The 119193-nt window shown below is 40.6% G+C and overlaps 3 protein-coding genes across 4 annotated transcripts; 2 read left to right on the top strand and 1 right to left on the bottom strand.

Annotated features, from left to right (window-relative positions):
• Positions 1-3207: 3207 nt before the first annotated feature.
• TMEM209 (transmembrane protein 209) lies at positions 3208-29959 on the bottom strand. Of its 2 annotated transcripts, XM_052638944.1 has the most exons (16): positions 29924-29935; positions 29273-29332; positions 28796-28932; positions 28597-28655; positions 27639-27770; positions 26751-26989; positions 25509-25710; positions 18281-18456; positions 17401-17472; positions 15155-15251; positions 12382-12507; positions 10028-10125; positions 8886-9000; positions 8686-8783; positions 6997-7070; positions 3208-3669 (listed from the first exon to the last, which is right to left on the bottom strand). In XM_052638944.1, the coding sequence occupies exons 3-16, from the start codon at positions 28930-28932 to the stop codon at positions 3615-3617; spliced, it is 1680 nt and encodes a 559-aa protein (XP_052494904.1). In that variant the 5' UTR covers positions 29273-29332; positions 29924-29935; the 3' UTR covers positions 3208-3614. The 2 variants fall into 2 exon arrangements, with proteins under 2 accessions (XP_052494904.1, XP_052494903.1); XM_052638943.1 differs by lacking the exon at positions 29273-29332 and having other exon boundaries at positions 29924-29959.
• Positions 29960-32522: 2563 nt separating this feature from the next.
• Positions 32523-39939, top strand: SSMEM1 (serine rich single-pass membrane protein 1). Its single transcript, XM_052639246.1, has 3 exons — positions 32523-32705; positions 37007-37061; positions 39452-39939. The coding sequence occupies exons 1-3, from the start codon at positions 32523-32525 to the stop codon at positions 39937-39939; spliced, it is 726 nt and encodes a 241-aa protein (XP_052495206.1).
• A 49078-nt stretch (positions 39940-89017) lies between these two features.
• On the top strand, positions 89018-113966 carry LOC128046741 (carboxypeptidase A4-like). The gene is made up of 11 exons (XM_052638921.1): positions 89018-89154; positions 94318-94399; positions 94807-94941; positions 96196-96294; positions 100031-100132; positions 101953-102057; positions 102834-102944; positions 104098-104188; positions 108015-108214; positions 109304-109388; positions 113782-113966. Exons 1-11 carry the CDS (start codon positions 89018-89020, stop codon positions 113964-113966), a joined length of 1332 nt encoding a protein of 443 aa, XP_052494881.1.
• Positions 113967-119193: the final 5227 nt, after the last annotated feature.

Genomic DNA, 119193 nt, shown 5'->3' on the forward strand with positions numbered 1-119193 from the left:
ACTTTTTAGGGAGTGTCCCTGCTGCAGCTCTTCAGGCCTGGGAAATGTTTCCTCCTTCTTAGTGTTACAGGCTTCCCTGGTGGCTGAAATGGTAAGAGTCCACCTGCAATGCAGGAGACTGTGGGTTTGATCCCTGGGTCAGGAAGATCCCTTGGAGAAGAAAATGGCAACCCACTCCAGTATTCTTGCCTGGAGAATTCCATGGACAGAAGAGCCTAGCAGGCTACAGTCTAGCTGCAAAAGGAAAGCCAGTGATTCTTGCTGCTCAAAAGACATCCTTTAAAAAGAACTCAAGCCTTTCCCAAAAGGTAGCTTTAGCCATCGTCAAACTCTTCCTGAACAGCAGCACAGCTCAGACTAGTAGAACACTAGTCTTTCATGAGAATGAGACAAGCTATGAGAACCCACCAAGACTGTAAGTCACTTCTGGATTTACTTATATGGCTGCTGAGTGCCAAAAAAGGGGGGAAGACCTAATCACTTTGGAGAAATTAATGCCAGCTGCAGTGGTCAGGATCAACTCCCCAAAATAGTGGGTTTAATTAGAGCGAAGTTTCAAGGGAAGGCAGAGGGGGAGGAGACAACCCCAGAGATCAGGAAGAGGAGGTACATGTGCAGAGAGCCCAGCAAGGAGCAGCCTACACTGGCTAAAGCCAAGGATCCAAGTGGATAAGGCTAGCCTGGGGCCATATTGTGGAGGGCTTTAAATGTCAGGCCAAGCAATTTACCAGAACGAAACCGATCAAACAAGTGTTTTAGGAAGATGAATTTGAAGAGGACGTGCAAGATACACTGGAAAATCTGGAAGCATGGCAACAATTAGGAAGCTGTGGGATTAATTAGGCTGCTGTAGTAGTCCTATGCGAGTTGATAAGGATATAAATGAGCATAGTGGCAGCAGAGATGGAAAGAGACAGCTGCAAGAGACACTGTTAAGAAAGAATGGATGAGATTGCTGCCTGATTGGACCGGGGACCCAGGGAGCTCAAGGAATCAAGGTGAAAGCAGAGTTTTGAGCATGGGCGACTGGTAGGACAATGAACAGAGAAAGGGATGTGAGAAGAGGGTGCTGTTTCAGTACATATGAATCCAGTGCCACACATGAAGAATGTGCAGGATATCCAAGTGGAAATGTCTAACAGGTCACAGGAAATTTAACACTAGAGCTCAGGAGAGACAGTTATGGTTGGTGATGAACTTGGGAATCAAGTGCAGAGTAAGTCATAGAATGAATGAGACCTTTAAGGAAAAGCATAAACAGTGAGACAGAGGACCAAAGCCTGACCTTTAAGGAATGCCCGCATTCAAAGGATTTATATATATATACTTTACAAAGCTGAGTTTAGAAGTGTCAACTATATACATGCTTCTTGTCTTCACCACTGAAATATCAGTTCAAAGTGTGTATCTGTTTGAGAAAGCCAAGCAACACAGTATTTTTATGTCACAGTAGGAACTAAATTATAAACACCTAAACATGCTTCTAAAACAAATCTGGCTGAAGAAAAGGCTGATATTCATAAAGAAGAAAGAATGATACAGTGAACATAATCTAAAAGATTAGTGTATTTGACCCCATAAGGATGAGTCAAGTGAAGAAAAATTTGTGAGAAACAGACTATAAATAACATTTAATTAGAGAAAAGATTATTTACTCATTTTAACAGAAGTACCAAAAAATTTACCACATTTGCAATGCAGTGTCTTCTTGAAGTGTGAAGTCAAACTAATTCATTAAAATATTTTTAATAAAAGCTATAGTAAGTATATGTTGGCTGAAACATTTGTGAAGACAAATTAATATATGAAAGCTACCCAGAGTATAGTAACCCATACCACCCTTAGTAGGCAAACAAAATCTTTCCTTTTTTAACAAGTACCATTACTTTATGTGAAATATTTACTGTATGTTGCATTTTTGACACATAAACTTTAATATAAGAAATGACATTATCTTTTATTTTTTATAATTGTGAAGTAGATACACAAACTTTTGAAATGGTAGACTTAGATTGTAAAATGTTCTTATACTTAACATGCTTAACTGGTATTTTATCCTAACAAATTTAGCACATATCAAAAGCAGTTATAAGATAGAAACCTCCTTTCTTTAGGACATCTGACTTTTTAAAAACAGGAACAAGATTTACAAATTATACAAAAGCAGCAGCATATATAACACCAACATGGAGTTTTTGAGAAGATACTGGTTTCCTAGGTAAAGCAGTCTCTAATATGTCAACCCAGAAAACATATACAGATTCTAGCTAGCCTTAGATATACTACTTATACATTAAAAAAAAATAGATGGAGAGTCAAGCAAAACTTACAAATTTGGTAATTTCCTACTTTCCAGATATTTTGAACACATCTAAGAAATTTAAACAGATAAGATAGAATATGATCTTAAAGAAGGGAACTCAATATTAGGGAATAGTGAAACTGAGTTATTAAAACCAAGGCAATTGTTTTCTTGATGTCTTCAGTCTCTTCACTAAGACCTAAATAGTTTAATTCTATCAGCTAAATTTAACCCAAGTTGACTTTTTATTTTTCTGTTTAGTTTACGGTCTTTTAGTCACATTAAGTCTTTGATGTAATTTTACACTCACAGCACATTACAATTTAGACAAGGTGTGTTTCAAGTGCTTAATAGCCTTCGGTGGCTGCTGTAATTGAACAGCTCAGGTGTAAAGAGACATAAAGAGATACATGTGCACATGTGATTTCAAACCACTTCTTGGTGATAAGAAGCTAAGTTGACAGGTACCAGGAGAGGTTAACAGTCAGAGGGTCTGGGGGACTTGGGTGGCGGTGGTGGGAATGGAAAGGGGATGGGGAGGGGATAGTCCCCTGGGAAAGCAACGTTTAGGCAGAACTTAGAAGGGTGCTGAGGAGGGTCAGAAAGACCAAGAGTGGGGCAGGAATGTCTCAGGCAGTGGGAGTGCGTGGGAGCCACTGAGAGGGCCAGTCTGGCTGGGGCAGGGAAGGAGAGAGGCAAGGCAAGACTAGAGTGGAACGGGTTGAGGGCATCACAGAGAAGACCATGCAGCATTTTTCAATCCATGTTCAAAAACTGTGAACTTCATAGAGAGCTGACTTTTTAAACATTAATACCATCAAATCTCTTTCAATAATATTTTTAAAATACACATGAATTAACATTATTTAGAAGTTTATCTCATTTCTTTAAATATGGGCCTTGGGCTCATTTGCCAAACACTGGGGAAATATAGACATTAAAAAAAATGAGCAATTTGCTTGTTTCTTTTTAATTATTTATACTAAATAATTCAATTGAAAAAACAATTTTGTGGGGAACAATACGGTGAATGATTCTTATTTGGCGGTTACAATGAAGAAGTACTCAAATTAATTAAGGGGTAACCACACTGTTTTGTGTCAACAAAAATCTGAAGAGTTGTAGTTTTTTCTGAAATGATAAAAAATTGAAGGTAATTTTTCTTGGTGTAGAATATGTTTCACACTAGCTATTTTCTGTTACATCTAAAGAGTTTGTAACATACACATAGTATCTTATTTCAGAACAGGCAGTGACTCAGATGCTTAGATTCAGTCAAATGAAGTCCAAATGTTTGGAATTAAATTATCCACTACTCTCCAAAAATCCACAAAATATTCACACCAGAGAGGCCAAGATTAACTCTCCTAAAAAAAGAAAAAAAAAAAAATTAGTGAAATTGATTGCCAAGCATTTAAGGTATTTTTTCTCCCCCAAATAACAGGAGTCTTTACAAGGAATACAAGTTTAATTGACATTTAGTGCTTTTCTGCAGTTATGTTATACATGGTTTATCAGATGAATTCTAGTAACAGTTATTACTTTCTTACCTGTGCTTAAAACCCAAATTTAGAACAAATGGTTTATGGAGTGTTGAAAATTAATTCTTCAGTGGAACTCAAGAACTACTATAACAGATGGAGTTAACAGGACAATCTTAGCAAGTAAGTAAAAGTGTCAATTAAATTTTTTAAAATGGAGATTTAGAGATGCTAGGCCTTTTAGAGAACTTTACATATTTGATTTCAATTAGGAGTTTTCTAATTATTTGGGATGCTTCAGTAAATACAGGTATTACTAATATAGCTTAAATTAAGCCTTACTGCACATAATATAAAGAAAAATCTACTCCCTAGAGTAATACAACTGTATTCAAAGTAAGAGGGAAGGAGAAGAGGGCCAAAAGAGAACAGTGACTCATCCAACAGGATGACAAAGGAGAACTACACATCTCCACTATCTGGAGCTAGAAGAGTTTTAAGTGGTTGCTTTTGGGAGGTGGGCTTGGGGAATACTGGGAATGCCTTATTTCTGTCATGAAATTTTAGCACACTGTGACTTTTAAAATTATGAGTTTGTATTACTTTTAATAAAAAAAATTTTAAATATACCAAAAATGCCCTTCAAAAAGGGTAATTTCATCAACTGTGTTTTTTCTCCATACCCTCAACAACATGGCAAATGAGAAATTTCAGTATGATAGGGAAAAAAAAATTACAATTATAATGCTTTGTCTCAGTTTGTCACTTAGTTTCAAACTTTATTTATGGTGTCTTTTGCTAAACAGGACACTTTACTGTGCAGTCAATTCTGTCTAGATTTTTTTCCTTCTTGGAAGTAAAACATTCATATCATTCTAGTAACTGCACAAATACGTGGCACTGAATTGGTAATGTATTTGTATCAATCTGCTGTATTATGGGCATGATTCCAAGTGGACTATATTTGAGCCACTTGCTTATTTCCTTTATGACACAGGAGGGCAGTTTTTAACATTTGGTTGTTCTACAATGTATTAAAAAGATCAATCATATTTTAAAAGCTAGTAATTTCAGTTTTTTCCCCTGGATTAAAAAAAAATCAAATAAATAAAAAACAGATTAATTTTAGTTTAAAATGTTTCACTTATGTTTCCACATATAAGGGGCTCATTCAGAGAAAATAAGCACTTTAAGAACTGTATCAATTCTTTTGGGCCTCTGAGTAAATCACTGTCCCACTAAGTACTTTAAACTATGGCATTCAACACAAACTTGTATCAGTTATCAATTTAGATTTTTAGAGGAAAAGATAAATTTTCAATTAAAATATTCACTATTTAAAATACTGCTAAATTAATTCCCCACTTCAAAAGAGCCTTCCAGAAACACTTTTAAATGAAGAATTACAAAGCCATAGCACATCCCATCTTTCTAATATATGTGTATCTATAACCAAATGCTGCTAGAAAATTTAGGGAAAAAAGTCTATTTATTGACACAGAAAAATATCCAAGCTACACCATAAGATTAAAAGGCAGCTCACAAGGTAATATGTTTGGGTACAATTTATTTTTAAACAATATGAAAAAGAAAAACAGAATCAACTTTCCCCATAAAGTAACTGGAAAAACATACACCTCAAACTGATAACCCAGTGGATACCTTGAAGGAGTGGCATTGAGAGAGAATTGATCAGAGGGGAGTTTTCAATTTCTAGTTTATACACTGCTGTACTGTTTAAATATTTCTATATTGAGCATGCATTATTTTTGTAATTAAAAAATAAAAAAGAACCATGGTAGCAGAGATGCCTGACAAAAGTGAGTTTCCTATTTAATCTTTCTTACATTAAAAAAATACATGCTATAGGAAGCTGACAAATTCCTTAGAAAGCTGTTTATAAATTTCAGTTTATGTCCTAAAATCTTTGCATCTAATACGTTTAATTAAAGATAGAAAAAAAAAACCAAAAAGATAGGAATTTGTCTTTCTCCAGTGCAGTGCTGTCCAACAGAAAGATTAATATATAACCTTAAAAACTAAACAGTAAAAAGAAACAGGTGAAAATAATTTTATACTTCATTTAACTCAGTATATCCAACATATTATTTCAACATGTAATCAATACACAAAATTACTAAAGATATATTTCACTTTATGATTTGACACTAGGTCTTTAAATTCTAGTCTACATATTTCACACTATAGTGCGTGTGCACATGCTCAGTTGTGTCTGACTCTTCGCAACCCCATGGACTGCTGCCCTCCAGGCACCTCTGTCCATGAAATTTCCCAGGCAAGAATACTGGAGTGGGTTGCCATTTCCTCCTCCAGGGGACCTTTTACATTGACAGCCCATCTCAGTCTAGACTAGTCATGTTTCAAATGCTCAATACCACACACATGTGGCTGGTGGCTGCTGTGTGGGACACTGCCGTTCTAAACCTGTATTAAATAGGACACGTAAATAGAACTGAACAGAAACATGCAGATCAGAGCTGAACAGACTGATGCTTTCTACTCAGCTCTTTCCTTTTCATTTTTCTAGCCTCAGGTTACTTAGTGCAGGCAGAGATGCACCCAGAACCCAGATTCTCAGACTTCCAGCCCATGCATTACCAGATTTACCCAGCATTAGCTGGGGTCCATTTACTTCACATACTGTTTTGAAGCGCTGAAATTTCAAATCACCAAAATGACAAGACAGCAATTTTGAGTTTACTGTAACAGTATGTGATCTTCATTACTAAGTATTTAGAAGACACAAAGTAAATAATTTCAACTGACCATTTTTCCATTCCAATTAACAGTATTATGGAATGGGTGCTGACTCAGTCTCTTTGGAAGTGTAAATATTTTGCAGAAGGCTCTGTGTCTGAAATGGGATAGCCTGAACAAACAGGACTCCAGTTGGTTTGTTTGTTTTTTTAATTTTAAAGTGGCGAGAGCCTGATATATCTGAATTTTCCCTCTGGGGGAACACCACTGTAAAAGCCAATAATGTGGTCGAATTGTCTTTTTATCAATAGGGAAATGGATTAATGGACTTGCTCAAAAATGGTTAGTGAAAGCGCTGAGCCAGTACCAGAAGCCATATCTTGTACTGTTTAGTCCACAAATCTTTTCACTATACGATGCTGCCTTCTGCAGAATCCGAACATAAGAAAAAGTGTATAAAATAAGTACTTGTATTCTTAAAGCATTAATACCTACCCAAGCATTCCTGACTCTTTGGTTTTTATAATGTAGAGGAACATCAACAGTGTATGAAACATATTATTTCGGCCCTGGAACAAAGACAAAAAAACCCACCAAGATTTAAACCAAACCAGGACAAAAATTCAGTCTGAGTGGTAAGTGTGGATCCTATCAATTTATATTCTACTAATTCAGAATTCCATGTAATTCAGGCTTTCATTCATTCATTAAACAAAGTACCTACTTTTGTGCTTTAAGTGGGACTTCTGTGGTGAATAAAACAGAGGATCCATGTAATCAAGGAGCTTAAAGTCTAGCAGAAGGGAAAGGCAGACAGGAAACTCAGAACTAACGTGTGATGAATGTTATGAGAGAGGAGGAGGTGCAGGGTGCCATGGGAACAAATACATAAAAACTAGAGCAGTGAAGCAATGCCTCCCTGAGAAGAGATATTTTTAAGTTGAGACCTGAAAGATAAGCAGAAATAAACACACTGGGAAGTTCCCACACGAGGGGAGCAGCATTTACGAAGGACTGGATGGGAGATACTCTGAAGCTGGTACCTCTGTATCCTACACACAAAACACTACCCCCAAAAGCAACAGTTTAAACAAAAGTTTTGAGATTAAAAAACCTTTAATCACACTTTAAAATATATTATGATATATAACAGTATAAGTAATATATTAAATGTAAATTTATTTTATCTACAAGGGACAAGGTAGTATTTTGCTAGCACTAAACTCAAACTATTGATAGCTCCTGATCGAGATTTTCAGTTTACTGATTAACTTATACCTGTCCACTCTGATTTAAGTGTTTTGCCTAAAATATCTTTAGGATATATGATTTTTAAAGACAGTGTTTCTTTAAATGGCCCAAATTATTTACACTTACAAAGCTGAAATATTAAACTAAAAAAAAATGAAATATTCTCTCCTGGGTATCTGACAGAATGAAGAATATAATTTATGATTTAGTCTATGTAAAATTTCTTTAGTAAAGATGCTGGTAACAAAATAACCACAAAGGTCATCAACAGAACTGACGTTTATAATTAAGAGTAAAATGCCTGGATAGAAGTATAAACTGGTACAATAAATTTTTTCATATAGTAATTTGATAATATATTTTAACAGCCTTGAAAATATTCTATTACCTAGAATTCCATTTTTTGACTTTGAGCTAAAAAATTACCCAAAATATAGACAGTTATATGCATAAAGGTATTTACGACAATGAAAATTAGAAACATCCAAAATGTCCAACTGTAGGGAGTGGTTGCATAAATTATATCTTTATTATGAAGTTTTAAAATAGTCATTAAAAAGTTTTTATGAAGACTTTTAAAGTCATGGAAAATTATGTTATAATATTAATTTTTTAAAGGATATAGAACTATACAAATAATATGATTTCAACCCATAAAAAAGTACAGAGAAAACCAAAATGAAAAAAAAAAAACCACCAAATAGTAACAGCTTCCTCTAAATAATGGAATGAATTTTTCTTCCTTTTCTTCATACTTTTCCAAATTAAGTATATATTACTTTCAGAATTTTTTAAAAAAAGGGATATAAAAATAGCACTTTCCCCCTAACTTAAGAAGTTTACCTATTTCATAAAGAAAATCTAATTTTAAAAGAAATATCAAAGTAAGTCATCCATGACATCAGTAATAGCAACTGCTCTATTTAGAAGCACCTTTGGAAGATTGTAGACATGGCGCTGGTAGGTGAGCTCATAATGGGGAGGGTTGACAGCACTCTGATAAATGCAGAAAACGTTCTCATTTGTCACATCTGTAAAGGAAACAGGCTACATTAAAAACCAAACGAAAAGCCCCCACTACATTATTTTACGTGAAAAGCTCAACTCATTCTTTTAGGAGAGGTTGTTTATACCTGGTTTATTTGGTGTCTGAACAAAGTGCTGAGAAGTAAATGTTTTTCCATCAGGATATTTAGGATGTGGAGGTAATCTGGAATCAAGGTAGGTGCAAAATACATGCATGACGATCTGAAGACAAGGAAATAATTTTTCAAAGTCAGCATGAAAACCTATGTATGGTACTTTTCAAACATCTGTTTATAATGATTGCAATTTTTAAATTGTTCCCCAGAGAATGAATTAGCAAAAATGCTTTTAAGTGGTTATATTTGTAAGATGAAATCTATAAAATGAAAAGATAAAAGACATTCCTAATGTTGTGTTAAGTGGATTATTCACCCTCATATAGTTAATTAACAGCAAAATCAAGATAAAATACACATATATTTAATTCTTGAATATCAGCATTTAAAACTTCATTTTCACATGCAACAGTCATTTTAAGAAAACAAACATAATTCTGAGAAACTATTAAATGCTCAAAACTTTACAGTCTTTGATCTCATAAATCTAATTCTAGGAATGTTTCTTAAAGTCATAACCCCAAATTAGAAGGAAACATGCATTATGTTACTCCCGACGGTATATAAGATAGAAAAACAAAAATCCTGCCCCCTGCCCCCGCCACTACATATTTCCAAAACTTTCAGGTCAGTTAAATGACAGTGAATAATAATGCAAATACTTAAACACTGAAAAGTGAAAGAAAGCAGGACACAAATTTTACAATTACATCTATGATAAAAAAACATTAAAAACAGCACAATCTAAGTAAAGAAAAAATAAGAAAATACACCAAAATATTAACAGTGGTTGGGTTAAGATGCCAGTACAATTTTAATTTTTTATTTCTACTTAATTTCTAAAGTTTTTTTATTAAAAAAAAATTTCTTTTTTTCTTTTTCAGCCATGGCATGCAGCTTGCAGGATCTTAGTTCCCTGACCAGGGACTGAACCTGGGCTTACAGCAGTGAAAGCAGTGAGTCCTAACCACTGGACCACCAAGGAATTCCCTCTATGTTCTTTAAATGCTTATTTTATAATGGAAAAATAAACCCGTAACAAAAATGTCAAACTGAGAAAAATAAAAATAAATAAATAATAAAACAAAAATAAAATAAAATAAGTAAAAATAAAAATAAAACTGAGGACTTACAGCAGAATCCGTGGGCAGGTCTGTATCCCACTTGCGACCTTTAAAGTCTCCACCTCTATTCCATCGAAATGAGCTCATACAGCCTCCCTGAGAAAGTTCTGTAGCAACATAGGTGAAATTTAAAAAGCTAAGAATGTATAAGAAAGAAGAAACAGGCTAAGGGGTTACAACAAGGAAAGTATGTCATCTTAAAAACCCAATCAAAACATTCCAACAAAGAAATACACGATATAAAAAATTAATTTAAATAGCACCATGAAGAAAGAATAAGAAAAATCCAATGTAAGACGAGATTACTGTTCTGGATTCTTAAAAAAGGCAATGTCACATGGGGGGAAAAAAAGCTGGCAGAAATGTTTTAGACAGAAAAAAAAAAAGAGAGAAAGCAACACAATGTAATGTGTGAGCATAAACTATTCCACTCAGGGAAAAAAAGGGTATGTAACAGTCTCTGGACAAACGGGAAATCTGAATATAAACTGGATCATCAGATATAGAAATATTCATTCTTAAGGTCTGATAATTGTATTACGGGTAGGTTACAGTCCATGGGGTCGCAAAGAGTCGGACACGACTGAGCGACTTCCCTTTCACTTTTCAGAATGTTCTTACTTTTAGGAACTCATGTGCTGAGAAGTAATGATGTCCACAATGTTAAGAGCAAAAAAAGTGTGTGTGTATATATAAAATGCATGTGTGTATGTATATATAGAGAGAATCAAATATGGTAAAAGGATGGTAATTGTTCAATCTAGAAGCCCCATATAAATGTTCACTGTGTTTTTTAAACATTTTTATACTTGACATATAAAACTTTATATATATATGTATACACACTCTGTATATATGTGCACACACACATCTTTTTTTGGATGTATAACTATCCTGTTAACTATGAGGCAAAGTGAAGAGTTAGTCACTCAGCTGTGCCCAGCTCTTTGCAACCCCATGGACTGTAGCCTGTCAGACTTCTTCATCCATGGGGTTTTCCAGGCAAGAATACTGGAGTGGGTTGCCATTTTCTCCTCCAGGGGATCTTCCCGAACCAGGGATCAAAGCTGGGTCTTCCGGCACTGGCAGGCGGATTTTTTATCTCTGCACCACCTGGCTATGTATATAAGCTATATTTTTCATAATATAAAAGTATGAGGTGTGATCACTGTGTTTGTGGTTCTCTTTTTAAAAGGCCTTATCCTCTTCTACAGATACATATCAAGATCCTTGCAGATAATCTGATGATGACATACAGAACTGGCCTCAAAGAATGCAGGAAGGGAGGAGGCAGATGGGACTATGGAAAGGGTGAGGGCTGCGCAGGGACTGATGGCTGCTAGAACTGGGTGCTAGGTAGAAGGCGGCTGAGCAGACTCTCGTGTCTAGTTTTAAGTATGTTTGGATTCTCCTCATACAGAACATTCCTGGGGAGGAGAGGGTGGGGTGAATGAGGAGTAGCACTGACATACACTGCCACGTGTCAAGCAGCTGGCCAGCGGGAAGCTGCAGCACAGCGCAGGGAGCTCAGCTCGGAGCTCTGTGACGACCCAGGTGGGTGAGACCTGCGGGGAGTGGTGCCAGGGAGGCTCATATGTATGGCGGAAACTTACACATTGTAAAGCAATTATACTAAAAAAAAAGTCATGATACATGTTTATTCCTGAACCCTAGTCTAAGCCTAGAATACAGAAGGGGCAACATAACACTTGCAAATTAAGATTTATGATAAACCTAAAAAGTGAAATAATATTTCTAAAACTTGTTTTAGTGATGAGACCATTTTACAGAGTCTATCCAAACAAATGTAGGGAGCCATAAACAGAGTATGTGGGGCTATCAGGGAGGCTAAATATCCTGATTCTCAAGTCAGTCTCCTGAGAAGATTGTGTACGTGTGTATACGTGCACACTCTGTCACTCAGTCATGTCTGACTCTTTTGAGACTTCACAGACTGCAGCCCGCCCAGGCTCCTTTGTCTATGGGATTTTACAGGCGAGAATACTGGAGTGGGTTGCCATTCTCTTCTCCAGAGGATCTTCCCAACCCAGGAAAATAACCAGGGTTATTTTCCCCAAATAATCAGGATATAACAGAAATATAAAGAAGCAACATATTACACATGACCTATCAAAACTGAGAGAAATAAGATCAGCATACTAAAATTATAAAGAATGTCACTGTGGCATCCACTCTTGGTGGTTTAAGAATAGAAAATGAATGAAATATTCACGTGAACCCATTTAGCTCATATTTAAGTTTCCCTATATAGGACAAAATTATTACTGTATTCAAGGATAACTACATTATTTTGACCATTTTTAAGAGCTCTCATTTTTTTCCCTCTTCAAATCAATAATTACCTTTGATCCTGTCAAACAAGTATTCCTGATTTGGAGTGAGGTCTAGATACTGCACGATTGTATTCAGAGTTGGAATGAGTGGAGCTTTGACTAAAGCAGCCTGTTTCAAGCTAGTAATACTAGCCTCTGTTAAAATTAAAACACACAGGACACACAGGTTATTCTTCATGTCGACCTTCAAAAAAACTTCAAATGCTCTTCCCTGAATAGATGTTGAAGGAATAAATAAAAGCAACGAGAGTTTATTTTAACAACCTGCATTATCTATTTTACCTACAATTTACTTGACCATTTCTGGCAAGGTGGCAGCTATATAAACAACTAATACACAGGAGATTCTTGCGGGGTGTATATATTAATAAAAAGATACACAATAGCTTTCAAAATCAGATTGAATTAAAAGATGTCTATATGCCACTGACAAGTGAAAACTTTATGACAGTGATTTCTCTCTTCATTTCATGAAAGACTACTATCCAAAGAAATTAATAAACCAACAGAAAGTTTCAAAATGTCCAACCTTATTATACAATGTTGGGAAAAGAGGCTTTCTTATAGGTGACATTATTGCTAGAATATAAATTCATTTTAAGCTTTTTGAAGGATTATGTACAAAGGCTTAATACATTTATACCTATTGAACTTACAACTTTACCTCTCAGAAATTACTGTAAAGAAGTAATTATAAATGTACACAAATATTTAAGTAAAAGGACATTTACTCACAGCACTATTAGTAAGGGGAAAATCTTCTATTAAATAACAAAGATCAGTTAAATACAATATATTACATCCATAGAAAAGAAATATAAACTAGCCATAAAAATAGTACTGGAGAATACTTAACAAAAAGAAAAAGTGGAGGGAAAAAAGGAGGTATGACTTTAATTCAATTAAAGATATATACACATACATACTATTTGCTCAACTCCCAAATACATACTTTCCACATGTTAATGTTCTTAAATTATAACATACAACTGATATATACAGTATCATAGTATCTTTCTCCAAAAAAAGAATATACAATTGTAACTAAAACTGACTGATTCTCCATTTTTTTTTTTAAATTTATTTTTAAATTGATGGACAATTGCTTTACAGAATTTTATTGCTTTCTGCCATATAAAAACATGAATTGGCCATAGGTATACATATGTCCCCTCCTTCTTGAAAGATCTTTCTACGAAAACTAAAACTGAACAGTTTTCATGATTAAAGTAAAAAACAAAACAAAAAACCAACTGACCGATTGTGGTTATCTCCTGAAGTACAATCACAGGTAATATTCTTTGTGTATTTCTATGTCATTGCTGTTTAGTTGCTGAGTTGTGTCCAACTCTTCTGTGACCCCATGGACTATAGCCCACCAGACTCCTCTGTCCATGGGATTTCCCAGGCAAGAATACTGGAGTGGGTTGCCATTTCCTTCTCCAGGGGATGTTCCCAAACCAGGGATTGAACCTACACTGGCAGGTGGATTCTTTACTACCAGGAAAGCCCACTGTCCAAATTTTCTACAATGAACATACACATGTTGTTTTTGCAGTCATAAAACAATGCTGTTCTTTTCTAAAAAGCACATCACACTGGTAAAATGTGAAAGATACTTATTTTCATAGCTTATAAAAAATCTCAAAAAAGATAACTGTAAGTTCAAATAATACTACCAAGACCTAGGAAGTAACCCTTCCAACTTTGGAGTCAGAGGGCTCTGGCCTCAAATCACTGCTCTGTGACACTGGGCTAGTTACTTTACCTCTCTGAGTCTTAGTGGCCTATTCCATAAAATAGGCACTAAAAGCTAGCTTTCAAGGTTAATGTGAATGTTGTGTACATTACATATAAAACATCTGGGGACTTCCGCAATGCAGGGGGCCGAGGTTTGATCCCTGGTCAGGGAACTAGATCCCACATGCTGCAACTAAGTAAGACCCAGCACAGCCAAATAAATAAATAAACAAAAAAACTGGGGTACTCAGTAAATGTTGTTGTTCAGTCGCTCAGTTGTGTCTGACTCTTTGTGACCCCTTGACTGCGGCACGTCAAGCTTTCCTGTCCTTCACTATCTCCCAGAGTTTGCTCAAACTCATGATCACTGAGTCAATGATGCCAGTACTTTAGCAATGTACAATTCTATACTTAACCCAGAGAATAAAGACGGATGAAAAGATACCCAAAGCAAATGGAAAGTGTTAATTGCAATCCAAAGCTTTTACATATTTCAAAGAGAAATCCGTTCTCTAGAAAGATCTGGTTGACTAAAATACTCCTTGTATTTTTGAAACTTCACTACTTAGCACTAAGTAAGTTATAGTATATATACTTTAGGCAAATTATATTACACTAAACTTTCACAGTTTTATTTTTAGCAGATAAATTGAAAATTGAGGATTTTAAATTAGCATTGTTATACATTTATGCTTTGTACAATTTTGTAATTAATATCTAATAAGCTACTTGTACAAAGAAAGAACTTGAATAAATAAAGAACATCTACAACTCAATAATAAAGACAACTCAATTTAAAAATGGGTAAAGGGGGAAAAAAAATGGGTAAAAGATCTGAAAAGGTATTTTCTCCTAAGATGATACATAAATGGCCCAGCACATGAATAGATGCTCAGTATTATTAGCCATCAGGAAAATGTAAAAAAAAAGAAAAGAAAAAAAGGTAACAAAGGATGCTGTTAAATAGCCCATTACAAGAAGAAATTTTCCACTTGGCAGATTCACTGAAGGAACTCAAATGCTGGGCTCTGTTCTCACATACCTCCTATTTGCAGCTCTGGACAACCCATTCGCCTCATCTGCGTGCTGACAGACTCAATCTCTTGCACAAGCGGCACTAATATTGTCTCATTGATCCACTAGGGAGAAATGAGATGAACAATTTTACACACATAATTTTAAAGCATTTCTCAAAAGATTATTTTCATGAAAGTTTTTTTTACTGTCTTGTACACTAATATTAATAGAGTACATAGTGAAAGAGAATGGAAGTAACAGCACCCAGAGTTTACAGAGTTAAGTAAATATGCTAACAGAATGTAAGTTAATGAAGTTATACTCTTAAATCAGATATGCCTGTTTGCCTGTTTTTTGAAGATATAAAATTTATGGTTACATGTTAAGTTTTTCTTAAATTCTTCTTTCTATGATTATATATTAATACTTAGCTAAAAGGATCATCTTTAGTTTATATTTCCAGGGTAATCTGTCACATATTTATGCATGTAGCATTTTTTTACTGGTTTGTGATTAGTATAATAGTTTTTAAAACGAGCATAACTGATTCTCTCTCAGCAGGCTCCCTCAATTCCCTAACCATGTGGAAAACTGATATTATTATATTAAAACTAGTTTGTGAGTATTATACTATTCACTTTAGGACTAGGAATTTCAAACACCACTTTGCATGGCTGATATCAAACTCATCCTGGTATGTGAAAAGACTGTTCAAAGAATCCACACCCAACCTGGTTTTTGTGTTATGGGTTTTGGGTGTGTGTTCAACACCAACTTCAACTACCCTTTCTGCTTCCACATTTCTGTTTAACCATAAAGCAGAAGGATGAGAAAAAGTTTCAGATCAAATACAAGTTATACAATTCTTAATAAAATTTTTGAATTAAAAAACCTCTGAAAATGATGTGTTTTTATAATTTAGTTAGCAAGAAAATTTGATATATTGGCAAGACCTGAATTGAATTCCTATGGAACTATTTTTAGACTTTATCTTACTCAGCATGATTGCTCATATGTTTTGCTGCAGAAACAATAATGTGGTTGATTACTGAGTACTAAAAAGATCCTGCTAGTGTATTATAAAATATATGGTATATGTATACACTGCTTTTCAAAAGAAACTACACAAAATCCCCTAAATTTCAGACCGTTGTAGCCTAAGGAATTCAGATCAAGGATTGTGTTTGCATTTCTTCCAAGCTAATACTCCTGACCAAGACTTTGTCTTTTAAATATATTAGCATTTTTAGATAAGCCTATAAGTGGAAATAAAAGGAAATACAGTTCTAGGAAATCATTTCACTTGTTCATTCTTCCAACATTTATTAAATGTATCCTATTTGCCAGCTGCATTTAGGCTGCAACAAAATTGTCTGAGATGCAGGAGGGAGATCCAGGCCTCACTCCTAGAAGGCCTCACTGAGTAGTTCTAGGGCTGGCTCTGGAATTTTTATTCAAAAAAGCCAACCAGGCTTCTGGCTCAATAAAGTAGCCTACTATTTTCACCATACCTTCTCTTGACACCCTATGTAAATTATAGCAAAAGAACAAAAAATGAGTACAAATGACTTCAATATATAATATTTCTAGAAGATGGGGAGTCAGTGAGTAAATGGTGGAGGATGAAACAGTGGAATAAGCTTCTACAGAGTCTAAGCGGAACTTCCCGTAGTGGAGGAGGGGCCAATTCACCCCCTAGACCGGGGGACATGTGGGTACCACAGAGAGCAATAGAATGAGGTAGGGCTGAAACCAGGGAACTCACTCACTCTGTATGTGGGAGAGCTGGCTTTTGCCAACCTCCAGGCCAAAGATTAGAACGCTCTTCTCATGAAAAACTGAAGAAAAGGATACAATCTGAAGTAGCTTCAAGTATATGTTATGGTCTTTAACACTGAAGTTTTCAGAGAATAATGACCTCATTTTTGCTTCCCTCACATGTCTAGACACACAACAGGCTCTGATAGGAAAGCTCTCTGAAAAGCAAAATTGAGATGTTGGGAAAGGGAAGATCTTAATAACTAAATATACTGTTCCTTTATCCACTCAAAATACGGTGATTTGCTAAGTATTGAGGGGGAAAAAGTCCCAAGAATGCAGATACCATGTGGTAAATGTCATGTTTATCCTTATGTGCGTCACCCATAGGGCAGTTTTAGTAATATTTAATTCTGATAGTCTAATAACTAACATCTCTAACTGATATGCTAATAACATACTTTGTATATGGAGAGGCACTAATACTGTCCACAGAGTAATGTCAAAACTCACATTTCTGAACTTAGCTGTCCATGAATCCATATGATCAAGAAGTTGTCTATTCATAGTTACTCTTGCCCAAACCTGTTAAAAAAAAAAAGTTTAGAATCAGTGAGGAAAAATCTTGCCAGGTTATCAGTCATCCCTTTCCCCCAACCTCAGAAATATTTTGAATACTTTGGAAAAAACTTCATGATCATCAATACTGATCTGATTAACATGTAGTAGCTGCTATTCATGCACATACATTCAAAATTCCTTACATTGGTATGTTTAAACATTCTTTTTTTTTTAAGAAGAAAATTCAAAATCCTTTATTTGCTACTAAACTGATGAAACTACAAAATATTCTGTATCAAATGTATATTCTAGTCAAATGTTCTAATCCAAATGTTATTTTAAGAGCAAGAATCTTATATATGTTAAGTACAAATAGATACCTGAGATATCTTTTTATGAATGAGTGCCACAAAATTTGTTTTAGGTAGGACACTAATGTTAACTCTGTGTTGTAAAGAGTAAAATGTAGAATATAATTCAATTTTCAGTACACAAGTTAGCTAGGGGTCTTTCTAGTGTTTGAGAAAGTTGACAGTGAAGTCGCTCAGCTGTGTCCGACTCTTTGAGACGCTATGGACTGTAGTGGTTTGCCATTCCCTTCTCCAGAGGATGCTGCGACCCACGGATTGAACCCAGGTCTCCCACACTGCGGGTGGACTCTCTACCATCTGAGCCACCAGGAAAGCCCCTTTCTAGTGTGTAACATGTGCCAGATTTACAGTTCTAGCCAGTAAAAGCGGATGTTACAGAAAACAACTTCCAGAAGTAGTAAAGAAGACTTCTGAACAACCTGTAAATCACAAACATCAAGTCACTTTTATTTTCCACTTACCTCCTCTGCAGCTTGTTTAGAGCTGAGATCGGCTTCATCTTTGTTAGCACATGGCGCCTGAGACCTACAGGCAAGCTGATACTGAAACTTCTTCAAAGTCTGTGCATAATCCCCCACAGAACGATTGTAGTTCCAGAAAGTAGGACTGGTGGACGGCGACGTAGAATCTGGGCTTCCTACAATGATGCATGTAAGGAGTATCAGTGTGCTGTACTGATTTTGATATCAGGGGCTGGTATATGAGCTCTGGGTATCTAGGAACCTATGCAATGGCAACCCAAGACAAAGCCTTCTCTCCTCCCAACATTATCTTTAGAGAAATGGAGTGCTTGTGCTAAACATTAAAAAGAACTTTTCCTGAGCAGTATCACTTTAACAGCCATAAGATTTCTAAGTGGTTGAAAGTGTCTGCTTATTTTTGTTGTAAAGTTAAGCTTGTTTCATTCTCTAAGACTTTCCGATGCTTCAGAGAGAAACAAAAGACAAATTTCATCAGGAAATAAATAGGCTAAGTTCTTGCTTGAATTTTTAGAAGCTCTTTCTGAATGGGATAACTACAGCCTCCTATTAATATACTAGTCTTTGGGCTAGCAGCTAAACTTAACTCTTCCCAGCACTACACTGTGGTCTATTTATAGTCTGTAGTAATTCTTGTGTTGTATTAAAAGAGACTGTCTGCTGATTACACTTCTAAGTTTATCATTTTACTTTTAGGAAACATAAAGTCACATTTAGGGACTTTACCACAGTACTTAACCACACTTTAAGGTTTATCTCCTTTCCCAAACAAAATCTGAGCTCCTTGAGGGCAGGGAGTATTTTTTTCCTAGTTTAATCTAGCACATGTGTGCTCAATCATGTCTGACTCTTTATAACCCCATGCACTGTAGCCCACCAGGCTCCTCTGTCCATGGAATTTTCCAGGCAAGAATACTAGAGTGGGTTGCCATTTCCTACTCCAGGGGAATTTTCCCAACCCAGGGACTGAACCCAGGTCTTTTGCACTAGCAGGCGGGTTCTTTACCTCTGCGCCACCTGGGAAGCCCAGCATCTGGCACAATTCCTCAGCAAACAGCAAATTTTCAAGACAATATGATACTTTGTTGCTGTTCAGTCACTCAGTCGTATCTGACTCAGTCATGTCCGACTCTTCGTGGCCCCATGGACTGCAGCACCCCAGGTTTCCCTGTCCTTTACCATCTCCCAGAGCTTGGTCAAACTCACGTCCATTGATACTTAGGAAGAGTTTATTTTTTTCAAAGTTTAACTGATGTCAAAATATCAATTGATATTTCATACCCTCACAGAGAAATCACAAATAGAGACTAGTTTTTTTAATCTTAGCAGTATTTTTAAAAGGCATGACTGTAAAATAATACAACTGGTTTCCTTTTGATGTTTAGAGGCATGGAGGATGAGAAATCGTGAAAGGGACATGTGGCAGTGTTTCAAGTCACAGCATCAAAACCTTGGAGGCGAGCCAGTCTTATGCTGGTAGCACTGGTGAAAGTATGCTCCATACTGGCATAAAAATAATAGCTACGTATAATTAAGAAACATCACACCTGGTATGATATTTCCAAGTAGAACTTCTGGCAACATTGACTTAGAGGAATGAATTCATGTCAAGAAAAGTTTTAAACAAGTACAACGACTGAATAAATAGCGAATAAAAAAGGAAGAGACATGGGGTCGTGATAAGAGCAAACAGTTTACCCTATTTTGACTAATTGTTTTGACTGTTAACTTTAAAAATGATAATCAAGCTTTCTGAGGGCAAACCTGAACTTAAGGAAAATTTCAAAGAAGATTGGCTTTAGATGACAAAAGTTCTATGTAGATGACAGAAATACATTTTTATATCTGTTGTACATGAGCTAAAGTACAAGGAAAAGATATAGCAAGAAGCGACACAATAGGGCCTCTCTGTAATGACCATCACCACCAAAACAGCACAAAATCCGTAGCTGGACAACCCCAAAGACGTAAGAATAATAAAATATATAATTTAAATGAATAATGGAGCTTGCAGATATGTAATGGGAATAGCCGCTAAAAATGAAGAGGGAATTGAAAATCAGAGTGGCCAGTGGTCTGTGTGTGAAGTGACGCTGCGGTTGCTCTGGAGAATTTTGTAGGCTTTGGGAAGCCTATCAGTGTGGATTTCAGTGCCTGGGAACTGGAAACGTGCACAAGATATCAGGCTAGACTGAGACCTCCTTCCCACCTCTATTCCCTGCACCTGGCACACAGCTGAGGACCTCAAGGAGCTGTATTCTCAGTGGATAAGGAAGAGAACATCTGTTCACTGACACCAGCAGGTAACATGGAAGCCTGTCTCTCTTAGGTTGTTTTTAAAAAGAAATCCTCAGAGATTTAAAAATTACAGATCCGCCTTCAGGTGGGTTTACAGCACCCATTTACATTCCCTGTAAGGTCCAGGAACCTCCAAGCCCAGAAATTACTTAAATTAATTCAGGATCAATGATATTCCTCAATCACCAGAAAGAGGCAAATGTGAAACTGCTAGGAGGAAACTAAAGGCTTCCATCCAGCCTGCCTAGGACAAAAAAAACACAGATGAAACTCTACCGAAGACGAGCTTACCAAAAATGAAAAATGCGTAAAACACAAAGAAACTTATCTCCAAGCAAATGCATCAACAAGAAAAAAAATGTTAGTATGTAATCAAGAACTTTAGATAATGGAGCTATTGGACAGGAATTTTAAAGTATGCTTAAAGTGACTGAGATAAGAAAAAGAATGGAAAACATAAGAACAAAGCAAGATACTCTAAAATAAATCAGGCATATATCAAAGAGAAGCAAATAAAATGTTGAAACCAGGAAAAAAAAAGACAAATTAAAAAACTCAGTGAGTTAAACAGCAGTTTAAAGTTTAAATTAAAAAGACAGAACCATCGGTCCTAACTGGATAAAACAAATTGTGGGGTGAGGAGTAAAACAGAATGCTCTTCTTTATAGCAGAATGCCAAACTACTAAATGTACACTGAAGAAACGGAAATATTAGAAAGTCTCCATTTTGCAAGTACTACTGTAGTAACTCACTGGATCATCAATGGATGCTAAAACTGCTGGAGTAAAAGACTGCTTAAGGGAACAGGATAGTCATAAGTCTCAAAAGCATCATACTATAGATTGTTTATAAATTACAGAAGGGAAAAGCTACTGTGAACAAACTGTGCCATCACTACGACCAGGAGATCCAATTTAACTTTGCCAATAGAGGGACAAATGATATGTATCCTCTGATGTGATGCACTGAAAGGAACATACCACCAGCTAAGTTTTATTCTTGCCAAAAAATATTTAAAATGAATCTAACAATGAGAAAACCATCACACAAATACAAATCTACAAAACTGGCCTTGTATCTTCAAAATGTAAATATCATAAAAGACAAAAAAGAGAACACACACTCATAAATGGTCCAGATGAAAAAAGACTAAAGAAGCCTGACAATTAAATGAAATATGTGGTCCCTGACTGGATCCTCCATCAATAAAAGAGCTACCAAGGTCATTATTGGGTCCACTGGAGGAAATGTAAATATGAAGAACAGTAGTAACTTAAATATGAAAATCATATGGTAGTCAGAAAGGAAAATGTCCTTGTTCTTAGGAGATGCATGTGAACTACCCTCTGAGAAACCTGTGTACAGGTCAAGAAGCGACAGTTTAGAACCAGATATGGAACAACAGATTGGTTCCAAATTGCAAAAGGAATCGGCTTATATTGTCACCCTGCTTATTTAACTTCTATGGAGAGTACATCATGTGAAATGATGGGCTGGATGCAGCACAAGCTGGAATCAAGATTGCCAGGAGAAATATCAACAACCTCATAAATCCTGATGACACCACTCTAATGGCAGAAAATGAAGAGGAACTACAGAGCCTCTTGATGAGGGTGAAAGAGGAAAGTGAAAATGTTAGCTAAAAACTCAACATTCAAAAAGTGAAGATCATGGCATCTGGTTTCATCACTTCATGGCAAACAGAAGGGGAAAAAGTGGAAGCAGTGACAGACTTTATTTTCTTGGGCTCCAAAATAACTGCAGATGGTGACAGCAGCCGTGAAATTAAAAGATGCTCCTTGCAAGGAAAGCTATGACAAACCCAGACAGTGTATCAAAAGGCAGAGACATCACTTTGACAACAAAGGTGTGTATAAGTCAAAGCTGTGGTTTTTCCAGTAGTCAGGTATGGATGTGAGAGCTCGATGATAAAGCAGGCTGAGCGCTGAAGAACAGATGCTTTTGAACTGTGGTGTTGGAGAGGACTCCTGAGAGGCCCCTAGATTACAAGGAAATCAAACCAGTCAATCCTAAAGGAAATCAACCCTGAATATTCGGTGGAAGGACTGATGCTGAAGCTGAGGCTTCAATATCTTGGCCACCTCATGCAAAGAATTATCTCAACAGCACAGACTGATGCTGGGAAAGACAGAAGGCAAAAGGAGAAGGTGATGACAGAGGATGAGATGGTTATATAGCATCACTGACTCAACAGACATGAATTTGAGCAAGCTCTAGGAGATAGTGAAAGACAGAGGAGTCTGGCGTGCTGCAGTCCATGGGGTCACAAAGAGTCAGACACAACTTAGCGACTGAACAACAAAGAGTATATGTGAGTGTCCATTTTCTCGTTATTGGAGAAAGGAGTTATAAATATGTACAGGAAGGAGGCTAAGACAAACCCTGTATAGTTGGACTGGAATTGGAGGTATCATAGGAATTCATGGTTTTTAGATAGATGGATTCCCTGGTGGCTCAGACAGTAAAGAGTCTGCTTGCAGTGTGGGAGAGCTGGGTTCGATCCCTGGGTCGGGAAGATCTCCTGGAGAAGGAAATGGCAACCAACTCCAATATTCTTGCCTGGAAAATCCCATGGACAGAGGACCCTGGTAGGGTACAGTCTGTAGGGGTGCAAGGAGTTGGACACAACTGACCGACTTCACTTTCACTTTCATGGATGGATGGAGAAATATACAAGTGTGTGTGTGTGAGTGTGTTTCCATATGTTTCCTAACTGTCTTGCTCAGTGGACTTAAGATTAACCATGGCATATCCAGTGCACAGACATTAATTACGAGATATCTTTCTCCACTAGAAGCAAACATGACCCCCTGGAAAAACAGACTAATTCCAAAGCTAGTTACTAGAGAAAGAAGAGCCTGGAATATCTTATGGGAGGTGGGCTGGGAGTAGGGTTGGGGGAAGGGGGAGGAGTGTTCAAAGAATGATACCAGAAGAACACAGAAGCTAGACAATCATACTAGCCAAATCTGAGACAATCTAAGCATCAAAATAAATAACCTAACTGGAGAAAAGAAGCTCTACCTTACAGGAGAATACTAACAAATATAGATATTTAAGAAGTGGCTGTACAACAAACTGAATGTACATAATGCTAAATGATACACTTAAGATGTTTAAAATGGAAACTCTTTGTAAATTTAACCACACACACACACAAAGTTTATAAAAAACAAAAAAGGGATAAATAAAAAAAGGAATGAAAAAAATTAGAGAAGTACCATGACAACCAGTAATAATTAACTTTGAAAAGAATCTTAAAAGGGTATTAAAGCCATTAAGTGAAAATCTGATAAGGAAAAGGACATTTATAGTCTCAAAGTAGTTTTCCACAAAATACTAATACAGATTAATTCATACAAAATACTTAATTACCTAAAACCTATGGGCCCGGAAGGCTTAAAAGTATACAGATGGACATAGATACACAGGCAAATAATACCCAGAAGAAAATCAGTATAGCTGTTAATGTCAGACACAACAGACTCAAAGGCAAAAAGCCTAAGAGATAAAGATAAAAGGAGTAACTGACTAGAAGGATATTCTGAATTTACATGCAGATAACATAATCTCATAAATATTTAGCAAATTTGACAGTTACAGGGAGACATTTATTGGGAAACAATCAGTGGGTGCATTTAGCACACTTTCTTAGTAACAAATTAAGCAGATCAAAATTAATAAAGAATTTAAGAATACCATTATGAAGCTTGACTCAATGAACAAACATGAAACCCAATATTTATAGACTATGCATTCTTTTCAACACACTAAGATCCACTCACAAAAAGTGGTCATAAATAGCAGGCCTAGGTACAAGTTTCAAAAACTATGAAAAAATTAATAGGGTACAGACCAAAATCTCTAGTCACCGTACAATTAACTTAGGAGAGGGGAAAAAAAAGATAACGAAGCCTTCCATTTCCCATATTTGGAAACTCAAAGCAACACCAATCACCCATCATACTTCCCAACAGTATTGCTAAATAACTTGTATAGGTCAAAGAAGAAATAAAAATGGAAGCCAGAAAATATCTGGCTGTGACAAAGGCAATGTAGAGGGTACACAGGGTTCTTTGAATTTTACTCTACAATTTTCGGTTTCCTTGAAATATTTCCAAATTTAAAAAGAAGAAAACGCATGTATCCACAAATAACAAGGTAATATTGATTTGTTTCTTTGACATCTGTGGCACTTTCAGGCACAATTAAATTAAAAATCAATAGAGAGACTTCGAGTGACACAAAGAGCCATGGCCCAATAACGGGCTTCCTCGCTGTGGCCGTGCTTTAGCACCGAGGGCGCTGTCTGTGCAAGTTCCTGAAGGGGAAAAATCATTACTCGGCTCGATAACCTAATTTGGTTTCAAATAATTGACTTTGTAATAATCAAATCCACCCCAAAGAGATTAAGATTTGCTAACATTGTTTCCCAAGGTAAACGAGAGCCAAGTTAAAAAATGTTCTGAAGAACAGCAGCATGTCTGGTGTAAACCCATGCTTCCTCCATTCTCCCTGCTACACCGACCTTCTCAAGAACTACCCCAAAGAGACCACCCTCACTTCACCACGCCCTGCCAGACATCATTCAAAAACATTTTATAACCCCAACTTTTAAACAAATTATAAATTACGTTATATGAAAAAGTTTTAATCGTTAATGAAAGGTTTAAGATTTCTGCTAGCTCAGTTCTATTTTACGTCTTAAATTTTGGTGAACTTGATTCTAACAGCACAAAATACAAAAACAAAAAATAAATTCCTCTGCTAAGCTACACAAGGTGTATTAGTAAAAAGACTTAAAACATGCATGGGACCAAAGTAAGAAAAATAATGGATGAACAACAGCACAACACCCCAAATATGTATATTTGTAAAATATATCCATACCCAGCTTAACTCTATGCTGTTTTTCTTCTTCACTTCTAAGGAAAGTATCCAAGGTTCGCAGGTCGGTCATGTAGTCTTCTTTGTCAGTAGGGGAGTTGTAGACGGTGGGTGAGGAACGGTAGCGAGATCTCAATCCACTGCTCTCCACTGGACCAACAGTGGTAGGATACGGAGAAGAAGGAGAGGGACTATAGCTTGCCAGCTGAACAAAGTAAAAGAACTTCATTTTATTTCTCTTTAATTGATATGTCTTTGTTTTGGTTTTTGAACTTTCAAAAAGTAACACACCAACTAGAATGGTCAAAATCCAGAGCACTGACAACATCAAATGCTGGCAAGGATGTACAGTAACAGGAACTTGGATTCATTGCTGGTAAGAATGCAAAACAGTAGTCATTTTGGAAGACAGTTTGGCACTTTCGTACAAAACTAAACCATACAACAGCAAACATCCTGCTCCCTCGCATTTACCCAAAAAAGCTGAAAATCTATATCCATACAAAGACTTGCACACAGGTCTTGTTTTCATTGCCAGACACTCCTCATTTAACAAGAGATATTAGGGAACCATCACCCCCACATGCCATGCTGTATGCCCCCAAATAAAATTAAACAAATAAATAAATAGTCTGCAGAAAAATCCTAGATGGTTACCCTCAGTACATTGTCTTTTGCAAAAGCTAAATCTTTTTTTTTTTTTGAGGATTCTTATAAGATGTGATATAAAGAACTTCTAACTGAGTTCTATTCTTGGCTCTTTTTTAAATTTTTGGCTGTGCTGGGTCTTCACTGCTGTGTGAGCAGGTTTTTCTCTAGCTGTGGAGAGTGGGGGCTTCTCTCTCCTGTGTGGGCTTCTCATTGCAGTTGTTTCTCTTATTAAGCAGTGGCTGCACATGGGCATAGTAGCTGTGCCCCCAGGTTCTGGAGGGCAGGCTCAGTAACTGCAGTGCAAGGTTTAGTTGTCTCACGGCAATCTTCCCAGACTAGGGATCAAACCCATGTCTCCTGTACTGGCTGGCAGATTCTTCACCACTGAGCCACCAGGGAAGCCCTATTCTTGCCTCGTAAATAGGCAAATTTGGGCAAGTCAATTACCCACTGGTTCTGGGTTTCTTGATTTAAAAAAAAGAGTTTTGACTCACTAGGTGATTTTCAATTCAAACCTCCCACTTCTAAAATAGTAATCAAAATAGTAGTAGTAAGAGAAGCAGTAAGTAAAATAGTAGGAGATAAGAGTCCTACCTTGTTATAACCACTGATGGGTGAGTAGGTCACTCCGGGGCTGTAAGAGCCACTGCCACCTGACGACAGACCCTGCAGCTGAGGGCTATATCCAGTTATACAGCTGGTGGTGAACTTGGGGCTGGTACTGGGTGAGCGAGATGGGCTATAACTTAACACACTCTGACCCTGAATTGAAGAAGGTGGAGAGGGAGGGATTTGGGCTGCTGCCAGATCACGTGGAGGAGTAGTCTGTACAACTAGAAGGAACAAATAACTGTGTGTAAGTATACCGCCTGCCAAGGCAGGAGACACAAGAGATGAGAGTTCAACCCCTGGGTTAGGAAGATCCCCTGGAGGAGGAAATGGCAACCCACTCCCTAGACAGAGGAGCCCCGAGGGCCACAGTCCATAGATCAAAAATTTTACCAGTGAGTTTCAAAGAGTTGGAAAGAATCCACGACTGAGCAACTGAGCACACATACAGTAAATAAAGTTTCTATGAAAACAAATGCAATGAACTGAATCTTTTTTTGGTCAGGGAAACGGCAAGTAAGTGTGACTTGGTTGTTAAATTACATAAAGTAGTATTACCAAAATATCACAAAAGGTTGTGTACCATTTTCCATCAAGTTAAAAATAAGAAACTGGCTTTAATGCAGCAAAAATTAGTCATTTAATTTTAACTGTAATTAAACAGTGGAACAAACTTCCATGAGGCTATGTTATTTAATTTATATAAATAGGAATATAATCATTGATCTTAAGACAATTTATTGTAAAACTGTTTAATAGAGTTGAATCAGATGTCATTAGAAATCCCTTCTAGCTGAGTTTATGAGAAAATTAAATTGAGAGATTTACTGCCAAACTTTCCCCTCACCTTTGCAAAAGGTATAAAACACTTACCAGCTGTTTTCAACCCTAAAAGTGTTTGCTGTCCAGGGCTAACAACCAGACTTGTTGGTGCCACAGTGTATTTGAAATACCTCCAAAAATCAAATAAGGCGTTTAGACTGAAGAGAGATGCAAGGGCAAGCTCTGGAAGAGAACAATTTATTTTTTAAAAGGGGAGTGGAACATTTAAATGGGGGAAACAAAACCATGCATACTTTAGCAAATTAACAACAAAAAAATTAAAAACTATATTCTTATTCCTCATTAACAGTTAACATTTAATGAATGTCTATTATGTGTAGGGCATTTACCAGTGAGTTTCAAAATATTATCGTTAATCCTTTTACAATAAACATTTTCACCTTTATTTTAGTTCTGCCAACAGTTGTAAAGAAGTCAGGTGACTTTTGCAATAGCACACAGCTAGTTACTGAAGCCATGATTCTAACTCAGGTATATAGATTCCAGAACTCTTGCTCTTCCACTTGCCCCATCACTTCCCTATCACAGACTTTAATGTATGTATTAGACTTTGGAATTTATTTTAATGGCCACAAAGATTCTTTATACCTAAGGACTACTGAAGAACAGAGAGAGGAAGGAATGAGGAAACTGAGGAAGGTATCAATGGGAAAAAAATCTGGTTGGTCTTGAAAGGTGAAAACGTAGAGAAGGCAGGCAATTCAGGGAGAATAACAAATACAAATCTTACCAGTTCCAAAGTTTATTTTTCTTCACAGAACTCATGATTACCTGAAATTGTACTGTTTATTAACTTGATTGTCTCTTCTACTAGACTATTCCTCCCATGAGGGTACGGACCTTGTTCCCTTCCTGGTGTATTCCCAGTTTTGGGAACATAGCAGGCATTCAAATATGTGTTGAATGAAAGAATGAATACTAAGTTGAATTCAACTTGAGTGCAGTTTTTCATTGGGAGTAACTCTAAATCACAGTGAAAACTACTTACCTATATACCAGAGGGGCCAATATGTCACATTATAATAAGAACTAATCAATTTTCCAGTCCTGAAAAAAACCAGAAAGGCTTTTTAATATTAAGACAAAGATACACACACCCCAGAAATCAGAACACAAAACCTGTGGAACCAACTGTTGGCCTCTTCAATTTTTACTTTTTTCCCATTTTTTTTGGCTAATTAACTTACATTTCAGTATATATCATTCCAGCCATAGACACATTTAGGAGTCCCCAGGCTAAAACCACTTTCCTAGCTTCTGTTTCTCTTCTCATCTTGATGGTTCTGTCAATAAGGGAAGCACTTGGGTTTGGCTCCCCTTGCATCTGTTCAAAATCAAAAAGCTTAGGAATTAATCGAAAGGAACTACTGCTCCATGTAAGAAATCAAACTTGTGTCTATTACAGTTGTTCAGTCGCCTATTACAGTTGTTCAGTCGCCCAGTGGGTAACTGAAAATTGCACATACTTTTTCCTCATCTTTCACATGTTTTTCCAAGTTGTTTTTACCCTTTAATGTTAGTTAATACCCTTTAATGTTAATTAATACCCTTTAATATGAAAAACGAACCCTAAATGACAGCTTCATTGGCATCACAGTGTACTCAACAGAGGACTGGGTGGTCCCTTCAGAGAATAACATTTCCAATAAAGAAAACCGTCTTACTTTGCAATTCAAGGGTTAGTGTTGTATTTTTGGAATGTGTAACAAGGACCAGGCCAAGACCTATAAGAAATCCAAAATACCAAGTTTGGTGAGAAAATATTCCAAATAAAATATATCATTATTCTCCTGCTACATGCTTGTGCAGAAATCATTAACTGCCTACGATCTTTACCAACTCTGCACCCAGGCCATCTCTGTTTTGTGTTGCTAATAAAAGTATAAGGATTTAAGTTTTAGAAGGCCGAGTACTCGCGGTGTGAAGGGAGTAAAGGTGAGTGGGGACAGTGAGCAGTTTTGGTCCACACTGGGATGTATACTTCCTCTGTTTCGCTAGGGCCAATCTTTTGCAGACAAGTGTTAAGGCCTGTTCCTGCTCTAGGGAGTCATATCCCATTAAGTACAGACCAGTACCCTTCCTGCCACCCTGACCAGGAGTCAATATTCCCCAGTGCAGAAAGCTTCCCTCCCTGGCTGTCCCAGTACAAACTTCAGCAACTCCTATGGCTTCTTTCCTCCCTTCCACTACGGGCAGTGGGTGGTCTGGCCACATTCCCCTTTGGCTGAACCCTCCCCAGGTCCGCAGGCGCGAAACTCCTACGGCCCGCGCGGACTCCTAGTCCAGGAAGCACAAAGATGACCCCGAAAACGCACCGTGTTCTTCAGCCGGAAGCGGCGGGTTCGCGCCACTCTCCACTGCACATGCGCGAAACCAAGCGCTACAGCGAAATCGACCCGCTCGTGCGTCTACAGTTACCGGAAGGACGGGACTGTCTCTTCTCGCGGGAAGAGGAGGAGGGGCGGGGGAAAGGAGGCTAGGAGCGTTACCAGGGAAACAGCCTCCGCATCTGTGGCTCCCACTTTGCTGCGGGGAGAAAGCTGAGCAGCAAAAATTCAGACCAGGTTCTGAACCCACAGTTAAAAAGTAATAACTATAACAAGCTGATTTTCTATATATTAATATCATTTAGCTTCCTTTGGGCGTTTATGGACTCATATTTTTGAGCAGATTTTATTAAGCAATGTGGGTAATTGTAGGATGCAGAGTACTTGGTAATGTGTCCAGACACCGTCAGCAATGAGAAAGCATTTTTCACACCTCTGTGTTAAAAAAAATCATGTGTCCTGACCCCATGTAAAATTTTAAATATCCCTGTAATGAGGTTGCAGTAGTAACAAGAAAAACCAAATTGTGTTTTGTTAAAGTTGTTAGTGGTTTTGAGGTTTTAAAAAGAAACAGTCTTTACTTTTCATGCATATTCTTTGGAAGAACTTCTAGTCCTGAGGAAAAGGTTCATCAGGGAGTTCAGTTTGCTTTTATTTAACAAATACAATGTGCCGCTGAACCACACGCGGGATAATGTGAAAGTAAAACTTTCCCTGGTTTCTGCCTGGAGTAGCTCAGAGAGGGGATTGGGGTGGAATGGGGAGGCGGGAAGGTGCACTAGAAAGATAGGTGAGGTGCAGTGCAGTGAGCCCCAAGGAAGCGTGGCGGGCCCAGCCAGAGTTCCCCGCGAGCTTCCTGGAGGAGGGGACGCGGGCCTGAAACAGTCAAGGTCCAGGATGCACAAGGTCTGGAGACTTGCTTGTGGGGATGCAGAGAAGCGTGCCTCTAATAAAAACATCACACTGTGTCCTGATAAGCTAGTGGATTGTCACAGCACGTCTCAATGGCCAGAAACTCTCCTAAAATGCTTCTAAGGTCCAACAGAAGAAAATGAAGTTTTCTTGTGGTATTGCATGTTAATGAAAATCGGCAGGTATGCTATGCTCGTGAAGATCTAACCAATTTTTTTAAAGTGGAGTTTTTATAATTTTTAGATTGCCTTAGCAGCAACCGTGGTTTGCTCTAGTTTTAGATTTAGGGATGAACTAACTTGAAAATTGTTCAAATGTTCAAAATTAGAATGGAGAAGGAAATGGTAACCCACTCCAGTATTCTTGCCCAGAGAATCCCATGGACAGAGGAGCCTGGTGGGCTATAGTCCATGGGATCGCGAAGAAGAGTCGGACACAACTGAAAAACTAACACACTCACAAAATTGGAATACCAGTTTCCTCCCCAACACATGTCTGAAAGAAACTGTACATGTTTGATGTAACTCACAACAGACACATCTGTTTTCCCTCTTAATGTAATCTGTGAATTACTGTGCATTTATTCAAGGCTTAGAAAGGAACACTGCTGCTAAGTCACTTCAGTCGTGTCCGACTCTGTGTGACCCCATAGACAGCAGCCCAACAGGCTCCCCTGTCCCTGGGATTCTCTAGGCAAGAACACTGGAATGGGTTGCCATTTCCTTCTCCAATGCATGAAAGTGAAAAGTGAAAGTGAAGTCGCTCAGTCGTGTCCGACCCTCAGCGACCCCATGGACTGCAGCCTTCCAGGCTCCTCCATCCATGGGATTTTCCAGGCAAGAGTACTGGAGTGGGTGCCATCGCCTTCTCCAGAAACGAACACTACTACTACCTAATTTAGATACATTGTTGGCATTATGTATGAGTTTTCCAGGGTTGCCATAGGAAAATACCACAGACTGCATAGCTTAAACAGTAGGAATCAATTCTTTTCACAGTTGTAGAGGTTGGAAATCTAAGACCAAGGTGCTAGCAGGATTGATTTCTCCTGAGCCTGTGTCCTTTGGCTTGCAGATGGCTCTCTTCTGTGTCCACATAGCCTTTTCTTTTTTTCCCCTGTGCTTGCACATTCTTGATGTCTCTTCCTTTTCTCATAAGAACACCGGTCATTTTGGACTAGGTCCCCATCCTTATGACTTCATTTAACCGTATTATCTCTTTTCAGGCTCTATCTACAATTATAGTCAAATCGGGGCTTGAGGTTTCAACATAGGCTTTTTGGGGGCCGCAGTTCAGTCTACAACACATTAGAACTATGTATGTTAAATTACAATGGCATGATATATATCACAGAGACTGAAAAATGAAACTCGAAACTTAGAGACTTAGATTTACGTGAAGAAAATACCACGTATACAAGTTTCAAGACACACAAAGCGGTTAAGGCAGAACACACCATATTGAGGTATGGGGAATTACCTTAAATTTTCACAGATGTGACTTACACAAACCTTCCAAAAATTTAGCAATACAAGAAACGTTTGTCAGTTCCTGTCACAATTAATGAAGTATATATGTCATAATAGGTTGCCAAGGAAGTTGTCATACACCTCAAGTACTTCCTAGTCATCTTTATCCCTATGAGCATGTTTTGTTTTCAAAGCAAGAAGTCATCATGGGAGATCTTTTTTCTTTATTTTGGGAGGTGGATCCTCCCGCCATTCCCATAAGTTTTACCATTCCAAATCAAGACTATGAATGCCGGAAGGATGACTCTTGTGGGGTAATAGGGAACTTCCTGCTTTGGTATTTTGTCATTATACTGGTCCTGATGTTCTTCTCTCGGGCTTCTGTCTGGGTAGGATATGATTTTTCATTTTAAATAATATATATTTAAATAAATTTACTGTATACTAGGGAATTTCCATAAAATAAATTTTACAGTGGTGAAACTAGTTTTTACAAGTTTGTTTTCTAGTTTTGAAAATAATGCAGTATCATTCTAGAGGATCCAAAAATATAGAAAAGGATGAAGAAAATTTATCTACTGTTTCTTATTTCCTAGAGATAACCACTGTTAACATTTTGGAGTGTGTTCTTCTAGTTCTTTTTTTTTGTATCATAGTATATCTCTCTTCATCTCTATTTTTTATCTTAGATGGTTTGCATTATGTTGTATAGATTTTCATATCTTGCTTTTATAAACTTAACATTATGTTGTAATACTTCATCAAATTATTTTCACACAGAAGAAGCACTCTTAATAACTGAATAATTTTGTCTTATGGTTGCACCATAGCAAATCTGCAATTTTGAGACATTTAGATTGTTCTCTGTTGCGAAGTTCTCCACATGCTAAGTAAGATGGGATAAAACTTCCCTGCTGGTTAATGACCTCCAAATTCCCTTTGTTACCATGTAATTCTAATCAAAGATTCCAAAGTTGTCATATTTATAGGATACATGTTGTGGGAATGAGGCAGTACATTATCCATACAGAATAAGATCCAGAACTAAACTAAACAGAGCTAAAGTCGCCCCTCTGGACCACTACTAGGAGAAGAAAATGCCATCTTGGCCTTCTGTGTGGCTCAGATGGTAACGAATCTTCCTACAATGCAGGAGACCTGGTTTTGATCCCCAGGTTGGGAAGATTGCCTGGAGATGGAAATGGCAACCTACTCCAGTACTCTTGCCTGGAAAATCCCATGGATGGAGGAGCCTGGTAGGCTACAGTTCATGGGGTTGCAAAGAGTTGGACACAACTGAGTGACTTATACTTTCTTTCTTTCTTGCTTGCTTGCTTTCTTTCTTTCACCCGCTCCAGTATTCTTACCTGAAGAATTCCATGGACAGAGGAGCCTGGCAGGCTATTGTCCATGGTGTCACAGAGAGCTGGACGTGACTGAACAACTTTCACACACACACAGGAGTGAGATAGTCCACTTAATCAGAGCTCTGATGCTCCCATATATTATGAGTAACCGAGGTCTTAAAAGTCACTGATATGGAATCCTTGCTGGCTATTATTACCAGGCTGATGATTAATAAACCCACTACCATTTAGCCTTACAGCCAGAGCACTGGTCTGGAAATGGTCAGCTAGACTGAGTGCTATATCAGCTCTAGATGGATGGAGAGGAGGAGGCATATTTTGTCTGTGCCAGCTAGATTCCATTATAATAATCAAAGACTATTCTCCACCTCCTCCCCGTGAAAAGAAGTTTTATCTACAGTCTATATGCTTAAGGTAGATATTTTGCCAAAAGAATATTCAGAATACTGGTAACTTATACAGGTCTTAGACTCCCTAACTAACTACACTGAATTTGTCTAGACTGACAAGAAAAGCTACTTTAGAAAATTAATAAAAAATTGAAAATGACTCTTGACAGTTTCATCATGAAGACCATTTGAGAGGTCTAAGCTATTTCTCTGCTCCCATACTTGCACCAGCTTTTCGGAGTCATAGAGCAGTGAGCTTCAAGGACCTCAAAAGAGCATATGGTCCAACCTCCTCTTTGTAGGCAAGGAAGATATCAGTATCCTTCCTTTGTTTGTTTGTTGTTGTTGTTTTTTTTCCATCGATAACGCCCAAAGAGATTAAGTGACTTGTCCAATGTCATGAGTGGTTATGACAGAATAGACCCAGGTTTCCTGCCATATCATTTGTTTGTTTCATGGGATAGTTGAAATGTTGAATTATATCTATTCAGTGCTGATTAAAGTCCATGGGGTCGAAAAGAGTCGGATATGATTGAGCGATTGAACTGAACTGAAGTGCTGATTAAAACCTTAATTATCTTAGAGGTTTTGTCTTTCTCTTTATACCCTTATGGCAGCTATAATCCATTCAACTGCTTCTTTTAAAGGGTCCCAGATTTGAAATCTGAGAACCACATGCGAGCTAGTCAAAAAGGATGAAATTTTTCCTTCACTTTGAACTTAATTTTCTCTGCTAAATTATGAACCTTTATTTACAAACCTTGAAGTAATGGTAAAATCATGATGGAAATGTGGTGATAATTATCCTCCAACATAAAGCACACTGATCTCCTCTGGATTTGCCACTTTTTAAGACACAGGGACGGGGGACCCTGGTGGGCTGCCGTCTATAGGGTCGTACAGTCGGACATGACTGAAGCGACTTAGCAGCAGCAAGACACATTTACCCTTTTGCTTCATAGACGATATATGCTATATTTAGTTTATATGTTTAGTGTTTATTCAGACAGTGCTGGTATTTTTCCAAACAGTCCCAGTCCCAGTCCAAGCTCCTCTTTTTGCATATGTGGAAGTGGAGCTTAGAAGGGGTTAAGTGGCTTGGTAAAATCCCAGTGATAGAAAGGCAGAGCCATAGCCCAGAGCTCCCCACCGTCCTACCCTCCCCTTTGGGGCAGGCACTTCTGCTGTTTTCACTCAACTGAGTCACACCCAGAGACATTTAATAAAATACTTTTGGTAACCATAGTTCATATGATTCCACTTAGCTTGATGTAAAATCTTTCTTTTGATTTTGTGATTGTATTTTGATTTGACATCAACTCCAATATGGAAGCTTTCCATGAAAAGAATATAAACCTAACTTTTAAAAGTTCATAAACTTCTAATATCTTCATAATCATCTCTAAATATTTTACATTTAAAATAAGCCCACCCAAAAACATTCTTCAAAAGGTATCCTTAAAGAGGATTCCACTCAAAATTCTCAGAAAATTATTTCAGTAACTCAAAAAACAAAGAGGTACCTCATTAGAGAAACTTACCAAACTTTGTGAAGATGGAGTATTAAGAAAAGAATGGGCCAAAGATCTCAGACTGCAGTTATAAATACCCAAGTATGGTACTTTTCAATCCAAAGGTAGTTTGGCTTTCTACATAAATTCATTTTTCCCCTAACTGTAGACAGTTTGAAGGATTAGATGGAAAAAAAAATCAGTTTCAACTCTCAAAGCCACTATTGCTAACTCTTGTGTACATTCCTTAGTATTTCTTCTTTTCATCTTTTTAGCTAAGTTGTGATCATACTGCATATACAAATTTGCATCTTGATTTTAGATTAATATTATAACATTTATTTCTTCATGTTATGACATAGCCTTATTATAATAATTTTTATAACTATATATGATATGATTATATCATAATTTAACTATTTCTACTTTTGAATTTTGTATTTATATTATCCTAATTACATTGGGAGAATATGTCTATACACTAAACATTCTTTTGGAGTTTATTTCTCAGTGATAGATTCCCAGAATTATTATGTGCCAAAAGTGTTATGAGTATTTCTAAAGTACTTGATATATTCCGAAAGAGTTGCTTTGTGTGTGTATTTTTTGGCAAAACAATTTTTAGCATCAAAAAGTGGAATATTGATCTGAAAAACGGGACAAATATATTTATGGAGTATTGGGGCAGAATATTTGAAATTGGAATTATTCAAAGAAATCAATTTCTTCTGGTTGCCATTTTCACAAGTAATATATTATGCTTGCATTTTGGAGGAATGTTTCTGAAGGATTTAGGAGATAGTAAGCCTATAAATTCATATAAAGATCTTAAAGAATTATCATAATGTGACCTGATAAAATGTCCTTTAAAAAGTAATTTAAAACTAATCCTAGTACCATCATTTTTTTAAGATTGTGTTTTGTGTTAGTTGCTCAGTCATGTCTGACTGTTTGCAACCCCATAGACTGTAGCCTTCCAGGCTCCTCTGTCCATGGAATTCTCTAGATGAGAATACTGGAGTGGGTAGCCATTCCCTTCTCCAGGAGATCTTCCCAACCCAGCGACTGAACCCAAGTCTCCCACATTGCAGGCAGATTCTTTACTGTCTGAGTCCTTTTAAAATGACGTTTAAACAGTATTTCTCTATAATGTCAGTGAGTTCAGGAAAGCTTTATAACTTATAGGTTGTCATTGGTCTTATTTTCTCAATCTTTTTTCCATTTTGCTGTTCAAAACATTTTGGTAGATCATGCTGTCAAAGCATGGTGTTCTTAATGGGCTGCGGAAGTAGGATCACTATAATAGGAACTCAATAAGTTTTTATTGGACCGCATTGACTGCTTAAAATTAGACTGTCAAAGTAAAAATGAGTGAAAAACAACCAACTGAGATCACTATTACTAATCTGTATTTCTGAAATAGATGTCTGAGAAGAAAAAGGATGAAGACAATGGGACAAGTACTTCACCAAGTAAAGGTAAGAGCCAGTACTTATTTGATGTTGGACTATGATGAAAAAAATACATGTGTTGGGTGTGGAAAGCAGACAACAGAGATAAACAGTCAAGAGCATTATAGAGCCTCCCCAGACCTCTGGTGGCCCATGAATGAGCACTTTGCTTTGGTGCAGAAGGACAGCTTAGCTACTTCAGCAGAGCTGCTAGAGGCTATACATTACTGGTAGGTAGAGCTCAAGCTGTCTTTTCATTTCTCAGCATTCTCCCATCACACAGCTTGCCTTTCACACATAATTATTGCTAGTGTTTCTGGAAGACTATGAGCTATACATGACATCTTTTTGAATAACTTATAAGCAGTGGTGGAGAAGGAAATGGCAACCCACTCTAGTACTCTTGCCTGGAAAATCCCATGGACAGAGGAGCCTGGTAGGCTACAGTCCATGGGGTCGCAAAGAGTCAGGCATGACTGAGCGACTTCACTTCACTCACTTCATACTTTCTCACTGGAGAAGGAAATGGCAACCCACTCCAGTGTTCTTGCCTGGAGAATCCCATGGACAGAGGAGCCTGGCAGGCCACAGTCTGTGGGGCCGAAGAGAGTCAGACACAACTGGAGTGACTAAGCACGCACAAGCAGTGGTGTGCTGATAAGTCTTTAACAACTGGCTCTCCAAAAATGTGTGTGGTATATATCATTCAAAATTTTACTACTATAAAGTATGTATATCAGATAATTTACAAATAATAAAATATATAATATACTTTATGGTAAATTCCATATAGACCACTGATTCTCACAGAGTACTTCTTTGATTTTGGCCACTTTCAGCCTTAGCCAACCTATAGTTACAAATAGATAAATGGGTTTAGTTCCAATATGACTAAGGAATAGGACAAAAGAAACAGAAAGAGGTATGTTGGAACTTAACTTGGTTGTTAATGATGTGAGTGACTTCTTTGCTGAGCTAGATAATAGTTTTAGAATACTCTGGAAGAATATTTCCTCATTTTTGGATGCTGTTCACATTATAGCAGCTGCAGGCATGATACCTTTAAATGTTATCTGCATCAGTAACATATTCTCCACTACTTTGCATTGTGTGCCAAGTTGCTTCAGTCGTGTCTGACTCTTTGTGACCCCATGGACTGTAGCCCACCAGGCTCCTCTATCCATTGGATTCTCCAGGCAAGAGTACCAGAGTGGGTTGCCATTTCCTCCTCCACGGGATCTTCCCAACCCAGGGATTGAACCTAGGTCTCTTAAATCGCCTGCATTGGTAGGCAGGTTCTTTACCACTAGTGCCACCTGGGAAGCCTGTCTAGATGATCTACAGACCCTGTCTAGACAAATCTACGTAAATGAAGACCTGATTCTTAGTGCTTGTTGATTTTTATCCCATCAAAACTACTTTCAGGTTACCAACATAATGTCTGGAGAAGGAAATGGCAACCCACTCCAGTATTCTTGCCTGGAGAATCCCAGGGATGGGGGAGCCCGGTGGGCTGCCGTCTATGGGGTTGCACAGAGTTGGACACGACTGAAGTGACTTAGCAGCAGCAGCAGCAGCAGCAGCAACATAATGTCACTGAACATGGGAGTTAGGAAGAGATGTATACCAGCACATCATTACATAGTATTTTTAATATCCAGAAAGAACAGACATAAATAGTAGCTTCAAGAGCAAACCTCATAATGAAGTGTAGTAAAATAATTAAGGAAGTGATGAGTTTTGAGTATTTATTATATTTATTTGTAGCAAATTGATTTAGTGGTAAGCATGTATAATTTAATTTTTACTAATGGCTACATTTAACAGCCATCTCGCAAAGTTCTAGAAAGTTTATCGTTTCTTGTGAGCTGGCTGGTATAAGCCAAGTCCAGTACACCAGTGTACACAGAGAAAATCCTTTTTCATTTTCTGCTACCCAAATCACATTCATATACACACTTCAATCTGTCCAGTGGCTAGGACTCTGATCTTTCAATATGAGGGTCCTCGGTTTGATCCCTGGTTGGGGAACTAGATCCCACCTGCCACAACTAAGACCCTGTGCAGCCAAATAAGTAAATTAAAAAAAAAAAAAAAAAAAAACCATCAAGGCAAAAGCTAAAAGGGTCCTCCTCAGAAAGGTTTGGAGACCTTTCCGTTGATATATATTTCAAGGGTCCATGAAACTTCAAAGGTAATATGTCAAGCATCTGTTTGATCCTTTTGGTTTTTAGGAGTTTGGGTATGGCACTGGAAAATGAAGTCAGCTGCCAACACTTGCAAATGAGTGGGGAAAAGTGGTGGCTTGGCAAATGGCAGCAAAGAGTGAGCCACACCATAGGCTTCCTTTTTAGGTAAGATGAGGTTATAGTAACCAAAAATGTGCCTAACTTGTTGATTTCTTTCATTGTTGTTAGAAAGCAAAGATATTTCCAATAAGCGGCGAGGCAAAGAGGGTGCCTGGGATTCTTTGCAAGTGATGAAAAAACCAAAGCAGAGCCAACTTACCCCTGTAACTGACTCAGAAGTGGCTTTGGTCAATGCCTGTCTTGAACAAAGACGAGCAAGGCGCTATTCTGAATTCAATCAAGTGAATCGGACCCAACATGACAGTGATACAACTGAGTGTGACAGTGAAGAATCTAACTCTGGAGCCTCCTCATGGAAGGAGAGTGAAAGTGAACCCCACCCATCACCAGCCAGTATTAAGAAGAGAAAAACAACTCAGAGGCAAAGGAATATGGGAGGTTACCAAATCAGGGAAAGGCCCTGCCTCCACTGCAAAGCCATGAGAACCAATGAATGGCTAACTCGCCATTTCCTTCAGAATGCTTCAGTAACAAGCTCAATGAAGGGAGATAAAAATTTTGGACCTGATATTAAGACAAAATTCAGTAAATTTTGAATTTTATCAAGTCCTTACCTCACTTGAAGCCAAATGAAAGAGATGAATAAAACATGAAAAGTCACCAGAGGTCTAGATGAGGAGGCTTTTACAATAAAGTCTCTCTACTAACAACAAAAACATGCTTGGAACCCAAGAGGTAAAACTTCAGATAATTCTTTGTCCAAAAACAGGCCAGTGAATTTGTTTATGGCACCACTGAAGCATCAGAGATCTGTATCCACTATGATTTTTTTTATGCAAAAGAGCACAAGACAGATATTTTATGCCTTGAGTGTATGTATTTTGTTAATGTCTGTAATACAAATAAGGAAGGTCTTTGAAAATATATTTATGTTTAGAAACCACTTAAATTTATTCATATGTTTTGATTATCCAGTTGACTGAATGAATTAGGGAATGTTGGTTGGAATAGAATTGGCCCCAATTCCCCAGATCCATATTTACAGGTGAGTCTACCTGAGTTGTATATTTTTTTGGCTGCGCAGCTTGTAGATCTTAGTTCCCCAACTGGGGATTGGACCTGGGCCCTCAGCAGTGAGAGCATGGCATCCTAACCATGGAGTCCTAACCACTGGACCACCAGGGAATTCCCTACAGGAGCTGTATTGTTGCATATGTGTCAGCTTGGGGCTGGTGAGAAGGAGCTGGAATGAGGCCTAATTCCTACAGTAGACCAGAAGGACAGCTGAGCCATGGGCTATCCTTGCTTATTGCAACTGGGGAGAGAAATCAAGCTCAACTCCAAATCAGCAAATTCAAATGGGGATTTGAAGCCAAGGGAAGAGTATCAGTGGATGGGATAGAAAATTCCTACAAGGAGCTACCAGAGGTAGGAGAATTTGTGCTAAATTGACCTAGCATGATTCTTGCAAAAGGCAGACCAAGGACTTATACATCAAAAGTGGAGGATGAGGAACTGATCAGATGTCAAGGGTGATCAGACATCACGGGTGGGAAACACTAAACTTACTTAACAGAATTCTTGCAAAAACTGGTCTGGGCAGCCAAAGGCAGGATGGGCACCAAGGGTGAGCTCAGGGTAAGAAGAGGGCTCAGAGGAGACTAACTAGAATTTGTCAAAGAAAGAGTCTTTACTGAAAGTGAGTCTCAATCCAGATATACTTGGGCTAAGTTTTCCAATTAGGTGGGGACCCCAGTGTGGGGCTGGGAATTCAAGCAGGGATGGTAGATAGTTGGCCATTTGGGAGGATGGCAGAACTCCAACTGGGATACAGAATAAGACCCAGATCCCAGAGAAGAATCTGACAAAGACAAGCCACAAGGGCTCTGCTCACTTAAGAAGGGCTTAAGTGTTCAGGAAAGATTTGGATACCACATTGATAAAGACTGCAGGTTAATACCAAGAACTGAGCCTTTTATGGGGTATTGGGAGAGATACAACAGAGCTATGACTGTGGACTTGGAAGTTACTCCTAATGACTTCGGGTTCCTTAACTGATGCCAGCAAGGAGACCAGGGAGGCGATGTGGGAGCCCCAGCCATTGGAGCTAGGCCCCTGGAATCCAGGACATGGGGTGACATTTCTGAGCTTTTTTGTAGAGACTGTCTTAATCATATTTCCTCAGGGTTCGAATTGGTCTGAGGCTGCAAGTGAAAAGCAGGACAGCTTCAAGATTTGACCTGGGCATCAACCTTTTCCACAAAGACTTCCTTTACTTCTTGATATCGTCCTCCACTTTGTCCCCTCAGGTGTAACCTGTGCCCTCCCTTATGCTCCAATGTACCTTGAAACGTTCTCTATCTCAGCACCTGTAACATTTTTTTTTAAAGGGAAATTGGGGGCTCGTAGGTAATGAGGTTTTTAAATTTTTTAAAATTTATTTTTGGCTGTGCTGAGTCTTTGTTGCTGTGTGTGGGCTTTTCTCTAGTTGCAGCGAGTTGGGGCTATTCTCTAGTTGTGGTGCATGGGTTTCCCGTGGTGGCTTCTCTTACCGCAGAGCACAGTCTCTCAGGCATGCAGGCTTTAGTAGTTGTGGCTCACAGGCTTAGTTGCCTTGTGGCACAAGGCATCTTTCTGGACCAGTGGTCGAATCTGTGTCCCCTGCATTGGTAGGTGGATGCTTAAGCAATGGACCACCAGGGAAGTTCATCACTCTTAGCATTTTAATGCCTGTATTTATTTGCAAGACCCTCTGTCATTTATATATATGTCCCTGGGTTGGGAAGATAAATATATAAATATATATTATATATATATACATATATACACACATACATATATATACATATATATACACACACATATACTATATATACATATATACACATATACACACACATATATATACATACACATATACATGTACATATATATATATGTAACTTTAAAGGTACAGTCCATGACTTATCTTTGTATCTCTCTGACCCTGCACAGTGCCAAACAACATGATAGATAAATAATTTAGTTGAATTAATATGCAAAGGAATTCATGAATGCAAAAAAGAGAAACTGAGGAATGCAGAGGCAAAGAAAGCAGAGGAGCCAATACCTAAAATTTAGTGAATGATTCTGATATTTCTAACTTGATATGATCAAGATGCTTGTTACCTTGTTTATTTAAATAGCACCCAAATAATCAAACCCCAAGTACCAAAAAACAAATGAAAAAATAAAAGGCTCAAAATATAGTAGTGAGTTGCGGGAGCGGGATTTAAATCCGAGTCATCTGACATTGGAATTTGGACGCTTAATTACTGTGGTCTTAACCACTATTCTCTGAAGCTGGAAAATCCTGATTTCAAGGTAAGTCAATTACCACCTCCTACACAGCCATAAGTGATTTTGAAAAAAAGTGTTAGTCACTCAGTTGTGTCTGACCCTTAGCGACCCATAGACTATAGCCTGCCAGGTTCCTCTGTCCATGGGTTTCTTCAGGCAAGAATACTGGAGTGGGTTGCCATTCCCTTCTCCAGGGTATCTTCCTAACCCAAGGATCGAACCCAGATCTCCTGCATTGCAGGTGGGTTCTTGACCAATCCGTCTGAGTTTCCCTGATAGCCCAGTTGGTAAAGAATCCGCTTGCAATGCAGGAGACTCCAGGTTGATTCCTGGGTTGGGAAGATCCCCTAGAGAAGGGATAGGCTACCCACTCCAGTATTCTTGGGCTTCCCTGTGGCTCAGCTGGTAAAGAATCTGCCTGCAATACAGGAGACCTGGGTTCAATCCCTGGGTTGGGAAAGGCTACCCACTCCAGTATTCTGGCTGGAGAATTCATAGTCCACGGGGTCTCAAGGAGTCAGACATGACTGAGAGACTTTCACTTCACTTTCACTGGGCCACCAGGGAAGCCCCATATCCAAGCTGATATAATCTCATCAGGAAAAGGAGGACAATGACAATTTTCCAGATAATAGAGTAAGTGACCATGCCCCGGATGTTTTGCTTGTAGATCCAAAAATATAACTGATGAACTATTATCCAAAAAGTCATTTATATCAAAGATTGTTACTTTTCATGGTCTCAGGTCAAAGTTGGGGGTGAGTGATGGCTGTATATTGGAAGAAGGAATCATGGATAAGTTAAATCAGGGGTTATAAATATGAAACATTAAACCCAAAGCAGAGACCAAAAATAGCTGGAAGGACAGCCAAAGCCAAGGAGAGAAATACACTGAATCAAAGGAATAAGGCAAGGACAAGGACATGGAAGGGTGAGGAGCAAAAGCATGGCCAGGCTCACTGGAACTGTATTAATGAGTGAGGTACAGAACATGTGAAGTGGGAGAGAGTTCATGAAACTAAGGCTGCAAATACTAGTTTTGGCTTGGTGTTGATTGTACGCAGAGCCTGTGTGAGCTGTCAGGGTGTCCGTTGGGCTCTATAACAGTCCCTTCTTCAGTCTGTCCTTGCTGAATGGGATAAATTTGGCCACATCTGGTTTTTATGGTAGAAGGTTGTAACCTGTTTGGGTGGCTTGCTTGTGGGGAGGCATGGAATTCTTGGGCTTACTTCCTGTCTATCGCCCATCATTGCAACTAAATGATCAGAACTGACCTTTGTAGGAATGTCCACCTACATCAAGCATCACAACTCTTGTTAGGAACCGTGAAGGAGGGAACTATGGGATTCATTGAAGATTCTAACTGGGATAGATATAGTGAAAAATGATAGCATACACACAGGAGATGTTTGGAGAGAGGTTGGGGAGTAGGGGAACTGGAAAGTATGGCTACACTAGGTAGTCTCAAACTCTGAACCTTTCTGTCTTTCAAAGACCGGATGTTTTGGTTTGGGTGGGAGGGGAAACAAGCCAGTAGGTTAAACCAATAATAACAGCAACAGTAATAATACTGATCACAGATGACATTTAGAGAGTGTTTGCTATATGCCAGGCATTAAGTAAGCATTTTATAAGGGTTAGTTTACCCTTCACAAGCCTGCATCCAGTTTTATGGATGATATAACCAAGGTTCAGGGAAATCAAATGATATACCCAAGATCATGTAGCTGGTGAGTGTCTTGGATTTTGTCTGATCCCAAAGATTTTGTTTTTATGGTGGTGATAACATATTATCCATGTTCTTAATGGAGAGCAATTAGATAAGAACTTGAGAGACCAGACACCAAATACCAAACTGAGTCCAGAGACTAGAGAAGGACTGTTCATGGAAAATGGAGCCAAGAGCCAGAAACTGAGCTGAGACAGGAGCGATTAAGTGATGCAGGAAAGGGCCCACACTGTTGAGTGGAGAGGCCTGACAGCATCATCTTGTCTCACCTGCAGTGGGTAAGCCTGGATGACTATCAGTAGATCAGGCAAAAACTCAGGGCAGACTTTTGAAAAAAGAAGGGAAATAGAAACTTAGCTGGAAGGGTAGATGAAGGTAGGAATGAGCTTTTTAGTGAATGTTGAGAAACAGGAGGCAGTAGTGACTAGAGCAGCGAGGTTGATGGGCAAGGATTTGAGAGAAGAATGGGGGGAGAAAATCAGATAGCTACAGTTCCTTCTATTATTACTGACCCTCCTATCTCAGGTCCCCAAACGGGTCCTCCTGCCTTGTGTCATTGGAACCAACAGAATGAGGCTGAGCTGGGTTCAGAAGTAGAGGGACGCTGTGCTCTTCCGTCAAAGAATGGAGAGGTGGCAACTCGTGCCTCTAGAGTCCACACACTTCCCAAGAGGCCCTGGGCGGGGCTGCACAGAGGGATCTTGTCAGCAGTGATGGGGCGGAGATCTTGCAGCGAGGGTACAGCTGCTGTGCGCCAAGCTCCAGGTGGCACTGCCGGGAGCAGGGGGTCTGCACACGGCCCACTCTGCCGCCATCTTGAATTGCAGTGCTGGGAGTAGAGCTTCTGCACAGGGTCAGCCGAGCTGAGGTGTCCGAGCAGCCATTTTGCATAGAAACTCTCGGCTGAAGTGATGGGTGCGAGGCAGCACTCCATGAGCAAGTGAAACTAGACAAAGCACAAAGGAAAGGAAAGACGTGGGGAAAAAAACCGGTTAGACTTTATTACCAAGATTTTATTTTTATTTTCTAGGAATTTTTAACGGGCTTTTCTGGTGACATCACCGCTCACCCAGTTCTCTCACAAAAGAATACTATCTCCCAACAGATTCTAGGGTGCATGCGAGCTTCCTAAATCGCTTGGGTCCTGTCTGACTCTTTGCGCCCCTATGAACCATATCCCGCCAGGCTCCTCTGTCCATGGGATTCGCCCCGGCAAGAATACTGGAGTCGGTTGCCATTTCCTCTTCCAGGGAATCTTCCCCACCCAGGGTTCGAACCCGCGTCTTTGATGTCTCCTGCATTGGCATGTGGGTTCTTTTCCACTAGTGCCACCAGATTCTAGGGTAGTGTTTCCAAAATAGTGACCCATTGATAGATTATGAAATTAATTTAGTGGGTAGTAACTAACATTTATTAAAAAATAAACAGAAAGTAACAGTGTCACACAAAATAAGGATAAGTATTGTTTTTGTTTCAGTGTGTGTACCAAGTTGCAGTCACTGTAAAATGATTGGATATTTTCTATCCTCTGGTAGAATAGAAAATAAAAGCCACTGCTCTGGAATAGTTTTTTTTTTTTTTTTTTTTTTGTCAGTTTTCTGTATTTGCCAGCTATTCCACTAAGTCAGTGAAGGCAGGTGTCACTCTACGCATTCGTGGTTGTGAGTAAATTAGTAAATCTTCACTTACCCTATAGGATGGACCAAATGTCTAGATTAGTGAAAAGCATGAATTAAATTATACGGCTTTGAAAGAACTTGAGATTTATTATTTTCAAATAGACTAAGTGAAAGCAAGCTAACCAACTGTTGCTTGGTACACTGGGGTGGATTTTGCCTTGGTGAATAAACAGGAGTAATTTGTAATTGACATTTCAAAGAAGCCTTAGAAACAGGCCAGCCTTTGTTTAAATCATAATTACCCTGTTTGTATGTAAAAGGATACTTCTAAAGCTTTTCAAAACAACTGGTTCTTTTAAGTAGATAATTATTCCCTTTCCAATCTTGTTTATACTATTCAGAATTCCAGTGAACTCTTTTTTTTTTTTCCATAAATAGTACAAAGGTTAACTTCAGCCAGCCCTTCCTCAAATTATCACAAATTCCCAATTAGTGAATTCTAAACAGGGTTTTCCCTGTAACAATATACCAAAGACTTGTATGATGTGTTCTTTATTGCTTTGAATAACATCTGACAAGTTTCCAAGTACCAGGCCACCTGGATATTCTCTATCTGTCGGGAACATGTGGTCACAGAGGTGCACTGGAGGGTAAGAGGAAATACAAATCAGGCGCAAACATGCAGGGCAGTAAAGGAGACAAAAGGGAGAAAAGGCCCCTTCTCTCTGTCTTTTTTTTTTCTTTCCAGTATCTAATATATACCAACTGAAGTGTTCATTTGTAGGCACTTTATAGTGTAAAGAAGAGTTGCAATTTATATCTAAATTTAACAAAGCTACAGATGGAAATAGAAAACTAAACCTTTTTGTATGCATTCCGGCAGTTATTAGAGGGGGTTCAAGAGAAGCTGGCAGAGAAAGCACATATTACAAAAAAATTATGCTTTTCTTTTTTTGTAAAACTTATCCCTCTCTGCAGATTTCCACTTAGTGTGCAAAAGGAAATGCATGAAATACTTAAAATTTTTATAATCCCAGACAATCCGGTTTTCTAGTTCTTATCTTTTATCTTCTGAGCTTGGCCTCTTTCACAGGCAGATCCTCGGTCTGCCTGATTACAGGGGACTGTTGTCTGTAACTGTCTTTGTTTATTAGGGCCCTCTGTCACCATGAAGTTTTCGTGTGTTCAAAATCTTGATTTAGCAGTGAGAACATCAGGCAGGGAGCCAACTCTGCTACTAATTAGTGTAAATCAAAAGGGGGAAGCAGGGAGATAAAAACCAGGTCCCCGTGGAAGGGGCTGCAGCCAGGGTTAGTAAGACTGATGTGGCAGGTCAGAGAGTTGAATGAGACAAAAGGGCTTAGAGAAATGCGACTTAGGGCCAGAGTCTTTTGTGTCTTTTCTTTGATTGCACCCCTTCAGATACAGCAAGAGTCTGTGGTAGCCTCCACTGATTGTTCTCCTTCTCCTTCTGTTAGCAGCTTCCCATTTTGTCCCTTTCTTCCCCTTCCCTCATAGGACTTAGGTCCCAGCTGGTCTAAGTCAATTAAGGTGGTTCCATTCCACTTGTCACCGAGTGGCATGTGACCTAATTCTGGAAAGGGACACTTGCTAGTGGGGACATTCTGGGAAAAGCTTGTTTGGTCTTAGAAAAGGCAAAATGGTCCCTTTCTGTTTAGCAGATGAAATGGTCACTTAAACTGTGACAGCTACCTGTTTCCATAAGGACACTAGTCTAAACATATTGGAGTGAGACTATGGAAAACCTAGATCCTGAGCTGCTGAGTTACATTCTGGAAACATCCTACTTTTGGACTTCTTGTTGGGCAAGAAATTTTCCCTTAAACATTTTAAGTTGGCTTTTCTTGCAGCTGTTTTGGAGTCTTAGTCATCTTTTTCCTCTATAACTTTTAGAACAACCCCTTTTGCCTATTATGAAGTGCTCAGACATTAAATAAATGCTAAATAAGACATGTACTCCTTTGATGGAGCCTGTGGTGGTGTTAGTAAGAGCAGTTAATAGCTGAGAAAAGATCTGTATAAATGTTGTGGGTTTTTTGAGTTGACTGTTTCATCCCTGTTCTTTTCCATCAGTTTCCTCCCACCCCCACCCTGATTCTCATGCATGTTGTTACAGTGTGATCCTGCCTGTTTCCACCCCTTCATCTTACCCAGGTATTGATTTCAGTAGAACTTTCTTCCAATCAAAATTCCTTCCTGAGAATTTGGAATTGGGAACAGGAAAGAGATCAGTCTCTTTAGGTGACTGGACTTAGAGCAAGTTTTCGCATTTCCCTTTATGTAGATTGGAAACCAGGGAAAGTAGGTTGCAACAAGAACAAAAGAATGACACAGAGAAGGGCAGAGAGATGCAATGGAAAGTTCTGATGGTTTTCAAGTCTCTGGCTCCAGTTAACTCCCAAGGTTCATCTGTTTGCCCACTTAGAGGCATCATGACACTTCACTAGCTGAATCTTATGTTTCCCTTTTTGCTTATGTTAACTTGAATGAATTTCTTTTACTAGAGACTAAAAGAATCCTTAAAATAGTGGTATGCTGGTAAATGTTTAACAATTGTTTTTGTTAAAAGCCTTGATTTTGTAGCACTTGCTGATTTCTATGATATAAATACTCCCACTGTAGCTTATTTCAAATTACCAAAGAGACATCACTGAATGTAGAGTTGGGAAGAGATGAGCACCTTGGTTCTGGTGAGCCGGTTTGAGAAGGCTCTAGTATGCCACTGCCTACCGAATACATCATAGGGCATGCTTTTCAGAAAATCCATGTTAAACAGGAGGTTCAGGGATATATACTAAAGGCTGCTAAGCTGGGAATTCTGGTATTAAAATCTTTTCATTAATTTTAAATGTGCAGAGTCTTAGGACTCAGGGAGTAGAGGAAGTAGGATTAAGTCTTTAAATATTGAAAAAAATACTTTTTAAAGTATTGTAATGATTTGAGTGTGTTGGCACTAGGCGGGAGGTAGGGAGCTTGGACTGAGGAAGGGGAAGAGGCTGGGAGTGTAGCTGGGAAGATGTGGAAGAGGGTGACCTGGGTAAGGGCAGGGTACAGTCCTTGACAAAAAAGAGAAAATCACCTCTGCAAGTAAGGACAGGGCTCCTAGGGGTGAAAAGTTAAGGCTACCTGGTACCCCTGGCCACCACTCCAACAAAAGACTAAATTAGGTCATTTGACAATCTGTAAAATCTTCTGACCTGCTTTGCTTTTGTCTGAAGTTCCTTTAAAGAGAAAAAAACCTTTTGTTATACAATTGAAGATAAGGTATAAAGTGTATATGTAAGGTTTGAGTAATGACTTTATTGTGAATGAGGTCAAATAATCAGTAAGTCTGGCATCGGATCCTTCCCTCCTCTTGAAGATAGAAAGTTGGGAGGGATGGAGAAAGATGGGATCAGGACTTTTAAGAAGACCCTTCCAAGCCTAGCCACCTTCCCACACTTGATTGCTCTGCCTGAAACACCAGTCACCAAGTCTTCAAATATTGGACTCTTCAAATGTTGAACTGCCCCTCAATTTTAAGACCAATCTCAAAGCTCACTCCTCTAACATTTCCTGTGGATCTCCCAGGAAAGTTGGGTTCCCATAGTTGAGACCCCTATGTGTGTATGTATAGCCCATCTTGTTGTCATGAACCCCCAATCTTTCCTCTCATAGGTTTGATGTTCAAAAACTGGAATTTTTGGACAATATGCATTGACACTCCTAAACCCCAGAACTTGGATTTTTGTACTTGAGCTCATGAATGAACATTTCAGATGCATTGTTTAGGTTCAATGATTTCAATATCTTGGTGCACTGGTAATTTGTACACCTATTTGAATAGTTACTCCTTGACATTTATACATGAAAAAATGAATGTGTTGATGTTAGTGATAAGAAGAGTATATCATAAATTTAGTTCATGAGACAAAGCTGGAAATCACTGGACACATTTGAAGGGGTATGTTTTAGCATCAGTTAGTCCAGTCTAGGGGTTAAGCCTGTTGACTTTGCTTATTTGTGGGAAAAAAAAAAAGATCAGAATTAAAGAACACATATAAGGTGCTGGAAAATATATTCTTGAAGAATATATTCTGAAAGGTGATGTGATCTAATTCCTTATATGAGAATTGAGTCCAGATGGAACAAAATTGAAAGACAAAACAAGAAAACTACAAAAGTACTAGAAAAACACACCAATAAAAAGTTTCCTAATCTCAAGTAGGGAAGACTTTTCCAAGCACAATACAAAGTCTAGACGCCTTAAGGCAGAAGACAGATACTTGGACTGAATAAACCTATTTAAACTTTCATAGAGAGAGAGAGAGAGAATTGGAAAAAAAGAAAAAAAACTCAATAAATAAAATGAAAAGACAAACTGGGAAAATTTTTGTAAGAAAATTAGGGCAGATCTTAATATCCCAAATATATAAAGAGTTTTAAAAATAAGATAAAGTCAAACAAGTTAGTAGAAAAATGGTCAAAGTATATGAATAGAAAGTTCATAGATGAGGAATGCCAAATGACAAAAAAAATAGTACACAAAAAGTTGTTCAACCTCACAAATAACTAAAGATATAAAAACTAAAACTGAGATATTTTTATTTCAGATTTGTGTAGATCTAATGTGTGATGATACTAATATTGGGAAGCTGTGGAAAGCAGGCCCTTTCAAAGCAATGTTGGTGGGAAAGAAAATTGGTATAATTTGTTTGGAGGACAACCTGGGAATATAAAAAATGATCATACTCTGTGACCTAGCAGTTCCATGATTAAGAATTGTTAACATCCTTTCAGATGTGCAAAAAAAAAAAAAAAAAGAAAAAAATGTAGATACATACTTAAGAATATTCACTGAAGTATTATATACTTGCTTAGGTTGCCAGATTCCCAAAATCTACTTTTTAGAAATGACATTTTTATTATGTGCTTTCTGATTAGAAATACTCATGTGCATTGTATGAAATTCAAATAATGCAATTTTGTTAAAATGGAAAGAAAATTCTACCCTAAAGATGATAACTAACAGTTATGCTAACAGTTCAATGCATATTATTTCCAGGCCATTTTTGAACATAAACATATGTAATAAGTTGAACCCTTGCTTTCTCTAAACTTAGGAATGGGTTGGATTCAGATAAATATTTTGAGATGTATTTCTCCTCATCCCAACTCTTATGAGCTATCTGAAACTTACAAGCTGAATACATTCAGAAAGCTTAATATCCTTCACTATCTAAATTTACTAACCAAACTTTAATTCTTGCTGTCTAAATTCAGAAATAAATAAATTTAGATAGCCAGAGATAATTGTATGAATCTTTTTCCACAAAAGTTGAATTTTAATATATACTATTCAACAACTTGCTTTTTTTTTTTTGCTTATAGATATATTTTTGACATCATTCCATCTAAGTTCATAAAGACCTATCTCATATCTTTTTCATGGTCACATAGCAGTCCATTGTTTAGTCACTCAGTTGTGTCTGACTCTTTTGTGATCCTGTGGGCTGTACCCCACCAGTTGCTTCTGTCCACAGGATTCTGCCGGCTAGAATACTGGAGTGGGTTGCCATTTCCTTCTTTAGGGGATCTTCCCCACTCAGGGATCGAACCTGCATCTCCTGCATTACAGGCAGATTCTTTATCACTAAGCCACAGGAGAAGCATTCTATTGCATAGCTCTATCCCTTGGACTGCAAGGAGATCCAACCAGTCCATTCTGAAGGAGATCAGCCCTGGGATTTCTTTGGAAGGAATGATGCTAAAGCTGAAACTCCAGTACTTTGGCCACCTCATGCGAAGAGTTGACTCATTGGAAAAGACTCTGATGCTGGGAGGGATTGGGGGCAGGAGGAGAAGGGGATGACAGAGGATGAGATGATTGGATGGCATCACTGACTCAATGGACGTGAATCTGAGTGAACTCCGGGAGTTGGTGATGGACAGGGAGGCCTGGTGTGCTGCGATTCATGGGGTCGCAAAGAGTCAGACACGACTGAGCGACTGAACTGAATTGAACTGATCATTTATTGAATGAGTTTCTTATTGATGAGCATTTTTGGTAACCTTAGTTTATGTACTGACATGGAAAAGTGTCCAAGTGAGTTATACATGTGTATATGTATTTCTTTTGTCTTCCCTTCCAGCTCTAAGAATTCATAAATATGTGTATTGGGGTTTTTTGGTTTGTTTTAAAATTTCAATCAGGTCCTATTTCTCTTAAACATGTGTGTGTGCCAAGTTGCTTCAGTAGTGTCAGATTCTGCAACCCTATAGGCAGTAACCCGATTGAACCCTCATCTCTTATGTCTCCTGTATTGGCAGGCAGGTTCTTTACCAGTAGTATCACCTGGGAAGCTCAAGAATGTATAACTTTTAGAGTTGCATGGTTTGGTTCTTAATTATAAGATATATTATAATTATACTTTTAATGTGTCCATGTTAGTTGCATCTCTCCATCTACAGTAAACTGTAAGTCCTTTGAAATTGCAGGAATTGTCTTCACTTCTGTGTTTTCCAAAATGCCTATAAAAGTGTTCAGCACTCACTTTGGAAAACAGTTTGGCAGATCCTAAAAGAGTTAAACATAGAGTTACCCTCGGACCCAGAAATCCACTCTTTTACTTATTTAAATTTAAATCTGATTAACAATTTTATGTCTCTTTTACATCAACTATAGTTGTTGTTTTTTTTAAACCTTTTGACCCCCTTTGCCCAAATAATACATTTTTTGAGCAAATCAGGAGGTTTTTTTTATTCTTCAAAAAAAGTTTCTTGGCATTTAAAATATAATCTTGATGAAGATCTTGAAAGAAAATTACTAATTGAAATAATGTCACTGACATCTTTTTAAAAATTTTAATTCTGTAAATGTTATATACAAATAAAGCAACTGCTAAATTCCACAGATGTAAAAATTACATATCTATTACCATTGTTTGACAATTTCATCAAGAGAGTATAGATGAGAGCTTAGCCTGAAAGTTAAAAACACATCTTTTTTTATTTGGATTTTCTCAGGGGAAATAGCCTACAACAATGCATCTTCTGTTTGAGCATGTTTCAGGCTCTCCCCTGAGCCTGATCTTCTCCATATATGACGGGAAGAAGTGTGGAAAAGTAAATGTAACAAGTATTTGTTTTAGTGAAACCTTCAGAACCCATGTCTGAGCCTGGATTGGACACTAAGCCCAGGGATTTATAAAGGCCAAGCCTGCCCTCTGAGGTTTCAACCCTTGATATTCCCTATGAGTTGAGAAAAATAATGACTTCACCTTTGGTTTTTTTAAATCATTTTTAATTGAAGTATAGTTGATTTACAATATTACATTTATTTCATATGTACAGCATAGTGATTCAGTACTTTTGCAAATTATACTCCCTTATGAGTTATTACAACATAATATATAGTATATATATTATAGTAAATATATAGTATATATTTGTTGCTTAATTTATTTTTAAGTTAAAAAGTTGGACAGTATATATGGTCTATCTAAAATTTTATAAAAGAAAAAAATAACCTGGTTAATATATACATGGAAAATAATTCTGATAAAATGTATATAGCCAACTGGTAAGATCCTTTGAATTAGGAAATGGCAACCCACTCCAATATTCTTGCTTGGGAAATCCCATGGACAGAGGAGCCTGGTGGGCTGTAGTCCATGGGGTTGCAAAGAGTTGGATGACTTAGCAACTAAACAACAACAACAACAATAATCATCAGAGGAAGATTGGGATAAGGTGGGTGACAACATAAGAGGTAGTCACTTTTTTGCTATAATTTTCAGCAATATATGGATATTTTATTATAAGAATATTATTTTAGAAGCAGAAAAATATATAAAAATATACAAATATAAGAGTGTTTCTTATGCTTTGAAATAGCAAAAAATTGGATGTCATAAATAAGGGATTGGTTAAATAAATTATATCCATATTATGGAATACAGTTTAGCTCTCCCCCAAATATAGTATCATCTCACACTTATACTGGAGAAGGCAATGGCACCCCACTCCAGTACTCTTGCCTGGAAAAATCCCATGGGTGGAGGAGCCTGGTGGACTGCAGTCCATGGAGTCACGAAGAGTTGGACACAAGTGAGTGACTTCACTTTCACTTTTCACCTTCATGCATTGGGGAAGGAAATGGCACCCCACTCCAGTGTTCTTGCCTGGAGAATCCCAGGGACAGGGGAGCCTGGTGGGCTGCCATCTATGGGGTCGCACAGAGTTGGACACGACTGAAGTGACTTAGCAGCGGCAGCAGCACACTTATACAAAGAACCAATAATAATGATATGTTTCTATATAGCTCAAATTGTTAATTATATCTAGTTAAATATCTCAACTTTCTGAGTTATTTCTGTAATGTTTCAATTCTTAATGAGCATCATGAATTACTTTTGCAATTGGAATAAAAGGTTATTATTCAATGCATATTGAAATTATGGATTTTATAATATTTTTTAGGTTTTGAGAATTAAACCATTACCCCACCATGTTATATCAGATAAGCCTATTGCTTAACTTTTATGTGTTAGACTTTTGTATACATTTCTAGGAACACATAATGTATTTTAGTTAGAGACTGTTTAGATATCACTTTCCTTTTTTCTCTAGATCAGTGCTATTCGATAGAAATTTAATGCAGCTATGACATGCACCTATGTCATTTTAAATTATCTAGTAACTACATTTTTTAATGTAGTTTTTTAAAACTTTTTTTTGTAAAAGGAAACGTGATTAATTTCAATAATATAATTTATTAATTCAATATATGCAAAATACTATCATTTTGACATGTAATGAATATAAAAATTATTAATAACATATTTTACATTCTAATTTTCATACTAAGTCTTTGAAATCTGGTGTGTACTTTATATTGCAGCATATCTTAACTTGGATGCTAAATTTTCAACAGTTAAAATATCCTACCGAAACATTACATTGTTTTTAAAGGAAGAATATTTTACACTCTGCTTCAGTTTTTAAACTTGAGTTAAAATTAATTAAAAATAAAAAATTCAGTTCCCTAGTCATACTAGTCATATTTCAAGTGGTCAATAGCTACATGTGGCTGGTGGCAACATACTTGAAACAGTGCGAATATAGATTTCCACTACTGCAGAAAGTTCTGCTGGACAGTGCTAGTCCAGACACTGAGCTCTTAACTGATAAAATCAGCTCATCTTCGGAGTCCTACTTATCAGTGCCTGTCACATAGCAGCTATTTCATAAATGAGGGATCCATTCATAAACCTGAGTTGGGGTGACCATAAATGGGAACCTGGTGCAGACTGAGAAGACCTTCACAGTATGGAGTTGGGTGGTTATCTCCCAGCTGAAGAAAGACAAATAGTTACTGTATCGGAGGTTTTTTGAGCCTGGTGTTTGCAAACAGCAAATGATCTACCAATTTCTATTTGTTTTTCCTGACTTAATATAAACAAGAATTTGTGGAATGGACTTTTAGACCTAAGCAAGTGCAGAGGTTGTGTTTGGAAGGCCAGGGCTCAGTGTAAACTGGGTCCTACTGAGTTGACGCAGTGGCTGTCTATTGGTGGCAAGTGAGGGCAGCACAGACGGTGGTGAGCTCTGAGGAGTTCCGAAGTGTGGGTAGATGGGAAATGGGAGAGTATTAAGGTGAACCCAAAGCAAGAACTTGCAGACCAAAAGCAAAGCCAAGTCTATAAAGCACAGTATCAGTAAGGATGGCAAACCCAGTTGGGACCAAGGTATAAGGAAAGACGCCAGGATCTGTTTCTTCCCATCCCAACTTAGAGGGAGGTTTGGTCTTTTTTTTTTTTTTTTTTTAATGTAAATTATAAGCAAATTGAGAATTAAAGTTACTGTTGACCTCATAGAAGTATATAACCAAATCACTGGTTTAAATTTTGAGTGTATTTCCTTCCTATATAATCATTATTTTGAATGCATGTTTTATTTTATAAATGGATTTTAAAAAACACCTTAATATTCTGTAAACATCTTTCCATGTCTTTACATATTCTTCAGTTCAGTTCAGTTCAGTCTCTCAGTCGTGTCCAACTTTTTGTGACCCCCATGAATCGCAGCACACCAGGCCTCCCTGTCCGTCACCAACTCCCAGAGTTCACTCAGACTCATGTCCATCGAGTCAGTGATGCCATCCAGCCATCTCATCCTCTGTCATCCCCTTCTCCTCCTGCCCCCAATCCCTCCCAGCATCAGAGTCTTTTCCAATGAGTCAAATCTTCCCATGAGGTGGCCAAAGTATTGGAGTTTCAGCTTTAGCATCAGTCCTTCCAATGAACACCCAGGACTGATCTCCTTTAGAATGGACTGGTTGGATTGCCTTTCAGTCCAAGGGACTCTCAAGAGTTCTCCAGCACCACAGTTCAAAAGCATCAATTCTTCGGCGCTCAGCTTTCTTCACAGTCCAATTATCACATCCATACATGATCACTGGGAAAACCATAGCCTTGACTAGACGGACCTTTGTTGGCAAAGTAATGTCTCTGCTTTTAAATATGCTGTCTAGGTTGGTCATAACTTTCCTTCCAAGGAATAAGCGTCTTTTAATTTCATGGCTGCAATCACCATCTGCAGTGATTTTGGAGCCCCCCAAAATAAAGTCTGACACTGTTTCCACTATTTCCCCATCTATTTCCCATATATATTCTTAGTATTCTTTTATTTTTTAATTATCTATTTTATTTTTCGGCTGTGCTGGGTCTTCGTTGCTGCCTGCGGGCTTTCTCTAGCTGTGGCGAGCAGGGCAGGGGGCTACTCTCTAGTTGCCATATGAGGGCTTCTCATTGCATTCGCTTCTCCTATGGTGCACAGTCTTTAGATAGTGGGCTCTAGAATGTGGGCTTCAGTAGTTGTGGCTTACAGGCTTAGTTGTTCCATGGCATGTAGAATCTTCCTGGACCAGAAATCGAACCCATGTCCCCTGCATTGGCAGGCAGATTTTCTATCACTGGACCACCAGGAAAGTCCTTTTCTTATTATTCTTATACACCATTTTTAATGGGCCCCTTATTTTTGGTTGGTGTGGATTTGTTCCGTTTGATTTAACCAACTGTCAGTTAGAAGCCACTAAGATTTTTCACCATTTGAAACAATATAAATACTAGGTAAATCTTTGTGTATATTTGTGGTGATCTCTTTAGAATAAATTCCTAAAAGTAGAATGGTTAGGTGAGAGGTTAATATTTATAAGCTTTTGGATTTGAATTGCTAAATCCCTCTCTTGAAGCCTGTAACAATGTACACTCTTCCATGAGCACCTATTTCCCCAAACCCTCATCAATTCTGGGTAACATTAAAACAAGCAGCAGCATCCACTATAGCCAAAAGCCCAACTTTGCTAACTTGACTGGTGAAAAAAGAACGTGGCACCTCAGTTTTTAAAACAGCATTTCTTTGGTTACTACAGATGTTGGACTAAACTAGCCATTTATTTGCATGTGTGTGAGACTGACCTGCCTATTTTTGTGACTGTCCATTTTCTACAAGATATTTACTTGGAGAGTTTTGTAAGTGCTGTCTACATAGTAAGGATATTAAGCCTTAAAATATATGCTACAAATACTTCCCACTTGTACAGTATTTGCCTTTTCATTGTTTTCATGTGTGGCTTCAACAGGTTTTTTTTTTTAATAAACCTTTAATTTTTGAGTAATTTTTAGAATAATTTAACTTTATGGAAAAGTTGCCAAGATAGTACAGAGAGTTCTTGCATACCTCTCACTCCACTTGCCCTAATGTTGACAGCTTACAGTAGTCCCCCCTTACCTAGTGGACAGATGGCTAAAACCATAAATAGTACCAACCCCTTTATATAGTATGTGTTTTGTTACACATACATACCTATGATAAAGTTTAATTTATAAATTAGGCACAGTAAGAGATTAACAACAGTAATCAGTGAAATGGAACAATTATAACAACATACTGTAATGAAAGTTACGTGAATGTAGTCTTTCTCAAAATATCACTTTTACTTTTTCACCCAAAGGAAGACTCATCTGACTGCTTAGAACAGCACACAAGTTAAAATTATGAATTGTTTATTTCCGTAAATTTCCATTTAATATTTTTGGGCCTCAGTTGACCTTGGGTAACTGAAACCTTGGAAAGCAAAACTGCAGATAAGGGTGAGCTACTGTATATAAGCATAGAATATTGGTCAAAACAAAGTTTAAAGTTTGGTTGATTAAAAATTGGAGCATACTTTTTTCAGACATTTGTGCATTTTCCATGCAAGTCTATTAATCTATAATGTACTGAAACATATCATTAATAGTTTACTAATAGAGCTGTAGAACTTTTTTTTTTTTTTTTTACTATGAATCATAATGTTTCTATGTGCAAAGGCACTCAGAGTTTTGATTTTGAAGTGCTTTGGAGTCTGGTAACTCTACTGAAGGATTTAATTTGCAGTCCTGTGTCCTATGGTTTCATTTAGTGTCTTACTCTCCCTACTATCAGGCTACTTACTTTCTAGGGTTAAAGGGCAAAAGTGAAAAGTGTGCCTAACATCATTCTTAATAAGAAGTAACATGTCATGAGGGCACTTTTCTAAAGACAGCTATCATCTTACTCTTTCTCAATTACAGCTTCCCCGGGGATGGGTTGATAAAGAGGTGTTCGGTCTAAAGTGGTGTTTTCCTAGAACTGAGTGGAAATACCTTGAATGACTGGACAGCCCAGAGTGTTTGAGCAGTGACTCAGGGTCCAAGGATGCCTGCTCCATCCTGGTCACTCCTGGGTCTTTGTGTAAGTCATTTCCCCACTTGGGGCCTAATTTCCTCATCTGCAAAGCAAGGGGACTTCAGTGATCTTTTTCCATCTGGAGATTTTCTCAGTGATTCTCAAAAACAGATTTATTGCAACTGATGGATAGGTTCATGATGTGGGTTGTGGTGAAGGTTTCATATGTCAAAGCTTTTCAAATGGCATATTTTTAAATACATGCAGTTTAATGTATGTCACATATATGTCAATACAGCTATCTAAAATAATTTTATCCAACTTGTAGAATGATGAGGCAATAGAAGGGATAATACTCTATTCTGATAAGCATCTGTTTATAATGTTAGTGAGAGAGAGAAACAACAGTGATTTCTGGAGTTTTCCCTATAGCTTCCTACTATGGCTTGTGCTTTCTCCTCCCCCAGCTTCTATTTTTTTAAATTACTATTTTCATCTATTCCAGGAAATGTTCATTTTCTTCATCTCAGGCATCATCTTTCAGTCCCTGCTCTTTTTTGGAATGCCTGAGGTTTAGGAGCGAGGGGGTCCAAGCTTCATTTGGACTTTACTGTGTCTCTAGGCTCATCCCCACCATCTTTTTCAGGAAAAGAAGAGAGCTATCATGTCCCTAACTCTTATAGTGAACTCAACTCATTGGGTAGTACCTCTCAGCAAAAATTCCTCTTTGAAAGTACACTGTAAGGGAGACAAAATACATTCTTACAGTGGAACTTCATACTGTGACAGCTGGGTAAGGAAATGCTCAGAGGCTGTGGTGGAGATGGGCTCTGCCCCTCCTTTCCCACCCACTGCTAAATATTCTTTTCTTGACTTCTTCTATGCTCAGTCAGGCACCAGTCACTCACCAGGGACTCATGATCCTTCCACCAAAATACCTCTTTGAGCCCATCTTCTGCATTCCCTCTGGCACCACCCAATCCGTATGCATCATTTAAAAATCTAGATTTCTCCAGGAAGCTCCTTGCTTGACTCCCTGCTTAAAACTTCTCTGCCCTGCAACCATGCTGCAAGATTCATCATTCTCAAGACAGCAGTCAGCTCACAAACCTTCCAAGGCTCTCCATCTGCCCCTTTCATCAAGTATAAACTCTTCTGCTTGCACTGTGAGACCCTCTACCACCTAGTCCTTGCCTTCTCATATTCTATCTTCACCACCATGCCCAGGCTCAAATTTCCTCCCAATTCTGTTGTATACTATTTTCTCCCAGTTCTCTACCTTTTACATGTTTCCCAACCACCAGAAATCTACCTGCCCTAAGATCCACCTAAGGCTCCATCTTTTCCAAAAAGCTTTTTACTGATTCTGCAATACATTAATTTCAATTCATATGACTACTGTTTACTTGATAGGTTCTGGGCACATGAGGATGAATTATGGCTTCTACCTCTTGGTTTCTTTTTTCTCCCCAATACCCAACAGAATGAAAAAAACAGAAATGCTGTATATATACCTGTTGGTCTTCTTTACAGACCGGGACCTGGTAGACCGGAGTTGACGAAAAGAGAGAAAAAGAGAGAGAGAGAGAGCAGTATCTCTCGGGTTACGTGGAAAACCAATAATGCCCATTGGTTTTACAGGAGTTGTACCACTCACAAAGGCACAGGGCGTCCTCTCAAGGAGGTCTTGAAAGCCTGGGCGCGAGAGTGAGCTCTGTAGGTTTCCACGTTCCAATGAGAATGAAGACAAAGCAGGATGCGGGGGACCCAGGTCTCTAGTGGACCAAGGGTATTTTATTAGCAGAAATGCAGGCTCATATATCTTTAGTAAAATGACTACTCAGCTATTACAAAGAATGAAATTTCATCAGTTGCAACAAAATGGATAGTCTAATACATACAAGGTTGCTGATGCTGAAAAGAGTCACTGAAGGGAGTTACTGAAAGGAATCTAAGCAGGTACCCTTTCCCATGGTCTCAGTCCTGAGAACTGCATGCAGCTGTACTCGTTCCAGGAATAGGAACTGATAAGGAACAGAGAATCCTTGAGAAATGGCACACAAAGGAAGAAAAGTGCAACATATTGGATTCCTTACAGTTGAACATCCCGACATATATCTTTCCCCTTAAAGTTGGTACTTGAAAATTCAAGTTCAGTTCAGTTTAGTTGCTCAGTCGTGTCTGACTCTTTGTGATCCCACGAACCACAGCACACCAGGCCTTGCTGTCCATCACCAACTCCCGGAGTTCACTCAAACTCATGTCCATCGAGTCGGTGATGCCATCCAGCCATCTCATCCTCTGTCGTCCCCTTCTCCTCCTGCCCTCAGTCTTTCCCAGCATCAGGGTCCTTTCCACTGAGTCAGTTCTTCGCACCAGGTGGCCAGAGTGTTGGAGTTTCAGCTTCAACATCAGTCCTTCCAATGAACACCCAGGACTGATCTCCTTTAGGATGGATTGGTTGGATCTCCTTGCAGTCCAAGGGACTCTCAAGAGGTTTCTCCAACACCACAGTTCAAAAGAATCAACTCTTCGGTGCTCAGCTTTCTTTATAGTCCAACTCTCACATCCATACATGAACACTGGAAAAACCATAGCCTTGACAAACCCAGGGAGTTAGAATGTGTGCAGATAAAGAATTTGTTACATGAAGGACAGATCAAAATTTCCTTGTGTCTGTTGGTTGACACTTGCTAGGCTAATATAATGTATATGAATAACTAAAATATAATAAAATATGATTCCTAAAAATAGAAAAGTGTATTTTCTCCGTTTGCAATGAAGAACAAAGTCAGATTAATGTAGATGTATGTTTATACACAGGGAAAGAAAACCTTTGTTTAAAAAAGCCTTTGTTTAAAAATCAGAATATATGGGACTTCCTGGTGGTCCAGTGATTAAGAATCTGCCTTGCAATGCAGGGGACGTGGGTTCAATCCCTGGTTTGGGAACCAAGATCTTACGTGCCCTGGAACAACTAAGCACACTCCCACCACAACTAGCAAGTCCTTGCCCTGCAACAAAAGATCCTGCACGATGCAAGGAAGATCCTGCATGCTACAATGCAACTGGAACGAGATTCAACACGGTCAAAAAGAAAAAAAAATCAGAATACATGTGATGGTCTAACATTTTCTAGAAAAAGCTCTAAAACACGGAAAGAAGTTTGGAGAGATACACACCAAATGGTTTTCTTTTGGTGGAGGAATTTTTGGTGTTGTTCAGTCGCTAAGTCTGTGACCCCTAAGTCTTTGTGACCCCATGAAGTGCAGCAGGCCAGGCTTCCCTGTCCTTTGCTATCTCCTTGAGTTTGCTCAAACTCATGTCCATTGAGTCAGTGATGCCATCCAATCATGTTATCCTCTGTTGTTCCCTTCTTCTCTTGCCCACAGTCTTTCCCAGCATCAGGGTCTTTTCCAACGAGTCGGCTGAGTCAGGTGGCCAAAGTATTGGAGCTTCAGCTTTAGCAAAGTAGGAAGTCAAGGGTGGAGGAATTATTGGTGATTAAATAAAACACTTTCTTTTAATCCAAACTTTCTGTAACAAGCAATTTCATTGTCATAATTAGAAAGACATTTTCATTTTAGGAAAAAGCACAGAAACAGGGACATCAATTTGGTACAAATGCAGATGGATTACTTTAGAAACAGTTCAGAAGTGAATGTTAAATGGCCTTCTGTTTTGTTTTAATATAGAGTGAGGACTGGAATGGGCCATATCTACAGGGAGATTCAGCAGATGTGGACTAAGTGATTGTAGTGTTTCAGGGTAAACATTATAAAAATAAACAAATGAGCCAATTAATGGAATGTGATAGAAGGGATGCCTGAATAATTACTATAAATGCTGTGTCCTTTTTTTGTCAGAGACCCAGAAAGGACTTTAGCCTCTAGGTCTATTAATCTGGCTTCTATTACTGGTCATAGTTAGTGGCACTTTACGTTCTAAATCATGAACGCATAATTTGTCCTTGATATGCTCTAGCAATTTTGTTTTCTTTCCCTCAAAGTTTGTTATCTCATTGTAGGAACGTAAAATGTATGGATTGGTGATATCACACAGGTGGGTGACTGCAACCTTGAGAATCTGATCTGCAGGTAGGAATTTTACCATTTGGGAACTTGAGTTCTTAGACTGTCAACCGATCAGCCTTAGCTGTGGTCTCTATAAATAAAGTTCTGGAGTGACACTTAATTCTGGACTCTTGGAAGATCTTTGACTATGAGATCGATCCTGTTTTCTGGTGCCCTTTTAGGGCATATCTACTGTTGAGAAACATCTGTAGGGTAAGTTATGCTTTCTGGTGCCTATTTGAATTTTGTTTACCTGATTCACAGCGTATCATGTTAAACTGTTGTAGAATAATGAATGTAAGTGTTTGGCATTTTTAGAGTTCTTTTAGATTTGGAGAGGGAGTAATGGAAATAATAAGAATGAATGATTAAAAAGAAAGAGATAAATGAATTTAAAGGGAAAAAAAAAGCGAAAACAGAACACAGGTACCCGATTTCTCTTTGTTCTTAATCATTTTCCCCTCTGATGATTGTAATGTAGTGATGACAGACAGCGAAAATAAAGCTGTTTGGTCATTTATCTCAGTGTCATCTCAGTAAGTGATTGGGTTACTCTTGTCCTCCTTTCTACCTCTCTGAATTTTACCTTTCAAGTCAGCTCAAGTCCGCCTCATCTTCAGATTTAGTTTCTAGGCAGTGGAGCTCATGAAGTGGGAGGACCAGGGCTTCAGACTTCAGTCCAAATCCAACTGTCATGGCTTTGTATCCATTTTTGCTCCAAATTATATCACTTTCAAGATTCTATGACGAGCTTTAGGCAGCATTTCTTGAAGAGTGGTTTCAGAGAATTAATGAAATAGCCAAATAAATTTGGCCCCAAAACAAAGGTGGTCAAGTAAATTTGGGAATCAGAGGCTTAAACAAATCATAGAATTTCTAGGAACTTTAACTAAATTAGTGTGCCTTGTAAATCTATAAGAGGGGATCTACGTTGCTGCAGCTATCCATTTCTCCTTGATCATCAAACTCTTCCCCACCTTTATTGTTATTTTTTTATGTTGAACAACTCAAAGGGCTATTATTCCTTAGGACATGCACCAGGAAATACTGGCCCAGCATATTATTTTCCCAGTGCCTTTTCATTTTAAAGGACACCCGGGAGTCTACAGATTAGCTAGAAGGAATGAGACTCAAATGGAAGAACTTTCAGACCATCTGTGGCCAGCAGGCAGGAGAGCTTTGAAGAGCTCACATTCTATCACTTAAGTATTCCTCTGGAGTTCATTGGAAATCGGGTGGTGTTTGGTTTTAGAGAGTCTAGGTTCTGGTACCTTATATGGCTCTTTGTACCTATCCCTTCCCCTCTGCACAAATGGGCAGGGCAGTAACTACAGAAAGAGTAGGGAAGTCAGCCTACTCAGAGAATGGGAGAAAGGAAACACCTCTGGCACCAAGGAAGGGCTATAAGAATCTAGCTCTACTACTGAACTTTTTTTTAGAGGGTATATATTTCCTTGTTTTGCAACTTCTCTTTCCTGGCAGGATGTCCTTGATATCCTTCATTCCTCATTGTGTGTGTGTGTAGAGAGAGAAAGAGACACACATACCATGTTTTATCCAGGTCTCAGTTGTCCGTAGCAATACCCCAAGTTTGGGCTGCATCAGTGGGGTTTGGAGATGGAATACTGATACATTTCAGTTAACAACAAAAACACCTTAGGTCTACTCAAATGTAAATTTGATTCCTTTTTTGAGCACTTATAAACACCAAATTAATCATTCTACCTTTTTGAAGCTAATTTCTGAAAAACAGGAACAGACAAGATGTACAAACCAATGCTTTATGAGCAGCAGATGTTATTTGGTAAATAATCATTAGCTAAAGGAAGGATAATTTTATTGGCAAACTTCCTGCTAGGCCTGGGTATAGTTCTTAATTATCATTTAAATAATATTTCCTTAGGGGAAGTAAAAGCCATTCTATCAACTCCTCATTCTGAGGCTGTGGGTCAGTATACTATTTATTAGTTTCTTGATTGTCAAAGAGATTATTGACTACTGCATTAACCTTTTATATGTAGAGACTTATAGGTGCAGAAAGCAACAGAAAACAGTGTCCAGGTTTTGTTCTTAAGGTCATATCTGTGGTTAATATTTTTTAGAGACCAAGTTCTTGAGATCATAAAAAGAATGAAGAAAAAATAAAAAGTCTGGTGGAACTGGAGAATGAAGAACATTTTCAGGTCTCTGTCCTGAGGGGACTTCTGCTTCCCAGAGTGAATAGTTCACAATTAGACGTGATGATAGAGATCTCTTATTTTGGATTTGTATCTTGTTTTCTCTGATGAGAACTGTGGAGTGCTAACCCATGGAGCTGGGACCCAGAACAGCTGCGCTTTTGTCCCAACTATATGACATTGAGTCATCTGTCTACCTTCTCTGCATTTTCCCATTCAGTGTGTAGTGGTGGTTTAGTTGCCAAGTCGTGTCCAACTCTTGTGACCCCACGGACTGTAGCCCCCCAGGCTTCTCTGTCCCTAGGATTTTCCAGGCAAGAATACTGGACTGGATTGTCATTTCCTTCTCCTGGGGATCTTCCTGACCTTGGGATTGAACCTGGGTCTCCTGCACTGCAGGCAGATTCTTTACCAACTGAGCTACAGACCCTGTGTTACAGATCCCATTTGATATAATGAGGATAAACACACTATTCTTGTATCTCACAGGTGTTTTATAAGAATGAAAAGAGAAATCAAATCTGAAAGTTATTTTGAAAAATTATTGGCACCTTCAATGCATTATTTCTTCCCTAAATAATTTATAGTGTTAATATTCTGTTATGAAATTAATTGGATCACTTGAATGTCAACTGTGAAAAAAAACTGCCATAGTTTAAAATAATCTCTACCTTCTGCCAGTTTTAATATCTAACCATATGGGGGGGGAATATAATACATATGCTGTTGCTTGGATATTTAAAAACCCTTCTTGCAACCTCACAGTGATTTCACAATGATTCTGGTCTTGGAGGCTTGAGTTAAGATAGATATGAATTAATTTCCTGAAATTTATCCATGCTGAACTGTCCATTTCTCTGGAATGACCCAGTCATTGCCTTGACCTTTTAGCCATTTCAGCTTGTTTTCTGGAAATCACCCACCATCTTAGGAAAGACAACTTATGTCCAAATTCCCTTTGTCAACATCCAGGCAGTCAAAGTTATTTTAGAGTCCCAGGAAAGTGCTTATTCCATCATGACTGAAGATGTTCAAGTAATTATCCCATAGCCCACTCTTCCAGAGGCCTGCTGATCCGTATGAACTGAAGGTCCATCCTCTTTAACCTCTGGGTATCTTCTTCCATGGAAGGGATGTGTGGATGCCACTAGGGCCTTCTGAGCTCTGAGCCACCCCTGCAAAGTGGTAGGAAGTTTCTGTCCCTCTCTCATTTGATACAAGTGGTGAAGAATCCACCTGCAGTGTCAGAGACCTGGGTTTGATCTCTTGGTTGGGAAGATCCCCTGGAGGGGGACATGGCAATCCACTCCAGTATTCCTGCCTGGAGAATCCTCATGGACAGAGGAGCCTGGTGGGCTACAGTGCACGAGGTCGCAGAGTCAGACACGACTGAGCAACTAAGCTCACAGTGCAAGTGGGATATGATAATAAAAAGTGTAATGAAGCAAAAAAGAGCCTCTGACATGAAAAACAAAGTGCAGTCAGAAGAGTGTGACTCAAAGTAGGTAAAAGTAAGATGTTATTCATTTAGTTTTATTTATTTGTGGCTGTGATGGGTCTTTTTTGCTGCACACGGGCTTTCTCTAGTTGCAGCAAGTGGGGGCTACTCTCTAGTTGTGATGTGCAAGCTTCTCACTGCAGTGGCTTCTCTAGTTGCAGAGCACTAGCTTTATGGCGAGTGGGTTTCAGTAACTGTGGCACACAGGGATCAAACCAGTGTCCCCTGCACTGGCAAGCAGGTTCTTAACCAGTGGACCATCAGGGAGGTCCTCATTTAGTTTTTTTAAAAAATAACTGAATTAGTGTATTTGTGGCTGTGCTGGGTCTTCGTTGGTGCACACAGGCTTTCTCTAGTTGTGAGCTGGGGAGAGGGGTTATTGTCTAGCTGTAGCACTCAGGCTTCTCATTGCTGTGGCTTCTCTTGTTGTAGAGCAGGAGCTCTAGCGCGTTTGGGCTTCAGCTGTGGCAGGTGGGCTCAGCAATTGTATCTCCCGGGCTCTAGAGCACAGGCTCCACAGTTGTGACACACTGGGCTTAGCTGCTCCACAGGATATGAAATCTTTCCAGCTCAGGGATGGAACCTGTGTCTCTTGCATTGGCAGATGGGTTCTTTACCGCTGAGCCACCACGGAAGCCCCCTCATTTAGTTTTTGAGATTATCTCAGACTCTGGGTTCCTGGAAAGGGAGAATAAGCCATAAGACAATCACAGGACTGACTGTCATCCTATATTCACAGCATCTGTCTGGCCATAAGACCCATTAATGTCCCAGCCCATTTTAGGGTGCTGCCAGAATATGGGAAAGATGTGATCCCAACACCTATAGGACAGAAAGAATGCTTGGGACTGGGTATCACCATTTCCTTCACAATTGTAGATTCAAATGCTATAAACCACTCATACGTGTGACTGTGATCTTATCTTAGGTTCTATTTAACAAGCAGAATGAAGAAATGTTACTTAGAGAAAAGAATGGAATGGTAACTTCAACTCTGAAACTTATCATACATTGGAAAAGGCAGGTGTTTCAACATGAACATCAGAGAAATGGGCCATGCTCTGCTCTGATAAGGCCTGTGGTTCCACTTCATGATTTACTGGAAATTACACTCATATTATTTTCTGACTTCTCCAAGCTTCCCTAAGATTTTACAGCCAGTATCAGTGTCACTGCCTTAAGTCAGGCCCTGAAGCCCACCTGCCTATCCCAGCAGCCACTGCCTTATTTAGAAGCATCCAGGAGCAGCTTAAGTTAGCACAAAACAGCCTCTCATGCTTATCCTCTCCCCTCAAGTTTCCCTTGCTGAACTCTGACCTTGCTACCCACAACCCATCAGAGAGCTGTGTTTCCTGGCTGCCATTGATGATAAAATCCAGGGACACCTTGATACTCTGACAGCCACGGCGGAGTCTCCCAACATGCCAAACGCTCCTAGACTTGATAGCAGCCAAGTCGTATGCCATCTCTCCTGTTTTGTTGGTGTGAAGAAAGGCCCCCTTCATCTGGATCACCTGGACAGTGCTGCACTTGCCTCTGTGACACAGAACTTTTCTTGGCTGGAGGGGGCGGGGCAGGATCGCCACTGATTTGCCAGGTAGGTTGGGGGAGGGGACGAGGAGATGGGGGGTTGGCGCGTTAAGGGGAGTGCTGGGGGAGCAGGAAAGAGCTAGGGAGGAGATATGTGGTAGGAAATGATTCCCCAAATCTGCAATTCTAAAATACAAAGAATTCTGAAAACACTTCTTTTCCCCCAGATTTATTTGGTGGCAGACCCTGACCTGACCTAACTCATTTAGGGGCAAAAACCTGACCAGAACTGCCTTGCCACTTGGTTTCACTGCCAGAAATATTAACGTGTTTGAGGATGAAGTACTGCCACATGTGTAAAATACACCCTCCTACTTTTCTAAAATTGCACCCAGTCCCCAAATTCTTAATTTGAAACCTAAGGGTTTTCAGAGTAGGAACTATGGACCAGTACAGAGACTGAGAGAGAAAAAGAACGGAGTGATGGAAACACGATGTGCTCTCTTCTCGGCCCGGCCTGACAAACTGGTGTGTGTGTCCTGCGGAGAGCAAATGTTGGCAACAGCTGCAGCGGCCGCTTCATGCTGATTCCTATTCAGACAGGCCCAGACATGTCTCAGTCCCAGCAATGGACCCAGCTTGGGTGCCCCAGCTGCACAGACTTGCAATCAGCCCTGCAAACAGGAGCTGAAGTAGCTGGTGGCAGACGTGCCTCTGAGGCAGGCACCCCGCCGCCCTGCCTTGACCCAGCCTTGGTGCGTTTTGTAGCGGTAGTTTGGTTTAGTCGCTAAGTCGTGTGGGACTCTTGAGACCCCATGGACCGTAGCCCGCCAGGCTCCTCTGTCCATGGAATTCTCCAGGCAAGAATACTGCGGTGGGTTGCCAGCGCATACCTCTAAATCCACTTTTTTTTTTTTTTTTGGTGGTGTTGTGTGTGGAGCGGGCGAGGAGGGGCGGGGGGAGGGATGTGTGTGTACCATTCCCATTATGTGCTCTTCTGCTAGTGAGGGCAAAAGGCTTTCTGGCTGGCTAAGTTCACCTCGAGCTGGGCTGAGGCAAACCATAGGCCGAGCAGTACCATCTTGCTTGAAGCACGAAACTGGAAATAGCCGGCTCTGCTGCGGCAAAATGGCTTCCCCTTTCCCAGCCACTGCGGATGCCCGGTGACTCATCGTCGCTTAGCTTCGATTCCAGCGTCCCAAGCCCAAAAGCATCTGCCGTGCAGCCCTCTCCATTCCCGCAAGCAGGGACTGGAAATGGAGGAGAGAGAAGTCATTTAATGATTATTCATTTGCAAATATCTGTTTCTGCATCTTAAAACATTTCAGATTTCCCAAGAAGTGGGTAACCTCGGTTGCTGAGCACCCTCGTCTAGGGAGCAAACTGAACACTGGCTATTCTTTTAAAAAACCGGCCCCTGAACATGCTTCAAGGTACACAGGTGCAGGGCTGATTTTTTTCCTCCCGATGCTTCTAGAATCCTGCTCCTCCCAGGCGAGCTGTCAGTCCCAGCTTCGCCTGCAGAGCTGTTTTTTCCCCCGCCGCTCCCCCTCCCCAACCGGTCCTTGCTGGTTTTGAGTATTCACCTCCTTACTACCCCCGCCCCCCTCGCTTTTCTTTTCTCTTAACTGCGCAAGCTGACGCAGGTCTGCGGGAGTGAATTAATACTCTCCTCTTGATAGATTTGCTCTCAGGGAAACAGGGGCGTATGCGCCAATAGGAACAGAGGAAGGAGGAGGTGGCGTGGGCCCCAGGGTGAGGAGAGCTGGGAAGGTGGTGTGGGCCCCCGCGTGAGCGGGGGATGCATGAGGTAGTGCGGAGCCCCAGGGTTAGGGAGGATGGGGGGAGGAATTCTGTAATTAATCAAGGTAGCAGTTCTGTACCTTGGGGTGGTTTTTTGTTGTTGTTGTTGTTCCCTTTTTTACTTTCAACCAGGAGTTTAAGAAAGAAGAAAGAAAAGCTCCAAGTACTTGCCCGAGCCGCATTTAAAACCAAAAGAGTTCTTCCCGTGATGCGGGATGACGGGCAACTAAATGGCAAAGGCAACTGCCCAAAAACGGAGGCATTTTTTAGGTGCGAGCCGGGAAAGGTTATGGTTTTACTCCAACCTGTAAGCGCTGGCAAGTCTCAGTGCTGATAATTTTAAGTTTTTTCACCTTGCCTTTAAAATGAGTGAAAATTATTTCCTAGAAAGAGTTCGTTAAGAAAAAAAAAAAAAGATAATGTCACAACTCCCTGCTAAATTTGGGAACGTTATGGCTGAGAACCAACGGACTCACTGGGACAGATGGATATCTCCAGAGCAGTTCTCAGAAAGCAGGCCTCGGAGGAGTGCTCTGCCTACTCTATGACACCGTGACACATTTGCTCATATTTACTACCTTCTTTTCTTTCTGTTTCCTTTTCTTGGTTTCTCCTACAACGGGATCAAGAAACCCCAGATTCTCTTCCCCGCTTGAACTTTCCTGGCCTTTCCTTCTCCCGGATGGTTCCTTGGTTCATCCTTGAAAATATTGTTTCCCGAAGTTTCCCATTTTTTTGCATTTGAGCCCTTCAGAGGAAAAAGCGCAAAACATTTTAAACTAAAACTCCCAAAGCGGTGAAAAGTTATTTTTAGCAAGGATTTGCATTTCTCATTTACCTTATCTGTGATGTTTAGAACGCTGCACGAAGACAGAAGTTGATGGTGCAAAAATAATCTTTTCCTCCCCATTTACTGATCCAATTGGCAAAGCCACTGTTCCAAATAAAACTGAGCCACTTAGATCATAAAATTTAAACTCTGGAAAGCACCTCCGGAGCTTACCATCCTGGTTTTATGAAGGACTCGAAAGCATTTTTATTACGAAATAATACAATCATTGCAAAAAATGTAGAATAGAGAAAAAATGAAAAACATCCCTATTTTACTAATTCTACAATTATGGGATTGTTAACCATTAACATTTTGTTGTGTATCTATTTCTTCTTCTCTTTTCCAGACCCCCTTTTCCTCCTGTATTTGTATGTTGTACGTATATATATATACATACACATGAGCTAGCCTTTTACAAATGGCACTTAACTATTTGATAATCTATTTTTAAAAATTTAAAACATACGATGAACATATTTTCATGTCATCACGTTTCCCACAATGATTTTTTACGAACATCAAAGGATGTTCCTCTTGTTAGCTAGAATTTAAGTTTACATTAAAGGAAGGGGACCAAAAAAAAAACCCAAAATCCACTTTAAATGAAAAGTTAATCGACAGCACCACTGTCTACACCTCCTTCTCAACCCCATCAAGTACAGGAAGAGGAACAGACAAGGGTTCTGCAGCAGTGAAGCCATTCCCATTTCCATGCTCCTTTTTCAGCTCAGCACGGGAGGGAGGACATACGCGGGATCCAAGCCCGCCAGTGAGTTACACAAGCTACTGTGCTGTGGACTGCAAATAAGGTAATTTTGCCCCCAGTCCCCCGATTATTATGTCTTTCTGGGATCAGGCCCCGCCTAAACTCAAAGCAATATCTGTGGTCCTAACAGCTAACACTGTCATCCCAACCTCTTCTCTTGTCACAAGGCAGGAAATAGACCTATTCAAACCTAATTTGATATTGCCCCACCCAGCACCCTAGCATGCACCCCAGTCTTCCTCTGGCCTGCTGGCCACCATGTGCTCTGTTAAAAGATCGAGCTAGAGGAGATTAAGAGGGTGGGTCAGATTTCAGCCTAAGAACAGACTAGAGAAAATTGCTTTGCTGCTTGGAGTTCGGAGGACTATGGCACAGTGTACTAGAAATGTATATAATCACAAAAGGAGCTCAGATAGAAAATGTAAATAGGAGCTAGAAGAGTTTACCGTGACCTGCAAATCCGAAGTGGAACTTGTTAAGGGTTTTCGGGTTGTTCTGAAAATTTTCCAAATCTGATTTAAAGTTAGGGTGTAGTGATACCTCTCTTCCACATTTTCGTTGACATTGGAGTCAGGACACCGTGCTGGGTGTGACCTACTCTGGTATTTCTTAAGTAATTCAAAAATGACATGCTATAAATCAGAATGTTAATTCATGAGCAAAGGAAATCAATCCACATCAGATCATTCAAGCATGTGCAACCACGTGCATACCGGCTGATACATTTTCCCCTTCAATTAAAATTCGGTTACCTTTAGGGTATTATGAAATGGATATTTAACAGTTGAATAATAATGCTTTAGGATGGCTGAGCACAGGAAATGAATAAATTTTAATCCAGCAGAAACTTCAACTCTACTGCAATTGATCACAAGTAGAAATGTAATTCCCCAAATGGAATTTAACCGGTTCTCTGGATCTTTAGAAAAGTCTGCATATTTTAGTAATCTGATGTTGGTTGTGAGTACTTTGGGGAAGCTATAGTCTGTGTGGTGATTAAGGAAACTAGGAAACTGAAAAAATTTCTTTGGTTCACAGATCCCTATAAGCTGCATACACCATTCCCCAGCATTGCAAAATGCCTCACCAAAATTAATTGGAAGAATTCTGCTTTTAAGAGAGAATGGATAAGTGATATCTGATTTTTATTTAATATAAGTAAATTATTCTGACTGGAAGTAGAAGTATCGACTTTGGCACATTAAGTATGTTAACTGGAGATGGGCTGTAGTCCTGGAAGACTCTCATTGACCTTTAGTGATAGTTCATGTTTGGAAAAAACACATTGCCTTAATAGTCTCTTCTCTGTTCCCTGGTGAAAGGGGAGTATGAGATTGATATATATGTTGTTGTCTCTGCTCAGATTGCCTCTGATTAGGGAAATGATCCATTCATCACTTTGATTGGATATGATGGATATCTTCCTGTTTCGGGTCACCAACCCCAATGGCTATGTGTTCTCTCAAAGTAAGCTTGACTTTTTCTCTTCAACAAGAATCTAAAGAGATGTGTAGGAACTTCAAAACAAAATAAAAGTGATCTTTCTGTTTCTGATTTACCCTAAACAGAATGCCTTATCTCTTAGTTGTGGCCCAGAAATGAGGCATATAGTGATATTTATAATCATTTCTTTTCCTAGCACATGATATCTTTCCGTATTGCCTGAATCAGAGCCCATTTCAGCTGTTAGGCTGGGCTATTAGAGTTCAGTGTTCACTGTGAGTCACCTAGGAGATTTGTTCCCATTGTCTCTGCTTTTTTGTGGTAGGATTGATAGAAAAGAGGAGGCGGATGTTACCTGCTGACAATTAGATTGCTGTAAGGATTTACGTAGGCAGTACAATGCATCTGGCATTTTACTTAAAATCTGTAGAAATCCTCTGTAATATCACAAAAAGGAGTTTTGTAGTTTTCCTTTTAAAATCTCATTACAGAACACCATTATGGCAACTGTGACCCACGTATATTAAAAATGAATCAGAGCTTCAGGTTTATTTTTGGAGAGAGCCGACTACCATAGTGTTTTTCAATGTGTGTTCGAAAGGAACTTGTACAAATACTAGTACTCATCTCATGAGAATAAAGGGTTCTGCAGTCAAGTTTGAGAAATATAGTCCACGGTGTCCCTCTTTTGGCACTTCATTAAAAACTTTAAAGCATTAAAAAAACAAAAAAACACCTTTAGGAGTTCTGAAGTAAATTAGCCAATTTAACCCTATATTTTCCCAAAATGTTCTATCACAAAACCCTTGTTCTCTCCCCACTTTTTTTTTTTTTTAATTTTTGTTTTCTGTTGCTCTTGTTTTTTGTTACTGTATTGTTAACATTTGGCTGGACTATAGTTCTACGGAACATGGTTAGAGGCAGGTATTTATTTGAGGATATGGAGAGATTATTTACTTCTTGCATCGGGGAGACAGCCATGGCTGAGAAGCTCCAAGCAGAACCCTGTGTGAAGACTACTGGTCACTCTATGGGCAAAGGAGGACATGAGTGCAGTTCCAAAGGGGTCTTCCAGGCAGGAAGCGAGAGCAGTGAACAGAATTCTAAAGGAACCTTCTCATCAGACTGAACGGCCATCTTTTTTTTTTTTTCTGTATTGTCTTTCCATTGGATTTTAAAGAATTGTATGTGAGGGAAGACCTGGTCGAAGGTATCTGGAAACCTCAAGTGTTGGTGCTGATTCAAACCAGAACTGAGACTCAGTTGAGCACAGGGGCTTGCCCCCGGGGATGGTGAGATGTTGTCTGATAGACAACAGCTAGCTATTTGCGTGGCTCTGCATTGCTGTCAGCCTGCTTAGCCCATTCAGGATTGAAGCTATTTAAAAATCTATCTGAAAAAAAAAAAAAAAACCAACACTTCACTAAGTTCCGTTCACAGGCTCACAGTGCTGTCACTGAGTTTGAGGAGCATTTAATATAGTTTTGTCTCACATCTTGGTTTTCACATAAGCTGTATCCCAGCTCAGCTTCTGAGCTTCCAGAGCAAAGACTTTGTATGCTGGCAGGAAGGCTCAGGCAGCCCTGAACCAACCACTAGAGGGGGTTGGGACCTGAAAGAGGAGAAGCACTACATCATCCATGGATGCTTCGAGAAGGAAAACTAAAATGAAGTACAAATCAAAATAGATTCACAGAGAAAATATTAACTTCCTGCTCTGCCTTTGTTGACCTGTAGCTCTGATTTTCGAGGGTCTAATGCCGAAAGGCTGATTGAGGGGGGGGCTTCTTTTTGCTTTCAGGCACAAGTTAAAACCCCTTATGTTTCTCTAATCACAGTTAAGCTGAGTTTGTTTTTTCCTCATTAGATGTAATAGTGCAGTTAGAAATAGTGTTCCTAACACCTGACACAGTGTCTGGCACATAGAAAGCAATCAATAAATACTTGTAAGACACATGAATTAATGAGAATCATTGAACCAAGAAAGGATACCCTAAGGAGCCGTGACAGGATATGGATGAGCGGCAACTTCATTCATTACTTTTACCAATTTTTTCTTTTCTTTTCTCTCCTTTTTTTCTTTTTAGTGTCAGAAATAAAAATATCAAAGCATCAGATCCAAAATGTTGAACAATGTCCAGCAATTCAAAGTCAGACTTTTTTCCTGGGATGTTGTTCTTATTAAATATTCTCAAAATGAGATCATAGGTTGCATATATACTTTGTCCATATTGTTTAGAGATCCTGGGGAGTCCCAGCCTCTACCTGTCCCCTCAGAGTTTCTCTAACCCTGGCCAGGCCACAGTGGGCCCAGTTCAGTGGTCATAAGTAACTCCTGTAGCTGAGAAAATGAGGCCAAAGGTAGCCTTGTTGTCGATGGTGGCTGTGATTTCCTTACCACAGAAAGGGTTTCAGAGGTTCTTTGCATTTGTGAGTTTGTGACTTAGAAGTACAGATGCATAGAATCTTCTACTCTTGGGCTCTAAGAATTGGAAGAAATCCCAGAAAATGAGCTTGCTCAACCCCCACCCGATGCAGGAATTCCATCTATAATGTTAAATCTAGCTTTTCTTCCAACAACGCCCACAGAGGGGAGATGATTTAACTTGCTCTTTCTGCCATATAGAGGAACCATGTTTTTAAAGAGGAGAGATATGTCCAGACTCTCTTAAGTTAGGTTTTCTGACTGTGCCTTTAGGTAGTATCTCAATTTAATACCATGACAATCTTGCTCTGATTTCCAGAGGAGGAACTGAGTGATGCATGGAAGCTGCCTCCATACACTGTCCTCTTAAAGCTCACTGTTTTCACTTGGCTTCTTCCACATCCTATCTGAACCTGGAGCCAGCAACAGCTCTTGGCTCCAACTCATACCATGGACCCAGTGCCAACTCTGAAGTTGAAGTGAAATCCATAGTGGACTTCATCAAGAGTCATGGGAAATTCAAGGGCTTCATTACCTTCCACAGCTATTCACAGCTGCTGATGTTCCCCTTTGAGTATACATGTGCCAAGTCACATAACTTTGACGAGCTGTTAAGTTTCTGAAACTTGATTTCAGCCTGGAAACAAACATCCATGGTGTGGACAGGTTAAGTTTCAGTCATAAAGATAGGTATTGAGATCTGGGTGGACTAGTGACAGGTTACAAAGATGAATGAGACATAATATGTCCAACCTCTGAGAAGACTGTGACTCAGGCAAAGATTTAAAACACTGGTTATGGACTTTCCGTTTCAAGTAGATTGTTGTCAGCAGCTAGCAGAAATGGAATAGATTATTCCAATTCAGGTGTATCTTTTATCTCATAGTTGTATTTCACTTCTGTTATGCAATTTTCAGGGTTTGATGGTGACTGTTACCACTCAACATTGAATCAGGGAAAAAAGAATGTCAGGGTTGAAAGTCAAAGGTACTTTTAGTAGCTCTGTGCATGTGCTAAGTCGCTTCAGTCATGTCCAGCTCTATGTGACCCTATAGACTGTAACCAGCCAGGCACCTCTGTCCATGGGATTCTCCAGGCAAGAATACTGGAGTGGGTTGCCATGCCCTCCTTCAAGCGATCTTCCTGACTCAACTCAGGGATAGAACCCGAGTTTTTTATGTCTCCTGCCTTGGCAGGTGGATTCCTTACAACTAGAGTCACATGGGAAGCCCTTTAGTAACTCTAGATATCCTTAAATTATCGAAACCTGGTGTTTTCATCTCTACCAAATAATCCTCCAGCCCATAATTGGGTCACTCCCTGTCTCTAAGGCAGCCTATTCCATGTTGGGAAGATGAGATTGTTTGAATTCTGTCTCATAGTGAGCTCAAACCCTCTGCTTATGTTTTTCATGTATCAGCCTTGGTTTACCGTCTTGCTCCAGAGAGCAAGCTTATTTCCCTCTGAGAGACAAATTCATTAATTACTTAAAGATTAGTAGACTGCTTCTGCTAGGTTTTTCCTTATCCTAACTAAGTACCCTGGTCCCTTCAAGCTCTCAAGAATATGGTTCTAACTCCCCTCACCCTTCTGGTTGCTATCTCATGAATGTGCTTTGGTTTGTCTGTATTCTTCAAGGGCAGCTCCCAGAAGTGAATGTAGAACTTGTGTATGTTAACAAGCACAGAGCAGAGCATAACCATAACTGCCTTCATCCAGCTTATGCAGTTGAGGGTCATATTCGTTTTTTGGCAGTGGTGTCATGCCATTGACTCATGCTGGGCTCATTGACAGCTGAAACTCCCAGGGTCTCTGAGGATTCCGCCCAGCCAGGTTTCCCCCATCTGGTAATTGTACAGTTGTTTTCCTGAATCCAAGTTCAAGACCTTGAATTATCCCTAGAAAGGACAGTAAAGCCTCCGTCAGTCAAAACTGGAACCCTCAAATAATGGAAAATACTTTGTTGAGCTTTACTTCTTGGAAAAAGAGACAATCATAGGGAAATAAGCCAATGTAAGGATCACCAATTTAATGGACATAAACTTGGGCAAACTCTGAGATGGTGAGGGACAGGGAAGCCTGGCGTGCTGCAGTTCATGGGGTTGCAGAGAGTCAGACAAGACTTGGCAACTGAACATCAACAACAGGGATTGAGTTAAAAAGAAAAAACCCCCAACTTCCAGGGTGCATCCTTAGGTCAGTACACATTCTCTTTAGCCCCTTACTCCCACTGTCTTTCCTCCCATACTCCTGAATGAGGAAAGCTGGTGGCAAAATAATGACTCTGGTGTATTTATTGCAAACACCTGGATGATCAAATAAACAATGAGGGTCTATTGCGCTTTCAGAGCCAAAAGACGTAAACTTGTGCTCACTTCCCAGTGAAAACGATTGAAACAAAAACAATGTTATGCTTAATTAACCAGAGTCCAGTTCATCAGACTGTCCCTTTTACATCCTGCTATTTATATCCGGCTTCTGTTTTTCCAAGAAACAAGCACTATTCACCCACCTTTTCCCTGGTTCCCTCACTCTAGAGTGATGTGCCCCAAAGGCAGCACAAACTCTGGCAAGCCTGAACAGCTCCAAATACAAAGTGGGACCTATGTCCTCAGTCAAATGTAGATATCTTGAGAAATCTATATGCAGGTCAGGAAGCAACAGTTAGAACTGGACGTGGAACAACAGACTGGTTCCAAATAGGAAAAGGAGTACGTCAAGGCTGTATATTGTCACCCTGCTTGTTTAACTTCTATGCAGAGTACATCATGAGAAACGCTGGGCTGGAAGAAGCACAAGCTGGAATCAAGGTTGCTGGGAGAAATATCAATAAACTCAGATATGCAGATGACACCACCCTTATGGCAGAAAGTGAAGAGGAACTAAAAAGCCTCTTGATGAAAGTGAAAGAGGAGAGAGAGTGAAAAAGTTGGCTTAAAGCTCAACATTCAGAAAACGAAGATCATGGCATCTGGTCCCATCACTTCATGGGAAATAGATGGGGAAACAGTGGAAACAGTGTCAGACTTTATTTCTGGGGCTCCAAAATCACTGCAGATGGTGACTGTAGCCATGAAATTAAAAGACGCTTACTCCTTGGAAGAAAAGTTATGACCAACCTAGATAGCATATTCAAAAGCAGAGACATTACTTTGCCAACAAAGGTCCATCTAGTCAAGGCCATGGTTTTTCCAGTAGTCATGTATGGATGTGAGAGTTGGACTGTAAAGAAAGCTGAGCACCGAAGAATTGATGCTTTTGAACTGTGGTGTTGTAGAAGACTCTTGAGAGTCCCTTGGACTGCAGGGAGATCCAACCAGTCCATTCTGAAAGAGATCAGCCCTGGGATTTCTATGGAGGGAATGATGCTGAAGCTGAAACTCCAGTACTTTGGCCACCTCATGCGAAGATTTGACTCATTGGAAAAGACTCTGATGCTGGGAGGGATTGGGGGCAGGAGGAGAAGGGGACGACCGAGGATGAGATGGCTGGATGGCATCACGGACTCGATGGATGTGAGTCTGAGTGAACTCTGGGAGTTGGTGATGGACAGGGAGGTCTGGCGTGCTGCGATTCATGGGGTCGCAAAGAGTCGGACACAACTGAGTGACTGAACTGAACTGAACAGAATGTGTCTTTGCCTACTAAGCTAGCAGGCACCATGTAATTTACAATAAAAGCCTTTAAATGCACTGATATAAAATAGAATATACCTTAAAAGTACATGAAACCCCGCCTTACCCAGTATTCTTCTGTGAGGCTAGATCTCTTCCAGGAGATAGTTACTCTGTATTTAGAGCAAAGTTCTATGTTTCTTGCTGGTTACCCTGTATTTAAAGCAAAGTTCGGGTTTCCTGCTAGTTATCCTGATCAATGCAAAGAAATAGAGGAAAACAATAGAATGGGAAAGACTAGAGATCTCTTCAAGAAAATTAGAGATACCAAGGGAATATTTTATACAAAGATGGGCTCAATAAAGGACAGAAATGGTATGGACCTAACAGAAGCAGAAGATATTAAGAAGAGGTGGCAAGAACACACAGAAGAACTGTACAAAAAAGATCTTCATGACCCAGATAATCATGATGGTGTGATCACTCACCTAGAGCCAGACATCCTGGAATGTGAAGTCAAGTGGGCCTTAGAAAGCATCACTACGAACAAAGCTAGTGGAGGTGATGGAATTCTAGTTGAGCTATTTCAAATCCTGAAAGATGATGCTGTGAAAGTGCTGCACTCAATATGCCAGCAAATTTGGAAAACTCAGCAGTGGCCACAGGACTGGAAAAGGTCAGTTTTCATTCCAATCCCAAAGAAAGGCAATGCCAAAGAATGCTCAAACTACCGCACAATTGCACTCGTCTCACACGCTAGTAAGTGAAGTCACTCAGTCGTGTCTGACTCTTTGTGACCCCGTGGACTGTAGCCCACAAGGCTTCTCTGTCCATGGGGTTCTCCAGGCAAGAATACTGGAGTGTGTTGCCATTTCCTTCTCCAGGGGATCTTCCCAACCCAGGGATTGAACCTGGGTCTCCCGCATTGCAGGCAGACGCTTTATCCTCTGAGCCACCAGAGAAGGGTTTCAGTTCAGTTCAGTCACTCAGTCGTGTCTGACTCTTTGTGACCCCATGAATTGCAGCATGCCAGGTCTCCCTGTCCATCACCAACTCCTGGAGTTCACTCAGACTCACGTCCATCGAGTCAGTGATGCCATCCAGCCATCTCATCCTCTGTCATCCCCTTCTCCTCCTGCCCCCAATCCCTCCCAGCATCAGAGTCTTTTCCAATGAGTCAAATCTTCGCATGAGGTGGCCAAAGTACTGGAGTTTCAGCTTTAGCATCATTCCTTCCAAAGAAATCCCAGGGCTGATCTCTTTCAGAATGGACTGGTTGGATCTCCTTGCAGTCCAAGGGACTCTCAAGAGTCTTCTCCAACACCACAGTTCAAAAGCATCAATTCTTCGGTGCTCAGCTTTCTTCACAGTCCAACTCTCACATCCATACATGACCACTGGAAAAACCATAGCCTTGACTAGACAGACCTTAGTCGGCAAAGTAATGTCTCTGCTTTTGAATATGCTATCTAGGTTGGTCATAACTTTTCTTCCAAGGAGTAGAAGGGTTTACACGCTAGTAAAGTAATGCTCAAAATTCTCCAAGCCAGGCTTCAGCAATATGTGAACTGTGAACTTCCAGATGTTCAAGCTGGTTTTAGAAAAGGCAGAGGAACCAGAGATCAAATTGCCAACATCCACTGGATCATGGAAAAAGCAAGAGAGTTCCAGAAAAACATCTATTTCTGCTTTATTGACTATGCCAAAGCCTTTGACTGTGTGGATCACAAGAAACTGTGGAAAATTCTGAAAGAGATGGGAATACCAGACCACCTGACCTGCTCTTGAGAAATCTGTATGCAGGTCAGGAAGCAACAGTTAGAACTGGTCATGGAACAACAGACTAGTTCCAAATAGGAAAAGGAGTACGTTAAGGCTGTATATTGTCACTCCACTTATTTAACTGATATGCAGAGTACATCATGAGAAACGCTGGGCTGGAAGAAGCACAAGCTGGAATCAAGATTGCCAGGAGAAATATCAATAACCTCAGATATGCAGATGACACCACCCTTATGGCAGAAAGTGAAGAAGAACTAAAGAGCCTCCTGATGAAAGTGAAAGAGAAGAGTGAAAAAGTTGGTTTAAAGCTCAACATTCAGAAAACTAAGATTGTGGCATCTGGTCCCATCACTTCATGGCAAATAGATGGGGAAACAGTGGCTGACTATTTTTCTGGGCTCCAAAATCACTGTGGATGGTGATTGAAGCCATGAAATTAAAAGATGCTTACTCCTTGGAAGGAAAGTTATGATCAACCTAGACAGCATATTAAAAAGCAGAGACATTAATTTGCCAACAGAAGTCCGTCTAGTTAAGACTATGGTTTTTTCCAATGGTCATGTGTGGATGTGAGATTTGAACTATAAAGAAAGCTGAGCGCCGAAGAATTGATGCGTTTGAATTGTGGTGTTGGAGAAGACTCTTGAGAGTCCCTTGGACTGCAAGGAGATCCAACCAGTCCAACCTAAAGGAGATCAGTTCTGGGTGTTCATTGAAGGACTAATGTTGAAGCTGAAACTCCAGTACTTTGGCCACCTCACGCGAAGAGCTGACTCATTTGAAAAGACCCTGATGCTGGGAAAGGTTGAGGGCAGGAGGAGAAGGGATGAGAGGATAAGATAGTTGGATGGCATCACCGACTCAATGGACGTGGGATTGGGTGGACTCTGGGAGTTGTCTGGGATGGACAGGGAGGCCTGGCGTGCTGCGGTTTATGGGGTCGCAAAGAGTCCGACATGACTGAGTGACTGAATTGAACTGAACTGACCCTGTATTTAGAGCAAAGTTCTGGGTTTCCTGCTAGTTGCCCTGAATTTAGAGCAAAGTTATAGGTTTCCTGTTAGTTATCCTGTATTTAGAGCAAAGTTCTGGGTTTCCTGCTAGTTACCCTGAATTTAGAGCAAAGTTCTGGGTTTCCTGCTAGTTGCCCTGAATTTAGAGCAAAGTTATAGGTTTCCTGCTAGTTACCCTGAATTTAGAGCAAAGTTCTGGGTTTCCTGCTAGTTACCCTGTATTTAGAGCAAAGTTCTGTGTTTCCTGCTGTTTGTCGTGATTCTTATGGCTCACTCTCATTATGTGGTATCTCCTTGCCTGAGAATGGGCATTTATCAAGATGGTCCTAAATGATCACTTTTTATTAGTTACACATGGCTTGGCTAAAAGAGGCTCACACCCTAAATAAACCCATGGACTGTGTAGGGACAGAATGGCTGTGGCTCTTTAAGAGCACACAGAGATTTCAGTGGAAAGATTCTGTTGCAGCCATTTGTCCATGAAGAGTTAGGGGAAACAGAGGAGGACAAGTCAGGAATAATAACAGTGGCAGGAATAGAGCTTGGGAGCTTGCTGTTAGACTTTCTGAGCCCAGTGCGGATGAAAGGGAAACATTTAGAGGGTAAAATCAAAAGGCTTTTGTCATTTGTTAGAAGTGGAGTTTTTCTCCCTGATGGTCACTGAATGGTGCCATTAACTGAGGGGGATATCCAGGCAGGTGAAGGAGGGGTGAGGTTGGAAAGATAATGAGTTCGACTTTGGATTATTGAGATTGAGATAATGGTGGTGGTTTTCAGGTGGTGGTGCCCTATAAGTGTTGGACTATATGGCTCTGTGATTCTGCAGAGAGACTTAGAGGTGGTTGACATAGATAGGGTAGTTGGAACAGGAAAATAAGGAGACCATTTGTAGTAGGAAAAGCCCTGGGCGGCGGATGGGAGGGAGATGTTAGGCAGCGGAAGGGGTTTGCAATGAGGGAGGGCAACAGGGGGCTTCCCTGATAGCTCGGTAGGTTAAGAATCTGCCTGCGATGCAGGAGACTTGGGTTCGGTCCCTGGGTTGGGAAGATCCCCTGGAGAAGGAAATGGCAACACAGTCCAGAACTGAAAAAGCTCGCTTAAAACTCGGCATTCAAAAAACTAAGATCAGGGCATCCGGTCCCATCAGTTCAGTTCAGTTCAGTCGCTCAGTCATGTCCAACTCTGCGACCCCATGAATCGCAGCACGCCAGGTCTCCCTGTCCATCACCAACTCCCAGAGTTCACTCAAACTCACGTCCATCGAGTCGGTGGTGCCATCCAATCATCTCATCCTCTGTCATCCCCTTTTCCTCCTGCCCCCAATCCCTCCCAGCATCAGAGTCTTTTCCAATGAGTCAACTCTTCGCATGAGGTGGCCAAAGTATTGGAGTTTCAGCTTTAGCATCATTCCCTCCAAAGAACACCCAGGGCTGATCTCCTTCAGAATGGACTGGTTGGATCTCCTTGCAGTCCAAGGGACTCTCAAGAGTCTTCTCCAACACCACAGTTCAAAAGCATCAATTCTTCGGTGCTCAGCTTTCTTCACAGTCCAACTCTCACGCCCATACATGACCACAGGATAAGTCTTTTAATTTCATGGCTGCAGTCACCATCTGGTCCCATCACTTCATGGCAAATAGATAGGGAAACAATGGAAACAATGACAGACTTTATTTTCTTGGACCCCAAAACCACTGCAGATGGTGACTGCAGCCATGAAATTAAAAGTTGTTTGCTTTTTAGAAGAAAGGAGTTCCCTGGTGGCTTAGATGGTAGAGCGTCTGTCTATAAGGCGTGAGACCCAGGTTGAATCCCTGGGTTGGGAAGATCCCCTGGAGAAGGAAATGGCAATCTACTCCAGTACTATTGCCTGGAAAATCCCAAGGACAGAGGAGCCTGGTAGGCTACAGTCCACGGGGTCGCAAAGAGTTGGACATGACTGAGCGACTTCACTTTCACTTTCCTTAGAAGAGAAGCTATGACCAACCTAGAAAGCATATTAAAAAGCAGAGACACTACTTTGCCAACAAAGGTTCATCTAGTCTAAGCTGTGGTTTTTCCCGTAGTCATGTATGGATGTGAGAGTTGGACCATAAAGAAAGCTGAGCGCCGAAGAATTGATGCTTTTGAACTGTGATGTTGGAGAAGACTCTTGAGAGTCCTTTGGACTGCAAGGAGATCAAACCAGTCAATCCTAAAGGAAATCAATTCTGAATATTCATTGGAAGGACTGATGCTGAAGATGAAACTCCATAACTTTGGCCACCTGATGTGAAGAACTGACTCATTGGAAAAGACCCTGGTGCTGGGAAAGGTTGAGGGCAGGAGGAGAAGGGGACAGCAGAGGATGAGATGGTTGGATGGCATCACCAACTCGATGGACATGAGTTTGAGCAAGCTCTGGAAGTTGGTGATGGACAGGGAGGCCTGGTGTGCTACATTCCGTGGGGTTCCAAAGAGTCAGACATGACTGAGTGAATTAAAGTGAATTAGCTTCCTTGGAGCTAATCCAGATACCTCTGATCTGTAATATGGTCCCTTGGTGGAATCTTAGTCATTTGTTGATGATTATAATCACAGCTGGCATTTATTGAATGCCTATTCTATGTACATGATCTCAGCTCCTTCACTTAATCTTTCTGAGATTTCCTCAGAGAGAGGAAATCAGTTTTCCTCATCTGTAAAATGGGGATAATACTAATATCTACCTTGTGACATGGTAAGGATTAAACAAACCAATTTAGCATAATGTTTAACACATTTAATAAGCACTCAACAAGTGATAGACTCATAACCATTATATTATCCTATTTAATTCTCACTGCCCTGCAAAATAAGTTGTATTACTATACTTTTTTGACAGAAGAAGCATTTGGAACTCAGATTAAGTGATTGCCTTAGATCACTTATGATGACCAGCTGATGACCCAGAATCAGGATTGAATCTGAAGCCAGGGTTTGGTGCACTGTGGAGCTCTTAGTGGGATTATCTGTGTCATGTGGCCACATGAAAGGGGTAAGTAAGTAATTTTGGTACCCAGGAAGATAGTTCAAGTAAGCAACATATTTGGTAATTGTTAATAACCAGGTGCTACTACACCTTCTGTGGGTGAAGGCAAAGACTCAAGAAACAAGAGTTCATAGTGTTAATTCCCAGTATTAGCCACTAGTCCTACTTTTCCCCTGGTATAACCTGCCTGGTCTTCACCTTTGCCCAGCCTCATTCTTAGGGACTAGGTGACTTCCTCCATCTCTTCCCCAGCCATCTCCTGTGTGACCTCTACCTGCTCTCCATGGAAGGGGCCTCAGAGTTGGCCCATTGCTCAGCCCTTCTGGGTCATGATTGCCAGAAGTCTTTGTAGGCTAATGCTTCCTTCTTTTATCATATGTCACATATCAGTGTCCACATATTACATAGGTGCACATTCTTGATTTCACTCACGCATATAGGTGCTGGGCACGTTATTTGATATCAGAACAAAGCCTGTTCAGTCCTTAGGCTGAAAGTCCTCTAAGGGTAGGGGCCAAATGTCTTCCTCTATTTTTTAAATGTTTTATTTTATTTTTGGTAATACCATGCAGCTTATGGGATTTTAGTTTCCTGACCAGGGATTGAACCTGCACTCTAGGCAGTGAAAACATAGTCCTGACCACTGAACTGCCAGGGAATTCCCTCTCTTCCTGTGTTTGTGATTCCTCCTCTCGCACCAGAGGAAAAAATATTTGTACCTAGCACCCAACTAAAGAAGGAAGTGGCATAGCCTCCCTAAGATGTAGAAGATGCCAATGAGGAGAGCAGGCAGGATTTCAAATGGGTGGGTGAAGCCAGAAGCTCCTAAGAATACGAAAGGAAGGCTAAGTATAGTCTCTATTTGATAACACCTTTTTTTCTTTTCAAATTAATATTGTTTTTTTCATAATCATGGCCCTCTACTAAGTTATCCCTGTTCTCAAGGTTCATGCACATAGGGGCTGGATTTATTTTTGATAATGAAGGAATTGCATATAAAGGTTGTATAGCTGTGAGAGGCTAGTGGGAATAGTATAACCAGAATTTATTCTCATTTACTCTTCAGACCAAGCCAGTGGAGAAAGTACTGATTGGTCCTATGACTCTGGCATCAAATACTCATTTGCCTTTGAACTGAAAGACAGGCAGGTTGACATGGCTTCCTCTTGCCAGCCAATCAGATCTTTAGTTCAGTTAGTCAATTCAGTCACTCAGTCGTGTCCAAATCTTTGCGACCCATGGACTGCAGCATCCCAGGCTTCCCTGTCCATCACAAACTCCTGGAGCTTGCTCAAACTCATGTCCATCGAGTCAGTGATGCCATCCAACCATCTCATTTTCTGTCATCCCCTTTTCCTCCTGCCATCAATCTTTCCCAGCATCAGGGTCTTTTCCAGTGAGTCACTTCTTCACATCAAGTGGTCAAAGTATGGCTTCCTCTGTCCATGGGATTCTCTAGGCAAGAATACTGGAGTGGATTGCCATGCTGTTCTCCAGGGGATCTTCTCTTATCTCCTGCAATGGCAGGCAGGTTCTTTACCACTAGTTCCACCTGGGAAGCCCGATCAGATCTTAGCCACAAGCAAAAGAGACTTGGCTTGGCTTGAAGACAGTCATGGAGCATGTGTGAGACCGCCCCCATTAGGACTCTGGGGACTAAATACCATTAAAAGCTCTTTGATTGGAAGCAGAATTGAGTTATGATTATTTCTTTTTCTAATCCTGATATAGGAACATTATATCTTTGATTTATGTTGCCCTGAAACACAGCGAATTGCTATTTTAAAAAAACCTTTATCTTTTAAAATCCCATTTAAAGCAAATGCTACCAACATCCTTTAAAAATTAAAAGAAATTGTGGTGAAATATACATATCATAAAATGATTTTAACCATTTTGAGTGTGCAGTTCAGTGGCATTAGGTGCATTCACAATGTTGTACAATCATCACCATCATCGATCTCCAGAAATTTTCCATTGTCCCAAACTGAAACTCTGTACCCATTAAGCAACAACTTCCTGTTTTTTCTCTCTCCAGCCTGTGGTAATTCTATTCTATTTCTGTCTCTATGAATTTACCTATTCTAGGCACCACATATAAATGGAATCATATGGTACTTGTCCTCTCATGACTGGCTTATTTCACTTAGCATAATGTTTTTGAGATTCACCCATGTTGTGGTATATGTCAGCTCCTTCATCTTAAGAGAGTAACATTTTAGAGCTAGAAAGGGACTTCTGAGTTTGTTAATTCAATAAATACTAGTTAAGCAACTAGATTGTGCTAAATATCATGCTAGGTGCTGCATACTCTGGATCCATTGTTGACTTTTGGGTTTCTGTTTCTGATACGCTGCATGATAAAAGCTAGTGATGGCAAACCAATGACATTCCTCCCTCCAGGCTGCTCCATCAATCTGAGTCTCAGATTCCATATCATTTCTCTTTAGACATTGACTTCCATTAGAGATCTGGATTTTCTTCATGTTAATGGCTTTCCTTGGGAGATATAGGTGGGAAGTGAATTTCAGTTTGCCTGGAATTCTGAGTGCTTGATTACTTAGTTCAGATTTCTTGCAGATTTAGATCTCAGCTTCTCAAGCTGAACTCTATCTTGGTGAAGTAGAGCCCAGCTTTTTTGACAGATCAAGGTGGGCCTAGGCGTTCATTTTCAGTGTTGGAAGGACAAAAGAGCCCCGATAGAGGCCCCCCAGCTCCACAACTCCTGATGAACTCTTCTTGACCAAACCTTAGACAGGCTTCCCTGAGCCCTCTTTTCTACTTAGCTTTATCCTTGGACTCTAAGTCAGTCTTAGCAAAGAATACTGATAAGTCATCCCTCAGTCCTTGGTATCTGATTAGGTTCATTATTCTCCACCATTGATGTCTAAATCTGTAGCCTGCCTGTTGCACAAATCCTGTTAGGTCAGTTAAGCAAAAATTCTCCCTATACTTTGTGTCTCCTCTCAGCAATTTTCCATCTACCGACCTCCTTGCTCTGCTATATTTAATAGATTTGAAGTTGAACACAATTAATCTCTCCTGTTGCATGACCTCTCTTGCAATAACGATTTTTTTTTCTTTTTGGCCACAGTGCACAACACATGGGATCTTAGTTCCCCAACCAGGCCTCTAACCTGTGCGCCTTGCATTGGAAGCATGGAGTCTTAACCACTGGACCACCAGGGAAGTCTTGTTGCAATAATCTTGAATAAAGTCTCCCTTACAGTTGTAACAAATGTCAGAATAACATTTCTTTAACACTCCCAACCATGACCCTTGGTTGAGTCCACTTCCCTTGAGAAAGCACAGAAAGAATGTGGATGGGGGACTGTAGAATGGGGGAGGCTTGTGCGATCTGGGGCACCTTGGATGGACTGAAAGTCTCCAGAGTCCTTAAGAAGTGGAGATCATGAGTGTCTTCCACTTATTCTGTGACTTGGTAGAAAGGACGCCAGACTCGGATTCTAGTAAATGTAAGAAGTCTTATTATTAATAATACCATTAAGCCTTATCTTTTTAGATTCCAAGGAAAACTGATAATTTATTAAGACTAACACATTTCTCCTATACCATGTACCTCATATATTTTTGCCTTTTTAGTGGAGTCAGAAAAATTAGGTGTCAGATTCAAAACAGAAGCCACAAACTTTCCATCATGATCTACTCTCACCAGAGAAGGGCTTGTCAAGTGTGTGAAGTGTGTGATCTTGGGGTTGACTTGGGGTTTCTTTGATAGTCTTTATTTTTATTCTAGAGCTAACACCATCTCAGGTTTATAATCTGGCCTCTTCTGTCTGTGTAAGCTCTATCCAGCCCTGTGGGACTTCCCTGCTGCTGCTAAGTCGCTTCAGTCATGTCCGACTCTGTGTGACCCCATAGACAGCAGCCCACCAGGCTCCCCCATCCCTGGGATTCTCCAGGCAAGAACACTGGAGTGGGTTGCCATTTCCTTCTCCAATGCATGAAAGTGAAAAGTGAAAGTGAAGTCGCTCAGTCGTGTCCGACTCAGCGACTCCATGGACTGCAGCCTACCAGGCTCCTCCATCCATGGGATTTTTCAGGCAAGAGTACTGGAGTGGGGTGCCATTGCCTTCTCCACTCAAAAAACGATACTATAAAACCAAGTGTTGAGCAATACAGGACCCTTGTCACAGACTTTTCCAGCCTGAGGAGCAGATTCCTGACTTTGTAGGTCAAGAGGCTTGGCCTTTATCACTCAAAAGAAATGGAAGAGGCATCAAAGACCCACTTGATGTACTGTCAGAGTTGCAAGGGTGCTTGGGAATCATATTAGCATTTTTGAGGACATGAGTCTGCCTCAGACTCCTTATAAACACAGCTTGACTCAACCACTCTATGACTGGCATCCTTGGAACATGAAGTGGATACTGTTCTTTGGGGCCCTTATTGGGTCTGGCATTTGTGACCAAGAAACATTTTCTGGGTAAGTTCCTTTTGGACTTAATACTTAGTTCAGAGATACAGGAACCTACTAGATTTGGACATGAATGGCTGATTGTACCTCAGGTGGTATGGTGCTGGGAGGGAAGACCTGGATTCCTGTCCCAGCTGTGCCCCTGTATCATCTTGGACCAATTACTTCTTTCTCAGGCTCAGTTTTAGCTGTCTTGTCAAAACTAGATGGTCTTTGGTCCCTCCCCAGCCCAGTAATTCCTGCCAGTTCTTTCTTCCTGGTTTATTCCTAAGGTCAGTTTCAGGCATCTCCTACTTTGTTACTCCTGTGCTATGAACTACTAAGACTTACCAATTGTTTCTAATTTCTGCTGTGTTTTGTTCTTGATTATTCACTGAGTTGTGTCTAACTTTTATGACCCTATGGATGGTAGCTTGCCAGGCTCCTCTGTCTGTGGGATTTCCCAGGCAAGAATACTGGAGTCGGTTGCTCTTTCCTTCTCCAGGGATCTTTCTGACCTAGGGATTGAACACGTAGCTCCTACATTGCCAGGTGGATTCTTTACCGCTGAACCACCAGGGAAGCCCAGTTTCTGTCATACTTAGAGGAAAACCTGGGTCACAGGCTTCTTGGCTTCACCTTCCTGTTAACGGTTAAGGTTTGGCAGACCCTTCTTGGTAGCATCTGGCATATGGAGATTTGATGGGTCTTGCTTAGCCTTAGCTATGAAAGGCAACCATACACCTGTTCATTCTGTGTGTGCACGTGCACACGCACATGTGCTCCACGTGGAATGCCTTTTGGTTTACAAAGGAGAGGACATTTGGGAGGTAGGAGAGATGAAAGGATGCCATGGTACCCTACTGGAAGATTGAATTCTAATAACTCATTACTGCATAATGCTTTGCCATTTGCAAAGAGCTGTCACGTACATTATCTTTTGGATCACACAATTCTGCCAGGCAGGGGTGTTATTTTCCTCAATTTAAACAGGAAAAAAATTCAGCCTTAGAAAGATTAAGGAACCTGCCCAAGGCTACTTAGCTGGTAAGCAGGGGAGTTGGAACCCTGAATGCAAAACCCAAGTGCAGTCCATGGGGTCACAAAAAGTCGGACATGACTGAGCAACTGAACAACAATCTCCAGAAAGAATCCTATATCTAACTGATTTGTCTATATCTGTTAGTTTACTCTCTGTTATACTATCTGGCTAAAGGGACTTTGAGATTGTTTATTGAAGTAATTACTTACGTGTGATTGAGTAATTTTTATGTTGATGACTTCCGTTCACACCTGGTCTCTACTGCCAAATAGCTCAGAGCACTTAGGCATAACAGGTGGTAAGGGAAGGAGGTTTTTCTACAGGCAGCTCAGCAGTAAGTGTGTAATACCTACATTTGCTGCTATGTGGGCTGACGCATAGAGCTCTCAGGCTCCCGCTGCACCTATTCACATGGCTGAAAAAAATCTTTATTTCTCAAGATACAGACTTCTCATATAATGCAGTGGACACCTGGGTTGATACTGCTTGCCTGGGGTCTGGAGTGCTCACCATAGGAGCTTACACAGAAAGCTCTGTGTGCCTGAGCAAATTGCAGACAGTTTTAATTAATAGTGTTATCCTTACCCCCAAATCTTTCTCGCCTTATAGTAGGGAACCCAGCAAAGGTGGAGGAATTCTTCCTGAGGTCCATAGACATAGCCTAGACACCCAACTTGGTGAACATTTAGAGCAAGGGGAAGTTGTTCTCTGAGAATTCGAGTGGTTGGATAGCCAGGAAGCAGGTTGGGTTATAGGGGGAACAGTGCTAATGGAGATGGAGGTGATGGTTTCATCCCCCCTACACCCTCAGTCTCTGCTCCTTCCGCCAGTCTCACCTACCTCCCCAGTCTCTCTCACTCTGCTGGTGTCTTCTGTCCTGGGCTCCGCTCATCTTAAGGATAGGATGGTGGCCAGGATGCCTAAAGGTGTACAGCAAGCAGAGAACAGGAAAGAGTTGCAGAACTTGTCGCATTGGCAGTAACTGGTAAGCATTTAAGAGTTCCATGAAATCATCTCAGATGTGGTGGCTTCTAAGACTGGCTGGGGATGCAAGGAAGAAAGGCACAAAGAACATGCTGCTTGGCCACCCACATGGTGAAAGCGGGGAGGGATAGAAGCTCAGAACCAGGATGACTACTGACTGTCCAGAACATGGGATGAGTGTGAGAGTGACAGAGTGGATCACTAACCATTGTGTTGGCAGCAGCTGCCAGTCCAGGTATTGGAGAGCACCAGAGTTAAGAAGAGCTGTAGGAACACCTACCTGTGGGGAGTAGGAAGGGTAAAATTGGCAACCTGCAAACCCCAGCATGTCCCCCTCCCCAGGCCAATTTTCCATCTTCAGAAAGAGCTTAAATCTTTGAAAAGATTTCCAGATGGTGGAGATAGGTTATGTTCCACCACCCACACTCTCAGGGTGCATTTTCCAAATAGAGACAAAGACAGTGAGGGCAAGAGAAAGGCTGCCCTTCACCTGGCACCCACTTACGTTTTTTGTGCTTCTAGGTATGGATGAACTTATGTTCATGAGAATAATGTTAGATCCTCCTTGCCTCCTGCCAGTTTTTAGTGCCATCTGAAGATTGTCCTTAACATTGTCTTTTCTGGTTGAGGAAAACCTTATGGGTGATGAAGGTTGGTCCTAAAGCCTGGGTGAGAGATTGGCTAGGCAGATAAAGAAAAGGGCTGGATATCCAGGCAGAGGAAACAGCATGTGCAAAGGCATAGGAGGGCAAAATGTATGGTGAATTTGGGATTTGAGTGAGGCTGGAGCCAAGAATGTGTAGGAGGGAGAGACGGAGGAGAGACACGTGGGGAAAGACTCTATTCTGTACCAGCTCTTCCGCCCTGCCTGTCTGCATGTTACAGATGTGTCTTTATCCTTTGGAGCTGGGCTAATTAGGATGTAATGAAATGAGCTGTGAGTTTAATCATCATCAGGGCCAATTAGATTCCCTGTACTCCCTTGTGGACTGTGCCCAGGAGTATGAAAGTTCTGCTGTGAAGTTATCACTTTCGGGAGAATTAAAGCACATGGTGTGGATGAATGTGTAACATGATTTTAATATTCTTAAGAGCCCATTATTCTTATGTTCCTCTTTTTTTCTCTTCCTATTCCTTCTCCCTCCTTGTTCTCTTTGTGATACTCTAGTCAATGCTGTATTTTACCGATGCCTCATTTTGCTAACAAAGATGCCAGTGCACAGGCACTTTTCAGAACACCCATTTAAAAATTTTTATTTATTTTTGATCGGAGGATAACTGCTTTACAATATTGTATTGGTTTCTGCCATACATCAACATGAATCAGCCATAGATATAATATGTCCCCTCCCTCTGTACCTCCCTCCCATTCCACCCCTCCTCCTCCCCATCCCACCCCTCTAGGTTATCACACAGTCCCTGTTGAACTCCCTGCGTCAAACAACAAATTCCCACTGGCTGTCTGTTTTACATTTGGTAATGTATGTTTCCATGCTGCTCTCCATTCTTTCTTCCCTCTCCTTCCCACTATGTCCACAAGTCTGTTCTATGTCTGTATCTCCACTGCTGCCCTGCAAATAGGCAGAACACCCATTTTTAAGATGCCTCTTTTTCTGGAGTATTGAGGACAGGTTGTGACAGAGCATGAGTTCTACAGATAGGTTCTGGTACTCAGCTAGGAGGAAGGGTTTCCCTTTTGTTTTAAACCTGTTACTTTTGCAAGGCTGCTTGCCTGTATCAGGGAAATGGTGGTTTGATTCCCCATCTTCCCAGGGCTGCAGTCCAACATCTAGCAAGTCTGTCAGGTTCGGACTGATACCTGCCAGCCAGTGGCTTCTCCACTGTGGCCTCAGAGACTCCCATGGGATGCACTTGGCTGCCCACCTCTCAGGACCCTGTGGAGACCAGATGAGCAGGGGGAAAGTGAGGCTTCAGCAATGGCGTTCCCTTCAAATTTGCTGCCTGCAACAGAAGCAACTCTGCAGCGGACCTTACCTCCTTAGAGGCTAGACCAGACCCCCTGGAGACCCCCCAGAAGTTCCCAGAACAAAGTTAAGCTCTGAGAGTTCATCCGGATTAGACCGGTTTTCTGATGAGGAGATGCTGATCTGCCACGTGAGGCTGCACGTTTAGCTCCCTGTGACAGAACCATTTTCTCTGTCAACAGGTCCTTCAGCCCACAGCCGTCTCCAACAGCTCTTCCCGCATTCATTTGTGTCAAAAGGATGACGCATGTGACAGTGTTGAGTGCCGATTCATTCGGGCCGTCACCTAGCAACGGCCTAATGGCTCCCCTGGCTCTCTGAGCCGGCTGAGAGCACAAAGGCAGCTTTTCAGGCTTGGCCTTCTCCCACCCACACACAGGACTTCGGGGGCCTCTACCCCTGCTGCTGCCGCAGGAGCTAAATGATGTATAGGAAACAAGTGCAGGACGAACAACAAAGGGGGACTTGGGACTGGCCAGCTTCCTTCTGGGCCCTGTCAGAGCCCCATTGGGAGGATGAATCCCAAATTCAGCCCCAGCACCATGCATTTGTGTAGGGCTCCGGAGCTGGAAGAGCCTGGAGAGCACCCAGCCTCTCCCCTCTTTGCTAAGAGGAAAAATAACTAACCCTCCCAGGATGGAAGGTCTGTTCTCTTTCCTTGCTTTTTCCAGCGTGGACATTCAGCCAGTTTCAGTCCTAGACCTTGACAGTGAAGAAGTGCCTCTTTATGTCGTGAGTTAGCTTTGCGTGTAGCTCAGGAACATTCCTTTCTGCAAAATATATATGTTTTTCATTATAAAGCAATATGACCACATTACAGAAAACAGATACGAGGGGAAAAAAGTAAGTCATCCATAATCCCATGACCCGAACATAAGCACTGTCAGCATTTGCTATATTTCCGTTGTCTGTTTTTCTTCCAATGCATCTGCTTTTTCCATACTTACAGTCATGGCATACATACAATTTTGTGTCCTGCTCTTTCACTTAATATTTCCCTGAAAGTTATATACCATAAGCACTTTTTCATATTTGCCACATAGCCTTGTTTTTAGTGGCTATATATTATAACCAAAGACTAGACCATTTCCTTTCATTATGTCTGGGATAGTAGACCTGGGGTTTATTTGCCAGCTGAAAGCTTTACCATTATCTTTTGCTTTTTCCCCCCACTTTCTCCAGGCACCAGGTTTTCAGAATTAACGTCAGAAATGAAGATGAGATCAGCAAACTCAATCAGCTAATGAATTCAGACAACCTTAAGGTACCTAGTTCTCTTTCTCTTGAGTATTAGTTAACCATGGTGGGAGAAGACTCTTGCAGCACTGGCATTGTTATTCCTGAAGAGTTTCTGTGTATAATCCTATATTAATCAACACGTCTTTATACAACGGAGAGAGTTGGTGGGGAAGTGCTCTCCAGGGAGATGGGGTCCTCAGCAGAGGGCTTCATCTTTTTGCCATTGACTTGTTACTCCTTGAGCTTTGCCGTGTGTTGCCTGCTGGGCAGGCCTGACCAGATAAAACTGTGAAACAGCAGAAGTTTGCCCTTGTGCAGAACTCAGCTTCTCAGGGACCACCCAGCCTTTTGGCAGTTGTTCTAGAAGAATGAGTTCATTGTGGTTTTTACCTGAACTATCCTTTAACCTGGTTTCACTTCTTTTCTCTTCAGCTCGACTTGTGGAAATCTCCCTCTACCCTCGGTCATCCTGCAGATGTCCTGGTCCCTTCTTTCAGTCTGCGGGAAGTCAAATCCTTCCTGGAGGACCATGGCTTAGAGTACTCAGTGACCGTTGAAGACCTGCAGGTGGGTAGGCCAAGGTCCCTCCACTGGTCTTGCATAGGACCAAGCAGCCAGAGTGGACTTGGAACATTTTCAAGTTCTGGCCTCATTCTTCTCCAGTGAACAGATGAAGACATTGAGGTATATGGAAGTAAAGTGCAGTGACTTGTTAGAGGAACATGTTGTGCTAGAAAGGGCTTACATGGCAAAAGGGCTTACATGGCAAACCAGTCAGATCTGGATCCAAATCCTGATTTTGCTAACTACTAGCTGTGTGATTTTGGACAAACTGTTACCCTCTTGAGACTCTGTTCCTTCATCAGTAAAATGGTAATAGTTATACCTACTTCATACAATTAATTGAGATTAAGTGCTTAAATGTACATAAAATGTCTAACAGTGCATGGTATGTCATGGCTTTCTCACAAGTATTAAGTCTCTTTTTTCTTTTTTGAAATCAAGAGGGAAGAATAGAATGTGTGCTGGTGGGAAGGTGCTGAAGGCCAGTCATAAAAAATATCCTTTGAGAATTCTTTCAAAGGATGTTTGGTCCAATGGCTTCACACTTTCATTGCAAGGGGGAGAAGTTCAATCCCTGGTCAGAGAACTAAGATCCCACATGCCATGTGGCATGGGCAAAAATAAATAAATAATAAATAAGCATGGTTGGTGAAAGGGAGAATGTTACCAGCAGCCCCTAGCAGAGTCAGCGTCACTGCCCAAATCAGACACCAGCCTCACGAGCTGTATTTGAACAGCAGGACAGTGTCTGGCTCACGTTCTCTCCTTCACCGAGGTGGGTTGTGGGCTAATTGGTGATTTGGCCTGGGAGTTTCCTGATGGTGTGAGCAGCTGTGAGCTTATTAATCATCCTCACATGTCACAGACATCTGCCAGGAACCTTCAAAGTAGGAGTGGTTGTAAGAATTTCTTTGTTTCTGAATGGTTTCCCAAGCTGGGTATTTCAGAGGCACTGGATACCAGATGCAGGCTGACGTCTAGAGAATTCGTAGTATAGAATAACCAAATGGCACATATGTTGCTTCCAGGGAGAAAGTGAGTTTTGAATGAGGTGATGTACATTGGGCTCCAAGAAGTAAGATTTTATAGATACGGGGAAGAAATCTGACCCTCTTTTACACCTTGACATTTATGCTTCTTGATATGTGTGCTGAGGGTGCTGCCATCTTGGCCAGCCCATATCCCAAGGTAGAGTGGAAACAACATGAACCTCTGTCCCCAGAGAATCACTTTGTAATGTTGCCATGTCTGTTTCAGACCGTTTTAGATAGTGAAGACCGAAAACTGCAACGCAGTGTACGCCAAGAACTGAGCAGTAATTGCTTTAACTATGGGGCCTATCACACCCTGGAAGCTGTAAGTATTTCAGAGCAGGTGAAGATCAGATCATTGGCCTTCTGGGTTTTGTAACCCCTCTCCTTACTTCCTGGAGGTGTTAGTCCCTAGTACAGTATGCCTACAATGAGGGGTTAAAATGTGTACACTTCAATTTCTTTCTAACTCTTGGGTTGTTTATCTCCTAAGAGCAGAGTGAAATGCAAACTGAACATTTACTCCCACATGCATCCTTCTTTTCTTAAGCAACCCCTCAAAGAAAACCATGAAGTAATTGCAACCATTTTCAGTCCTCGTAATTCAACCTTGTTATATTCCACCAGAATCCCTGTACTTTATTCACCCAGATTAAAGTGTTACTTATCCCAGGCAAATAGACAAGTGATTATTTCCAAGGTTAACCAAATATTTCCACTCATTTATCATGAATACTTATAATGTATATTTGTTCCATAATACATGTTGGTGCTGTGTTTAGTTAGAAATCACTTACATAAATGGCTTTCAAGGTAAGCCAACCCTTCAAATAAGAAATTTGGAACAGAATAATTTAATGTAATATTGGAATTTGAAGAACCAAGAAGGACTGGAATGGAACTGAATCACGTAGCCTATGGTTTTCTTAGGCCGCTCAATGTTTTTTTCCTTAGTCTGGAAATTCTCTGCTAACTCAGGAACAAACCCCATATCTAAACTGGTATTCTGTTTCCTATAGCTGAATATATATCCAAAGATAGAGTTCCTGGCATGCTTTTCATGAGGCATATACTTTGAATTATTTTTCTTTCAGATGAGGTTTTTTCCCCAAGCTTTTTTTCCACTTCTTTCCCAGGATTGTCAGTAGCTTTGTTTATTGTGTACACTTGGCCATACTGCCTCTTGATCCCTCTTGTGACCAGTGACATACATCTGCAACACAGCTGGATAAAGTCAGGAGTTCAGTCCAGGGCCATGGATGAAAATGGAGCTGAGGCCCACACAGGGATCCAACCCATGGTGATAGCCTCATTAACATGGGACACTCCTGAGCTGAGCTAACAGGTTGCAAATGTCACCCAAGATTCTGGAAACACCATCCCCTCACCTGACTGTTGCAGGATCCTCACATTCCTATCCACTCAATTTTGTTCTCTGACTTGAGGTATCATTGTCATCTGGCTTGCAGCAGAAGGCTGCTCGTATTCAGTTCTTTCTAAAAACAGCTTTTAGAAGCACATATCCCACAATCACTTGAACCTTCTTAGGTCTCTGAAGGGAATTCCATGTTTGTCTCTGCCAGGGTTTCTAATTTAAGACCCTTTGTGCATATTGTTGTGGTGGCAGTTACTTTTGTTATTGTTGTGGGTAAGCTTTCCCCTTGTGTTGGCACTGTGAATTTGCAACCCCATGTCTGGACACAGCTTGTTGTTTTAACTTTTCCTGAGTAATTCTCCTCTCATGACTCCAGGCAGGCATCTGGCTTCTGCTCCACTTTCTAGGGTTGGTGGGTAGAGTTTCCAGGCTCTTTTCATGGCCATAATTACCACTTTCCAGCTCCAAGTTGGAACTTGCTCCTTGCTCCAAGCAGGGTCCTTTGCCCTCTACTCCTCTTCCTGGTTGCTGTAAACCCTCAGAACCTAAGACAGATATCTAGCCGTGGGGCTTCATCTTTTGTCCTGTACTCTGTTAGCTTGCTCTCTCTTCATTTCTGGCACAATTTTTCCTTTCTTTTTTTTTTTTTGGCTTTTAAATTTGGCTGGGACTCATTTTCATAGTATTTTATCTGGCTTGCCTGTATATTTGAGAGCGAGTTTCTTGCTCAGTCTGCCATAATGTCTGCAAGTCTGATAAACCCTTTAAGCTTGATTTTATTGTGTATTGATTGCACACTTTCCTTCTCTGTAAAGCTCCTTCTTTCAAATTTAAGGTCTAAATATAAATTCATTTATTTCCTTATTTCAGCCCTCAAAAAGTTTGAACAACTAAGGTGGATGAATTCCATTTAAAGCAAACCTTTTCTTTTTTCTGAAAGCAAATGAAAGCATTCATAACCTTGCTTTATTACAGCTCTTCAATTGAGAGATCAAAGTCTTTAGAAGAATCACTTCCAAAGTGGAGTGCTTGTACAGTGGGGTGTAAGCAAGATAGTCCACTGGAATGGAGGAATAAACTGTTGCAATTTCTATTTATATTTCTACATATATTTGAATTTATTATTAATGTAACAACTTTTGTTTCTATTTTTTGTTTTATAATGTACATAATATACTTGTGTGGTATTATATATATTTATAGTACATGCTGAATTTTCATTCTAACTGATGGGAAAAGTGATGAAAAAAAAAGGAGGAGGGTTCTTTCAAGAATCTTGGCTAAATGGGGCTCTTGCTGGTTATCTAGACTCAATTCAGTTCAGTTGCTAAATCCTGTCTGACTCTTTGTGACCCCATGGACTGTAGCATGCCAGGCTTCCCTGTCCTTCACCAACTTCCAGAGCTTGCTCAAATTCATGTCCATTGAGTCCTTGATGCCATCCAACCATCTTGTCCTCTGTCCTCCCCTTCTCCTCCTGCCTTCAATCTTTCCCAGCATCAGGGTCTTTTCAAATGAGTCAGTTCTTCTCATCATGTGGCCAAAGTATTAGGGCTTCAGGTTTAGCATCAGTCCTTCCAATGAATATTCAGGACTGATTTCCTTTAGGATTGACTGGTTTGATCTTCTTGCAGTCCAAGGGACTCTCAAGAGTCTTATGCAATACCATAGTTCAAAAGCATCAATTCTTTGGCACTAAGCTTTCTTTGTGGTCCAACTCTCAATCCATACATGACTACTGGAAAAACCATAGCTTTGACAAGATGGACCTTTGTTGGCAAAGTAATGTCTCTGGTTTTTAATATGCTATCTAGGTCGGTTATAGCTTTTCTTCCAAGGAGCAAGCATCTTTTAATTTCATGGCTGCAGTCACTATCTGCAGTGATTTTGGAGCCCAAGAAAATAAAGTCTGTTGCTGTTTTCATTGTTTCCCTATCTATTTGCCATGAAGTGTTGGGACTGGGTGCCTTGATCTTAGTTTTTTTGAATGTTGAGTTTTAAGCCAGCTTTTTCAGTCTCCTCCTTTACTTTCGTTAAGAGGCTTTTCAGTTCCTCTTTGCTTTCTGCCATAAGGGTGGTGTCATCTGCATATTTGAAGTTATTGATATTTCTCCCAGCAATCTTGATTCCAGCTTGTGCTTCATCCAGCCCAGCATTTTGCATGATGTACTCTGCATATAACTTAAATAAGCAGGATGATAATATACGACCTAGACTAGTATAGTGCAAAGGGCCACACTTTTGGAGCAGTATCTGTATAAGTGTTTCTACTCTTATTTAATGGTCTGTAATTTTGTGGACAAATAAAATGTGTTTTTCTCTAGAAAATCATAGAGATGGATTCTTAGGCAGTCTGCTTAATAATAAGCATTTCATAATGTCAACCCCAAGGTTAGGGGACTATAAAAAAATCATTAATATCAACAAAATAAAGTTCACAGATAATACAGCATGCTTGGGGCTGGTGCACGGTGATGACCCAGAGAGACGTTATGGGGAGGGAGGTGGGTGGGGGGTTCATGTTTGGGAACGCATGTACACCCGTGGTGGATTCATGTCAATGTATGGCAAAACCAATACAGTATTTAAATTAAAATAAAGGAAAAAAAAAATAAAGTTCACAGATACCCATCTAGAGCTGAACAAATTTTTTAAATGCCCCTGTGTTTACTTTTTCACGCTTCAGATTCATAAAGAGATGGACTTCATTGTCAAATCTTATCCTCGCTTGGTGAGCGCGGTGAAGATTGGGCATTCATTTGAGAACCGGTTGATGTATGTACTGAAGGTGAGGTTCCATGCATCTTGAAGGGCCCGACTGGACTCAGGCTCCTGGTTCCTTGTGTCTAGGACTCAGCCCTCACACTTTTGAAAGAGGCAGCTTATAAGGACCTCCTTGACTTCAGGGAGGAGGGTGAGGTGGGGACACCTCTGCTCGGGTTAGAAGTTGTTCTGACACAGGGTCCCCTGCTTCTGCTTGTTGTGAATGGAGTTAGAAGGAGCACATCCCTTTCCAAGTTTTGGCTGAAACGCAGGATCAAGAAGAGGTGAGTGGACTTCCCTGGTGGTCCAGTGGTTAAGAATCCACCTGCCAATGCAGGGGACCTGGGTTCAATCCCTGGTCTAAGAAGATTCCACAAGCTGAGGGGCAACTAAGCCGTGCACCACAGCTACTGAGCCGATGCTCTAGAGCCTGTGTGCCACAACTACTGAGCCTGCAGCTACTGAAGCCTGTGAGCCCTAGAGCCTTGCTCTGCAACAAGAGAAGTCACCGCAACTAGAGAAAGCCCACGCAGAGCAATGAAGACCCAGGGGAGCCAAGAAAATCTACAAAACTTGAAAAATGAAAGAAGTGGGAGGTGGTTAGTGTTTCAGAAGGCTTTCAGATTGGCCACAGTCTTTTGCCTCCATTCCCATCTTCTGTAAATATGAAGACAAATTGGGATGGGTCTAAAAATTCCATTCTGCTTTTTAGGGGTACTTATTGGAAAAGCAATCTAGGAGGGTAATTTTGGGGTTGGTGTAATTTTAAGCGCAGTCTATGATCCTTGGCTGCATCAAGACTAATTTCCAGATATTTCTAACAGATTTTAGGTCTATATTGGCAAAAGAGGCAAAGAATTTATGGCAGTGACATAAATTACATAAATAATCCAGCCAAATGAATAAAAAGGAATTTGGAGATATAAACCATGGAATAAGTGATGGTGCCTAGAATTTGTCAAACCCTTAGATCCATGTAGGTCCTGAGGGATCCAGGCTTACAGCAGTGGTGAAATTACCAGTGGGAGAAGCCCTGCCTTTGAGCTGGTTGCTGTCAAATAATCTACATAAATTTAGATTATTTGCCAACTGATGGAGAACTTTGCTTCATTAGCACCAAACTCTGACCCAAGGGGACCCAACACTAAAAGGGAGCAGTCAGAATTCATTTCATGCAGTGAGCAATAGTGAACCCTCCCTTCCTCATTTTAAAACTGATTTCATTTATGGCATCAGCTGGAACAGGCTGGTTCATGCACTTTTGTGTCTCTCTCTGCTGAGATACCATTTGAGGTCATTCAAGAGACATAAAGCGAAAGTGAAGTCACTCAGTTGTGTCCGACTCTTTGCGACCCCATGGCCTGTAGCCTACCAAGTTCCTCCATCCATGGGATTTTCCAGGCAAGAATACTGGAGTGGGTTGCCATTTCCTTCTCCAGGAGATCTTCCTGACCCAGGGATTGAACGCAGGTCTCCTGCATTGTAGGCAGACACTTTACCATCTGAGCCACCAGGGAAGTCCATTTAAGAGACATAATATTATCTCTAATCACACTGACATTATAATTCACAATAGCAATTGTTTCCCCTTCCCATTTGCTTCCAACCTTGGAGTGGTTCAAGCTGCCTGGAGCTGTGGTGCTGCAATTGGGCCCTGCCAGTCAGCTAATTAAGCTCCTCGACCTGGAGAAGCCTGATAAATGGATCCTGCTCTCAGGAACATTTGGCCTCTGAATGATCTTAAATGGTTTAAATGAATAGGGGCGAGCTGGGAAGAAGAGAAGAGAGGTGAGTAGACACACAGCCAGACAGAATTGTAATTTTCTGGCCTCTTTTTCATTCCAGTTCAGCACTGGAAAAGGCAGCCGGCGGCCGGCCATTTGGCTGAATGCAGGCACCCATGCCCGTGAGTGGATCGCACCAGCCACGGCAATCTGGACTGCGAGAAAGGTCATGTCGCCTAGTATTAGCCCAAAATTCTGCAGGGCCAGGGGTGCCCTGTACTGTACTATGCAGCTGTACCTGGGGTGGGGGTATGGTAGGTTAGGAGGGTACTCTCACAGGAACAATAGGCTGGAGGAGTCTTTTCAAATTGGCGAAACAAAAGATCAGAACCCCACAGTCAGCCTCATAGTTTAGCTAAATGGCAATGTCCGCTCATAGCAGTGAGCATACTAATAATGAGCTGTAGCGGTGGCCCCAAATCACTGACACATAGTCAGTCCTGCAGGAAGGGACCAGGGCCTTCTCAGCAGCAAGGCTCAGATAATTTTTACCTTCAGTCCCTTTCAGGCTCCCCTGGCCCTCAGGGACCTCATGCTATCTCCATGCTCTGTCCCTCTGGAAAGTCTAGTTTAAGCCAGTTCCAGGGAGGAGGGGTGGTGCGAGTGGAGGATCCATCTTCCCCAACCCTAGCACAGGGGCTCATGTTCCTAATAACTATTATGATGTGTGATTCTCCCTTCCCTTGCTCCTACCCCCTGGAAGGAAGAATAAACCAGGCAGCCCAGGACTCATTGAAGTTGGTGTCATCAGGTAGCCATGTTCCCTCAGATTTTGAAGTGCTCTGTGGGCTTTGCAGAGAGCTGCACCTACAAGGGTGGCAGGGAGACTGCCAGAGGGTAGATGCTGTTCTAGGAGCTGGGCATCTGGGGAAGATACTCTGACTTAGATCTAGCAACCCAGCCTGCAAAGACATAGCTGACAAGCATGTTGTCTTTGCTTAGATTGCATGTGATTATGGGAGAGATCTGGCCATCACCTCCATCTTGAAGAAAATGGATATTTTCTTGTTGCCGGTGGCCAATCCTGATGGATATGTGTACACTCATACTCACGTGAGTAATACTGACAGGTGGGCTGGGCTTGGAGTTAAGACCTGTTTGTTGATTTCCTTGCTTTGTGACTGCATAGACCTTTATCTATGACCTTAGATAAAAATTCCATAAAATGTGCACTTTAGGAGCTTCCTTGGGGGGGGGGGTCTCATTTTCCAGTCATTCTCTGGGCTAATGGTTACCAGGGAATGTTGTTTTTTCTTATAGAGAATCGTCTAATGAACTCCCTGTTATGGATCTTGAACAATTATCAACACTTTACCAATCTTCTTTTCATTTCTTTCCCTCCCACGTATTTTTTTTTTTCTAACGTGTTTTAAAGCAAATCCCTGACATCAGGTTACTTCATTCAAAACTTCTTTAGTCTTCATCTCTAGTTGATGATAATTAAAACACTACCACTACAACAGTAAAAAAATTGGATGGAAGTTTTTCAATGTCATCTGATATCCCTAATTATCTTTAAAATGTCTTTTGAGTCAATTTGTTGAAATTAGGATCCAAATAAGGTCTGTACCTGTATTTGGTTGTTACAACTATGCAGGCTTTTTAATTATACAAGGTCTTCCCTACCCCTGCCCTGCCCCCACATGTCTTTTAGAACGACATTCATTTGTTGGAGAAACCCAAGTAAATTGTCATGTAGAATGTGTCGCATTCTGAATTTGCCTGATGACTTCTTTGTTCTGTGCCATTTAATTTATTCCCTCATGCCCTGTGTTTCCTGTTCACTTGTGGTCAGATCTAGCTGCTCAATTGGAATCAGGTCAATTTTTTAGGCAAGGGTTAAATAGTTGCTGTGCACTTGCTATCACATCAGTTATCACTGAGGCTGATAATGTCCATTTGTTCCACTTTGACTGAAGCCCTAAATTATTCAATGGATTCAGGTGGCATCAGGTCATTTTGGGGAAGTCCTTTTCTCCCGATCAGGAGGCTAATTCTCCCTTCTGGGGAAGGAGAGGAGACTCCGCAGTTAGAGAAGGCCGAAACCCTGATGATCCTCCAGATCTCTGAAGTTGCCTCCAGAACTTCAGGCAGCTTTCCCCATCCATGGTGCCATCTCTATAATAGGCCCCCCAAAGAAAATCTTCACCTCTTCTGTGCCCTGACCCATCTCTGAATGCTGTTTCTTCCTTGGTGAATTTTTCAGAACCGATTATGGAGGAAGACACGGTCTGTAAATCCTGGAAGCACCTGCATTGGTACTGATCCAAATAGAAATTGGAATTCTCATTTTGGAGGTAGGTGGGGGAGAGAGTTATTAAATCCTGATACCTCTGGGTAGCCTGGTCCTCAGGTCTCTGAGCTGGCAGTGAGGGAACTGGTTTGTAGGCTATCTCCATTGCTGGTTCACTGAGAAACTGGGCAAATCCCTTACTCTGTGTATCACTCTATATTATTGTTCACTGTAATTTTGAAAGGGAATGACTGAGCAGTTTCTGTCCTCCTGAGAGAACACTATTATCTTTAAAACTATTCTATCTTATACAAATCCATGGGCTGACTTTCTACCTGGCTGTCCTGGTTCCTGGGCAAGTTACTGAATGGTGGAAACGCTCTTGGTAGTAACAGAAGAGAGCAATTAGCACTATTACCCCAACAGGCAGGATGACGTTGTGAAGATTAAACTATAGCAGTTTACCCTTCAGTTCAGTTCAGTCGCTCAGTCGTGTCCGACTCTTTACGACCCCATGAATCACAGCACGCCAGGCCTCCCTGTCCATCACCAACTCCCGGAGTTCACTCAGATTCACGTCCATTGAGTCAGGGATGCCATTCAGCTATCTCATCTTCTGTCATCCCCTTCTCCTCCTGCCCCCAGTCCCTCCCAACATCAGAATCTTTTCCAAAGAGTCAACTCTTTGCATGAGGTGGCCAAAGTACTGGAGTTTCAGCTTTAGCATCATTCCTTCCAAAGAAATCCCAGGGTTGATCTCCTTCAGAATGGACTGGTTGGATCTCCTTGCAGTTCAGGAGACTCTCAAGAGTCTTCTCCAACACCACAGTTCAAAAGCATTAGTTCTTCAGCGCTCAGCTTTCTTCACAGTCCAACTCTCACATCCATACATGACCACAGGAAAAACCACAGCCTTGACTAGCTGGACCTTAGTTGGCAAAGTAATGTCTCTGCTTTTGAATATGCTATCTAGGTTGGTCATAACTTTTCTTCCAAGGTGTAAGCATCTTTTAATTTCATGGCTGCAGTCACCATCTGCAGTGATTTTGGAGCCCCAAAAAATAAAGTCTGACACTTGTTTCCACTGTTTCCCCATCTATTTCCCATGAAGTGGTGGGACCAAATGCCATGATCTTCATTTTCTGAATGTTGAGCTTTAAGCCAACTTTTTCACTCTCCTTTTTCACTTTCATCAAGAGGCTTTTTAGTTCTTCTTCACTTTCTGCCATAAGGGTGGTGTCATCTGCATATCTGAGGTTATTGATATTTCTCCCGGCAATCTTGATTCCAGCTTGTGTTTCTTCCAGCCCAGTGTTTCTCATGGTGTACTCTTCATATAAGTTAAACAAGCAGGGTGACAATATACAGTCTTGATGTACTGCTTTTCCTATTTGGAACCAGTCTGTTGTTCCATGTCCAGTTCTAACTGTTGCTTCCTGACTTGCATACAGATTTCTCAAGAGGCAGGTCAGGTGGTCTGGTATTCCCATCTCTTTCAGAATTTTCCACAGTTTCTTGTGATCCACACAGTCAAAGGCTTTGGCATAGTCAATAAAGCAGAAATAGATGTTTTTCTGGAACTCTCTTGCTTTTTCGATGATCCAGTGGATGTTGGCAATTTGATCTCTGGTTCCTCTGCCTTTTCTAAAACCAGCTTGAACATCAGGAAGTTCACGGTTCACGTATTGCTTAAGCCTGCCTTGTCGAATTTTGAGCATTACTTTACTAGCATGTGAGATGAGTGCAATTGTGTGGTAGTTTGAGCATTCTTTTGCATTGCCTTTCTTTGGAATTGGAATGAAAACTGACCTTTTCCAGTCCTGTGGCCACTGCTGAGTTTTCCAAATTTGCTGGCATATTGAGTGCAGCACTTTCACAGCATCATCTTTCAGGATTTGAAATAGCTCAACTGGAATGCCATCACCTCCTCTAGCTTTGTTCGTAATGATGCTTTCTAAGGCCCATTTGACTTCACATTCCAGGATGTCTGGCTCTAGATGAGTGATCACACCATCATGATTATCCGGGTCGTGAAGATCTTTTTTGTACATTTCTTCTGTGTATTCTTGCCACCTCTTCTTAATATCTCCTGCTTCTGTTAGGTCCAGACCATTTCTGTCCTTTATCGAGCCCATCTATGCATGAAATGTTCCCTTGGTATCTCTAATTTTCTTGAAGAGATCTCTAGTCTTTCCCATTCTGTTCTTTATTTCTTTGCATTGATTGCTGAAGAAGGCTTTCTTATCTCTTCTTGCTATTCTTTGGAATTCTGCATTCAGATGCTTATATCTTTCCTTTTCTCCTTTGCTTTTTGCTTCTCTTCTTTTCACAGCTATTTGTAAGGCCTCCCCAGACAGCCATTTTGCTTTTTTGCATTTCTTTTCCATGGGGATGGTCTTGATCCCTGTCTCCTGTACAGTGTCACGAACCTCATTCCATAGTTCATCAGGCACTCTATCTATCAGATCTAGGCCTTTAAATCTATTTCTCACTTCCACTGTATAATCATAAGGGATTTGATTTAGGTCATGCCTGAATGGTCTAGCAGTTTTCCCTACTTTCTTCAATTTAAGTCTGACCTTGGCAATAAGAAGTTCATGATCTGAGCCACAGTCAGCTCCTGGTCTTGTTTTTGTTGACTGTATAAAGCTTCTCCATCTTTGGCTGCAAAGAATATAATCAATCTGATTTTGGTATTGACCATCTGGTGATGTCCATGTGTAGAATCTTCTCTTGTGTTGTTGGAAGAGGGTGTTTGCTATGACCAGTGCATTTTCTTGGCAAGACTCTATTAGTCTTTGCCCTGCTTTATTCCCCATTCCAAGGCCAAATTTGCCTGTTACTCCAGGTATTTCTTGACTTCCTACTTTTGCATTCCAGTCCCCTATAATGAAAAGGACATCTTTTTTAGGTGTTAGTTTACTGTTAGATGTATAAATATGAACCTCTGCCCTTTGATGTTATGGAAAGAGAATGAGAATTAGGAGATGTGGGTTCTGAGTTCTAGCTATGTAAAAATCACCCCCACAGTAGTGCCAACTATATGCTATATAGCTTCCCATATATTATCTTATTTATTCTTCTGACCTAGAGAGTGAGTTTTCTTATTGGAAATGGGACAATGGAAGCTCAGTGACAATCTCAAGAGCATACGGTTGATGAGATTTAGGAACTAAACTCACTTTTCCATTCCAAATTCTGGTGGTTCTCTTTCACTGTTCCACAGCTGTACTGATGTTTTGCTTTTGATGTGATGTTTTAATGTAATGGTTTTAATTTTCTTACTTGCATAGACATACCACACAAACCATTGGGGGAAAAATAATGTGATTGTGAGGAAGGAGCTGATAAAAATGTGGCATCAAAGCTAAGTCACAACAGGGATGCTTTCACATACATGTCAGATACCTTTGGGGGCTATATTGTGAAGTAATACAGAAGGCAATAATTTTAAATATCTGTCAAATAATCAAGAGATTTTAGCCACAACAATAGATTATTTTTGGCAGCACTTGGCCATTAAGATCTGAACCAAGAGAATTAGTTGGAGAATAAATGGAGTCATTTTCATTATTAATTAGTATTCATATTAATTATCAAGAATACATATTAATTACTCATTGTAAAATATGACATTAATTGTTGGTGATACAGTACAAGGTCAACTCTATCTATTTAAATGAGTCTTATCAATATTCCTGCTCAACACTGGCAGATTCAGCACTCCAATTCCACACCCTCCCCACAATATATACACATTGCAGACTAGATTATCAGGGTAGCCAGCAGTGGCCTGTGCATGCTTTCTGCCTCTTCTCTGGGTGGAGAATCCTGCATTTCTATTTCCTTAGCCTATGGGTTAACATTTCTGCTTGGGTCACTCCCCACAGGAGCGGGAACCAGTAGGGACCCTTGCTCTGACATGTATCATGGACCCCATCCCCATTCAGAAGTGGAGGTGAAATTGGTGGCAGATTTCATTGCAGATCATGGGGACTTCAAATGCTTCATCGACCTGCACAGCTACTCGCAGCTGGTGATGTATCCATATGGCTACACGACTATGAGAGTCGGGGATGCTGATGAACTGGTAAGTGGTATATGTGTTTCCTCTGGGTGCTGCTACAGTGGTGGTTCTCAGGCTTTGTAGAGAAAGTCCAGAAGCTGGGCTTGTTTCCAGAAGGGCCCAGTGTTCTCTCTCTGTTCTCTGCAATGTGCCATCAGGCCTACTGGGAACAGGAAGAAGATGATCCTCCTTACTTCTGTGTTTGCTGTGAGTTCCAAGATCCACACTGGATGCTGTTTTTCCTTCTCACTTGTCTTTCTGACCAAAATGTATTGCAGATCCACTGCTCGTCAGGAACTGTGGGCGGCATTGTGGTGGGCAGGGGGGAGGTGCTCCTCCCTCGGGGTGTGGTCCCGGGGGTGCTCTGTGTTGCATGCAGTGCTTCACCCCAGGATGTGAGCAGACGCTTGGGGTGGACTCTCTGGAGTGGGCCTGACACCTGCAGAGTGACTGCAGGCCTCTCTCTCTCTGCTGGTGTGCTGGAGTGTGCCCCTCTGCCGGGGGGTCACAGCTACAGGGCTTATGACTAGGTGTGGGCTAGATTCTGGTCTCAAGCAGGTCCTCTGTGTAGGGCACATCCGTATATGGTGGCCCTGTCTCCACCTCCACTCTGAGAACACCCAAACTCTTAAAAGGTTTTCTCTTGAACATACTTGCCCTTCCCTTGTCTTCATGAACATGACAGTCCCTTCCCTCAGGTTAGGTGAACATGGTGATGCCTTTACTAGATTTCTAATGGGCTGGTGAGCAGCCCTCCAGATCTGTAAAGAGCTGCAGTACAGCACCCCAACTTGAGTTTATAATACACCTGTTTTCAGAGCACTTATCTGGCCTTCTTCCACCTCTCTCCTTACCCTGGTCCCAAACTGGAAGTAAAGAACTGAGGATGTGATAGAAGGAGTTGGAGGAACCATTACGTTTTTCTCACTTTATAGTTAGGCCTTGGCTCTGGTCAGATGGGAAAGAAGGAGGCCAGAAGGGAACTTTGGGTGGTGGGGAGGGGTTGGGGGTGGGGGTTCGGGAATCTTCCAGTCCACTGCAGTACAGAACAGCTGAGGAATGTCTGGCTTCAGAGTCCATTCTTTCTCACTCTAATGATCTCCCTGCTCCTAGGATATGGTGGCGCAGAATGCAGCCAGAGCTATGGCTTCCTTGTCGGGCACTCAGTACCGAGTGGGTTCTGTCGGCTCCACTATCTGTAAGTACTCCCTGAGTTTACTGGTTACTAGGGAACACTTGGAGAGGATACTTGAAGCTGGAGAAGAGCCGCAAGACAGCCTTTTTTTTTAATGTTGTAACCTGTTTTTGTTGCTAGTGATAGGCTGAATTTATGTCAAGTCCATGTGGTGGTAGTTGTTGCAGGCAGCCATCTTCATCAAACTGGGGTGGTGGTACCAGGGCGTGGAGGGAACCCCCTCACCTTCCTGTCTGTAATGAACACATGCATAGCAGGCTTGGTTTAGGAGGTCCTCCCAACAGTCATTAGCATAGAGCTGAAAAAACAAAAAAACTGTGAAGACTCCAGACCTGACAAGGGTCTTGAGACCTATCACCTACAACTCAACCTCAGTGTCAGGAAATACCCTTGTTTTCGTTTCTCGCTGAAGTGTTTCATCTGAGCATTTCACTCTGTTCCTGCTGAGATCCTTCTAGTTCCGTTATTCTGTGATCTGATCTTTAAATTTTTAGATCAGATTGAAGGATATGATTGTTTTCCAAGGCCCTAGCTATAAATGGGGAATAGAAACACAAAACATGGGAAGCTAAGCTCCTTTCAAACAAGTGCCCTTCTCCCCGTCTGGTGCCTCCCCTGTAAATAGTTTTCCAACAGTTGGTCTGCCCTCAAAGCCCCTGAAAACTTGCCGATATTGCTTTCCTTTTCCATACTGTAACTTGCTCTCCCGTCCTACTTACTTTGCCCTCAACTGCTGTTCTCAGTCTTCCTCTTCTGCGAAGATTCTCCATCCCACCTCCTAGGTCCTCATCTGTACTCTGAGCTCAGCGCTCTTGTCTGTATTTCACATGCCACCAAGCTGCATAAAGCACTTAGCAGGATGTTGATGTTTGTGTTGCTAATTGCATCAACAAGCTAGTAATTACTCATGGTTTATCATTACTAGTTGTTGAATGGGAACACCTCTGAGAACAAACATATCAGAAGAGGTTCACCACCCTCTATTTAATTAGTCAGAACTGAGCCCTACGCCAAAGAGAGTTAAAGGAACTTGGCAGGAGCCTTTTGAGGAGGTCCTCTCCAAAGATCTCTGCAGGTCACCAGAGTCCTGGTCTTTGGGTCTAAATGCCAGTTTAAAGAATAGCCTTTTCCTCCCATATCAAAAAACATTCTTCTTCCCAGCTGTGCCCAAAGTAAGAGATACTCATCAGATTGCTCCAACAGAATAGGAGAAAGGCTCTCCTGAGTGTTATCAAGAGACATAATATTTTCTACCTCTTTCAAGAGTCCATCTTCTGTATTTTTAATAGGCTTTGCCTGCCCTCCTTTCTTCCCCTAAATGAAATTAATTTTTGTATAAAAACACTAACTCTCTGGGTTAGGGTGTGTAGGATATAAATACTTGACATTTGTTCCTTCAAGTGCTGACCCTTTCCTTAGATTAATCCTTTTAGATGAATTATAATATACATTTTAGATGAATTATAAAATTTGTATATATTATTCAATTATACAAATTATTTGTATTTGTATAAATATAAATAATTCTAAAATGGATTTTCACACTCTCCTGCCTTCTTTGAGCATGTAGAAGAGATGTAAGTTCCTTTCTTCATGACTGAGTGGCCTTCTGGATGTCAGTTGTTGTATCTTGAAAGCCTTCTGTGCTATATTGGACTGTTCAATCCTTTTGCTAAACAGCTGAGCTTATTTTGCTTCTTTAATTCTTGTGTCTGCTTTCTAGAATTTTCATGTCTCCTTCCTTAGGCCACCTTCCTCTAGCAACCCTTTCCCCTCCTCTTCAGAGATTCTGATCTACTAAGGGCTTAGAAACAAATTCTTTGAGCTTGTTTGGCTCATGGGTAGATTGTGAGTTTTAAGGATATTCATGACAGCATTGTTTAGTTATAGAAGACTGGGAAGCACCTAAATGTTTATCAGTAGAGTACTGAATAAAAATGTATTTGGTGCATTGCTACAGCGAAATGGAAAAGGAAATGGCAGTCCACTCCAGTATTTTTGCTGGAAAATCCCATGGACAGAGGAGCCTGGCAGGCTACAGTCTATGGGGTCAGAAAGAGTCGGATATGATTAAGCAACTTCATCTCATTTACAGTGAAACAGTATGCAGCCCTTAAGTGAATGAGGTGGATCTGTATGTGCTAATGGGAAATAATCTTCAATTGTTAACTGAAAAATAGCGTGTGCACACCAGTGTTATTAGTATGTTCCCAGTTATATTTAAAAAAGAGTAGGTAGGTAGACTTAGCAAGGACCCAAGTAAAGTGAAGTTCTTGAATCTGATCACTTTGTTCAGCAGAGGTCCTCTTGCCCTCTTCCTGAATTTAAAACCTGTTCTAAAATACTTGAGCTTGCTAGGTAACTTGCTGGTACCATAGTCTGTTTCTTATTCAGCATTTTTCTCAAGGTAGAGAAAATCTGTAGGAATTATACAGGAATTTCAGAGAGATTAGGAGAGCCTATTCCATAACCTTAGGGAACATGTAATTGCAGCTGAAGCAGCATCTCTGCTGCTGCTGCTGCTAAGTCGCTTCAGTCGTGTCTGACTCTGTGCGACCTCATAGACGGCAGCCCACCAGGCTCCCTTGTCCCTGGGATTCTCCAGGCAAGAATACTGGAGTGGGTTGCCATTTCCTTCTCCAATGCATGAAAGTGAAAAGTGAAAGTGAAGTCACTCAGTCGTGTCCGACTCAGCGACCCCATGGACTGCAGCCTACCAGGCTCCTCCATCCATGGGATTTTCCAGGCAAGAGTACTGGAGTGGGATGCCATTGCCTTCTCCGTGAAGCAGCATCTCTAGAAAATCACAAATGGTATCATAAGAAACAACGTTCAGAAACAATGGAAGAATGAAGGGACTCATATTTTCATTTGACAGACATGTGTATATTATGGGCTTCCCTGGTAGCTTAGTTGGTAAAGAATTTGCCTGCAATGCAGGAGACTGCCACAACACAAGAGACACAGGTTCAATCCCTGGGTCAGGAAGGTCGCTTGGAGAAGGAAATGGCAGCCCACTCCAGTATTCTTGCCTCAGAAATCCCATGGACAGAGGAGCCTCGTGGGCTACAGTCCATGGGGCCACAAGAATTGCACACAACTGAGCAACTAAACCACCACCACCATATGTTATATATGTATATATATATTATATATATATATATATACACACATATATAACATTCTAACTGAACCCCAAGTAGGTTGAAGAAAGCATGGGCTTTGTCATCAGATGGATTTGAATTCCAGCCCTGCCGTTTTCCATCTATATTTTCTTAGACAAAGTATTCTATTCTGAGCCTGGATTTTTTTCTCATCTGAAAAACAAGGATAGTAATACCCACCTCATTGGTTTATTAAAGATTAAATGTAAACTTACCAGTATGATGACTGGCTCATGGTAGATGTTCAACAAATGATAGCTGCTATTGACATTGCTATTTTATTATTCGGTATCATCTACACTACACCTTTATCCAGTTTCTGCTAGAGTTTGACTGGAAGAAACAGGAAAACAGGCCTTTTGCCTTTCCTCAGCCTTTTGACAAAGGGAAGTCCCAAGTGCTTCCTTCCCTCTGGGTTGTTAGTTACCTCTTGAGATGCAAAAAGTTATCCTAAAATTTAGCAGCTTAAAACAATAAACATTAATTTTCTTATACAGTTTCTGTGTGTCAGGAACGCAAGAGCTGCCTAGCTGGGTGGCTCTGGTTCAGACACTCTCAGGAGGTTGCAGTCAAGATGTCTTCCAGGGTTACAGTCATCTAGAGGCTTAATGGGGCTGAGGGTTCTGCTTCTCAGACTCACTCTGGTGCCTGCCAAGTGATTGCTAATTGTTGGCAGTGAGTTTTTCACCACATAGACCTCTTTATAAAGGTCTGCTTGAGTGTTCTTACAGCGTTAACAGCTGGCTCTATCAGAGCCAGTAATCCAAGAGAGAGCAAGGGCAGAAGCCATGATATTTATGACCTAGCTTTGAAGGGTGCACACTTTCATTTCTGCAGTCAAACAGATCATGTTGGCCCTGTCTAGTGTAGGAGGGCATTACACAAGGATGTGAATACTAGGAGATAAGGATCATTGTGGCTGTGTTGGAGGCTGCCTCCCACACTCTGCAGAGATTGGCTTCTAGTGACCTGAAGGAGTCCAAACAGTGAATTGGTGACAAGTGGAAATGAGGATTTAAAATCTCTTGGATTGAGACTAGTGAAGACCTTCATGGTGGAGGACAGTCTGAGACATAGGGATCAGGTCAACATTTGTGTGTTGTAGGCCTGATGACTTCCAGAAAGAACTATAGATCACTAAGGAACCACAGGTTGGCAGAGCTCCTAGACCCATCCCATCTAACCCTGAAAGGAACTAGGCTTCAAAGTATTTTCTGTTTTTGACTTAACAGATGCATCCAGTGGGAACAGTATTGACTGGGCATATGATAATGGCATCAAGTATGCGTTCACTTTTGAGTTGAGAGATACTGGTTTCCATGCCTTCGTTCTGCCAGCCGACCAGATTATCCCCACTGCACAGGAGACCTGGCTGGGGCTGAAGACCATCATGGAGCATGTGCAGAACAGCATCTAGAAGAGAGCCTCGTTCTGTCTACATTTTATATTCTCTTGTCCACACAGACACAGAGGCCATTATTAAAGAGAGCTTATTGCTTCACACGTGAGTCGGAGTCTTCTGGCTTTGTAGAGAACACAGATCAGCCACCTGCCAGCCCCTTTCCTTGTAGTTTGTGCATTCTGGCCGTGTGCTGAGAGAAGCACTTCTGCCAGCCTGCTGTGTTTTGGTTCCGCTGTTTCACTGAGCCCTCTATATGCCTTTCCTTCCACGTAGCTGGGTGGGCAAGCCACACTTAGGATCAACCCTTGCTGGGTGGCATGTCTCTACCTCATGTTTAGATCAAAAGGCGTGTGGAATGGTTCTCTAGTTTCATCTGATCTAGCCACACCCATGGCCTTGCTCTGGTGGGGGCCACAAGGGAAGTGCTGTGGGAGGTAATGCTTGTCTTTTAGACTGGTCTCACAGATGTCATAGAACTTCCTTTAACTGATCTCACTCCTTCTTGAACATATTTTTCTTTGAAAAATAAATCCCATAGGGTCATCAGTACAGGTCATCCCTTTGTTTTGTTTTTGTTCACTCTTAGTTTGAATATAAAATATAGACTCACATCTCATCACTGGGTCAAAAATTCCCAGATATTACAATTCTGATCACATTCTCCCCTTTATTATTCAGTGTAACTGGGATCCAGAAGGTGATCTGTGTCCTCATAGGTACTGCTCACTCAGAAAGCCTGGATTAAGTGCTGATCTAATATAACAGCAGGATAGCTAAATTATCCCCATCTGTCCTGATGGGCTCACCTCTACTTTGCCTTTTGAACTTCAGAGATCTTTCTCTCACCCTGTTGGTCCTAAATTACGCTTCTGGCTTGAGTAATCTTACTACACTTGCACATCCCTATTTGTTCTCTGGTGTACCTTGTGTTTCCTTCTCCTGGTTTTCATTTTTTGGTTTTGATCTTTAAAGTTGCTTTCTCTGTTTTGCATCCTGGACCTTGAGTAGCAAGGTGGAGCAAAGATTCATCAGTCAGGCTCCTCTTGTTACATTCTTCCTTAGCATATACCATCTGCCTCTTTTATTTTCTCTCTCTCTTTTATTAAATTTGCTCTTTTCAAACATGTCTGTAAATCTTACCCTTCTGCCTAGGATTTGTGCAGCATCTGGTATGTGCTCATAAGCCAATAAATATTCAATATGAGTCTCCTGATCATCTTCTATTCTTTGCCTTCACCTGAATGGAACCAAGCCATGGTTTTGAATATGCAGCTCTTTATAATGTCAAAAAGTCAATTTTAATCCCTGTCCATATCACATGACATATCCTTCTCCATCAGGCTGAGGGGCCTCCAGGGTAATGTTACCTTGGTGACTGCGCTCTGGTCCTGGGTCTAGTTCTTAGTTTTTCAGCTCAAAGGCTTGATATTTTTTGTGTCTGTATTGATTAGACTTGGGGATGCTGACTCACGCCTAACAGAGCTCAGATGAGGCACATGATAAAATCAGAATACAAATTTATTAATTTACATCATGGCATGTAACTGTTTAGTGGATTGGGTCCTCACGTCGGCCTGAACAGTACATTCTCTCCCTGTAGGCAAAGATACATGGGAAGCCAAATTATAATCAGAAGGTTGTTTAGTGAGCGGGGCGTCAGAGCAAGGAAAGTTAATTACAGTCTATGATTAGAATTTTTAATGGTATCCAGCTCTAATAGCATGAAACATCTAATTCTATAACCAGAGCACACCTGCCAGCCAGCTGGTCGTTTGTGTTGGCTAGTCAGGGCTGCTTCAGACCAGACAATGCCTCAGTAGATATAACATGCTTGCCTCTGTGACTTGCCTGTAACCTCTGTTTGTGGAACCCCTTGCCCACCCCCAAGATTGAAATGGTCCTTTAGATTCCTTAAGAGAAAGATTTATTGAACAAGGCATAAAAAACCATAAAAGAATACCTGTGACTATAATAACATTAAGAGATATCATTAAAAGATGCTATAAAATGAGAAAACAAGTTGGAAATTAGAAGATAGCCATAATATTCATAATACACTCAAAAGACAAAGGACATACAAAGAACTCCTACAGATTAGTAAGAAAAGGACAAATAATCCAATAGAAAAGTGGATGAAAGATATGAGCAAGCACTTCACTTAAGAAGTGGTAACAGGTATTCTGATAACATAGAAGAGATGATTGGGGCTTCCCCCATGGCTCAGTGGTAAAGAAACTGTCTGCAGTGCAGGAGCTGCAGGAGAAGCAGGTTTGATCCCTGGGTCAGGAAGATCCCCTGGAGGAGGCCATGGCAACCCACTCCAGTATTCTGGCCTGGAGAGTCCCATGGACAGAGGAACTTGGCAGGCTACAGTCCAGAGGGTGGAGTTCCCTGGTGGCTCAGTGGTAAGGAATCTGCCTGCAGTGCGGGAGACGTGGTTTCAATCCCTGGGTCAGGAAGATCTCCTGGAGAGGAAATGGCTGCCCACTCCAGTATTCTTGCCTGGAGAATCCCATGGACAGAGGAGCCTAGTGGGCTACAGTCCTGGGATCACAAAGAGTTGGACACAACTGAGTGACTGACACTTTCAGGAAGAGATGATTACTGATGGAAGACATATAAATCAAAACCACAATGAAAAGCCATTTTATACTCATTCAGTCTATATAAGTCAGAAAGTTGGAGAACTTCCCTGCTGGACAGTGGATAGGAATCTGCCTACCAAAGCAGAGGATACTGATTTGATCCCTGGTCTGGGAAGATTCCATATGGCGTGGAGCCACCAAGCCTGTGCACCACATCACTGAGCTTGTCTCTAGAACCTTCGCACTCCAACTACTGAGCCAATGTGGTGCAACTACTGAAGTCGGTGTGCCGAAGAGCAGCCCCTGTTAGCCGAAACGCTTAGAGAAAGCCCACAAGCAGCAGTGAAGACCCAGTGCAGCCAAAAAAAGAAAAAGGAAAGTTGGAGAGGAGGTAGATAACAGGATCTCTTATACCTTGTTGGTGGGTGTGTGAATTAGCAAATTCACTCTGGAGAATAGTTTGGCATTATCTTCTAAATTTCACACTTCCATCCATCCCTTCCATCTCTTCCATCCCAAGCATTGTTGTTCAGTCGCTAGGTTGTATCCAACTCTTTTCGACCACATGGACTACACCATGCCAGGCTCCCTTGCCCTTCATTGTCTCCCAGAGTTATAAACCCAAGAAATTCTTGCAGTATGTAACAGGAGACATATATGAGAATCTTCACAGCAACACTGTTCATAACAGCAAAAACCTAAAGACAACTTAAAAGTCCACCAGTGGGACCATGGATGAATAAATATGGTATTTTCACATACTGATATATTTTACTACAGTCAGAACAAAATTTAGTGTGATTTCCTTTCTAGAAAGTTCCAAATAATTGGGAGGTAAACATATATAAAATTTATATAGACACATATACACACACACTTATAAGGAAGACATACAAAATTTGATAAAACTATGTAAAAAAGTAAGCAATAGTAAAATAAGTCAGACAGAGAAAGACAGATACTATATGTTATCAGTTATATGTAGAATCTGAAAAATAAAAGAGTGAATATAACAAAAAGGAACAGACTCACAGATACAGAGAACAAACTAGTGTGTAATAGTGGGGAGAGGGAAGAGGGAGGGGGCAAGATAGGGGTAGGGGATTAAAAGGTACAAACGACTATATATAAAATAAATGAGCTACAAGGCTATATATTGTCCAGCACAGGGAATATAGCAAATATTTTATAATAAATATAAATGGAATATAATCTTTAAAAATTATGAATCACTTTGTTGTACACCTAAAACATACAGTATTGTAAATCAGCTATAACTCAATAAAAAGGATAGGAGGGAAGCAAGATACAGTAGACCCACCCAGACCCCTTTTCCTGGTCAAGAGCGCTTATCCCTAGCTACTGTGAATGTTGGCTGTCAACATATCAGGCCCCATCCCTCTCTGGAGTATTGCCATTAGCCAAATGGGGGTTGCCTTACCCAGGAAACCATGCACCTGCTTTCCGTTTATCACTTCCCCAAATGTTAGTCCGTCACTGACTGACTCTGGGTAAAAACAGGTAGTCTTTGCTTCAAGGTAGAGTCAATGCTGTGCTTCACTGTATGCCTGAGAGCTCTGAATCCAGGCTTCAGCATATTCCACATCCTTGCTTAGCTGTTTTTCCCTCTCCATCCCTGCTTCCCAAACTCCCCTTCTCCTGAGAATTCTCTTAGTAAATCATCTAAACAAGAATCCCATCTCAGGCTCTACTTGTAGGGAAATGGAGAACCTGGGATTTTGAATGATAATTACCTTAGATCGGGAGAGGTGGGGACATGAGATAAGGGTCAAAGCCCTTTGGTGAGTTGAAAGGCCTGAGCTTTTGTTTTAGGTTACCTTTTTTTTTTTTCAGGTAAAAAACCTAATTCAATAGCTAAATAACAAAAGAAGGCATGCCATTAACCAAGGATTACAATTAATCCTTAATTACAATTAATTTGTAATTACAATTGCAATCAATTTGGATTAATTACAATTAAGTACTTTGGCCACCTGATGTGAAGAACTGACTCACTAGGAAAGACCCTGATGCTGGGAAAGATTGAAGGCAGGAGGAGAAGGGGACAATAGAGGATGAGATGGCTGGATGGCATCACTGACTCAATGGACATGAGTTTTAGTAAGCTTTGGGAGCTGATGATGCACAGGGAGGCCTGGCATGCTGCAGTCCATGGGGTTGCAAAGAGTCAGACACAACCGAGTGACTGAACTGACAATCTATTTCTAGGACTTCCCAGGTGGCTCAGTGGGTAAAGAATCTGCCAGAAATGCAGGAGACACAGGAGACATGGGTTTGATCCCTGGGTTGGGAAGATTCCCTGGAGGATGGAATGGCAACCCACTCCAATATTCTTGCCTGGAGAATCCCATGGACAGAGGAGCCTGGTAGGTTACAGTCTATAGGATTGCAAAGGGTCAGACACAACTGAGCATGCATGCATGAACCTGAAATCCAATTTTTAAAAATGTTTACAAAGATACAGTGTTTTTTTTTAAGGTTTTACTATGCAACATACACGCAACATGCATTTATTGAGAATCTAATGTATGCCAGGGACAATTTTAGATGCTGGCAATGCAATGTTAAACAAAAAGACAAAAATCCCTTCTTGCATGGAATTTCACTGTAGTTGGAGAGACAGGAAGTTCTCAAGA

The sequence above is a fragment of the Budorcas taxicolor genome, chromosome 4, assembly GCF_023091745.1.
Source record: "Budorcas taxicolor isolate Tak-1 chromosome 4, Takin1.1, whole genome shotgun sequence".
NCBI classification, from domain to species: Eukaryota; Metazoa; Chordata; class Mammalia; order Artiodactyla; family Bovidae; genus Budorcas; species Budorcas taxicolor.

Coding starts and splice junctions, on each gene's coding strand:
- TMEM209 (XM_052638943.1), bottom strand. CDS start 28,932: ATGCAAGGGGAGCCAAACCCAAGTGCTTCCCTTATTGACAGAACCATC. Junction 8,784..8,885: donor TCAGACACCAAATAAACCAG/GTATAAACAACC, acceptor TTTCCTTTACAG/ATGTGACAAATGAGAACGTT. Junction 3,670..6,996: donor AAAGAGTCAGGAATGCTTGG/GTAGGTATTAAT, acceptor TTCTTTTTTTAG/GAGAGTTAATCTTGGCCTCT.
- SSMEM1 (XM_052639246.1), top strand. CDS start 32,523: ATGGGAGATCTTTTTTCTTTATTTTGGGAGGTGGATCCTCCCGCCATT. Junction 32,706..37,006: donor TCTCTCGGGCTTCTGTCTGG/GTAGGATATGAT, acceptor TTTCTGAAATAG/ATGTCTGAGAAGAAAAAGGA. Junction 37,062..39,451: donor AAGTACTTCACCAAGTAAAG/GTAAGAGCCAGT, acceptor CATTGTTGTTAG/AAAGCAAAGATATTTCCAAT.
- LOC128046741 (XM_052638921.1), top strand. CDS start 89,018: ATGAGTCTGCCTCAGACTCCTTATAAACACAGCTTGACTCAACCACTC. Junction 94,942..96,195: donor TGACCGTTGAAGACCTGCAG/GTGGGTAGGCCA, acceptor TGTCTGTTTCAG/ACCGTTTTAGATAGTGAAGA. Junction 96,295..100,030: donor CCTATCACACCCTGGAAGCT/GTAAGTATTTCA, acceptor TTCACGCTTCAG/ATTCATAAAGAGATGGACTT.